This window comes from Vulpes vulpes, chromosome 3 (genome assembly GCF_048418805.1).
Source record: "Vulpes vulpes isolate BD-2025 chromosome 3, VulVul3, whole genome shotgun sequence".
In the NCBI taxonomy this organism is placed as follows: domain Eukaryota; kingdom Metazoa; phylum Chordata; class Mammalia; order Carnivora; family Canidae; genus Vulpes; species Vulpes vulpes.
In genome coordinates, this window is record NC_132782.1 from 125097048 (window position 1) to 125241226 (window position 144179).

The 144179-nt window shown below is 39.0% G+C and overlaps 2 protein-coding genes and 1 pseudogene across 3 annotated transcripts in view; 1 reads left to right on the top strand and 2 right to left on the bottom strand.

The window, feature by feature from the left end:
• Window positions 1-6662, top strand: part of FRRS1 (ferric chelate reductase 1) — a 45825-nt gene extending 39163 nt beyond the window's left edge. The window contains exons 11-16 of the mRNA XM_025996554.2: window positions 770-856; window positions 3266-3363; window positions 3611-3669; window positions 4341-4484; window positions 5670-5731; window positions 5813-6662. Of these exons, the coding sequence (XP_025852339.2) occupies window positions 770-856; window positions 3266-3363; window positions 3611-3669; window positions 4341-4484; window positions 5670-5731; window positions 5813-5905 (543 nt within the window). The 3' untranslated portion in view covers window positions 5906-6662. The remainder of the gene's footprint in view (window positions 1-769; window positions 857-3265; window positions 3364-3610; window positions 3670-4340; window positions 4485-5669; window positions 5732-5812) is intronic.
• Window positions 6663-23311: 16649 nt separating this feature from the next.
• On the bottom strand, window positions 23312-72597 carry PALMD (palmdelphin). 2 transcript variants are annotated; one of them, XM_072754530.1, is made up of 8 exons: window positions 72347-72597; window positions 55688-55768; window positions 49622-49746; window positions 31997-32111; window positions 31828-31861; window positions 31604-31717; window positions 27805-28899; window positions 23312-23675 (listed from the first exon to the last, which is right to left on the bottom strand). In XM_072754530.1, the coding sequence occupies exons 1-8, from the start codon at window positions 72389-72391 to the stop codon at window positions 23632-23634; spliced, it is 1653 nt and encodes a 550-aa protein (XP_072610631.1). In that variant the 5' UTR covers window positions 72392-72597; the 3' UTR covers window positions 23312-23631. The 2 variants fall into 2 exon arrangements, with proteins under 2 accessions (XP_072610631.1, XP_072610632.1); XM_072754531.1 differs by lacking the exon at window positions 72347-72597 and adding an exon at window positions 71911-71983.
• An 18903-nt stretch (window positions 72598-91500) lies between these two features.
• LOC112918461 (proteasome subunit alpha type-1 pseudogene) lies at window positions 91501-92238 on the bottom strand (annotated as a pseudogene).
• Between the last annotated feature and the right edge of the window lie 51941 nt (window positions 92239-144179).

The following is a 144179-nucleotide window of genomic DNA, read 5'->3' on the forward strand; positions in this document are numbered from 1 at the left end:
ATAGAAGGATTATATGTCCTCCTTCCCTGAGATAGTTTTTCTTTGTACTGTTTATCCTGGCATAGCCAAATCACAGTGCCATTCCACTCTCATGATTTAGACAATGAGTTGACATTTCATATGTTTCTCTCATCTACTCACTTGTATCCTAAGCTCCTCAGGAAACAGTATTTTCTGTTTCCTTGCTGTCCTTGCTGTCTCATTGTATCTGGTACAGCACTGTGCTTGGTCGTGGAACATCATAAAGGAAGGAAATGAAAGACTTTTGGCAGGTAGGTGTGCTCTGTGTGTGAAATAGCCATACCTGCTGCTCTGTGCAGGTGAAGTCTTGGCAAATGCTTTTGAATGATGGGGATGGCAGCTTAGAGTTTTCTTTAAAGTTCAATCATTGGGATTTCTGGGTGGCTCAGTGGTTTAGCATCTGCCTTGGGCCCAGGGCATGATCCTGGAGTCCTGGGATCGAGTCTCACATCGAGTCCCACATCGGGCTCCCTGCAAGGAGCCTGCTTCTCCCTCTGCCTGTGTCTCTGCCTTTGTCTTTCTCTGTATCTCTCATGAATAAGTAAATAAAATCTTTAAAAAAATAATTAAAGTTCAATCATTTATTAAGTTTTTTTTTTTTTTTTAACTCACCGCAAATGGTGATTAGATGCCCATCAAATGTGTGCCTCCAGTGAATCCCACCCCAGGATCTTCTCGCCACAGTCTCACCAACTCCTTTCTCTTACCTGGTTAACTGTCTTTTCACCATGTCATTTCACCCTCACAGGTGCATCGGATGCTTATGCTCACTACGACTGCCCTCACCTGCGTTGCTTTTGTTCTGCCTTTTATTTACAGAGGAGGCTGGAGTTCGGTAAGTATCTCTTAAACAGAATGTTTTTATATAAATTGATTTTGATGTCAGAGGAAATTGCTGTTTCCTTCTCAAATGAGAAGAGGTTAAAAGATATTTCTGCATGTATCTCTCTTTCTTCCCTTTTTTAATCATCTGGCAACTATTCCATATGGCTGGGGGGCCAGAGGTAGAGCGAGGATGTGATTGCAGATTACTTGGTAATGTAATATATTTTTAGGCTGCATTAAATGTTATGGATACTCCACATAGCTTGGGTGAGTTTTCTCACTATGGGGTGGTGAAAATTCAAAGTGTGATGTCTAAGGAACATGAACACTGTAAGTGGTTTTCTCTAATATTACAATTGCCTCTAAGCTAACGTCAGAGTGAAGATATTTGCTGGTATGTTTACTGGTGTATCTTAAGTACCCAGAGCAGATTCTGGTACATAGTAGGTCCTCAGTAAATATTGAATGAATGAATAAGACTTACTGAGAATAATGTACCTAGGGTCAGAGCCTGTGCTTCCATGGCATTTTTCCAATTTTATAGCCAGTCAGAATTTGATATCAAAATTTATTATTTTAGTTCAGGCTGTTGATATAAAGGCAAGATTGATGAATCTTGAGTCACCAGGAAACCTCTTGCCTGCTTTTAGGTAGTTTCTAGATTGGTTAAACTTTTTTTTTTTAAATAAAGGAAATGATGAAGATTTTCTTTTTTTTTTTTTTGATGAAGATTTTCTGATAGGAACTATCCATCAGAACTATATTTTATGCAGATATTTGGGACAAGGGTAATTTCTTTTTTAAAAGCTTTTATTTAGGGGATCTCTGGATCTCTGGGTGGCTCAGTGGTTTAGCACCTACCTTTGGTCCAGGGCGTGATCCTGGAGTCCTAGGATCGAGTCCTGCATAAGGCTCCCTGCATGGAGCCTGCTTCTCCCTCTGCCTGTGTCTTTGCCTCTCTCTCTGTGTGTGTGTGTGTGTGTGTGTGTGTTTCTCATGAATAAATAAATAAGATCTTAAAAAAAAATAAAGATTTTATATATTTATTTGAGAGAGAGAGAGAGAGTGAGAGACAGTGTGAACAGGGGCAGGGGCAGAAGCAGACTCCCCACTCATTGAGTGGGGAGCCCAGTGTAGGACTCAGGGCTCAATCCAGGGACCCCAGGATCGTGACCTGAGCCAATGGCAGATGGTCAACCTACTGAGCCACCCAGGTGCCCTAAGGGTAATGCTTGTTTTGTAAGCTTTGTAGTTTGCAGTCTTTGCAGTTTATGAATAGGATTGTATAAAGGGGAGAGTATAGTAGCTACATCATAGGCTCTCTGTGAGTTGAGAGTTAATTAGCTGAAAGCACTTAGGCTAGTTTCCTGTGCATTCTAAGCACATATAAGAATTTCATTGCTGTTGTTATTGTGGTTTTATGAGATAGAAGCACTTTCCCTCTCCATGGTCCTGGTTATAATTTATCTTTGTATAACTGAGTCCATGGCTTGAAAGTGTTTTTGTAATATTCTTTTGTCGGATTATTGTTCCTCTTTACCAAAGCTTCCTATCATGGCTTAGAAACTACTATACCCTTGTTCTAGATCACAGATTTTAGAGCCTAACGAAGCATGACAGTCAGTGACAACAGACTGAAATAGTCCTCCATCTAAGCATGTCAAGGGTTAGAACATCTCCTTAGTCCCTTTCCTAAGTTTTAAAGTGGAAAAATTGTGCTAAGTGGCCTAACCCAACTATCTGCTGTTTTGAGTAGTCATGCAGCATCTCTAAGAGAGGAGTGGAGCTAAAAGTGTTGAGATACCTTGTTGATGTTTTTTTTCTCAGGTTTGACCTCCATTCTGAACAGAGGAGATAAGATTTTAATGAATGGCTGTATGGGTTATTCATTTAATCAACATTTAGTGAGTGACTAAGGCTCTGTTAAGCATTTGAGTTACAAGGAATCATATAGAACCTTCAGCTCAAGGAAACACAGAGGTCTAAACAAAATTACTGTACATTGGGGTGATTGCTCTTGACATGAGGATACTAACGGGCCCTAGGTGGGCTGTACTGGTGTTGGTGATCATCTAACATCCTGATGGGGGAGAGGCAGCACTCTGAATTTCACCACAATCATTTACACACTGTGTGTGGCACTGGATACACTACTTGATATCTCTAAGCCTCAGTTCTCTGTTTTAAAAGTGGGATATTGCTAACTGTCAAGCATTATAGACAGCATTAGTAATACTGTATATAGAGTATGTATCTGGTATACAGAGGGTGATCAGTGAATGGTGCCTATTGTTATTAGTAAATGTTTAAAGCCACAGAAAAACACAAAGAATACATCATCTGTGTGTATTATTTTTAATTTGAGGATTTAAATTGGTGGGTGAGATTGAGGCCATTAAAATGATGTATCTTTGTTCAGTATGCAGGTTATCACCCATACCTTGGTTGTATAGTGATGATTTTAGCAGTTCTTCAGCCTCTTTTGGCAGCCTTCAGGCCACCTTTACATGACCCAAGGTACTTACAGCTTTTATATACAAGTGGTCTTAATGTGGATATCATTATTTGGCAAACTAATTCCTTTCTAAGTGAAAACACTTTGTATCTTATAAAATTCAGTGGTAAATTATATTTACTTTAAAGGGTTTTAAAATGTATTTCAGATATCTAATTCCTAGGCAATAATAAGGGAAATTGCATGCTTTTTATCCTCTTGGGAATTAATTGTAGTTCTATCACTTTTGACTGGTTCTTTATTTGGTAGGAGGCACATTTTTAACTGGACTCATTGGAGTATGGGCACAGCTGCTAGAATAATAGCAGGTAAGTAATTGTGATGCCACTTATTCATATATAATTGCTGGTTGTTTATATTGCAGGTGGTAATTTGGCTTAAATGATTTTTAGATGTATTAGTAATCGGAGTAATTGGTTGTTGAGGAGAGATCAGCCTTAAACATTGAGATCCAGAAAGTAATTTCTAGAGGGGATTATTTAAGTCATTATTTCAGTTTGAAGTTTAAGGTTTTTGAAATGGCTTTAAAACTTTCCTTCTAAGACTCCTTTTTTTTTTAGCATTTGCCTTTGCCAACTGAATAAGCTGTGCTAATGGCCAAATGCTCAAGTTGAGGGTCATTTGTGAGTTGGGGTGAGATGGGCTGGGAGCATCCCAGCCCAGTGTCTGCAAGTCATTTCCATGGGGATGGTATATTCAAGGGAAAGTGATTTTCAAAAGTCAAGTATGGTTATCAATATATTTTGAATGTCTTTTATTAAACAATTAGTAGATCATAATTATAATTTCCATTTACTGTTTCTAGTCTTATAATTAAAAAAAGACTAAGTTAACTATTTAGTCTTAAATATTAATCTAATTCATCTCATAAACTCTTTTACTATGTTTTATTTGATATAATACACACACACATGTACATACATAATTACCTCCCTTGGGGGTGACTACATTTAAATATATATTTTTCTTATAAATGTAGTGGCAGCAATGTTCCTGGGAATGGATTTACCAGGACTGGATCTTCCTGGCCCATGGAAAACCTATGTAATGATTGGATTTGTAGCCTGGCATGTTGGGACGGAGATTGTTCTGGAGATACATGCTTACCGACTTTCTCGAAAAGGTAACCTACTCAAAAAGCCATGTTACGTAGAATCACTTTTGGAGGATGGGCACAGATATACAAACCCCAGGAATGTAATTAGTTTCTACAGACTGATGGTTGACTCTTTTTTTTTTAAGATTTTATTTATTTATTCATGAGAAACACACACTCACACAGAGGCAAAGACACAGGCAGAGGAAGCAGCAGGCTCCATGCATGGAGCCCAATGTGGGTTTCGATCCCAGTTCCCCAGGGTCACACCTTGGGCTGAAGGTGGCACTAAACCGCTGAGCCACCCAGGCTGCCCCTGGTGGTTGACTCTTACCTGGTAGCTCAGTAAAAATGTCTGTGATGATTGGTTAGTGTTAGCATTAATGGAAATATTTTGCCCCTTGTTTTTTATACTCATTAGTATTAGAATTTGTGAATTAAAAAAAGGGACTATTTTAGGTTTTAGGGAAGAAGTCTTTTTTTTTTTTTTAAGATTTATTTATTTATTCATGAGAGACGCAGACTGAGAGATGCAGACTGAGAGAGGCAGAGACCTAGGCAGAGGGAGAAGTAGGCTCCTCGCAGGGAGTCTGATACGGGACTCGATCCCGGATCCCGGGATCATGACTTGAGCCGAAGGCAGGCACCCAACTGCTGAGCCACCCAGGTGTCCAAGAAGTCTTTTTTTAATAAATACTTTATATTTTGCATGCTGGTCTGACTTCGAGCCAGTACACACTGAGAAACCTGAATGCACGGAGCCAAGAGAACCCAGAAGTGGAGGAAGAAGAGATGCCCAAAGTCAACACAGGGCAAAACTGCAGACCGATTTTGCCTATTTGATGAACTTCTTACCGTGTACTAGCACTTAGGTTGCTATCTACATAATACATAGCTAGCTAACCAGGCAAGCTAGATAGGAAGAACTTATTTTACCCAAACTTTCTAGTGGTGTCTATTGACCAGGTGAAGAGGCATATTTTCAGTCCCTTGACAAATTTTAAATCTATAGCCAGCTTGTCCCAGTTTGTGAGAGCCTTACGTGTTTAGGAAATTTGCAACATTTGGTAGCTTGAAAGAGAATATACAGCTGGAGATGAACAAAGAGGCTACACATCAGGGCTTTTTTTTTTTTTTTTTTTTTTTTTTTTTGAGAGTTAGTTTACTGGCATATTCGTGGGCCTTATAAACTTATGTTGTTGTTCTTGACAGTTGAAATATTGGATGATGCTAGAATTCAGATCCTTCAGTCATTCACTGTAGCTGAAGCAGAAGTAAGTCCTCCTTTTCTTATTTAGTGACATAAACTTCAATGATAGTAGTTTCTTTCTTTCACATCTCAATTTTCCTTCCAGGGTCATGCTTTTAAAAAGGTGGTGTTTGCAGTTTATATATGCGGGAATGTGACTTTTCTCATCATATTCTTATCTGCAATCAACCAGCTCTGAGCAAGTAAAGACCTTGGCTTTGCAGACCACATGATAATTATCATTAAGCCAAAGATACTTGAAGCCTATACTGACTGCCTGGAGCATATTCATGAATTCTGAATTGGAAGACCAGGTCTTATCTGTAGAGGAATTCTGAGGTGTGGTCTTAGAGAACAACGTTCAGCAGGGTCCTATGGACTATAGAAAGGATGTCAAGACTTCATGTGTGATTCTGAGTGTTACCAGGAAAGGCTGTACAAGAGAAATGACTCTCAAATATTTTCTATGATGAGATATATAGAATGCTAGCATTTGAGAAAAGAATGATTTGGAAAGACAGAAATGATGTCATTTGGATGAAATAGAGATTGTATTAATGTATCAAATATATTTTAGACTATAAAGGTGCTGTTTTAAAGAAACCATTTATGCTGGTTTACCTGAATGGTCTCTTTTAGGACTTTTTGAGAAACTATGTTTTTCAGTTCAGTTTTTGGGACTTTTTTTTTTATGTCTTGTTACTTCTCTGGTAAAGGTGGAAGTGGGACTTACTCCATTGTATTAACATTGAAATGTATTATGAATATTATAATTTCTTTCTTACTCATGAAATGCAAGTGTGCATCTTCTGCTTAACACTGTGTTTATATGTTCAGTGACAGGGCTGAAATGACATTTTATATGTTAATTGTTTTGACTCTAAGATTTAAGTCCTTGCTTTTGGAGATTGTAGCCTTGCATTTCGAAAGTAATAAAATTTACTCTTGCGAATATATTTGACAGTTACTTTATTTCTTTGTGGTAATAAGTGATATGGATGGTTCTTTTTTGGTAGAAGTTCCTGATGCTGTAATGAATTAGAATATTAGTACTGTTTTCAACTTCCTCCTCCAAGAATCTCTTTTTTGTAATGTCTGGGTTTCATATCTGTGGTGAGGCCTTCTAGCCAGTGGGTGGCGCCATAATACCAAGTACAGATTTGTTCCTGTCCCTCATTTTTAGCGCTTAGATACCATGGAGGGGCCTTTCCCTTAATTTCACCAACTCTTAATCTTTTTTTTTTTTTTTTTTTTTTTTACCAACTCTTAATCTTGATTTGAAAAATTTCTGCATTTTTTAGGAGGGGGAAGGGGTTGGGGTTGTGAGTTATAAATTGAAATTAGGGACTATTATTATTTTTCAGGTTATATTTCCGTTTGTTTTCTGGCCATGATTGTTCCTAACAATTGCTTGATGGCTCCCTTTATAGTCAGCTTACCTGGGAACAAATGAGTAGGACCATCTTAAGTAGAGGAAGCAAGCAAAACTGGACATTCCTAAAAAGAAAAATATTTAGGAAGGCATATTTTATTTTTGGGTGGTTCTGTCTGAATATGTTATAATTCCTGCTTGGTCCAAGGACCTGATTTGTATTTGGCATAAATAATAGCCTTAGCTGTGTATCCTACATCTTTCATAAACTGACATGGAAGTTTTATTTTTGTTCCTTAAATAGGTGTTTACCATACATAGCTTAGGGTTGAAATGTGAATCTTCGTGTTTAGATTCTGAGTGCCAGTCTATTTACAGTCTAAACTTTCCTTTTAAAATAGTTTTATTAAAAAGATTTTTTTTTTGGTATAGAAAATTAAGTGTGTACTAAAATGCTTTCTTCCAGTTTTCAATTACAAGGGGCTTAAAGGTTAAGAAATTTCTTTTTAATGAATTATATTCTGTTTATGACAAAGAGAACTTCTTTTAGGGGGAAAATGAACCTTGGTGTGTTTGGTGTTCAGATATGAGAGGTTACTGGATTTCCAGCACTGAGGCTAAGATAGTTTAACTTTTTCTTTTTCACTGATTCATCTGTTGGCACTATTTTGCTGTATCATCAGTTGATATAAAGAGGTGTCCAAAAGTCTTTCTTATTTAATCCTGATAGAGACACTGTTTTACTAATACCAAATTATGATTTTTCTGCTTATGAATGGTTGATATCCACAGATTGAAAAATCTTTTCTTCGTGCCTGTCATTATTTCTTCTTATTTTTGTAATAAACAATTTTTTTTAAACTTCCTTTGATAGGAGTGATTGTTAAACTAAATGTCTTTAGATCTTCAGCTGTGTTGCCCCCAAACAGTGATCAAAATCATAAGTTTTCTTCCTAAGGATGGTTTCCTCTATAAAATAAAAATAAGTATGTTTTTTGGGAAAAGATGAAACAAATTCTCGAAAATTATGGTTGAGGTAACAGTCACAACTGAAGCTATTTTTTGCTTTCATTATTTTCTGCTCTGTGGAAATTAATCTTAAGGGCATAGGTACCCTATGGCATAAGTTATCGAATAAATGAATCAGATTCACTTAGTGCTTACTTGGTCTCAGTCAGGATTTTAGCTGTAATGTGTGTGAAGTGATATTCATCCCTTCCACATCCTGCCTCAGTCTGGGATGCAGTGGAAAAAGACGGTGCTGACTAGTAGTTGATGCCAACTAGGAAGTTCTAGGGGCACATGTAGCTTTTAGCTGAAATTTTATTTAACTCTATACTCTGGTAAAGCAGAAAAAAATGAATAAAGATCCTTGTTTAAGATAATCCATTATAGATGGGAATGAAAGGTAAGATTCTTCTAAGCTCTTCTCAAATTTGATTAGGATACACACTGTTCCTATCTATACCCTCTTCTTTCCTCCTTGCCCAGTACCCAGGCTCATCTGCACCCAGGCCCCTGGTAGTCATGATGATGCCTGGAATGCCTGTTGTGTTTCTTTCTAGCAAAAGCTAGTTTTATCAGGTTCTTTTTTTTTTTTTTAAGATTTTATTTATTATTCATGAGAGACACAGAGAGAGAGAGAGGTAGAGACATAGGCAGAGGGAGAAGCAGGCTCCCCAGAGGGAGCCTGATGTGGGGCTTGATCCCAAGATCCCAGGATCACAACATGAGCCAAAGGTGGATGCTCACACACTGAGCCACCAGGTGCCCCTAGCGTATCAAGTTCTGTCTCAAGATCTTCTTTGTCTTTGGAGCCTTCTCTGGCTCTCCCTACCACACGGGTCTCTCCTGACCATCCTTACAAGTGGAGTGGTAGTGGGCTAGGAGGCCGCTGATCTTGTCAATTAAAAAGGATTGGGAGTGGGGCACCTGGGTGACTCAGTTGCTTAAGCATCTGCCTTTAGCTTTGGTCATGAGGTCCTGGGACCCATCTCATATCAGGCTCTCTCTCAGTGGGGAATCTTGCTTCTTCCTCTCCCTCTGTCTACCCACTCCCACCTGCTCCTGTGCACATGCTCTCTCTCTCTCAAATAAATGAAATCTTAAAAAATAAAAATAAAAAGGACCAGGAGTTTGGGGATGGAGTTGAAAGACCTGTGTATGCATGTTTATATTACAAGCTGCCTGTCTTTGAGCAAGTGACTTATGTCTTCTCTGAACCTGGTTCTTTCATCTGTAAAGCCTACCTCACAGGGCAGTTGTGAGGAATGAATGAAGTGATTCCAGCAAAAGGTGCTTTGTATGTGTTATTGATGATGTTGGTGCTGTTTGATTACAGTGTTAAACTTGAGTTGTTTTTACTTATAAAATGTGCATTTTTGTTTCATAAATAGTTTTGATTTTCATCTTGGAAACATTATGCTCAGGGAAATGGCCATGCATAAATGGACAACTATGGTGTGATTTTATTTATTTGAAGTACATAGACTTGTCAAATTCATGGAGAAGAAAGTAGAATGATGATTACTGGGGCCTGAAGGAGAGGAGGGAGTGTTTAGCAGGATTTCTATTTGGGATGATGAAATAGTTCTGGAGATTGGTAGTGGTTATGCTTGCATAATACTGAGTGTATTTGATGCAATGAATTGTACACTTAAAAAATTGGCTAAAATGGTAAATGTTGTGTTATGTATATTTTACTACAATAAAACAACAACAAAAAAACTTGGTGTTCGTAGCAACACTAGTATTTCTTTTTAAAGATTTATTTATTTGAGAGACAGAGATAAAACACCTGTGTGAGCAGGAGGAGGAGCAGAGGAAAAGGAGAAGGAGAGAAGCACACTCCTTGTTGAGTGTGGATCCCACGTGGGGTTTGATCATATGACCCATGAGATCACAAGCTGAGCTGAAACCAAGAGACACTTAACTGAGCCACCCAGGTGCCCTGAGAATCTAGTATGTCTACAACCTAATATTTTAGGATGTACAGATGATAATTCAAAATTACCTGACAGAAGAACCAGGAAATTCTGACCCATTCTCCAAAGTAGGGGTTGGCTAACTTTTTCTCTAAAGGGCTTGAATGGGGGTTGGGGGGTGGAGCTGGTAGCTCAATCTTAGTTAAGCATCTGCCTTCGGCTCAGGTCATGATCCCAGGGTCCTGAGATGGAGCCCCACATAGGGCTGGCTGCTCAGCTGGGAGCCTGCTTCTCCCTCTCACTCTGCTGCTCTACTTGCTCTCTCTCTCTTATTGTCAAATAAATAAATAAAATCTTTAAAAGAAATAAAAGGCTTGATACGAAATATTTTAGTTTTTTTAAATTTTTAAAGATTTTATTTATTTATTCATGAGAGAGAGAGAGAAAGAGAGAGAGAGGCAGAGACACAGGCAGAGGGAGAAGCAGGCTCCATGTGGGGAGCCCGATGTGGGACTCCATCCCAGATCTCCAGGATCACGCCCTGGGCTGAAGGTGGCGCTAAACCACTGAGCCACTGGGGCTGCCCATATTTTAGGTTTTATGGACAACATATAATCTCTGTAGAATATACATATATGGGATTATAAATTTTTTTTTTTTAATGATCCTTCAAAAAATATGAGAAACCATCTTTAGCTCATGGGCCATACAAACAAAACAAAACAAAACAAATCCCATACAAAAACAGGATGTGGGATGGATTTGGCCTGTGGGCTATCATTTTTCAACTCATGCTTTAAGGAAAGAATCATCAGTGTAGACCATACTTTAAGATTTCCTAGATGATTAGATTCAAGAGATAAGGATTTTATACATCTATTATAACTATTCTCAAAGATATAAAAGGAAATGTTTGCTAGAAATAGAAAAGATGCCCAGAAATAGAAACAATACAAAAGGATCATACAGATATTAGAGAGCTGGAAAAATAAAACTATTTGAAAATATTCACTGGAGGGAATTAATATTAGAATGGAGATGACAGAGAAAAGAAACCATGAACTTGAAGATAGATCAGTGGAGATTGTCTAATGTTTTAAGAGAAGAAAAAAAAAACTGGAAAAGAATTGAGCAGAGTCTCAGGGACCTGGTAAATGATAGCATCTTTAGGTATTATCTAAGAAGGAGAGGAGATAATGACTGGAAAATCCCCAAATTTGCTAAAAGGCTTAACTTTGCTGACTCATGATGTAGGAAAACAAGCAAAAAAAAAAAAAAAAAAGGCATTTTTAATCTTTAATCTTAAATCTTTTTTTTAATCTTAAATCTTTTAAAAATCATAGTCAAGCTTTTCAAAGCAAAAAAACAAAAACAAAAAAACAAAAACCAAGCAAACAAACTAGAGTAAATCTTGAAATGAGAAAGAGAAAAAGGAAAGGTTATATACTGGGAAACAATGATTTGGTTAACATCTGACTTCTCATAAGAATATATAGAGGCCAGAGAGAGTGGAATAATATCTTTGAAGTGTTGAAAGAAAAAGCCATCAAGAATTTTACCTGAAAAAAATCCTTTAAGAATGAGGGCAAAATGACATTTTTTGGGTGAAAGACATCTAGGAGAATTAGTTGCTAGCATACTTGAACTATAAGAAATGCAAAAGGAAGTTCTGCAGGCTAAAGAGAAGTAATATTAAATAGAAGCATGGATCCTCAGAATGGAATGAAGAGCACTCAAGATGGTAAATAATTGGTAAATATAAAGACCTTTTTGTATTTTCCCATTTACATTCTTTATAATAAATATGTCTTTTTAAAAGCAGGCAAACAAAAAAACCCTGTGTTGTTTCATGGGGATTATAACATGTGAATGTACTACATATAACAAGTTAGTATAAAGGATGGGAAGGGATGATGAACCTACATAGTTGCAAGATGTCTGCATTTTATTTAAAGTTATACAATTTTAGTTCTCAGTAAGTTCTAAGTTCTAATGTAAAAAGTTAAGAATGTATATTGTAATTCCTAGGGAAGAAAATAAGACACATTATAAAAAGCCCATAGAAGAATTAATATGGAATTCCAAAATTATTTAAAAACTTTAGAAGGGCAGCCCCGGTGGCCCAGCGGTTTAGTGCTGCCTTCCCCCGGGGTGTGATCCTGGACTCCCGGGATCGAGTCCCACGTCGGGCTCCCTGCGTGGAGCCTGCTTCTCCCTCTGCCTGTGTCTCTGCCTCTCTCTCTCTATCTCTCTCTGTGTCTGTCATGAATAAATAAATAAAATCTAAAAAAAAAACAAAAAAACTTTAGAAGACAAGGAAGGAAACATAAAGGAGGAAAAACGGGTAGAGAACAAATAATAAAATGGTAGGCCAGAACACAAATCATATTAATAACTCCATTAAACATTAGTAAACTGGGAGGGAGGAGGCAAGATGGCAGAGGAGTAGGGGGCCTCAATTCATCTGGTCCCACCAACTTACCTGGATAACATTCAAAACGTCCTGAAACGCCTACAGATTCCACTTGAGAGGTAAAGAGAGAACAGCTGGAACGCTGCAGAGAGAAAAGTGACCGCTTCTGACAAGGTAGGAAGGTGGAGAAGGGAACGGGTGGGGGAAGGAGCCCGGCAAGCCTGGGCACCACAGCCTGGCCCTGGACAAGCGGGAACTTTAAAAATCTGCGCCTGGAAGAGTCTCCCCTGACTGAAAAGTGCTTAGCGGGGAAGTAGGGGCAGAAGTGCACGAGGGGCAGCGAAGCCTCAATATTCCCAGAGACACAGTAAGAATAGGGGCGCCCAGGGGGAAGCTCACTGCAGACCCGGTCGGATCTCGGTAAAGGGCCTGAACGCTGCAACCCTCCGGGCTTTTGGGAGAAGGTGCCGGCATCGGAGCTCCCTTACCCTTAGAGCCTGGCAAGGCCGAGGCGGCTGTCCTCAGTTCCCTCCGGGAGAGGTGGACCCCGGGAGGGCACAGGCAGTGGAGAAGTCTCCTGCCGCTGGGTGCTCTTCAATTTGTGCAGATCAGTGCCCCTGTGCCTGCCCCCAGGAGCATCTATGCCGGTGTGCACGGGGAGACTATGGTTCGGTGCTCCTGGGGAGCTCTTGGCTCCAGGGCTGGAAATCTGGGCCCTGCCATTTTTTATTTTCTTCTTTTCGCCTTTCACCAGGAGAGGCACAGCCTCTAGGGAACAAAGGCCTCACAGGATAAACAGCTTCACATTGAGTGGGGCCACCGGGCAAGGGGCGGGGCAGGGCATCCTCGCCCAGGCACAGAATCTGAGACTCCGCGCAGCAGGCCCCTCCCCCAGAACTGCTGGAAGAACAGGGGAAGAGCAAGTTTACTCACCAAGCAGCCCTGGAAAGTTCCAGGACTGAGGGAAAATAGTATATAGAACTAGAGGTTTTTTTTCCTTTATGATTCGTTTATCTTTCAGGTTAAAAATTTCCAGTATTTTTTCCTCTTTTCTTACCTTAACTACAATATTTTACCAACTCTTTGTTTTTAAGCTTTTTCCTTTTTGACTTTCATATTTCTACAATTACATGTCTTAGCTATATTCTTCATTTTTGGATTCCCTTCAACATATTCAATTTTTTGGTAGATACATGAGTTATGGGTTTTTGTTTTTTATGTCATATTTTGTTTTATAATGGTGGAAGTTAGTACCTTCTAACACGTGGACCAAAACACACCGAGAACCAAGTGGAACACTGCTGGTTCATTCTGTGAGACTATATTCTTTCTTCCCATTCTGCCCCCCTCTTTTATCTTGTTTGTTTTTGTGGTCATTGTTGGGTCTCTATATAAATTTTGCTGGCTTATATAAATTTAGAATTGAGGATCTTCTAACATACAGAAAAAATACACTCAGAACCAAGAGGATCACCCTCTAGGTCCCCTCAGTGAGACTATATTAGATTCGCTCTCCACTGCCACTTCCTCACCCCCCCCCCTTTTTCTTTTCTTTTTTCTTTTTTTTATTCTATTTTTTAAAATTTGTTTTTCACTTTAGTGGTGCTTTTATTTTGTTCTGTTCTTGTTTTTCTTTTATTTTCTGGTCTCTGACCTCTTTGGAATCATCTAGGGTGTATTTTTCTTAGGTCGTGGTTGATATTTTTGACTCTGCTCACTCATACGGCCACTCTGCCCTGGACAAAATGACTAGAAGGAAGAACTCACCACAAAAGAAAGAACTGCAAGTAATACTCTCTGCCACAGACTTGCTGGATGTGGATTTAAATACCATGGCAGAGATACATTTCAAAAGTACAATTATGAAATTACTGGTGGCTCTAGAAAAAAGCATAAAAGACTCTAGAGATTCTCTTACTGCAGAACTGAGATCTGATCAGGCTGAAATTAAAAATACTTTAACTGAGAGCAGTCTAAACTGGATGCTCTAACTGCTAGGGTTAATGAGGTGGAAGAGAGTGAGTGACATAGAAAAGAAGTTGATGGAAAGGAAGAGAGCAGAGTAAAAAAGAGAAAAACAACTAAGAACCCATGAGGAAAGGCTTTGGGAAATAAACGATAGCTCAAAAAGGAAGAATATTCATCTTATTGGGGTTCCAGAAGAGGCTGAGAGAGAGAGAGAGAGAGGACCACTAAGCATATTTGAACAAATCATAGCTGAGAATTTCCCTAATCTGGGGAAGGAAGCAGGCATTCAGATCCAGGAGATAGAGAGGAACCCCTCACCTCCATCAACAAAAACCATTCAACACCTCGGCATTTAATAGAGAAACTTGTAAATTTCAAAGATAAAGAGAAAAATCCTAAAAGCAGCTCGAGACAAGAGATTCTTAACTTATAGGGGGAGAAATATCAGATTAATAGCAGACCTCACCACAGAGACGTGGCAGGTAAGGAAGGGCTGGCTTGATATATACAGGGTATTAAACAAGAAAAATATGCAGCCAAGAATACTTTATCCAGTGATGCTGTCATTGATGATAGAAGGAGAGGTAAAGAGCTTCCAGGATAGGCAGAAACTGAAAGAATATGTGGCCACCAAACTGGCTCTGCAAGAAATATTAAGGGGGACCCTGTAAAAGAAAGAGGAAGCCCAAAGAAACAATCCAGAAAAACTGGGACTGAATAGGTATTACAATGACACTAAATTCATATCTTTCAATAGTTACTCTGAACGTGAATGGGCCAAATGATTCCATCAAAAGATGCAGGGTTTCAGACTGGATAAAAAAGCAAGACCCATCTATTTGCTGTCTACAAGAGACTCATTTGAGACCTAAGGACACCTCCTGCCTGAAAGTGAAGGGGTGGAGAACTATTTACCATTCAAATGGTCCTCAAAAGAAAGCTGGGGTAGCAATCCTCATATCAGATAAATTAAAGTTTATCCCAAAGACTGCAGTAAGAGATGAAGAGGGACACTATATCATACTTAAAGGGTCTATCCAACGAGAAGACCTAACAATCATGAATATTTATGCCCCTAATGTGGGAGCAGCCAAGTATATCAGTTAATTAATAACTAAAGTTAAGACATAATTAGATAATAACATACTGATAGTAGGAGACTTCAACACAGCACCTTCTACAAATGACAGATCTTATAAGCACAACATCCCCAAAGAAACAAAGGTCTTGAGTAATACACAGGACCAAATGGATTTTACATATATATGTAGAACATTCCATCCTAATGTAACTGAATACACATTCTTCTCACGTGCATATGGAACTTTCTCCAGAATAGACCACATACTGGGTTAAAAATCAGGTTTCAATCGATACCAAAAGATTGGGATTATCCCTTGCATATTTTCAGACCACAGTGCTTTGAAACTAGAACTCAATCACAAGAAGAAATTTGGAAGAAACTCAAACACATGGAGGTTAAAGAGCATCCTGCTAAAAGATGAATGGGTCAACCAGGAAATTAGAGAAGAATTGAAAGGATTCATGGAATCTTTTTGAAAGAAACTAATGCAAATGAATAGACAACTGTTCAAAATCTTTGGGATACAGCAAAAGTGGTCCTAAGAGAGAAATACATCATAATACAAGCCTCCCTCAAAAAATTGGAAAAATCTCAAATATACAAGCTAACCGCACACCTAAAGGAACTGGAGAAAGAACAACAAATAAAGCCTAAACCAAGCACAAGAAGAGAGGTATTAACGATTAGAACAGAACTCAATGAAATAGAGACCAGAAGAACTGTAGAACAGACCAACAAAACCAGAGCTGGTTCTTTGAAAGAATAATTCAAGTAGTTATCAAAAACCTCCCAGGATACAAAAGTCCGGGGCCATATGGCTTCCCAGGGGAATACTACCAAACAAGAAGAAATAATACCTATTCTACTAAAGGTGTTTCAAAGGATTGAAAGGGACAGAATACTTCCAAGCTTGTTCCATGAGGCCAGCATTACCCTGATCCCAAAATCAGACAAAGACCCCACCAAAATTATGACCAATATCCCTGATGAACATGGATGCAAAAATTCTCACCAAGATACTAGCCAATAGGATCGCAACAGTAAATTAAGAGGATTACTCACCATGACCAAGTGGGATTTATCCCCGGGATGCAAGGGTGGTTCAACACTTGTAAAACAACATGATAGGGACGCCTGGGTGGCTCAGCAGTTAAGTACTTCCTTTCGGCTCAGGGCGTGACACTGGAGTCCCGGGATCAAGTCCCACATCAGACTCCTTGTATAGATCCTGCTTCTCCCTCTGCCTATGTCTCTGCCTCTCTCTGTGTGTCTCTCATGAATAAATAAACAAAATTTAAAAAGATCAACGTGATAGATCACATCAATTAGAGAAAAAACAAGAACATATGATCCTCTCAATAGATGCAGAGAAAGCATTTGACAAAATACAACATCCATTCCTAATTAAAACTCTTCAGAGTGTAGGGATAGAGGGAACATTCCTCAATATCATAAAAGCCATTTATGAAAAGCTCACAGTGAATATAATTTTTTAAAAAATTTTATTTATTCATAAGAGACACAGAGAAGGTAGAGACATAGGCAGAGGGAGAAGCAGGCTCCTTACAGGGAGCCCAATATGGGACTCCATCCCAAGACCCTGGGGTCATGCCCTGAGCCAAAGGCAGATGCTCAACTACTGAGCCACCCAGGCATCCCTGAATATCATTCTCAGTGGGGAAACACTGTCCCCTAAGATCAGGAACATGACAGGGATGTCCACTCTCACTACTGCTATTCAACACAGTACTAGAAGTCCTAGCCTCAGCAATCAGACAACAAAAAGAAATAAAGGCATTCAAATTGGCAAAGAAGAAGTCAAACTCTCCCTCTTTACAGATGACATGATACTGTACATAGAAAACCCAAAAGACTCCCCTCCACCCAAGATTGCTAGAACTCATACAGCAATTCGGCAATGTGGCAGGATACAAAACCAATGCCCAGAAAGAAGTAGCATTTCTATACACTAACAATGAGACTGAAGAAAGAGAAATTAAGGAGTCAATCCCACTTACAATTTCACCCAAAAGCATAAGATACCTAGGAATAAACCTAACCAAAGAAGTAAATGATCTATACCCTAAAAACTACAGAATACTTCTGAAAGAAATTGAGGAAGACACAAAGAGATGGAAAAATATTCCATGCTCATGGATTGGCAGAATTAATATTGTGAAAATGTCAATTTTACTCAGGGCAATTTACACGTTTAATGCAATCCCTATCAAAATACCATGGACTTTCTTCAGAGAGTTGGAACAAATAATCTTAAGATTTGTGTGGAATCAGAAAACACCCTGAATAGCCAGGGGAATATTGAAAAAGAAAACCAGAGCAGGGGCATCACAATGCCGGATTTCAAGCTGTACTACAAAGCTGTGATCATCAAGACAGTGTGCACTGGCACAAAAACAGACATATGGATGAGTGGAACAGAATAGTGAACTCGGAAATGGGCCCTCAACTCTATGGTCAACTAAGCAGGAAAGACTATCCACTGGAAAAGACAGTCTCTTCAATAAATGGTGCTGGGAAAATTGGACAGCCACGTGCAGAAGAATGAAACTGGGCCATTCTCTTACACCATACACAAAGATAAACTCAAAATGAATGAAAGATCTAAATGTGAAACAAGAATCCATCAAAATCCTAGAGGAGAACATAGGCAACAATCTTTCGAACTTGGCCACAGCGGCTTCTTGCTAGACACATCTATGAAGGGAAGGAAAACAAAAGCAAAAATGCACTGAGACTTCATCAAGATAAAAAGCTTCTGCACAGTGATGGAAGCAATCAACAAAACTAAAAGGCAACCTACCGAATGGGAGAAGATATTTGCAAATGACATATCAGAGAAAGGGCTAGTATCCAAGATCTATAAAGAACTTATCAAACTCAACACCCAAGAAACAAACAATCCAGTCATGAAATAGGCAGAAGACATGAAGAGACATTTTTCCAAAGCAGACACATGGCCAACAAGCACAGGATAATATGCTCCGCATCACCTGCCATCAGAGAAATACAAATCAAAACCACAATGGATCCCACCTCACACCAGTGAGAATGGGGAAAATTAACAAGACAGGAAACAACAAACGTTGGAGAGGATGTGGAGAAAGGGGAACCCTCCTGCACTGTTGGTGGGAATGTGAACTGGTACAGCCACTCTGGAAAACTGTGTGGAGGTTCCTCAAAGAGTTACAAATAGAGCTACCCTACGACCCAGCAATTGCACTACTGGGGATTTACCCCAAAGATACTGATGTAGTGAAATGCCGGGACACCTGCACCACAATGTTTATAGCAGCAATGTCCACAATAGCCAAACTAAGGAAGAAGCCATGATGTTGTTCGACTGATGAATGGATAAAGAAGATGTGGTGTATATATACAGTGGAATATTACTCAGCCATCAGAAAGGATGAATACGCACCATTTGCTTTGACATGGATGGACCTGGAGGGTATCAGGCTGAGTAAAAAGTCAATCAGAGAAGGACAATCATCGTATGGTTTCACTTATACATGGAATATAAGAAATAGTGAAAGGCATTTTAAGGGAAAGGAGAGAAACTGAGTGAGGAAAAATTAGAGAGAGTGACAAACCATGAGATACTCCTAACTCTGGGAAACAAAGGGTTGTGGAAGGGGAGTTGGGTAGGGGGATGGAGTAACTGGGTGACAGGTGCTAAGAGGGGCACTTGATGGGATGAGCACTGGATGTTATACTATATGTTGGCAAATTGAATTTAGATTAAAAAACTTAAAAAAACACTAGTGGACTAAATACTCCAATTAGAGGGCAGAGAATGTCAGACTAGTAAAAAAAGGAAAACCCATGATGTGATTTGAATATAAAGAGGTAGATAGGTTGAAAGCAAATGAGTGGAAAAAGATACACCATTGAAATAGTAAGCTCAAGGGGGCTGAAATATCTGTACTTATGCTAGATAAATTCATTTACAGCCAAGAATATTATCAGAGATAAAAGGAGACCCTTCTTTTAAAAAAATTATTTTATTTATTTATTCATGAGAGACACAGAGAGACGCAGAGACAAAGGCAGAGGGAGAGGCAGGCTCCTCACGGGGAGCCTGATGTGGGACTTGATCCTGATGCAGCCCAGAGCCAAAGGCAGACGCTCAACCACTGAGCCACGCAGGTGTCCTAAAAGGAGACCTTTCTTAATGACTAAGGCATTCATTTATCATGAGTACACTGCAGTTATAAGTATGTATATATTCCTACCACAAGACTTCAAAAACACATGAAGAAAAAGTGGACAGAATTAAAGAGAATATTATATCATTCATGATATAAAACACTCAACAAATGTGAAATAAAAGGGAATTTCTGAATCTGATAAAGTCATCTAAGAGAAACTTATAGCTAACATCATACTTGATGGTGAATGACTGAACATTTTCCCTCTAAGATCAGGAACAAGAAAGAGTGCTTGTTCTCACCGTTTTGCATCACCATGGTATTGGGGATTTTAGCAAGGGCGGTTAGGCAAGAAAAAGAAATAAAAGGCATCCAGATTGTAAAGGAAGAGGTCAAACTATCACTTTTCATAGATGACATAATCTTATATATAAAAAATCCTAAGGAATCCAGTAACTACTAGAACAAATGAATTCAGGATGGTTGCAGTTGCAGGATGCCAAATCAATGTATAAAAATTGACTGCATTTCCAAACACAAGTGATGAACAATCTGAAAGTGAAGTTCAGGAGACAATTACATTCATAATAACATCAAAAAGAATAAAATAAGAATAAATCTTAAGACATGCAAGACTGGTACACTGAAATGTATGGAACATCATTGAAAGAAACTAAAGATCTGATGAAATGGAAAGACATCTCATGTTCAAAGCATTTATGGGCATACATCAAAGGTATAGAGGAACCAACTGAAATGACCCAAAATGAAACATATTTGAGCAACAAATCGCGTTGAGTTAGATTATAACTCAGGTGTAAAGTGAACATTCCTGAGTCCATATTGGTTTAATGATTGAGTATACAAATAAATTGAAAGAATAGACAAATCTCCTGTGCAGAAGAATTTGAAATAATTTATATAGGTACTCCCTACCTTCAAGGAGAAAGAGTCTAACTCCCTGCTGTCTTAAGTATGGGTTGTGTATGGTGACTTCTTTCCAAAGCATACAGGAAGGGGGATAAAATAATTTTACAATGGAGTAACCTGACAATCACATTAGCAAGAGATCATGGTCAATATCACCAATGTAATGGTTATTATATATGTGTGTATATATGTATAATATTATATATATAATATATATGTCATATAACATATGACATATATGTACCTTATATATGTAAGGTATATATATACCCTTGATATGATGCAATGAAAATGTCAATTTACCTCTGTGGTCTTCTCCCTACAACCCCACTCTAATCATGAGGAAAACATTAGATAATTTGCAACAGAGGGACATCCTGCAAAAATACCTGACCGGTAATTTTCAAAATTGTCAAGGTTATCAAAAACAAGACATTTTTAAGAGTAGCATAATAGACCTGACAAAAGTAATGTAGTTTTCTGTGTGGGATCCTAGAACAACAACAACAACAAAAAAAGACATTAGGTAAAAGCTAAGGAAATCTGAATAAACTATGAGATAATAATGTATCATTATTGGTTCATTTAATTTCAACAAGTGCACCATACCAATTAATGTAAGAAATTAGTTATAAGGGAAACTGGGTGTGGGCATATGGAGACTTTGTATTATCTTCTCAATCTTTCTGTTAATCTAAAATTGTTCTTGAAAGTAATGTCCAGGGATGCCTATGGGGCTCAGTGGTTGAGTGTCTGCCTTTGGCTCAGGGCATGGTCCCAGGGTCCTGGGACTGAGTCCCGCACCACACTCCCCACGGGGAGCCTGCTACTCCCTCTGCCTGTGTCTCTGCCTCTATCTCTGTCTCTCATGAATAAATAAAGTCTTAAAAAAGTAATGTCTAACATAGTTAGCTGTGGCTACAAGCAAGGACTCTTGAGAGTATCTGTCTCCTTTTGGGGAGAGGGTAAAATCTTTGTATAAAAGATAGCTACATCTTACTGGATGTAGTTGTTTTTTGGTTTCTCGAATGTTCAAATGTATGTGGAAGGATAAATATTCGAGTAGAAAAATGGATGGACTGTGCCAGTTTAATGCTTCATCTTCATCATCATCATTTAATGCTTCATTTCCAAATACATCCTTTGCCCCGATTCGTGATCTTGACCCTGTAAACATCTTTTGCCAGCTGATACAATGTTACGCTTTGCCAATAGAAAGTGCTGGAGGAATGCTGTGAGGCAAGAGTCACAAGAAGGCACCTCACTTCCGTTTTCGCTGAGCACAGGAGTCGGTGGGTTAGAGTGTGGGGTAGTACACTTTCTTAGCAACTGCCCTGACTGACCAGTTCCTGCTTTGCAGCCCCCCTCTGCTCACCTGGCAACCAATTCCACAGCAGCTCTAGCTTCACCCCTAGATAAAAGGCCAAGTCCAGCCTTCTGTATCTTTTGGCCACGCTGGGCTATTTTTATGCACCAGGACCCGTGGCAAGGGGCCAGAGATCTGCCAGCCAGATTCTGGTTTATGTTGCCTGAGGCCAGCTGGTATTACCAGTGCCCCCTCGTAGACTCTATCTTTTCTTTTCTGAACCATTCATTAATTTATTCATTCATTTATTGATCACTTACTAGGTGCCAGGCAGTGTTCTAATAAATATTTGTGTACAAACAATCAAAACCAAAAATCAATGCTTTAATCACAAGGATGGCAGACCTACAAAAGAATGTGCAGGCTTGACAAGTCACTTATGCTAAAGTCAGAGCCATGAAAGGGAAGGAATGGGACCATTGGACCTGGGATAGGGTCGTTTGTGTCACAGTGTCTCTGAAATTTGAACCTCCAGATTTCCCAGATTCCAGGCCAGCAGAGAGAGGCATTCTCTTATGCTAGAGAACAACTGCCCCTTGCAAACAATTCATCTGAGGTTGATGCTTGGCAGGTTTAAGCTTGTCCTCATCAGGATCTGCTTCTTTTGTCTCTCATTGCCTCCACACCAATAACCAAGATAAGGTGTCATAATTTCACCAGAGAAATTCAGTTTCTGCTCTGAGAAGAAACAGACTATTTACTGAAGGACTTGCAGGACCTGTATAATACGCACTTGCCTGATCCAGGGGAAGACGTGTGAAGATGGATTTTAAGAGTGTTGGGTGGAGGACAGTACAATAAGGTGGAGGAGGAGAGAATTGGCATAGGAGTATTTTTCAAATCAGGATTTAACATCTTGGCAGAAAGCTTAGAGGTGACGGGCTGTACACATTCTTGTTAAGTCTTAATATTAGGCTTCTAACATATTTACAAGGATTGGTCAAACATTAGACTAGATTTGTATTCCTCGAGAATACAGGAAGTCCTCCATCTAATAGCCTTAGGTCATAATCAGTCAGCACACCATGGAGTTCACACTGAACTGAATGAAAGAAAAAAACTTCAAGAATAATAAATGTGTCAGTTATCATGTACAAAGTCACGAACACTCAAGATACTACAAATCTAGTCCCAAAATATGAGGATAATTATGATATGAACCTTTGGGATGGGTGCAAAGAGTCTGAAGTCTCTACCAAATCCATTGGTTCTTAGCAGGAGGATGTGGTTGTCTTAATGCCTTGTAGATTTGGGATGTCATGTTTACTTGTTGGGGTTGAAGATGAATATTTCTGTGATGAGGTTGCAATGGCTTCCTATGATCTTTCAGTCTTTGTATTAGCAAAATTACCATGTTGGTTAATAGAATATAGTCAGGCTATTTTAAATAACTTTATTTTTAAATTTAACACACTCTTATTAGAAATGCTTTGGTATCAATACAATAAAAATATGCTGGTTTCTCCCCCACCACTTAATTGTGTCAAGTAACTGGAAAAGTTAAGCATTTGTTCTCCCTAGCTTTTTTGGGATTTTTTTTCCCCACAAATAATGAGTACTGCTTATTCACATGGCTTAATATGGCTATAATTATAATTTCTGGAGTCTCAGGAAAAAAGAAACAAAATACCCAGAAGAGAAGGTGGCAAATGTTTCTTAGTTTCTTCTCCAAAGGATGTTTAGGTAGATGATACACCTCTCAGATAACTTTTTTCCCCAGTTTTGCCATTCTCATCCTTAAAGCTGAAAATTAAAAAAAAATAGTTATTAAAAAAAAGCTTTAGTTTTCACTCTAAATGACCATTTCATAGAATGCAGGAAAGTTTGAAACATACCTCAGATGATTTTATCCAACAATGTGAGCATTGTTTTAGTAGCACAAAAAGATAGTAGAAATAATAAGCTATGGTTAACTAGGGCTGAAGCAGGTTCAGAACTAGAAGGAACCTAATTTCTATAAAGATTAGAAAAATTAGTAGGACAAACAGCATAAGTTGAGTAAATATAGATTAATGTGCGATTTTCATTATTAGCTTTAGATAAATTCCTACACATCAATGACTATGTTTTGTGCATATTTCTGAGTTATGCACTACTAAAAATAAGAAAAGCATTGACAAAAACTTTAATTCATGGTTGAGTTATCATTTAAGTCATCCAACTTGCTTACCCAAGGAGCTGCATCCTTGGATATAGAAGGACAAAAACATATTTCTTTGTGAGTTGAAAAAATGTTGACCAGTTATTAAGAGTTGGAGTAATTATAAAATTATGTCTTTGTCAGGATATAAGTATACTTTCAAAAGACAATATATCTTTTGAGCATATTCCACTGCTAATGATAAATGTGATGTAGAAAACATTTTTATAGATTTAGAATTCATAGCACTCCTCCAGTGTTCTGGTATCATGCCTTTAATACTTAGGACTTCAGAGTATGGCTGCCTTGGTCATGTTTCAAAAGTTGAAAGATGCTTTCAAGGCACTACATATTCTCTCATTTTCCAGCCATATAATTAGTTGTGTATTAACAAATGAAATGACCCCCATCTCTAAGGAGCTCTTTTTTCACAAATACGAGAAGGGATGGAGGGATCCAATACTGTAACAAGACTATGATAATTTTTATTCTTATTCTACTTATTTGAAATGTTTTCATTTAAAAGAAGTCAAGGAGCGTTCTTTCCTGTGGAACCTTATGGGAAATGGTCATTTCTAATGTCAGAGTCATGAATATTTTCTCGAATTTAGGACCAACTGAGAGAATTTCCTTTGCTCTGTAGCCAGGAAGATGGTGTCTACTGCCAGGAGATGTTGGATGGTGAAGCCTGAGGAGAGGGCTGTATTTCTACAGCAGGAGGTGAACTTAAGACAGAAGGCAAAGCTTTATATTTTCTACTCTTGGATTTTATGGATATCTACCTTGGCCATAACAAAAAAGAGGGCAGGGGAAAAGTCCATTTTAAGGGACTTTTAAAAGGTCTCTTTTATGGCAGGGACAAAGTCTTCCTCCTTACAGTTATTCCTCAACTTGAGATTTAGGAGATCAGACACAGCCTTTGTGCTGTGGACATTTAATGGAGTTTTTTTTTTTTTTTAATGGAGTTCTTGAAGGACATCCTAGATGTGCACATCCTCAGGAGTGAGGTAATGCAGTAGCTCATTGTCCCATTTCTTAAGGGGGAAAAAAAAAGAATTCTAGATTGCTAGAATCTGCTATTTTTTTTTCTTTAGACCTATGGCAAGTAGATGGTGTGGGTTTCAAGGAGATGTGTGGAGCTAGAGTATATTGGCAACAGGAAGGGATACCAGGTTAAAAAGAATCTGGGCCATCAGCTCTTGCTTTTATTTCTCCTTTCTGCTCTTTTCTGCTCTTTACTTCTTCCTCCCACAGCAATTCAGACACATAGTTTTGGCTGGTTGAACTTGGTGGAAGAGAGCTTGCCTCCTCATTCTCAGTATTTCTTGGCTCCTAATGATTGCTACACATTGGCAATTTTGACACCAGAAGCGTGTGAATCCCTCGGAGCTGAAGTTCCCTACCTCCATCACCCTGAAATGCTGCTGACATATCTAAGAGGGGTGAACAGAGCTAGAAGTACAAGAGTAGGTTGGTGAGGACTACCAAAGAAAGCCAGCTGCCTAGTTGGTGGGAATAGTAGTGGAATCCCAGTAAAAAGTTATTGGGGCCACTCATTGGTGGATGTATCTGGCATTGAGCTGTACTTTAGAACATGATCTTGTTATATTTACATTAGCAGATGGACATAACTTTGCTGAATTTTCTTGTCATGTCTTAACCTGTTCAAGGGTTTTAACTAAGACATCTGGATCTCCAAGCTCCACTTTCCCCCCTTTTTCTTTCTCCTTTGTGCTCTTTTCCAAGTTCAAAATTGCTCTTAGATAAGGCTCTCATAACAATATTTACACCAAGACTAATAATTCTTAATTATTATGCCTACCAATATATTTATATTTACTAGGGGACCATGAATAAAGGAACTTACTGAAATGATCGAGTTTCAGGTGTCAAGAAGCATTTATGGGGTGTTGGGGGAGACACTCAACCTATGTGGTGCTTGTGAAATTGAACTGCATAGGTGGCTATATATTTCTATGGGTGCCTTGTGAGGGTGAGGACATATGTCAATATGGTATGCTTATTTTAAAAGCCCATTAGAAAAATATCATTTCTGTGATCCATGCACTGAATTGGAAAACAGGAATGTAAAACAATATCATGATGGAAGGTAAGGAATTTGGAGCATTCTGTTTATAATATGCTTTGATTGATAGTACGGAACTTTGTATTGTTACTTTGTCTGGAAAAGGTCTTCCTGTTTTCATTATGTTAGTTCAGTGGCATGATTAGTGTTGTCTGGAAATGTTAGTCACTTCCTGTCTTTTTCTATGGGGTAAATGTGTTGACATGGGTAGGGGAGAAGGAGTAAGGGCATTTGGGAGGAGGTGGCTAACATCCAAGGTAAAAGATGGAAGGTTTTATGCTTGGTAATGTTCCTGCTCTTGACCATAGTCAGTGTGTTTATCTTTTCTAGGTCTACTGTGTTGTTGTTTGAAAAATGAATTTAAGATGCACAATTTGATCAGCAAACTAAATTCATTCTCAAAACGGAAAGGAGGTTTTCATTTTAGTAGGTTTTCATTGTGGGGACACATCATTCAATTCTGATTTAGGAAGATAACTGTACACTTACCAAGAGGTTAGAAATTCTCCAGATAATTAAAATTTTGGTGTAAGTGTAATTTACTTAAAAGAATGGAAGAGGCTAATTTTATTGTATTATTGGCAATCCAGTATTGGGCATATGGGTAGCAGAAGAACCCTTCCTGAATTGTGCAAGTACTGCCACACTTCTATAGAACTATCAGGTTCTGCTTGCTGAATTAGCTGGGATGTAATATTTATTGCTTTTTAACAAGAATCTTTCCATTAGAAACATTAAAATTACTATCCCATTCACACATCCAGAGCCTATATGTCTGGGTAATTTGACATAGGTCTTTAGCTAAGGTTAAGTACAGCTATTATACTTGATTTTATCAGGCTCCTATTTATTTATTTTTTTGTAAATGAGAAATAGGATATAATATTCAAGTGATAACAAGGAATTTAAATTGATGAGCGGTTACTTTTCTAGAAAAAAGTGTTACTTTTTCCATTTAATACTAAAAAAGCTAGATAGCTATAAAACTTTATAGAGAATGAGAAATGTGAATATATATAAAATAGAAAAAAATCACTAAGTTCAGGAAGATTATGGAAAGTTAAATATTATAGATAATGTAAGATAAATTGACATTCTGTTTTAAAATGTAGAAAATTAAGGAAATAAAGTTAAACTATAAAAGTATAGAGAAACAAGATATAGCAAAGTAATAAAATATCACACTGAAAATAAAATTTGTTTCTTGTTTTTTCCTTGCAAAATTAAGGCAACTTGTTAACTTAGGTAAGAAGTTTAAATAAAAGGCACAAACAAGTAGCTGGCCTCAGATTCTGGTGGGAAAAGACATGATGTAGATGACCCAACATATTAGTGATCCAAACACATTCACAAACAGTACCACACTGTGACAGAAGACAGATTTCAAGTTTCTAAGGTCAATCAATGCAGTATCCAAATAAGGCAACAATAGTTTTTTCATTTTATCTTTCGAAGTGACTTACTTTAGATATGGCAACAATAATTCAGGTCAGATGAATAATAACAATAAAAAAGCCCTTAGCGTGTATTAGTTTGTGGGTGATCAAAAAAAAAAAAAAGCTGAAAGCAAAAGGATTTGTTAACAATGCAAAAGGAAGATTGTCACACGATTAAACAGCAGTGGCAAGCCTTGTTATTCTCATTACCTGTTAAGGATGGGTCTTCGGTCCCGTCTCCAGCTATCTGAACGTCAAGTGGACATTGTTGAGCAGGGCTGCCTAAGCTTTCTTCTTGCTCTTTCCGGGATATGGAATTTTTGTGGGGAGATCTGTGGCTTGTGTTTTCATAGGGCTTCATTTCTGATCTCTTTCTAGGAAGTGGTGTTGGTGTGGCAGGCTGGTAAACCTTACTGCAGGGAGCCACGGCATGGTAGGATGGTTTCTCAGCTTCTCCTTCAGCCTCCTCCTCCTCATCATCAATCACAACCAGCTCGGCATGGATGATCCCGTCATACCCTGTCAGAAGCTTCTTTTCTTCTTCGTTGTCTTCTGCCTGCTGATACCCCATGAAAATCATCGTCACAGGTTCTGAATCAGCCATATCAGAAGGCAGGGAATGAACGATATTATATCTAATATCTTCCTCATCCTCCTGGCAAGCAGAAGAATCCTGGTGGTTTGACTTCCCAGCTAGTGGTTCACTGGGACTCAGTCTTGCCTTTGGAGAGGCCAAATATTTGTCCTGCATCACATTTGATTCTTCCCAAGGAGTCATCAGCCTCTTTTGTTGGGTGTGCGGCATCTCCTCTGCTTGTTGAGTCATTGATCGGGGTTGAGGTACTGGCCGAACGGGGCTGATATGATTGAGGCTGTTGTCCCTCTCCTCTGAAAGCCCATTGTCCATTTTGAGCATGGATTCATTCATATCATTACCTAGTCCATTAGCTTTCATCTTTATCCTTTCTTGAAAGTTTGGACCAGGAGTTACCTTTTCCCTCTGTGGAGTTGTAGGCCTGCCAAATGGATTGGCATAGACAGGCTCATGATACTCTGTTGGGGATTTAGAGTTTCTCTCGGAGGCTTGTCTCAAAAGTTCCTCCACCTCAACTGGTGCCAGGCCATCGGTGCCATTGTATGCTGCCCCATGATTAGAGCTTACTGCATATACTGACTTTTGCCCGTCATCGTAAACTTTTATTCCTGTACCTTTAAAGTCATCTGATGGGAGAGGTATTGAAGACAGGACTGTACTTTCTCCAGTTTTCAAGTCTTTTTCAACCTTAATTTCCATGGCATACAAAGCTGTTGAGAGAGAAATTTGATCTTTTATTTATTTAAAAGATTTTATTTCTTTATTTATGAGAGACACACAGAAAGAGTCAGAGACATAAGCAGAGGGAAGAGCTTCTCCCTGTGAGAAGCCTGATGCAGAACTTGATCCCAGGAACCTGGGATCACGACCTGAGCCAAAGGCAGATGCTCAACCACTGAGCCACTCAGGTGCCACGATCTCTGATTTTTTATTTTTATTTTTATTTATTTATTTATTTTTAATTTTTTTCCTGATCTCTGATTTAATTAAACTTTTCTCTTATGAAGTAGCCTGCTTTCACAGTGTATTTTTATGCTAATTATGCTCTTGATATTCTTTTTTTTAAAGATTTATTTATTAATCATGAGAGACACAGAGAGAGACACACTGAGACACAGGCAGAGGGAGAAGCAGGCTCCCTACAAGGAGCCTGATGTGGGACTCAATCCCCGACCCTGGGATCACGCCCTGAGCTAAAGGCAGATGCTCAATCACTAAGCCATTGAGGTGTCCCTCTTTGATATTCTCTTATGTGAGATTTTGTTGTTGGTTCTTAAAAGTTTTGATTTTATTCATTAGTTGTATAATGGTCAACCCTGTAATGACATAGGTTTCTATGTAAGGATGCACGGAAATACTGCAAAATGGGATTGAAAACCTGGTTGCAGAAGAGAAGCTGATGATTCCAAATAGCAAAGATCTTCATTGGGAAACCAAAAAATATTCTATTTGTAACTAATAAATCTGACAAGACGGATTATATTCTTACATTATTCAATGGGAGGCAACAGACCTCTTTGTTGGGAGGAATACATGGCCCTGGGCATTACAACAGGTAAAAGGCCTAGCACGGTATATTTTATTTAGTTACATCCTTGCTGTGTGGACCAGTAGCCTGCCGAAATTACAGAGGAGTGTTCTAAAGTTCTCCCAGCAGGGAGCTTGTTTCAATCCAGAGCGGGGAGGAAGGCTAGAATCACATGCTTTTCCTCCTGCCTCCTGTTGCTGTCTCTTTTACTCCAATATTCAGGTAGGAGGAAAAAAATAGAGCAATATCAGCTCAACCGAAAACAACCAATCTAGAGAGCGCTGGGTAGTTGAGCTCTGCCTCACAGCTCAGGCAAATTCCTTATGACTGGAGTTTTAAGAGCCAATAGGGTGGCTGCACCATTTCACATTCCCACCAACTGTGTGGAGGTTCCTCAAAGAGTTAAAACTAGACCTGCCCTACGATCCAACAATTGCACTGCTGGGGATTTACCCCAAAGATACAGATGCAATGAAACGCCAGGACACCTGCACCCTGATGTTTATAGCAGCAATGTCCACAATAGCCAAACCGTGGAAGGAGCCTCGGTGTCCATCGAAAGATGAACAGATAAAGATGTGGTCTATGTATACAGTGGAATATTCCTCAGCCATTAGAAATGACAAATACCCACCATTTGCTTCGACATGGATGGAACTGGAGGGTATTATGCTGAGTGAAGTAAGTCAATCGGAGAAGGACAAACATTATATGGTCTCATTCATTTGGGGAATATAAATAATAGTGAAAGGGAATAGAGGGGAAGAGAGAAGAAACGGGTAGGAAATATCAGAAAGGGAGACAGAACATGGAAGACTCCTAACTCTGGGAAACGAACTAGGGGTGGTGGAAGGGGAGGAGGGCGGGGGGTGGGGGTGACTGGGTGGCAGGCACTGAGGGGGGCACTTGACAGGATGAGCACTGGGTGTTATTCTGTATGTTGGCAAATTGAACACCAATAAAAAATAAATTTATTATTAAAAAAATAAAATGGATTAATTCTCTGAAAAAAAAAAAAAAGAGCCAATAGGAATCTGGGCCAAATGACAACATGGCAGCACTTACTTCTCTTGTGACCTCCTGCCTCCCTTTTTGGACCATCTTGGATTTCATACCTCCTCCTTGGTCCCCTGATGGTTCTTGACCTTCCCTGGCCACCCAACTAAAACAGCACCCCTCTCTCCCTGTCCCCTTCCTCTGCTTTAGTCTTTATTTTCACACCCTAATATGATGTATTTTACGTAATTAATTTAGGGGCTGTTTTCTCCTTGAGAATGTCAGCCCCAAGAGGGCAGAGATTATTGCTGTTTTATTCACCACTCTATGATTACTGCAAGAATTGAGCTTGCCATGTGGTATGTGATCACTAAATATTTGTTGAATATTTAAATGGATGACTGCTTGATACATATAGAGTGTGGCTTTCTTTTCTAGTCTAAACTTCAAAGCTTCCCTTTCTGCTCCCAGGTAAGCCTTCATTTTGTCCAGAGGCTTTGAAGTATAAGTTTTATGAAAATCATTCCCACATGGGGGTTAAATCATGTCTAACCTTCTCAAGGGGATACTTTCATTTTCATAAAGGATCTTAGTGACCCAAGAGAGTTTCTACTAGATGGAATACTTGGGGATAGAGATTTTTAAGCAGTAGAGCTTTGCTTTTAAGAGTTTGGCTCTTTCAAGCCTTTCTCTTATTTGTGCCTACCTAGTTTGCATGAGTACTATAACCCCATTATCCACACCTATGCAAGTGATGCAAATACCTCATGGAACTTTGTAAAATGGACCACTGCTTCACCTGAAGCATCAGGTGTCACAGCAAGTTGCTAATATCTAACATTGTAAAATCTGAATGAGAACCTGCCTTTGGGTACAGATTTTCCACATACCTTTTCTGTTTTGTTCATCATCTTCTGTTCCTTCATTTCTTTCCTTCCTTAATCTGGAAGGCACATAGGATTTCGGAAGGTCAGGGATGTTAGCATAGATGTCTTCGATTGACTCTGTAAAATTATTATTAATTCAAAATACATTTAGGATATATTTACAGTAATGGGAAAAATTTCCATGGATTTATTAAAAAATATCATAGTTAGACTGCTCGAAAACATACCTTCTGAAGTTTCTTCCTTTTCCACCTTCACAGACTATAAGAAAAAAGAGTTCTCCATGACTAATACAATTTAAAACATGAATTCTAGATATGGATATAGTTTAAAGAATGATATACTAATTGTGGACTCATTCTGGGGGGGTTTATAATTTTAAATGTTAATACTCACCCTTATTATGTCTTCTGTTGTCCTCTCAACTGATTTTAGTTTCTTTAAAATTGCCTCTTCATTGTTTGAGATTTGCAGCTCAGCCTTTTCAAGATCTTGGATCTCTTTCTCAATTCTGACAACAGAAAGATAATGTTTTTCATCGCTTCAGGAAGTACAAATGCAAAGTTCCCAAGTCTATCTTCTCCATATAAACACTTTCCTTGGAATATTGCATGTGAATATCCAGATACCTTTTAAGAACACAGCATCACACTAGCGATCATACTTAGTACATGGAAGGTACCTAACACCTGGCTTTGATTTAACAATCTTCAATTCAAGTTTAAAACAAAAATTTCGACAGAAGGAATTCTTAAGTAAAGTGTTTGAAACTTGCCTCATTTGCTTCATTGTAATTACTGATGTTATTTCCAAATAATTAGAGAAATTTCTTTTATAAAGAGACTTAAGTTTAAAGTTGAACCAGAAGGAATGGTTCATCCTTTCCTGAATGGTCCATCCATAGTTATTTTATAGCTCATCAATTTTTCTTACTCATGTCTTCATATAAATTATTTGGAGAAAGCATTATAATTATTTTTTCTAGCCAATCAACACTTTGTAAGATTATAATATTTAGGCTTAATTTAATAACCAAAACTATCTCTTCAAAATCCTGTGTATATTAAGACTGAAAATGATACTTCATTTTAATTTCACAGTTTCCGAAGAATTGTGCCATATTATATTGAGTAGGGTAGAGATGAGAAATGGACAAAATATAGGATAGTGGCCTCAGCTGCTGCTGTTGCACAGACTTCATTTTCTGGGGAAAAAAAAAGGCACACATGGCCTGATGAAGTATAAGGGAATTTATAAGACAAAGAGACAGACATTCAAAATTGGATTATTGCAAACATTCTGAGCTGGAATCTTGACCAGAGTACAGCTGCATGTCAGCTTCAAGTTAACACTGGGGTGTGGTGTCATGAGCTCTGTCCTGTATAAAAACACAGCCACTGGCACAAATGCAGTTAGTAAGGCTGACCCTTGGCTGCCACGAAATATGAAATACGTGGTTTCTGAGCCAAATATCCTAAACTCTAAAGTCAGCTGCCTCAAGGGATGGCTGATTAAATAGAGCAGCTAGTCTAGGAGGTGACAGCCATGGGTATTTGCATCTGCTATGGTAATTGTCCATTTTCTTGGCTTCCTTCTTAAAGCTGACTCTGGATATGGCAGCTCAAAAATCTTGTGCTATTGTCACATCAATAATAGCCCAGGGTATGGTCTGCTTGACCATTCTTTTACTTATTGCTACAGTTTCAAAGTTCTGACTTTCTTGCTGCCTCTGGCCATCGGTGATTGGCTATTTGCAGCTAAGGAAGTTTTCTCAGGTATCACAGAACTCCAAGTAAATGTAGTATTTTGGTTTTTTAGAAGTTACCGAGGTCTATCTGTTATCCTAGTAAAATCTATCTCCATCCATGGTAGCACATTTGCCCATCAGTAGAGCTATGGGGATATATGTTGGTTGTTAGAGTGGAAAGTGATAGATCTGAATTATTCTGTTTCTGCTGTTCACTATTTGTGAGAACTGATTCCTTTAACTTCCCTGAAACTTGGTTTTGTAACATGAACCATGAGAACAGAGTACCTGCCTTACTTTATACAGAAATTTGGTGAAGCCAAGAAGAGGTGATGTGTATGAAAGCACAGTGAATACGGTTGATATCAGATCTAAGCATTAATACGGTATAATTATTAAAGGTTTTCTGCAATATTCTGTGCCTCTTTCTCCTTCCACACCCTGTCTCACAGAGTTCTTTATCCAATAGTAAAGTCTAATGAGGTGCCTTTGAGAAAACAAGGGCATTCCAATCATTGCTGCAAGTGGCTCTTGGACTGCATGATTCACCTGTGGAACCAGATGGATCTGGGTTTAAATACTGGTTCATCTTCCAACTTCCTGTATGATCCTGGACAAGTCAGCAGACCTTACTAAGCTTATCTTCATTCATTCATTCATTCACTCACTCATTCATTCGTTCATTCATATAAAAATATTTGTTGAGTCTCTATTTTGTACCAGGCACAATCCTATCTGCTGGGGATATGATAGTAAAACAAAACAAATTTCCTGCCTTCAAGGAGTTTACATTCTAGTGGGAGGACACAGTGGGGCTGGCAACCTTTTCTATGAAGGGCCAGATAGTAAATATCTTAGGTTCTGCAGGCCACATACAATTTCTGTTGCATATTCATCTTTTTTGCTTTGTTTTTCTTTTTCTATCCCTCGAGTGATTAAAAAAAAAGATTCCTACTTGCAGCTATACAAAAAGAGGCCAGGGCTAAACTTTGTCCTCGGGAGGGGGGGCATTATTTACACAGTGTGGTCAGGGAGAGGCTAACGGATAAAGTGTTATTTGAGCAAAGACATGAAAGAAGCGAGAGAAGGATGAATGAGGGTTTCAGGGGAAGTGTGCTTCCAAGAGAAGGAAGAGTAATGACCAAACCCAAAGTAAGAGCACAGGGAAGGAGAACAGTGGTGAGAAATGAAGTCAGAGAGGCGGCAGGTGACTAGATCATATGGGACCTCATGCACAGTGAGGCCTTTGGGGAACCATGAGGGAGGCCTGAGCAGAGGACAAATGTGTTATGACCTGAAATTCAACCAATTACACTGGCTGGTGTGTGGAGAATAGACTGGGGGTGGGGAGTGCAAGGGGGAAACATGGAGGTCAGTTGTCATACTTCCATGAAAGTGGCTTATTCCAGGCAGTTGCTGGTAGAAGGATGAGAAGTGATTAGATATTCTGGAAATATTTTTTTTTTTTTTTTTTTTTTTAGATATTCTGGAAATATTTTGAAGGAAGAGTCGTCAGGATTTGTTGATACATAACTTGTGGGCTGGGAGAGAAAGAGAGATATCAAGGGTGATTCTAGTGTTTGTGAATAACTGGGAAGATGTGAATACAATTGGTCAGACAGAAATCTGGGAGTGAGAAGAAAGGGGATTGGTGGGGGATGTGGTAACTTCGAGACAGTCTATGGTGATGAGGTTAAAACAACTAGATATAAAAGTCAAGAGCTCAGAGAAGTCTGGGTTTGAATATAAATTTGGGAGTTGGTACTTATAGCCATAGGAGTGAATAAGATTTCCTAGAAAGTCAGGGCTTCCAAGGACTGAATTCTGGAGCAATTAAACATTTATAGATCTGGGCAGTGTTACTACTTCACAGGGTTTAACAAAGAATAAAAGAAATAGCAAGCATTCAGCAAATGCTAGTTTCCTCCTGTTTTTGCCCCTTTCTATAGCTGGGGCACAGAGACAGATTCTTGTTTGTTTTGGTCAAATGTACTGGTATTTGCAGTTGCTTCCCTCTGTGGAGAGGCCTGATGGATAATGTAATGCCACGTGATTCTCATGGATGTCTTTAGACTAGTATGGGAAGAGCATCAGGTTGAAAGCCTGCTAACCTCATCAAAGTATCTGCTAATGAATGTTTTTGAAGGTTTTCAAGTCACTGGGTGAAAGACCCTTTAATACAAGGTTGCAGTCAAATGACACATCAGGCATGTTTATGAAAACCGTAGAAACAAACAAACATCCTTTTTCTGTTCTTTATCATCTAGTTACAGCCAGTTGTCATTTATATAGGATAATAAGGAAGCCTCTTGGCTTAGAATCACAAACCTCTACCAGAGATGCTTACTGATAGATGGCATTCCCTGATTCTCACTTCAATGCAAAACTCTATACCCTATTGTTACATGTTGATTTGATATATCTGTATATTATTTGTGGACAATATAAATAACATCAAAAGATAAATGTTAGAGATTTGTTGTTCTAGAAAAGCTCTCTGACATCAGAATGCCAGTGGAAGGGATGGGAACAAGAGTAACAGAGTATGGAACTGGCTCCTGCTGCCTCCCCCTCACAGGGTCAAAACTCAGAGGGGAAGGCATGATGGTAGTCTGGCAATGGAAGAAGAGGTCTAACGAGCTCCACACCAGATAATGCACCAAGGTTTTAAGGATTGCTTGTTCTTAAGGAACATAAAACAAAAATTGCAACTGGCATGCAGACACCATTTTTGTATATATAGCCCAGGGGGGAGGGTCTCAACCGACAGTGATTTCCCCCCCGCACTGAGGACATTTGGCAATGCTGGAGACATTTTAGTTGTCACAACCTGAAGACTTGCTGCTGGCATCTAGTCAGTGGATGCCAGGGACTCTGCTAAACATCTTATGATGCTCAGAACAGTTCCCACAAAGCTTATCTGGTCCAAAATATCAACGGTGCTGAAGTTGAGAAAGCTTGAGACAATGCGGTATGGTGGGTGCTTGATACATGCTTCCTAAGGGATTTTTAAAATATCCATCTCCCTGATACTTTTTTCTTTTTCCTCATTATTTCTCTTTTCCATTCAGCTACGATATGGAATCCAAACTATTATTTGTTGAATAGAATTTGATCACCTCAATTTTTATTTAAAATTACCATTTGGGTTAACTTCCTTTCCAAATTTCTCTGTATTTATATCTATCTATGCATTTATTGATTTTTTTTTCTGGCTCAGTGACCATTCATAGTGAAGAGGATACTCAACCCAGATTTATTTATTTATTTATTTAAAAAAAAGATTTTTATTTATTTATTCATAGAGACACACACACACACACACACATACAGAGGCAGAGACACAGGCAGAGGGAGAAGCAGGCTCCATGCAGGGAACCCGATGTGGGACTCGATCCCGGGTCTCCAGGATCATACCCCGGGCTGCAGGCAGCGCTAAACCGCTGTGCCACCAGGGCTGCCCTCAACCCAGATGTAAAGCTCAAAAAAATTCGGCCCGTAAATTAGGGACTCATATCTAATCCTTTTCCAAAAGGCTTGGATAGAGAGAAAGATTTAGCAAGTGTAAATGAAGTACTGGGGAAATTGTGTGTGTGTGTGTGTATGTGTGTATATCTGTGCATGGTGTATATATATTTGTATATATGCTTATCCATTTTACATACATACATAAATATACATATATGTGTATCTGTGAAATTTTAGTTTTATATCTATAAAATATAAGCTTATATATATATGTGAAATGATTTCTTTTTTATATGGAAAGCTTTTGTGGGAGGTCACTAGGGGATAACTTTCTAACCTTCACCTGCTTATCTCTCAGCAAATGGGCTAGAATTTCCATAAGTGCTCCCATGCCCACCTTTAGAAGGTATTACCTTTCTGAATGGGAACTGAGCTCCCAGAAATGCTGATTCAGTCTGCCGAGCAACAGGCAGCGGAGAAAGAGAAATATCCTTCCTGGGTGCCTCCTGGGCTGCTAGGCGGGGCCTGGTGGATGAGTTAGCACCTCTCAGGATATCTGAGAGATGGTGGGCAGGCATCATGTGCCAATTTAGATAAGCAGAGTACATGAAAAAGGATTTGTAATGCTATCCATTATTGGAATCTTTCTTTTCCTTGCCTATTTGCTGGGGAAAAATACGGTTATTTTCAAGAGTTCCCTAGGTGAAAGCAGGTAGCTTTCATTTCATGCACTGTTCTAGTAATGACCTCCCTTAATCATCACGAGATAATGTCCCCAGTCCAATTTCAACACGCAATTTTTTTGTCTTAGGAAAAGGACAGCGCATAAATGCTGGATATACCAAGAAGGGTATTTCGGCAGGCAATTTTTCTGCTGCTAAGTGTCCATTTATCTCTTTCAGTTTTTGGTGGAGTTAACAAGGACTAACAACCTAATGAAGTTTGCCATTGGGACGAAAAAAGCCAGAACTCAGGACAGTTACATCCTACCTTCCATCATTTTACTTGCTGGCAATTATAACAACCTTAAAATGTATTGAGGATCTCCCCCACATCAGGCATTGACCTAATTAGTCCTCCCAGCAACCCCCATGAGTACCATGATTAGTTCCATTTGACCGATGAGCAAGCAGGGCGCCTAGACAGGAAACTGGCCTGGAGGCTTACAGGTAGCTTGTGGCAGGACAAGAATTTGAAATCAAATCTCTGTCCGCAGAGCCTGAGCTTTTAGCAACTTTCTAATTAACCACCATGGGAACAAAACTTTAAAAAATGGATTCTTATGAACTTAGATACAGCATTCATTTTGCTTGTGGTGTAAAAGGATTTCTTACTTCCTATCATATCAAAGAAAGGAAAGACTGAAATGGTGGCTGGGGTCCACCCACATGTAAAAGTTGCTGACTCATACGTATAAAGGTAGTATTTCTGTCCTGGTCTTCATTAGGGTCCTTTTGTTATAGTAGGAATTTTTCTGCTTAGTGGACAGTCTGACCAGAATTAAAGTCAAGGCTTTGTCTCTCTCTTTCTCTTTCTTTCTTTCTTTGGCTGCTTGAGTCTGGATTTTGGTGGAAGTCTTAGAACAGTCTCTTTCAGACTCAGGGTTTCCCTCAGCTATAGCCACTTTATAGAGAGCCTTTCTTTGGCCACAGAACTATTGTTCAAAGTAATAGAAGTTTTAGGCCTTAAAGAGAAACTGACTGATGTAATTTGATTATAAAACCATAGTTTGAAGGTAATCACTGAGGCTATGTTTCAAATAAAGTTTATGACTGGCTTTAGCTGTATACTTTGGAAGGACTGATGACCTGTTTGCCTCTGGGGAGTCCATGCTCTCTCATTAAAAGCTGGGCCTACACCCAAAGAAGACCCAATTTTCATTTCTCTGGGATGGCCTGAATCAGCAGCACTGGACCTAGGGCTGTATCACCGCTGATATACCTCTAAAACCAGTTGATGGAAGTGTTAGGACCACCTCACCAACCCTACCCCAAGTTAGACAAAGAAGGATCCAGTTTCTTTGGGAAATCATGGGCTCTCAGAATGGGTTTGCCTCCAGAAGGTGTTGAATTAGGCCTGGAGTGGTGAGCAGTTGTCATCTTTGACTCTTCCCTTGGGCTGCAGATTCTCTTTCCTTTCCTTTCCCACTGAATATTGGGAGAACAGGAGATGGCTGGTGATTTACCTACATTTTGTTAGTTTTTGGGTGAAGGTTTACTTTTTTGTTTTCAGTTCTACCCATGGTAATCAGAAAGGGAGCTCAAAGTTAACTAAAGCTAACATACTTGGTTTACTTCTTTAGCCCAATCAATCTTTGGTTTTCTTATCTAGTGAATAATAACAGTATTCACAAAAGGTTGCCTTAAGGAGATAAATGAAATCATGTTTGTAAGCTTTTAGCATAGGGTGTGACACAGAGGAATTACTCAATAATGTAGGAGTAGTTACCCCTTTCTCTTCCTACTCTGCTACGGAGAGGAGGACCATCTATGACAACTCTAATAAAAAAAAGAAAACCTACCAGGTCCATTTGGGGATTTGATCTTCAACTTTAGTATCAATGATTTTGGAGCAAGTGTGGGTGTTAATATATAGCCTCAAGGACACACTGTCTTTAAAAATACAGTTCTAGCCAGAAAACCAAAACACGCTCCAGTTATTACTAGAATTTTCATAATATTTATGGGAATGGTGTCTATTTAACAAATGTTACCTATTTTATAATTGAGATAATATGCTAGTCTGTTTTGACAACCTGCTAATCCCCCCTTCACCCCAGTTCATTTCCCCTGATCTTTTTAGTAATAGAACTCCTTGAGTTTAATGTGTCTCCCAGTTACCCTGCTACTGACTACATTTCCTGGTCTTTGTATTTAAATGGTACCATGTGACTAAATTCTGGCAATAGGATATTAGCAGAAGTGACCTCTCCAATTTTCAGGTCATATCTTTAAAATAGAACAGTTTGCCCTCCATTTATCCTCCCTTTCCTACCCTGGAATGCAGATGTGGTGATGATGAGCTGTCTTTGGCCATCCAACCATGAGATTGCTTAGGAAACAGCAAAGGAACAGGACAGAAAGAAACAGGGTCTCTTGATCATCGATCATCTCATGGGACATTGCTTCTCCTCTTCCTTTGAATGTCTCCCAGCTAGGATTGTTATGGGTGTGAGAGAAATGAACTTTTTAATCTTGTTTAAGCCATTGCTATTATAGAATTGTTTAAAGCAACAAAACCGGCAATGCTAACTATTGCATTGTCTTATGGAGATGAATCTCTGAGTGACCAATTCTATGAGATTTTCCAAATATTTTTCTTTGATTTGCAAAATTACTCATTAGTATCTTGCATTTCAGGTAGTTAGCCAGTAAAAATAGAAAAATAAGCCAGTTTTGCGCCTAGTAATTAAGGAATTTACATGTTTCTAAATCATCTATCAAATCTGACATGGTTTATATTGATGATAGCTAGTTAATATTGAATGGCTAAGGTTTACAATGAAAAAAGAAAAATTTATTTATTTATTTAAGATTTTATTTATATATTCATGAAAGACAGAGACAGAGACAGAGACAGGGGACAGAGACATAGGCAGAGAGAGAAGCAGGCTCCATGCAGGGAGCCCGATGTGCAACTCAATCCTGGGACTTCAGGATTACACCCTGGGCCAAAGGCAGGTGCTCAACCACTGAGTCATCCAGGCATCCCTTTTTATTTATTTTTTAACCATACCTCATTTAAATGGATAGCTTTAGAATCACGACAGATACTATTGAGTATATGTAGTTGATGACTTCAATCAGGTAATCTTGACTGTGGTGTGTTGGTCATAGGTAATGGGCAAATAAGCTATTACTTATGGATCAAAGGTTAAAGATATCTTATCTTTTTAAAAAAGATTTTATTTATTTATTCATGAGAGACACAGCGAGAGAGGCAGAGACACAGGCAGAGGGAGAAGCAGACTCCCTGTGGGGATCTTTTTTCTTTTTTAAAGATTTTTAAATTTATATATTCATGATAGACACACACACAGAGAAAGAGAGAGAGAGAGAGAGGCAGAGACACAGGCATTGGGAGAAGCAGGCTCCATGCCAGGAGCCTGACACAGGACTCGATCCCAGGACTCGACCACGCCTTGGCCCAAAGGCAGGAGCTAAACCACTGAGCCACCCATGGATCCCCAACCCTGTGGGGATCCTAATGCGGGACTTGATCCTAGGACCCCGGGATCATGACCTGAGCCAAAGGCAGATGCCCAGTCACTGAGCCACCCAGGTGCCCCAAGATATTTTATCTTTATAAATAGTTTGCTTCATGATATTATCAAACTATATTTTCTTGTAAAATTGACAACATAGAGTCTAGTAGAAGGGGGTTGTTTTATTTTTTAAAACTAGGGGTCTGATAAATTTCATCGAACATTTAACAAACTTTTGAAAAGTACTTACTATGTGTCAGGCACATTTTATTCACCAAACTGAAATAAAAGTATACCAAAAAAGATGAAGAATACTTTTATGCACAGGCATAGGACCAGAATTGCCTTACTATCAGCCCTTGCCAAAAGGGTATGTGTGTAATAAGGAAGAGCTAACCCACCAGTGCAAACAATCACATGCTATGGGTAAGCATGCCAGAGAATTAAAGGGCATTTGGCATACAACAAACACTCAGTTTGCCCTGAGCCAGATCTATTGCCTCTAATCCTGAGCATTTAAGAACAGGAGGAGTATAACACAGCAGCTTCAAGATAACAAGGAGCAGAGAGCCGGCCCAGCAGTGACATTGAAACACGTGTCAGTCTGCTGTGATAATTGCGAACAGAGCAGATGTTTAGAAAAGCTTAATAATTTATGGTTACATGTGAGCAGCTTTTGCATGGGTGAATCATATCTCCTAATATAACTCAGTAAATATTAATAATTATCTTATGGACAGATGATATATCATGATTTGAAACTGCCATGTAGGCAGGTAATGTTAGAAGATAATAATTTAGTAGGAAAGCAAACCCTCTTAATCAGAATCGTATTTTATAAATCAAGGGTTTCACTTGCCATGAAAAATAAGAAACCAAACTGGTTTTCAGAGAATCACCCACTTTCATGCGCAGATTACAAACGTAATTTTAAAATAATAGCAAATAAATGCATGCTCTGGAGGTTGGTGCCGTATGGTATACTGGCTTCTCAAATGGGTGTGTGTTTTTTAATTAGAGCCTGTAGAGAGCCTTGTCATACATGCCAAACACTTAAGAGCTAAATAATTTCAATAATAATTCACATTGACCTCTGCATAGGTGTAATGAGTGTCCCAAGTGATCTTCAAATACTGCTATAGCCAAGACATGATAAGTTAGCTGCAAATGTGCTTCCCCCTGATTTGGGGAGGTTTTTTTTCTTATTTAAAAAAAGGTTGTAAAGGAAAATATTTTTAGTGAATAAACTACTTGTAACCGTATTATCAAATGGCAAAACATATTCAATGATGTATACAGCCACTGACTCTCTCTACTCAGAAATAATTACCGGCTTTGTGCCTTGTAACCCTTAACATTTGACTCCAACAATCTTATAGAGCAGCCACTGTGTTTTCAACTTTCTATCCAATTCATTTTTGCTTTGTTTCTAGTGTTAATTGTTCATACTTGATACCAAGAACAGGACCCTATTATTTGAAGACCAATAAATATAAATTCCAACCTTAATATAACATAGAATAACCAACAAGGATCAGTTAGCCTGGGGTGGTCTAAATGGACTAGGTGACACTTGCCTTATGGCAGAAAAAGATGCATTCCAAGGGGTGTGGTGTGGAAGCTTTCTGAGCCAAGAGGCTGGGGTGGGGGACAATCTTGGGGAATGGGGAAGCCTAAGCCCTTTGGTAGCACATTATACAAAAGAGTCTCTGCCTTTGAACATTCTTTATGGTAATGACTTGGAGGATGGATCACTGAAACTAATTCTTCTCCTACTTTCTCCTTTGTTCATTTATTTCTTTGTTCCTTCTCTACTCATGTCAACACAGCCAAAGATTTATGACATCCATACTAATGGTTTTAAGTTTCTGTTCTGAGTTACCGTGTTTTGAATGAAATAATTAATGTAAAATCACTTTGAAAAGTTAAAATATCTAAAGGGAGGTAAACATAAATAAATATTTGCTTGGAGGCACCTATGATTCTCAATCTCTAGATGAAGATGGGTTTGATGTGGGGGATCTCTATACGTGTTTATTGAACTGTATCAAGAATAAGCTGAGTGGGTCATGGTGGAATGAGTCTGGAGTCAGAAAGATCTACATGTGACTCATGGCTTCACTTATTGGATTTACAGTTTTCTGTGTTCTAGTGGCCTTCTATATGAAATAATGGTGATCAGACTTCCTCCAGTGAATGATCATTCTCAGAATAATGCTTAGTACATAGTATATGTTCCATAAAGGATAGCTGTTATTATTGAATTACAGTGGAGTGGTGTCATTCTACTCTACCTTTAAGCCTACCTTGGTGGGGGAGTGTTTATTCTGGGTAAATTTAACCCTTATTTCTACTAACCTAATGGATGAGATTGGTAGGTGTGAACAACAGAGAAGGTTGGGAGGTAGGGGACAAGGAAATAAAACAGCCTATGAAAGAGGGAAAGGTGAGAAAGTGAAGTGATGGTGAGCCATCAACAGTGGCCTCAAAAACCATGGGTACCACTGTCATGTAACTTTGCCCTTTACTCAAGATGGTTGGGTACTTACTCTTTTTTTTTTTTTATTTTTTAAAGATTCTTGAGGCTTTCCTTTTTTAGTTCCTTAATGTTCATGTCATTGTGTAGTCTTTAGCTGGTCCTTTTTTTTTTTTTTAAGCTGGTCCCTTTAATAGGTGATATGTTCAAGTCTGGCCATCCTTTCATCTATCCATCATCCATATTTTTCCATTCATTTATTTATCAAGCTGCATAGTCACAGGTATTCCCCCTATGTGCTAGGCACTGTACTAGGCTTTTTCTGATGGGGGCTGGGGGACAGATACTTCTTCTTCTTCTTTTTTTTTGCTGGAAATCTGATTTATTTTGGTCTTTTTGGGAAATTAAAAAAATCTCCTGAATTAAAAATAATCAGAATATCTGGGAAATTAAAAACAACAACAGATGAACTCCTGCAAATCTGATAAACCAATTACTCAAATATGGAGAGTGAAAAACAAGCTTGGAATGATTTTGACTCATGTAATTGCTTCAGAATAATTTCTTAAGTGTTTCTAGGCAACAGCAAATTTAAGAAGAAGAAACAAATGGTGGTTTCTCTGTCTCTCTCTCTCTCTCTCTCTCTCTTTTTTTTTTTTTTGCCTTTTCTCCCTTTCTCTTCTCTCTCATGTTGTCACAAAAGAGCACCTTGTGTTATCTCCCATAATGTGATGCTAGATATGGCTGGCTAGGTCAGGGCAGGAAAGCAGAAACATTTGGAATGTGATATTTTCATGTAGCCTTCCTCACTGCGTTGGATGTGACATTAGTTTCATTAAGGTACAGGTGGACCTCACAGGTAGATCAGAGCATTAGGTAGGGTTAAATTTGGATTGAAATCAAATGAGCTGGATTTTGATAAACCACAACCAGCATCAAAATCATTTAACCTTTATATTTCTACGTCAATCCTTTGGGTTCCTTTTTGAAATTGAATCTTACCTGCTATTTTTTTGAGTTAACTGAGTAGATTATTGCTTTATATGATATTGAGAAGAATGCATTTCCTAATACGGAATCTCCCTTTGTGGAGGAATTTCCCTTATGTGGGGTGGTGGTAGCTACGGCCCGCTCCTCAGATTTTCTCATGACATACAATCACACAGAAATCTACTCCTTCATGTATCTTCCTATTAGTACCATATGGGCAGGCAGTTTCTAACCATTTGGAGACAAATGAGAGCTCATTAAAGGAAGGTAGAGGGTCAGAAGGGCACTTTAGAATATGAAAAAAAAGGTCCTTACTAAAGAACATTTAATCATAAGTAGATAATCCTTCTCAAAGGGAAGGCAGTGCGTTTGTCTCATTCTCCTTGGCAGTTAACCTTTTGCATTTTATGCTTGTGACATTTCTGTCAGGCGCTCTGTGTGCTCCAATTGAAGTCAGAGGTCTTTGGACACAGCTCAAAAAGTAGCAAGTGTCTGGAGGGCAGCTTGATGTAAACCATTTTGGCAGGAGTCATGGAGAACAGCTGGGCAGCTGCATAGGAAAGAGGAATCTAGAATGTGAATGACATAGTTCCTTGGGATACTTCTGAGGGTGCTTGGTGGGGGGATGGTGGTCATTTGGGGTACAGGCTATTGGATGGAGGGAATCAACAGACGTGACAAAAGAGGATTTCTAAGCCAGCCTATAAATGTATGCACATGGATGTCTGGACTAAGAAGTCGGCACTGGATTTGCACCTGCGCCTATAATCAGGAAGTAAGTGGTTCAGTGGTCACAGTAAGAACAGGGCTCATCTGGGAGACAAATTGAAAGTCTATTTAAGCAAAGTGATTCAGAAGGAGTTGTTCAATATCATTTTCCTCCTGGGAACATTTCTTCCTAAGGTATTAATCAGGGCACCAGGCAAAATACTAATATTGTTCCAAAGCTGAGAATGTGTCTCTGAGACAAAAACCATGGAAACCTACTTATTTTCTGAAATGTTGCTTCTCTGAAAGAAAAACTGAGAGGATGAATAAGCAGACATGCTTTACTTAAAGGTTAGGTGTGAGTCAGGGAACCTCTGAGTGTTTTCAATATGGCAGAGAGTCATCTGAACGTCTATATAAAATGATGCATGTGAAAGAGTGAAATCATAGCATGGATTGGAAATAAAAAGTGCTGTAAAAGGGTAGCATTTACAGGATTTGACTTCTGTAAAAGTTTTCTGCAGGATCTGAGGCATAATTTATTTCTATAATTAAGACTTCTAATTTGATTTTAAATCTTGGGTCTTAAGTTTTTAGCTGTAGGAGTCAGAGCAAGTCAGCATCTACAAATGTCATTTTTCTCACCCATTAAATGTTATCTACCTCATAAGGTGATTGTTGGTATTCAACGAAATAATCTATATGAAGGGTTTAACACAGTGCCTGGTCTATAACACACACTGTAAAAACTAACTGCTGTTGTTAGCATTTCAGTCTTCAAGCCATAAAGAAAACCCATCAATTATTTCCAAATGGAAAGAATCCTACTTGGGTGCTAATCTCAGTTTACTCAAAGAAAAAGATTCTTTGTACTGGCATAAGGAAATGAGAGATCTTGGCCAAAAGATAAAAAGCCCCTGATAAATCTCCAGGCAGTGTCCTTCTTTCAATTGTTTTTGACTCCTAGTAAGGAACAGGATCTAATATTTTTTGAACACCTACATGTATCAGGCACTCAAGAAGTTGCTTCACTGATAAAGTCCTGTGAAGTCACTATAATTATCCCATTATTACAGACAAGGAAACTGAGGCCCAAAGAGATGAAAGAACACATCTAAGCTTCTGTATGTACTATGGTTGGCAGAAATAGGGACTTGAATGCCAAAGGCCACACTCTTTCAGTTCATCTCACAAGACTGTGGAAGTATAGTAGTAGGAATGAAAACTCCAGGGGCAGTCTGGCCCTGCTACAGACCCTGAAGGAATAGCAACGTTTCTATTTTGATGTTCCCATTAAAATCTTATCCTCTAGCTGAGAGGCCTGGCAGATGGCAAATGTCACCCTTGAGCAGTCATTGAAGTCAAGTGATAAACACATTCAGGGCTGGGGATGCTTCCCCTGTTTAGGGAAGGAAGATGGCTATGCCTGGCTCGACCCCATTGGTTGACTTGGTTGCTTCTTGGAGCTAACAGGAAAATGTACTTTATTTAGCTGGTAATACTAGCTCCTTTAAGTGCCACAGGTAGTTGTTTTGGAGAAAGATTAAATCTAAAAACATGAACCTGATGTTGAGCAGCTTTAGAAATATCTGAGAAGAAAATGTTCAGTTATCAGGTAAAGCTGCTCTGGCAACATGATTTCTTCGATGTGGGGCAGTAGCGGAGGCTGCTTAATACAGACAAGGCACAGATATTTTTTTTCTCTGTACGTTGCTTCAGAACATTCTGTTCTCTGCACATTTTTAACAAGATAAACATGGCTTTGTGGGTCACAGTGATGCAAATTCTTTAGTAACTCTTGGCAAATACCTTTGTAGGGCCATTCCTTAAACAAGGCAATTTGCTGGGAGGTGGTAGGTGTTTCAGCATTTCCAGGACATTTCCACTTACAGCACTCCTTCAGTTTTACAGCAGGAGAACACTAAACCTGACTGGTTTTGAGGCCCATGTTTACCCATGCTTCTGTGAACTCGACTAAGTCCTCTATCCTTTCCAAGCCTATTTTGCCGTGTCTGCCACGGAGGTGTCAGTGCTTTCTAGGATTGCTGTGAGAATTAAATGGCTTAATGTAAGTGCAAGTGCTTTGCAAATTGCACAAGGGCACTTAAAAATGAATCATTCTTGTTACTATTATTTCTATTTAGGGGTTGACATCATTCGGTGTTAATAAAGGAGCACTGATGGTTAATGACATCCTAAAGATCTAAAACAAAGTTGTAGTGAAGTCACAGGCATGAAAAGCACAGTGTAGAGAATCTAGTCAACAATATTGTAATAACATTGTATGGTGACAGATGGTGACTATGTTCATCATGGTGAGCACTGTGTAATGTACAGTTGTTGAATCACGATGCTGTGTTCCTGAAACTAATATAATAATATTAGATGTCAACTATAGTTCAATTAAAACAAAACAAAAATTCATAATTCATAATAAGGTGCCAGAAATTGGGTAATGTATAGACACGTAACTAGTAATTTAATATAGATATTAGAGACTTCCTATAAAAGATAATAACTCTTCAGACCATAGAGTGTGGTCTGGAATGCTGTGTGCTGTAACTCTATAGGCAGCATAGCGTAGTCAAATGAGTTAGTTTCTGATCCACCACTTCCTAATTGTGTGAATTTTTCAACCTCTGCACAAAAAGTGAAGATGATGACACTGTGTCAGGGTTATGAAGATTAAATGGGATGATATATGTAAAGTATCTGGTGGGTAATATGGCTGGTTAAATATGGTTTCTCTACTTCTTCTGGCTCTTCTTTCTCCTTTTGTTTTTTTTGTCAGATAGGAGCTCTAACTAGGCAATCCACGGTCAATACCGCTAGAAGCTTATGTGCTTCTCAGAGCATTCAGGCATGGACTGAAAGCAATCAGTAGAACCCTAGTAAATTCTCTGGGATTACTTACAATGCTGCCCAGACTTGTTAATGGAGTCTATGTAGCCACTTCAATTATCATCAAGTGCAAAGAAAGTTGTAGGTGTTCAATAGGGGCAAAGATTCTTAATGAGGAGGCTCTGAAGGGAAGCATGGAGGTGTCTACAGAGTGCAGGGGATGCAGGGATTAAATCCAGAACTCCTTTGGAGAAAAGGATTCTGTATTGACAATGAGAAAGTAATCATCAGATAAGCCAGACTTTGGTAAGAAGCTCTTGCTAAGGGATGCCTTACGGAGGATCACGCTTTCCAAACTTTAGAGTTGATTTTTTTGAGTTATTTTTAAGTATTTGTTATCTACTATTCAGAAACACTTCACATCTTTGAGCAACCAACGGAAGAGTTGTAAATGTAAGCATTTCAATGATTACAATATAACTTTTAAAGAATTGTTAGTTTAAAAACATCTCAATGAGTAGTCAATGATTTTAGCTCTTAAGTATACAAGTGCATGAAATTAGGCAAGCAAAATGAAAATCAGTTTAAAAAGGAAGTTTTTTTCCATGTTGTCAATTTGAGGCTTAATGCAATTTGTCCATATAGTGTGCTGAGGATGGACAGAATGTGGTTGTTTAGCTATGGGATATTTTCACTTTGCAGGTCTTTTCCTATAGTTCTCACCAAAGAGGACAAAGTCGCAGCGAGTGAGATTTTGAAAGCTACCTATGTTTCAAAGATCCATAGGCTTTAAATTGTTGTCATTATTATGCCATAAGAAATCCCATCTTTTTTCCATGCATAGGTTAGAAAATGGTTCTGACATTTTCCACATCTCTTTCTTCCATGCTATCTGTATTTTGTGATAATACTGATAACCCCATCTTCCATTCCAGCTTTTCATTTTTTTTTTAATATCCATCACCTCATTTTAAGCCAAAGCAATTTAAAAACTTTCCTTGTTGTGTCATAAGTGCTGACTTAGTACCGATGGTGTGTGATGGGCAGGGAAGGACATTGCAAAGTGAGGTCAACACTTGCGACCCAGTAATTAGGGAAGTAGAAGAGAGAAAATACTAGTAAAGTATTCCTATGGTGTCTTCTCTTCCAAAGTATGGTTGTGACTGGGGAGAGCCTGGGAGAAGGGTGATGGAGGCACAGTGTAAACACACCTGTAGGGCTGTCACCTGTCCTAAGGTGAGAGTGGGGGATGGGGCTGGGAAGGACTGTTTTATGATCACCTGTTATGTGCCAGGTAGGTGCCAGTAGCTGAGCTACAATATACAAAATACATATATTTTTCATTTGCTCAATAACTACAAAAGATATTGTTACTACTGTTTTATAGATGAGGAAATAGGCCTGGAGAGCTTTGGGTAAGTCACTATTATGTATTTAAAAAATAAATCTGTTGCCTTCTGGTGTTGTCTTAGCCTTTATTAGAAATCCAAATGGAAGATCTGATTTTGTCTCTAAAAATAAGAATGGCTCTTATATATGCAAAGTCAAACTAAAAGAAGTTGTGGAGTGTCTCAGTGAGGGTCATACCTGAGAATACTTTGTTCTAGAACCTGGATCTGGTGCTGGTCTTGTTGATTTTGCTTCTTCATCTCTTCCTGTTCTTTTCCACTGCTGACTCCATCTAGAAGCCATTTCTCCCTTAAGGCCTTTTTCTGATATCAGGAAACATAAAGATGTTTTTATATCAGTCAACAATTTCCAAAATCTCTGACTGCTTTGAAATATTTTGAATTTTAATATGGACAGAGTAAAGAGAAATGATTTTTTCCCACTGCTTTGCCTGAATAAATCTGGTATTTTCCTTCAGTGCACACTTTGTGACTCCCTTCCAAAGCCAGTTTATGTATCTAAATCCTATTATCTTTCAAGTTCTAGTTCAGGTCCCTCCTTCTCTGTGAAACTCTCCATCCTCCCCCCCATGCTCACCCTCAGAGAACTCTCTTTTCTCTGAATCATGCAGCACTGTCTGTTTACATATACTGTATGTCTACCAGTTGTACGGGGACCTTATCATGTGATACCTTACTATTATTTATTTGCTTAATGGGTATACATCTTGTGTCTTTGAAGTGGAAGCCTCCTCTAAGTCATTTTTTATTCATCTCAATGACAGTGTATAGCTCATGTTCCAAAAAATCTTTGTGGGATTATTTGAAATGATGGGCAAAACAAGAAATTGCTATTGTATCTTAAACCATTCAATGTTAGTCTTAAGTGGTGTGGTCAGGATTTATTGCTTTGCTTATCCAATACCCCTTCTTTTTTTCTGAGAACCATCCTGGTTCCAGATACCCAAGTTCAGCACAGATTACATGTTCCAATAATGTGATGCACAAAGTTCACTGATCTGTCTAAATATTGGTGAGTTGAATTTTTGTTAACTTTAACAACAACAAAAACCTTATGTTTTATCACATGCAAAAAAACCCCCTTGAATTTGCATGAAGGAATTACAATCTTATACTTTGCCTGTAAGAAAACTTAAAGCAAATGAGACATGTGTTAATTTTGGAGGGAACTTAGCTAGCATCCTATCCATGTCTTACTTTGGAACTGTTAGATATTATTTCAGAGAGTTTGAGTTTCTCCTGAAGAAAACTGTTCTCCCGGGCAGCCCGGGTGGCTCAGCGGTTTAGCGCCGCCTTCAGCCCAGGGTGTGATCCTGGAGACCCGGGATCGAGTCCCACGTTGGGCTCCCTGCATGGAGCCTGCTTCTCCCTCTGCCTGTGTCTCTGCCTCTCTCTCTCTCTCTATCTCATGAATAAATAAATAAAATCTTAAAAAAAAAGAAAACTGTTCTCCCTATATATCTACCTATAAATTATTTGTTCAAAAATTGCTTATTGGGGATTGACTGTTTCTAAAATGGTGAGGAGAGAAGAATGGGAACTTTGTATTTTCTGAGATTTCTTTCTCTTAAACCACGATTAAAATGAGACCAAGTAAAAAGAACTGGGGAGGATGCTAGGATTAATGGTACTGGAATATAAATACCTTTGAATTTTAAACAAAATTTAAATAAGGTTGACTGTGGTAGGTAATTATCAAGTGATGGTTATTTTAAGTGAGGCAATGGTTTCCAAGACAATAAGAAACATTACATTGATTACAAATATATATTCTATGGAATTATAGTTTTTAGGACTGATAAAACCTGGACTGCTCTAGTTGAAGCATTGAGGGGGCCTGGCAGCCATGGATGCACAAAACAGTTTGAAAGCCACCAGACTGAAAAACGACCTTGTCCCAGCTAATCATATTTGTGCTGGCCTTTTCAGATTTTCAGGCAACTGCTTGTGGACAACACACCCCATAAGAGTGGTTTGTAGCCAGAGATTATTTTCCTCAGTGTTATCTTAACCCTTAATTATAGCTGTTTAGCTGTTTGTAAAAATGTTCTCCTACAGACACAGTTAAATGTTATTAATAAAGGTCAAAGATTTATCACTTGAGATCAAAGATGCCAAGAAAATCTTAGTATACTATCATTTTAAGAATTTACCTTGATTTTAATTTATTTTTCTTTGATGGAATGTGATGATAGCTAATGCATAGTAATGAAGACAGATGACACCTCTCAAAGTAAATTATAGTCCTTACAAACCACCTACGAGGACAGTTTCAGTCATTTACATCCATATCACTATAAGAAGCATTGAGATGGTTTTATGTTGCTGAGTTACGGAGAACAGAGAATAATTCTTGTGATGTGATTATTTGAACTTGGGGCTATAGCCTTGGTTCTTAGTGTGGCTAGGAATAAGAATAATTTTAATTTTAGCCTTATAGAACTTTGTTCATAATTCACAAAAGGTCATTTACCTCTGAGATCTTTGCCAGAAGTAAAATGACAAAAATGAATGTGTGAATCAACTCTTTGCCTCTGAATATAAAATATGCAATTTGGATGTGCAGTTAAAACGATACGGTTCAATCACACACTATAACAAATAGTTGTTTTGTTTTTAGGTCACAGTTTAGACTTGTGCTTTCATCTATAAGGTCGATGAAAAATGTATGTCACCACAATGATATTCAGAATCAAAAGCCATCGTAACTAAGTGAAAATATAAGTGACATGTGAGGAATAGATCTTTGGGCAGTTTTTTTTAGGGAAAGGTTTTCCTGAAGCATTTCGCATGCTATATTATAGTAGACTTTAGGAACAAATTAATTTTTCATACAAATCAAGTGGACTTCCAGAAAAGAAAAGTTTTCTAAGCTAAGTGTATTTTGTGTTTATTGGCAGCAGACTGTGATCATGTAACTAGGCAAGGAGCAGCATAGTGTACAAATCTCAAAAATGTTTGAAAGCTAGAATGCTACTCATGTCCCCCGAAACTCCCTTTCTAGCATGTCATTCATATAACTGACTGCCAGGTTCCAGAGCCAGAGAATATCAGAGCGAGTTGCTACCATTACTTTGCAATATATGTAGTAATGATACAGAGAGTCCTTTGTAAATGTTTGTATTTGTGTTTAAAGTGTGTCACTGAAGTGTAATGAAACAGCTCGCAATTGGGAAAGTGCTCAGGATGGTCAGTAGGGTGGAGACAAAGGATAAAGAAGAGAAGAGAAAGACTGGTTAACTGTAGAGACAACAGAGCTTTCTTGACTTGGTGAACGTATTGTACAATGAACTTTATAAATACTTCAGGGGTGCCCGAGTGGTGCAGTCGGTTAAGTGACTGACTCTTGGTTTTGGCTCAGGTAGTGAGCTCGGGGTCATGAGATCGAGCCCTGCGTGGGGCTCCACACTTAGTGTGGGGTCTGCTTGAGATTCTCCCTCCACCCCTCTCACTCTGCTCTCTCAAATAGAGAAATCTTTAAAAAATATTTCTGCACATCTCTGAACCCCATTTGTAATGGTGCCCAGTTGCTATTTGGTACAGGCAACCATTTTCTGCAAAACACTATTCAAACAGCCCTGCTTTCCTCTGTGTTCCCTTTGCGGTCCATGCCTCGCATGCGGTGCTCATCACAGTGGGAATGTCATTGCAGGTTTCAGTGTCAGTTATCATTTTAAGGACACAGGTCAAACTTTATTGTATCTTCTTAGTGTCCTGCTTAGTACCTTACACATAATGGGTATTTAATAAGTATTTTTTACTAAAAGGCCCTCTATACATCTATATGAATCCTACTTATCATTTAGACTCGGTTTAAATCCCACATCTTTAATGGCATCTTTACCATAGAAATTTTGAGTGCTAATAGACCACCTCAGATTGAAGAGTACGCCTAATCTTGTTTTTGTTTTTAAAGATTTTATTCATTTATTCATGAGACACACACACACACACACACACACACACACACACACACACAGAGGCAGAGACACAGGCAGAGGGAGAAGCAGGCTCCTTGTGGGGAGCCCGATGTGGGACTCGATCCCAGGACCCTGGGATCACTACCTGAGCCGAAGGTAGACACTCAACCCCTGAGCCACCCACCTGGGTCTCACACCTTATATTCTTATTTATTTTTATTTTTATTTTTAAAAAAGATTTTATTTATTCATGAGACACAGAGAGAGAGAGGCAGAGTCACAGGCAGAGGGAGAAGCAGGCTCCATGCAGGGAGCCCAATGTGGGACTCGATCCCAGGACTCTAGGATCACAGCCTGGGCCAAAGGCAAATGCTCAACCACTGAGCCACCCAGGCGTCCCATATTCTTATTTAAATTAAAAAAAATCTTTTAATTTGTCCTAATTATTTATTTAATCCTGAGTTCCCCGCTAGGTTGCAGGCAGAAGGGCTACAGCCCTCTGGGGCCACTGTTAGTCTGTGTGGCATTAATATGATAATCAGGAAAAAGTGTATCTCACCTCCACCCCTTCTGGTCAGTGCACAGCTTGGGAAGATGGATAGCACCTTTGTGCAGAGAAAAAGAAATGTTCTCCTTCAGACAGAAGGAGTCCTATGTCAGCATGCACAGTTCCAAGGGAGTGTGGGCAGGGTTTTAGTTAGCACCCCTTTCTCAGGTATCTTTGTGCAGTACACAATCTGCACAACAGTGTATGGAGATATAAAGCATGATAAATGTTCTGATTGGATTGGATTAGACAAAGTCTCCTGGGTTCCAGAAAGCAAACCTATAGGGAAGATCATGTATTATTTTTGGACTGGTTTTGGCAAGTATTGAAAAAAGGTGTCACCTCAGAAACAGGCTTTTCAGCGAGTCAGGGTCAGAGCTTTCTTTTGTCAAACTTGCTTCCTACAATGAACTCAGGGGATGTTTAACCCTTTCTCCTACTGTGAGCTCTACTGTTTGGCTACCCACTCTATAAGGACCGTAATTGCTAATGCTAGAGAGCTATCCATTTATTCAGAAGTAGTCATTAGTTTATTGTGAGACTCAAAGTGTGTGTGAGTATGTGTGTGTGTGTGTGTGTGTGTGTGTGTGTGTGTGTGTGTCAGAGAGAGAGAGAGAGAGAGAGAGAGAGAGAGAATAAGCACTGGTTACGGAATTAGAAATGGCTTAGCTCAAAAATTACTGTGGATTTGACTTTTGATCAGAGTTTCACCAAAATAACTTGGTAAAATTTGTTTTAGTTCCATTGATTTTTCTGGTTCTACACACTGCATTTCTTGCCTCTATCTACTAGTCGCATAAATTCAGGATGACATACTGCAAGGGTAGCAGGCTAAATCTACTTTGAAATTATCCATCAAACATCGGAAATGTCAATTTATATAGGAGCAAAGAAACAGAATCCAGAGAGCGGAGGCTAATTGGAATTCCAAATTATGTTTCTTTTCAGAGGTGGCTACTTGATCCATCAGAAAGCCGAGTGAGCTGAGTTCGGCAGGTTTATCTTAAGTGTGTAGACCCCACGAGTGTAAGGCATTGTTTCATTGAGGGATTAATTAAATCTATTGATAGCAGCCTTGCTAGATAAGTAGCTTCCTGCTTGGGTCTGTTCACAAGGAGCTCCTGTTTGTCATTTGGTTGCATCCTGTGGCTAAGCTACGCAATAAAATGTTGAAACTCAATGTGCTTTAATTACAAAATGACCACACCCATGGAAGATGTAAAGTCTGATTTTAAAAATGGAGGTTTATTTCTGGTTATGATCTCATGTTTTGTCAAAACAAAAAAACAAAGGAAAACAAAACTCCCCAAACATACTCAAACAATATTGGATTCATTGCACTGAGCTTTTAAATATAAGCATCCTTGGCTCGGCCAGACAGTGTCTGTTGTACACCCCCTGGGGGAAGGCTGGCTTTTCATTGATTTCAAAAGGGACTTCCTAGCTGGATTGGTCCCTAGGGATGTTAAGCAAGACTGTGTTCGGGGCCAAATTAACAAGGCTGAATTCTCAAGGTTACCCAAGAAAATGAGGAAATTCAGTAGTAAAAGATAAAAGTAATACAAGCATGTTTTCAATTTTCTACATGTTTACCAGAAGGTATTAATCTCATATGCAAATATTATGAGCTCCTTGGCCTCCTCTATGGTTATTAGGGTGTTAGTAGAAATATGTTGAATTTTTTTCCTTCCTAGAGCATCTTTACCATAGAAATTTTGAGTGCTAGTAAGCTATTTGAATACAAAATCATTGAAATGAAATTAAATTCATAAATTACCTTCAAATGCTGGTGCTTTAGTTTTTCTTCTTCTATTCTCAGCCGCTTCTGTGAGATTTCTTCCTGTATTTTTCTTTTATCCTGAAATAAAAGAAGTTCCAGCATAATCAACTTTTTCAATTTGCTTAAATATGTTTCCTTGGGGTTGTCGTCATTACCGAATGGCTGGCCAGCAGTATGCTCTTGGCACTGGTAGGAAGCTGCTTTGGAAACTCAGATTTCAAAGCGACGGAGGGCAAAGTGAGACATTCAAAGCATTTTGCTGGTGGAAAACGATATAAGGTGCTTTTTCAAAGAGAACTTGAAAATATTTTAATGTCTTTCCTTCCCTCCCATTAATCTCGCAAGATTGAGCTGTTGAGTGATGCGATGGAAAAAGTGAATTTTAAGGAGGGAGTTTTGATATAGGCAGGAGGAAAGCCTGCGAGGAGGGAGACTGTTCCTGGCACAGGGGTGAAGGAACCGCCGGGGAAAAGGTCTGCTTATGTGGGAAAACAGGATAGCTAGCCTACAGAGCATTCAAAAACTAGAAAGCTAGAAAGTGGCAGTGTTTCCTCCTTGTATAACTTGCTATGTGGAGATAGAGAAAAAAGAGTTCAGATAATGCTTGTTAACAGTAAGAGGGCTTTTAGCTGTGGTTAAAAAATAATTCATGGGGAGATAGAGCCTCTTTCACCGAGTTTAAATTGCATTACCTCAAAAAACCCAGAAAGCATACGTGTTAATGGCCAGGGGTTGTACTTTTTAGAAAATACAGCATATGTATTAAATAGCCTGGGTTTGATTTCTGGCTCTGCCACTTAAGAGCTCTGTGCCCTTGGACAAAAATCCTTAACTTCTCTGTGCCTCAATTACCTCATCTGAACAATGAGGATAATACGAGAATCTACCTCATAAAATATGAGCATTAAATGTATGTGAAAGTTCCTAGCACAGCGTTTGACGCAGAGTGCCCTGTATTTGTTTAATAAAATTAAGTAAATAAGACATAATCTGTTAATCACAGAAAGTAGCACACTAATTCTGATAATGCTTCCATAAGCCTGAAATGTTTTAGAGATTCCCTCTCTGGAATTGTTTGAGGCATTTTATGAACTATGCAAAAGGCCCTTATTTCCTTATTATTATTATTATTATTTTTTTGGCCAGAGGTGACATTATCTTCCATCTATTTTATAAGAGTGGGTTTTAAATCTGCACTCAAAATTAAAAACTCCCCGAGGATAAAAATTGGTTGCTAATGAAGACAACTAAAAGAATTTGAAGCAGGCTCAGAAGGTAATTTAGAAGGAAGAGCTCCAAAGATACTCGGCAGCATTGTTGAAATAAGTGCATGGCTTCCTGATGCGACTCCTTTGAAGATAAAAAACCTTTTTTTGGATGTGTAAGTTCAGGTACATTTGTTGAAGAAAAACAACATGTTGCTCTTTAGCTTTGTCATGTTTTTCTTTGTGTGTTAGAAGAATATATGACTTCATCAGTATCCCACTTTGTAAATTTCATAAGCAGCTCTTTTGAAAAGAAAAAAAAACCCACTCACGAGGCAATGAGGGTGGGTCTTCATATCACTTCTGTGGATCAAATCTTGTCTTTAGGAACAAAAACTCTGATAACCTGTGAGTCTCTTCCACTGTATCTAAAGGCTGTAATTGAGCAAACATTGGTAATATTTTATTTTATTTTTTAAAAGATTTTTATTTATTTATTCATGAGAGATACAGAGAGAGAGAGGCGCAGAGACACAGGCAGAGGGAGAAGCAGGCTCCGTGGCCGGGAGCCCGACGTGGGACTCGATCCCAGGTCTCTAGGATCAGGCCCTGGGCTGAAGGCGGCCCTAAACTGCTGAGCCACCAGGGCTGCTCACTGGTAATATTTTAAATGTATTATGCCAAACATTTTGGTAAGTATTTTTTAGGCACTATCTCATTGAATCACCATAATAACAAAGATGTTGCAATAATTTTCATTTTAGAAGAGAAAATGTAAGTTTAACTTAACTAACTAACTAATCTGAACTCTCACAACTAACGGAACCAGGGTTTGAACCCAGGCAATTTGAGTTCAGCCTCCATGCTCTTAGCCAACTCATGGCACCATTTTCCTGAGTGAGTAATTAGTCCAGCTTCTCACAACTTCCTTCACTGTCCCATCTATCATGAAAAACTGTGGCCAATTCTGGTCGACAACAAGAGTGGGGCTTCTCATTTTTGTTTCATTTTTAGTGTTGGTGTGTAATCACCCACCTCTCACTACGGGTAGTCCATAGAGAAGAATGCCTTAAGTACAAGAGCCGACGTGAACCTAGCAAGGCTTCTCCACCCTTGTCCACAGCCAGTTTGGACTGGTTGCACCTTGGGATTAGTAATAAGGGAAGGAAAGCTGTGGGTAGGGGCAGGGCATCTGAAGTGTTTTGGCAACACAAGGCTTCTAGAGGGTTGCTAAGGAATATCAATGTTTTGTCTCTCAGAGTTAATATGATGCCTCCCTTATGTCAGTCTAGGTAATTAAGAAGATAATTTATGATGTTGTAGGCATGATTCTCTTTTAAGATAGAAGCCCTTTTTCCTCATAAAATATTCAACAGCAAGTTATTATACTTTTGCCAAATTTCATAGGAACTTGTAAGAATTACTGAAAAATAAGATGGCAATAATTTAATTTTGTTAAGGCAAAATAAGTCAACCTTAAGTTGTATACCTAGCTCTATTGCTAGTGTATCAAAAGTTACCATAGCCCTCTAATTCCTTCCCACATTATCATGGAACAAATAGATATAAAATACCACCTGCTTCCCAAAAATTTCCCAGAAACTTGAGTATCTTCACATAGACATCTGATATAACCTGGCACATCAGATACTTATTAATTAATTAATAATTATCAATTAATTAATTATTAATTAATTCTTATGAATAACTTATATAGATGTTTACTTCTTTAATGTTCAACTAAGGAAGACTTCTGTTTAATGAACAGTTGCCTAGATATTTAACTGCCTGACTTAGAATATTTTAGCAGTTGACACCCACAAATTCTAATTCTGTATAAGGCTACTTCTTGATTATGTTGGGAATTAGTTTATTTATTTTGTGCAACTAGAAAGCTATTGTAACCATTCATGATTCAATGATATTATTGCAATCACGTACTTGATAAAGATAAGCACAATACTTGGGAGTGTGAGTATTTTAGAGATATGGATTAACGAGGATCTAATATTCTTTTTTTTTAGGATCTAATATTCTTAAATGCTTGAATCTGTAAATAAGGTAGAACTGAAACTGAGTCATTTAATGATTAATTTATACAACACTGAGGTACTTATGTACAAATGCTGTGTTCAAGGTGTTGTGCAATGTTTAAAAATTATTCAGAAGTAGATACTTTCATCAAGAAATTTACATTCTTGGGCAGCCCAGGTGGCTCAGTGGTTTAGCACCGCCTTCAGCCCAGGGCATGATCTTGGAGACCCGGGGTCGAGTCCTGCGTCGGGCTCCCCGCATGGAGACTGCTTCTCCCTCTGCCTGTGTCTCTGCCTATCTCTCTCTCTCTGTGTCTCTCATGAATAAATAAATAAAATCTTAAAAAAAAAAGAAATTTACATTCTCATAGAGAAAGAAAACCATCCTCGTAATTATATAGTCTAAGAAAGTGATAAATGTCATTCCTGAGGCACAAAAGAAGGTTCTATGAGAGTTGAGGGGAGATAGGAAGCAGTTGTATCTAGCTGATGTGGGTGGGAGAGGCTCTGACATAGCATTTGAGTAGAGTATGTTAGATAGTTGCTGGGGAGCAGGCGAGTGGGGAGAAAGGGTATTGAAGTTACAGGCTCCATGTGAGCAAAGACCTGGAAGCAGAAAATTGGGACATTATTTAGAACAGTGATTCTGGAATCCTAGTTGTCACACAAGTAGGGGAAATAAAATAGGGAAAACAGGATGAGAATAAGTCTTCAATAAAAAAAATTCTGAATGGCAGGGCAAGGGGTTTGGAATTTACTATGTATTGGGATGGAAAGCAAGGGAAAGTGTTGAGAGGATTAATAGAGCTAAAACCATGTTTTAAGAAATTTAATGTAGCCTGTGTAATAGACTTTGAAGGAGGAACACTTGAATGGGGGATGATCAGTTAGGCTATGAGTCATACATAACACCAAGAGAGCTTGAGCAAGGGGTAGCAGAGGGTGGGGATGTCAGAGATACAAGGAGTTAAAATTGGTAAGACTTGGCAACTGGTGACGTGTATGTGGGAGAGGAAGGGGCCAAATGTGAGTACAGGGCTTTTATGCTTAGGTAGAGCAGAATTGCCAAGAGACACAAGAAATTCAAGAGAAGAGAGAAAGAATTTGGTAGGGGAGATTATGGATTCACACTAAGTTTGAGATGTCTTTGGGACAACCAGATGGAGTTATTTGGTGGGCAGGTGAAACACTGGTTGGAGATGAGGGGTCAGAGCTAGAGACAAGGTTGTGTGAGTTTCAGAAGGAATGGCTGAAGTCAGAAGACTGGTAGAACATGACTGGGGACATGTTTATGAAAAGAGGAGAGCTAAGGACAGATCCTTCATGAAGCATCTACATTGAAGGGGTACAAGAGGAAAGGAATCCATATGGCATTTTATTTTGGGGTCAACCAGATATTATTTATAATAGAACTTGGCAACAGAATTAGGCTAATTCGATTAGTCAAATTGTTTCAGATTCATTCTGCTAGAAGCTTATCTTAAAATTTCATGACTAGCTTTGCTGACATTTTCATTGCTTGAGGTCTCCAAAGAACAATAAAAGCAGCTGCTTATTTGTATCTAAGTACTACCAGCAATACAGAACTTCTTGGTGATGTGCAAATAACAGTAACCTGGAAAGAAAGGGATGTGCTAACACACTATTTCTAGGAAAGAATCCCGGGCATAGTTAGAGGTTTACTAGATTTCACTGAAACTAGGTTTCTAAAATTCTTGAAAACTTCTTAAAAAAAAATTCTTGGAAAAGGGACAAGCATTTCAAGAGGGAAGACAGACCTCGAAGCCTGGGCAGTTTAGAAGTGGAAACATGGCTACACAATTACAGATGATCTCAGGTAAGAAGAAAAGAGCACTACTATAAGCAAAACCAAACCAAATAGTTTGGTATCACTGGGAGCTCTCCAATGAGCTCATGAAACCAAGAATGAAGATAAACAGGTGGTACCTACCTGTAACAGTGTAAATAAAGGTAAAAAAAAAAAATCCAGGGGATGTCAAGATGAGAAGCATGTGAAAAACACCGAGGGCACAAAAAGCATGAGTGTATAGATAATTATATATACTTATGTTGAGAGCAGAAAGGTAAAGGCAATCATTGGACAACTGAGATATGCGGTATTACAGCAACATGATGAAAATAGAACTATTCCATTTTTATTTTGCTTCCATATTTTTGACTAAGGAGAATAATCCTTAATCTTGGAGAGGGTAGGACAAGTGAGTTTAAAAGAAAATTGAAGCACAAGAGGAAATAGAGCACTGAAGATAGAGCTGCTCAGATTCTGATGGGTTTCATTTCAGAGAGTAGAAAAATTTATTGACATGAAAAAAAAGTATTATTATTATTTTTAGAGAGAGAGTGAGCAGGGAGGGGTAGGGGAGGGGAGGGAGAGAATCTTAAGCAGTCTCCACACCCAGCACGGAGCCTTGAGGTGGGGCTCGATCTCACAACCCCGAGATCATGACTTGAGCGCAAATCAAGAGTCCCACGCTCAACCTGCTGAACCACCCAGGTGCTTGAATGTAACAGAAAATTATTGTCAAGTAACCTTGGAATCTTGAGTGAAAAGTTCCCCAAAGCCTGAAAGTGGCAAATGCCCCCATTTTTGGAAGAGGAACTAAGGGGAATCATGAATATTTAAAGACTGGTGAATTTCCTGGTTAATCTCTGGCAGTCATAGAATGAATTATTAAACAATGTTGTATTTAAACGAACAATGTCTAGGAGATAACATTCGGTGATCAAAAATGAAGCTTTTAAAACTACCTTTATTTCTTTCACTTAATCTTCCTAGATCTGCAGGTGATGAAGATTCTGGTGGTTGCAACGATAGCTAACATTTACTGGGAACTTTTTGTGAGTCAGGAACTATTCAAGCACTGAAATGTATCAACTCATTTAATCTTTCCCCAAATGTCTCTGAAATAGGGACCACGTTTATCCCCACTAGGTAGGTAAGGAAATTGAGAAATGAAGATATCTACATCGTGGGAATTCAGTATACCTTTGTTTTAGCATGGCTTTGGATGAAGTTTCTTATTTTTTTCTTTCAGAAATTTGTGTAAATTCAAACAGGAAAAAAAATATAGTTGAAAGTGATTGTCTTAACATTAAAAGAAAGAACAATGCGCTGTAAGAAGAGAGAAAACTAAAATTAAACCATAAACAAATAAACATAAATGTACTGAGGTAACTTTCTGACTCAGAATTTTGAGGGTGAAGTAAGGGTGGGCTGGAAGATTTATTGTTAGAAACTGCTCCAGGTAACTTTAGAGAATAGCTAGGTTTAGGAGTCAATGAATAAAAGATGACCAAATCAAGATTTTGAAATACCTTGTCTATTAGGAATGCTGGATCCCAATTATTGCTTTTTTTTCTTACTAAATGTAAACTATGGAACTTTGTAGAATGTGTTAATTGTAGAGGATTAAAAAAATCCAGACAACTTTAAAGAAAAAGATAAAAATCTCTTTAGATTTCCCACTGCTTTAGAATTAACTACTGTCCATGTTTCGGTGCATTTTATTCCATTCTTTGTTCAGTACACCCAAACCATATTGTGTACCCTTTATAAACACACGTGCAAACCACACGAGGGGTCCCCACTCAGTTTTGCGTTCCATCTTTTGTGCTGAATATTGTATCATGAGCATTTATTTTATTAAATCTTGTTAATTAAAATATTAAATTTTATTCAGGACGTCGTAATTTGCTTAATCAGTCTCTTTGCCTGTCCCTTAGGCTGTTTGAATCTTTTGCTATTCTAAGTAGTTGTGTGATGAAGTTCCTTATATGTAAATTTCCTCTTTCCTCTGATTATTTCTTCAAGACAGGTCCATAGAAGTTAGTTACGTAGGAGTAGGGATGTTTTAAAAATTCTTAGTAGAGAGTGCTAAAAAGACTTCAATGCAAAGCTGTTTGAACTTATATTTCTCCGTAAGTGTCCATCACCTCACCCTTACTGATTATGAATGTTGCAAGTGAAAGATCCTTTATCAATGTGAATAAGGCAAATAGTACCTTATTTTAATGTCTTAATGAGATTTCTGAGATTAGTGTGGTCAAATATAATTCATAATTTTCTCAGCTATCTTATCAATTATTTTTTAAATTGCCTGTTTGTGATGTCTACCCATTTTTCTGTAAAACCTATTAATTACTTATCAATGTGTAAGAGCTCTTTGAATTAGGAATAGTAACCTTTTGTTTGTCATGTTAGTTGCAAATAATTTTCTTATTTGTCTTTCAACTTTATTTAGGTTGTGTTTAGAAGTACTGAAAGTGTTTTTTTCTCTCTTGCCTTGGTGTTTTTAATATCTTTATCATCTGAGATACAGTAATTATTCAGCCATATTTTCTTCCAATTTCCTAAAGATTTTTTTAAAGCCTCTGTAATCCAGCTAAATTGATTTGGTTTATGGTAAGTACTAAGGATCTAATATTTTTTTCCTAAGTTTTTGGCTAATCTGAAGCTTTATCAAAGAATTCCTTCCTATTGATTTACTTTGTAAAAATCTGTTCATTTTATCATTTACTGACTTTTATCATTTACTACTTTTTTATGTACATTAGGGTCTGGTTCTGGATAACCTGCATAGTTTCTTTAATTATTGGTTTTGGCACTCATATTACATAGTTTAGATAATGCGCCGATGAGGTAAATGAACATTTTGTTGGTCAAGTTTTCCTTTATTGCTCTTGCCCAAAACGTCTTAATTAGTAGCAGTAATTTTTTTTTCACTTGGACTTTGGAGTTGTTTAGTTAAATTCCTATAGAAACGAAATTGAAAACCTAAGCAATTCCTTATCCATCTTAGTCCCCACCAAACAAAAAACCCAAACAAGCAAACATCCAACCAAACAAAAAACCACATATCCTGATAGAATTTTAAGTGACTCCTAATAGTAATGATCATTATCCAGAGATAATCACAGATCAATACTGTTATATATGATTTATATCTGCATGATATATTACAGCTCATATAAAATTGGAAGTGTTTTTTTACATATTAGTCTGACTTATTTTTTGAATATATCATGAATATAATGTCATATCATTAGTCTTCCAAATTATTTTTAATGGATGCCCATTATTCCATTACATGTAATATATACATATATATTACATATGTACATACACACATTGCCCTTATTTACTCAGCTAAATTTCTGTTTTTAGACACTGAGTTTGCTTCCACTTTTGTAATATAAGAAATGATTTTGGTATGTTATGAACATCTTAGGAACACATATTTCAGTGCAAGTCTTGTTTTTCTTTAGTAGAAGTTCCTTGTTAATGAAATTCTAAGACAAAGGATAAAACTATTTTTGAGTTTTCTTTTACCAATTGCCAAATTGTCCCGTTTACCAATTTCATGTTGCCCTCAGCAGTGAACAAGAAAGCCTTCTTAGAGGGTTTTGATTGGAATTGCATTAAACATAAAATAAATTTGGAAAAGCATGACAACTTTTTTGTATTCAGGCTTCACTTCAAGGAATGTTGTGCTTCCCCAGACACATATATTGCTTAGTAGTTTCATTATATAAATTCTGTGTATTTCCTTACCTTAGTGGGTATAAAAAATGTAAAAGTTTTTTGTATAAATCTGGATATTCCCTAAGTAGGAATACTTTTAGCTTTTAACAGTTTTTTTAAAAAACTTTGTAGCCATTAGGAATGAGATATTTTCCCATTACATTTTCTGACTAATCATTGTTTTTTCAGAAAGCTATAAATTTTTGTGTATCTGGCTACTGAGTTTTCAAGTTAATGTTTATTCTAACACTGAAGCTGAGGCCCAGAGAGTTTGTTAATTTCCCCAAGTCGCATTGCTGGTCCAGTGTTGGAATTGATATTGAACTTAATTTTCTATAACTCTGTGAATGATGCTTTTTATACCACCCCTTATCCCTTCTCAAGCTTGTCAGTAGAAATCCAGCTCCCCAAACAACTGATGTTATAGCACTAAGCACTCTGCATGGGTCAGAGTGTTCTGTTCCACTCTGAGCACCAAATTTTAAGAGTGACGCTGACATTTCAAAGTGTCTAGAGTGAGCCTGTGGTATGAGCAGTGATCGAATTCAAGAAAATAAAGCCTTATGGCTTCAGTGGCTGGAGTCATGATGAATGGGTGGGACTTGAAAGAAACTAGATTCTGGCATGGTATATCACAACTCTTAACACAGATGGCTGTTCTCAAATGGAAGAGGGTATTGGGGGAGGTATGGATATACCTGATGTTGGAAGTTTGGAGGAGAAGCTGGGTGAGCATCTTTGAATCATGGCATAGTGAGGATGGGAATGTGGGTAGTCTTCTGTTAGAATGGGAAATCTCTAGGTTTTCTCTTGGTTCTATGATTATTTCTTCATCTTTGTTCTCAGAACCTGAATTCTTAAGTAATCTATGGGAATTGGATGTGGTTATCACTACTGTTTATGGAGTGAATTAAAAAAGCACACATTTTCCAAACCTCCTTTATCCAGTAACGTAGTCTTCTTTCCTAGCCTGACAACAAATTCTGACACATCTCAAAATACAACTCAGTTTGTGTGCTACTCGTTTATTCTTTTGTCTGTCCTTTCTTATTTGTTCTAATGCATAGTGACAAAACAAAACAAGGATAAAGAACAAACACAAAACAAATCCCTGAATAATCAAGGGGTGATGATAAACTTGGTTGTGGTCTTCAGTGAAAAAAATCTTTTCAGCTTGATGGTATTCATTTGTTTACTCACTCATGATGGTTTTGTGTGTATATGTGTGTGTATGTGTGTGTGTGTGTGTGTGTGCCCATCCCAACTAGTGTTGAACTCCGTGCTGGGGAGCTGTGTGAGTTGCAGTGATGTCCCTGCCTTAAGAAATCCTGGCTGGAGGGAGGAGACCATGTAATGGAAGTGGTTGTAAAGACTTAGAGTATGCGATGCTCTGGGAAATGATGCTGCCCTCGCTCTGTTGAAGCAATTACAAATGCTTCTGAAATGGCATCACATTTTCTTTTCTCACCTCTATTCCCCGGGGACTGGAGAAAGCAGAGGAGATCGTAATGGCTGAAGGAATGGTTTGGGTTAGAAAATGTGGTTAAGTGAAGCAGAACTTCCACAGATTCTTCTCTTTGCTCCACTTCAAACTCTATTAAGGGTGAACCACAGAGGAAGTTCTAAATGGGGTGAGGTTTGTGGTTTTGATGTTTTCTTAGAATTTATTGTGATGCTGTGGTCAGAGAGTCTGACAAGCAGAAGAATTGACTTGAGTTGTGCCATTTAACTAATCCCTTAACTTCATGGTCTTAGGTATCCTACCTACACAAGAGAGATGGTGATATCTGCTTTTGCAAATACTCATACATAGGATATTTGGACAAGTGAGATACGGATGTGAAAGTTTTATCTATCTATCTATCTATCTATCTATCTATCTATCTATCTATCTATCTAAATATATAAATTTTAAAACCTAAGTGTCATGTAAGAATAGGTGCTGGGGGATCCCTGTGGCTCAGCAGTTTAGTGCCGCCTTCCACCCAGGGCATGTTCCTGGAGCCCTGGAATCAAGTCCCACATCAGGCTCCCTGTATGGAGCCTGCTTCTCCCTCTGCCTGTGTCTCTGCCTCTCTCTCTCTCTCTGTGTCTCTCACACACATTATTTATTAATAAATAAATAAATAAATAAATAAATAAGAAATCTTAAAAAAAGAATAGGTGCTGGTATTATTGTTTTTAATCTTGGAATTCTTTGATAAGAGATATCCCTCATGTTCTAGGCCTGTGAGCATAGGTTGATTCTGAGTAGCAGTTGTAACTCATTTTAATATGTTACACCCTTCCGTCAATCACACGTGGAAAACTGGGTGCTTAGGACAGGAACCATTTTTTAATTTTCATTCAGAGCTTGGTTCCATGTCTTCAAGGGCTTGACTGAATCCACTCAGTCACTGGGGTTTTATGGAAAAATTGTAAATAGAGATCTCACTCAAACTGCTCCTACTGTGTCTTAGGAGAGTAGACATCCCACAGGGTTCCTAGTGAGGGAACTTGCTGAGGCAGTAAGTTGTTAGGGAGCCTCTTCCCAACATGCCATCACTGTCGCTGAAATGAGCTAAAATATTTGTATTTTAAGAGAAGCTAGGTAGTTTGAGACTGGAGATGAGGAAGTGGAAGCCCTGTTTGAGTTTTAGCCAAAATATGCTGCACTTGTTTACACTCTAATTAGACTTCAGTGCTTAGACTCTGATTTATTTCAGTCAGAGGTTTGTAAAGAAGCAGCTTTTGTTTTTTAACCATCCGGTAATATTTAGAAAGTTCCTGGGGGTCCTTGTCAGTAGAGGTCTTTGCAAAGTAGCATTATCATTCTGTAGCACACTGGAAAAACCTCGCCCTGTTATCAAAAAGCAGTTTCCTTAATAACTATCAAAATTATTATACCTCATCACATGCTCTCCTTTGTGGGTGGGCTGTTATGCTTGGCAAAGAAATGTGGTACAGCACATTTTGTTTGAAGAAATCCTTCCCTCTCTGGAAGAAACATGCAATCTCAGTATGGCACTGTGGAAAATTGTGCAGAGGCTTTATTGTTTGAATATTCTAGCACAAGACTTCTTTATTTAGGAGATTCCTACATCTCCATGTACCATTGTTATGTGAATGTCTTTAGATTCTCACGACAAATTAGAAGTTCTTCCTGCAACTCTCTTAACCAGGAGGTACTTTGGAACAGTGGTGCCTTATGTGTTCTTCTAGCCATTATTATTTTAAGAAGTCCTTAGAACTCTAAATAATTCAATGATCCAAACACACGTGAGGTTATACTATTAGTAAAGATCCGGGCTACTTGCTCTCATTTCCACTCTCCTGTCTGTACTGGTATAATGAATCACCGCTGGCCTGGAAGTAGAAGCAGGACTGGTCTCCTGGGCAGGTGACCTCTGAAGACATACTTGGCACCACGCTGGAAAGGGTCCAGCACTTCATTTAATGCTGTGCTGTTGCCATGTTGATATTTCGAATGCTTTTTGAACAAGTATCCCCACATTTTCATTGTGTACTGGCCCCATAAATTATATAGCAGATCCTGCCCTGAGGCCATCAACTGTCTTATTAACGGCTGGAAGATCCCAGATAGTGACAAAAAGGGCACAAGATGAAGTGCAGTGTGTGGTGACAGGCAACGCATGCTGAAGAAATAACTAGAACCTGGGTGTGTTTGTCATTGTTTGAATATTGGTCTTTGTATGGGGTAGATTTCTGTTTTGTGCAAAGAATTTGCTGCCTCCCCAATTCCCATGTTTACAAGTCTAGAAAAAATTCTTTGGGAGTGGAAAGAAATAGGGAGTGGATCTCGGGAAATGTGAGAGCTCCTTATTATTTTGCGTCACGAGCAGCTTTGGCGGGCAAATCTGGCTCTGTTGCTCAGATTCCAGTGTCAGGACTTTATATGGCTCTCTTCCAAATGGGAGTCAGTTCTAGGCAGGTGCTTGTTGTTGTGATTATTACTGTTGTCTAAATTTTGACAGAGCTCACCTCCTTCACATCTATGCTTAAGTGTCACCCTCTCTGTGAGGTCCATCCTGCCAACACCACTATGATCCACCGCCCCCCCCCCCCACTCCCATCCTCCTCCTGATTCCTCTTAGTTCACTTCTTTTCATTTAAATATATAAGGCTTGGCACATGGTTGGTGCTCAATAACCATTAATTGAATAAAGGAATGAGGGAATGAGTTGATAGCACACATTCCTAATAATTAAAGATAAACCTTGATGGGAATAAAAATGTTACCTTTATTCTTACTCCCCAGCTGGGTCTGTTCTCTGAAAAATTGATTCTCGTTCTCAGAATTCTCCTAGGGTCAGCTGCCAAACAGTGGTATTTTTATGATCTCTGGCCGGTTTAAGGTCTAGGAATTTTCTATGTCTGTATGTCCCCATGTTATTAGGAACAGTATTTTCTAAGGTCCTAGTGGGAAACGAGATAAGATAATGTGTTCCTCGTGGAGGAGGAAGGATGTCAAGAGCTTATGGAATATTACTAATCCTAAGGTGATCTTTCTATTTCTTTGGGGAATTCATCTGGTCTTTTCACTGGTTTTACTGTGGGCCAAATTTCCTTCTAGAGAAGAGTTTTTTGGGGAGAACTGTCAGTCCTTCATTTCACTCTTCCTGAGGATGTGGGAAATATTGGTGTCATATATTCCAGTAACATTAAAAGTGAATTTCAAATTACCAGTCTACTTTAATAGTTCTTCTTTTGTATAAAAACTGACTATTCGGGCAGCCCAGGTGGCTCAGTGGTTTAGCGCTGCCTTTGGCCCAGGGCATGATCCTGGAGACCCGGGATCGAGTCTCCCATCGGGCTCCCTGCATGGAGCCTGCTTCTCCCTCTGCCTGTGTCTCTGCCTCGCTCTCTCTCTCATGAATAAATAAATAAAATCTTTAAAAAACAACTATTCATTAAAATATGTACTAACTCGAAAAGAGTCTCAAGATACTTTTTATCTAGTCAACTTGAAGCAGCCCTGTTTTTGAGTAACAGCTGAAAACTGAACTCTTTGGCTAAAAGATACTTTGAGGATTAATTCAGTGAAGGAAGAGCTGGTACTTGGATAAGGTAATAAAAGGAAAACGTGAGAATAAGCGTACAAAACAGAATCCATATTTGGTATACCCAAACTGATATACTGTCTTTTAAATAATCATTTCTGTGTACTTTCATAATTTTTTTCTTTATTCTCTTTGACTCTTTGGGAAGACTTCTGACAATCTAAAATTCAATTTAGTGATGTGAGAAATGAATGACACAATTACAGTATTAGTTTTCAGTCTGAGAGCCTAAATGCCACAGTGCATCTCCTTGTTGGGTTTAATCTATTTTTTTTAGAGGAACAGATCATAATTAGAAGTTATACATTTCAAAATCATTGTCTTATGGAAAAGACTGGTACTTGGTTCTGTCAAGTTATAGACACAGACAGATATTTGTTTTTTTGACTCCTTGCAATGGAAATAATGACTGCTTGGACACTCAAAACCAGGTAATATAAATACGACGGTGAAGATCAGGAAATGGAGGAGCACATTTTAATATAAAAATCAAATAGATCTGAGAGTGTAAGAAGTTTGTTTGTTTTGCTGTGTTTGGGTACATTGAAAAAGTCTAATGATTTTGTTTCTGAACTATACAAACATTGTTTCAGTGTAAGGAAATAGGAGGAAAACAGTCAAAATGAGAAGACTGTGTCTGAGTTTTAGTTTAGGTCAGAGAATTTGAAGATTTTAAGTACTTCCCAAATGAAACAGTCCCAGCGAATTCTCTGGATACTGTCTGTTTTCATTTTCTCAGGGGAGATAGGAAGGGGTGAGGTAGCTTCCTGGTAAAGCAAGGGTGGAGAAAGCTGGCATCTCCCGGGGTGTCTAGCAGATGAGTGGATGTGTTGTTTCCATGGACACACCACTGCTCCATTTTCCCCTCTAGGTTGTGACAAATGTGATTGGGCTTAGCCTGGTGAGGTGGAGGCCAGTGTGAATTTATTCCCATAAACTTTTTTCCCATTCCCCCCTCCCCCCTCCCCCAGTAATCTTCATAGAAACATACTACTTCCAAGAGAGAATTACTTTGTGATCTTATTTTGGAGATTTGCTTAATTCCTTCTAATGGGATATGTTCAGGCTAATGGAATAATTCAAACAGTAGGTGTGTGTGTGTGTGTGTGTGTGTGTGTATGTGTGTTAATCATCAGAAAAAGCATACCCCAGTATATTCAGGAACCTTACTCTCCTGCCTGCTTGTAAGGTGTCAAGCCTCTTGTTCTACCTCTATTTGCATCTGGAACCCTCTGCGAAAACTCCTAGGCTTCCTGAGTAACTGCATGTAGTCATAGCTTTAGACCTTGTGCGGGCTCAGTAGGAGTTATAAGGTGCCCTGGAGCTAATGAGGGCTTTAATAAGTGTGTGCTACAATTCCAGAAGGAAAATGGAGAAGGGGTGCTTGTTGCCTATTTCACCAGCTACATGACTTAGTTTAGTAAATTAGGAGGTAGAAGCAAAGGCCCGGCCTGTGCCCACACAACTCACACAGTGTAATAAAGTAACCTTTAAACAACAGCTGTAATGCAAAAGGCCCATGCCAAAAACAACAGAGCAGAGCCCAGTTCCTGTCCCTTAAAGCCTGACAGCTGAAACGGTGGCTGAGTTTAAAGACAAAAAAAAAAAAAAAAAAAAAAAAGAGAGAGAGAGAGAGAGAAAAGAACAACACAAAACAAACAATAGTCCGAAGCAGAGTTTTTTCTGAAGACAGGAAAATGTACTAATTAGAAGTCAGACATTTCAAAAGCATTGTCTTATGGAAAAGTGCCAGCCTTTATTGATGGACTTCTGGCCTCTGGTTCCTTACTATTGGCTGAGAAAATGTTTCAAATTATTGAATCCTTGGTGCGTGGAACTAAAGTCCTTGTATCCATTTAGTGAAAATTCTAAATTTGGATTAGCATTATTATTTATGCTGGGGGAATTAGAAGAGCAGAGAATAAAATCCTCCTACCCACCCTGATTCAGCATCCGTTTTTAAAAAGTCCTCATTTCTTCTTGACAGCTAATGTCAGTGGCAGAAAATACTGAGAAACTGGGATGCGGATTTCCAAGTTTTTAAAAAATCATTTCACAAATTGTAGCTAATCGTAAATGACTGTGCCACAGACTTCCAGGTTACTGCCAAATACAGGATTTTAGAAAATTAAAAAAAAAAAAAAAAAGCTGGGTCACTTAAGGAAAGCAGTTTATTTCTTGCTTTGATTCTTTCCCGGGACAAACATTAAAAAAAAAAAAAGAAAAAAAAAAGCACTCTTTTCCTTCCCGGCATTAACGAGATATTTTCCCAAATCCATCGCATCGCACGCACCGCCTTCCCTCATCAGGATCTTACTCAGTTTATGACTCTGCTGAAAACCGATACCTAAGAATGAATCCGATACGTGCTTTTACCTACTTTCGTCTTGCTCGATGCTTAGTTTAAGTACCACCACATTCATTTGGATCTGGGAGCTCCCCGGAGCCTACCGCCCCGCTGCAAATAAAAAGTTTCTAGTTGTTTCATTTCTTTTCAGCCCCCCCCCCCCCGCGCCCGCCCCTTTTACAAGACTGTCACTTTCTGGTGCTTTATTCACGGTTTTAAAAAGTTTCTAAGTCGAGGATCTGCTTTGTCGTCTCCCCGCCCGGCAAAGACCGGTGAAGAAGAGCCCTGCACTCTAGGGCCGAGAAGGTGGGGGACAGCGACCCCCCCCGTGCCCTTTCAGACGTGGGCTCGCTCGGGCGGGGAGCGGGGGAGCGGGCCGCGGGGCGCGGGCCCAGGGGCGCGGGGGTCGGGGCGCGGGGCGCGGGGCGCGGGGGTCGGGGCCCGAGCAGCCGGGCGGGGCCGCGCTTACCGTGATGGCCTGGAGCCTCTCCCTCACCAGCGCGGCCTCGTCCATTGCGGCGCGTCGGGCGTCGGAGGCGGCGGCGCAGCAGAGGCTCCGCGGGGAGGCCGGGCCCCGAGGTGCGGCGGGCGGGCGGGGCGGGGGCGGCGGCGGCACCTGCAGCGCGAGCGCGAGCGCGGGGCGGCGACTGGGGCGGTGCGCGGCCGCGGCTGCTTCGGGGCCGCAGGGGGCGGGGGGTGCGCCCCGCGGCCCCGGCCTCGCCGGCTCGTTGGTGTCCGGGGGCCTGCGCCGAGCTCCCCGGCGCCCGCCCCAGCTGCACCCCCCGCAGCCGCGCCGGCCGCGGATCCGAGACTGTGCGGCGAGTTCAGAGCCTCGTCGGGAGGTGAGCGGACATCAGGTGGTCCGCGCCCGCCCCGCCCCCCGCCCCCCGCCGGCGCCGCGGGCCAGCGCTGCGGTCTTCAGGGTCAGGAGCGACCGCGGCTGTGAACCTGCGCTGCCCCCCCTCCGCTCTCCTCTCCCCTCCTCTCCCCCCCTCCGCTCTCCTCTCCCCTCCTCTCCCCCGCCCTCCTCCCCTCCCCTCTCCCCTCTCCGCTCTCCTCTCTCCCCTCCTTTCTCCCCCGCCCTCCTCTCCCCCCTCCTCTCTCCTCTCCTCTCCCCCCGCCCTCCTCCCCTCCTCTCCCCCGCTCTCCTCTCCCCCCTCCTCTCCCCCGCTCTCCTCTCCCCCCTCCTCTCCCCCGCTCTCCTCTCCCCCCTCCTCTCTCCTCCCTCCGCCCTCCCCTCCTCTCCCCCTCCTCTCTCCTCTCCTCTCCTCTCCCCCCCCCGCCCTCCTCCCCTCCTCTCCCCCGCCCTCCTCTCCCCCCCTCCTCTCTCCCCCTCCGCCCTCCCCTCCTCTCTCCCCTCCTCTCTCCCCCGCCCTCCTCTCCCCCCTCCTCTCTCCTCTCCTCTCCCCCCGCCCTCCTCCCCTCCTCTCCCCCGCTCTCCTCTCCCCCCTCCTCTGTCCTCCCTCCGCCCTCCCCTCCTCTCTCCCCTCCTCTCTCCCCTCCTCTCTCCCCCGCCCTCCTCTCCCCCCTCCTCTCTCCCCCCTCCGCCCTCCCCTCCTCTCTCCCCTCCTCTCCCCCCCCGCCCTCTTCTCTCCTCTCCTTTCTCCCCCCTCTGCCCCCTCCTCCCTCCTCTCTCCCCCCTCCACCCTCCTGTCTCCCCCCTCTCCCCTCCTGTCTCCCCCCTCTGCCCTCTTCTCTCCCTCCTCCTCTCCCCTCCTCTCCCCCCTCCTCTCCTCTCCTCCCCCCTCCCTCTCCCCCCTCCTCTCCCCTCCCTCTCCCCCCTCCTCTCCCCCCTCCTCTCCTCCCTCCTCTTTTCCACCCCCCTCCGCCCCCCGCAGGGTTCAGTGCGCTTTAAGCCACGGGGACCACCCTCGGTTGTTTCTTGGCTGGGATTTGCCCCGGGCGCCGCTCTTTCTTGGACCTCATTCAGAAATGCCACCCTGGGCTTTCAGGAAGGTGCCCACTTTGACCTCACCAGTTGTGCGAGAGAAAGGAGCGGGCCTTTGAAAGTGTGAGCAGACATTCTGGGACTCCTGCAGCCTGACACCGTGTGGGTGTTCCCTTGCCCTTTAGAAAAAGAAAGTCAAGCCCAGTGAGACTCTTAGCAGAGGCTGGAGGCTTTACACTTGATTTTGTTTTCTTACCTCCGTGATTTCTTGGATTAAATTTTGATGTAGTAAACCATAGTTACCATCTATCCTGTCCTTATGTGTTCGGCTGCTATCGAGTGCCTTCCAATCAGCATTCAGCTGAACGGGTTAACAGGACAAGCCAAACAGTGACCAGATGGTTTAGTTTCCTTTGCATTGTTGATCATAATAATAATGGCTAATATTTGTTGAGTACTGTCTACAGACAAATGCTTCACATACTATTTATGGTACAGGGTGCTGGAAGATAGATGCTATTATCCTCATTTTACAAATGAGGAAACTGAGGCTCAGAGCTGTAATTTGCCACATAGCTACGAAGGGCAAACCCAGGATTGGCGGACTGACTTTACAATAGCCATTCATCGATGCCTACCCAGGAAATGGGGCAACGGGAGACACAGGCTGAAGGGTTGTATCAGTTTTCGTGAGAAAGAGTAGGAACCCCAGCCTCCTCTTCTCTCTAGCTCCCAGAACGCTTACATCTGGATGCACACCCCTTCGACAGAACTTGGGAATCCCTAGAGTAACTTAGTGGCCCTAGAGAGAAAAGATTTTTCCATGTTGTCATGTAGAGCTACACAACCAGAGTGAAACCCACGTTTCAAGAGCCTGAAATCATACTTGGGAGTAGTTTGTCCTTGTTCATACACATACTCAAAGGAGACGGTTTGGGAAACTAAAGACTTGGAGGATTGATTAGGCATGGGCCAAGTTTGGTTGTTATTGGATGGGTACGCAAGCTTAAAAAAATCAAACCTTCAAAATTTTTGATTTTGTGTATGGAGGTCCTGGCTGAAATTAAATACAAGAGAGCGGTAGTGATAAATATCTCAGTCAGAATTGCAGATTTGCAGCCCAGAACACATGGGCACTTATCCAATTATTGGCCTGGATCTTTTCCTAAAAACAATTTACCACTCGGATCTCATTTCTGCTATGGGAAAACCCAAAGGTTTTCTAGTGTAGGGCAGGTTTTGATAAAATAAGAAGACCAGGGAATTTAGCAGGGAGCAGAGTTGTGACAACTGATTGGTATCATCATGTCTTTATTCATTTATTTAGTTGATAATACTAATAGTTGCTAATATTTAAAAAGCATTTGTTAGTTATTTTTTCTGCACATGTCTATTGAGTACTTATGTCACACATGGTGCTAGGTGTTTGGGATACAAGGATGAGCACAATTCCCGCTCTCTGGAATTTCTCTTCAGGTAGGCAATGAAATATAAACATAATAAGCAAACAAAGTAGAATATGTAAGAAGATGATTAAGTTAGTTGGAGTCTTCTTCTTCTTCTTTTTTTAAAAGATTTTATTTATTCATGAGAGACACACAGAGAGAGGCAGAGACACAGGCAGAGAGAGAAGCAGGATCCTTGCAGGGAGTTGATCCCTGGACCCAGGATCACACCCTGAGCGGAAGGCAGATGCTCAACCTCTGAGCCACCCAGGCGTCCTGTTAGTTGGAGTCTTCTGAGGAAACAATTGGCAAGACTAGCTAAAAGTATTAGATTTTACTAGGAGAATGACTCCCTGAGAGAAGATGAGGGAGGTAGGCAAAGAGGGCTGGAGTTGGAGTCTGGGAGAGTGGTCAGACTGTGGTACAAGTCTGGCTCAAGTGAGGGATAAATGAAGAGAAAGTTGAGTGAAAACAGCCTGACCTGTGGCACAGCCTAAGGCAGACTGGCAAGGCCATCAGAAAGTCCTGGAGCTAGGGTGCTGGGTGGCTGAGTCAGTTAAGCGGCCGATGCTTGGTTTCAGCTCAGGCCATGGTCTCGGGGTCATGAGACTGAGCCCTGCAACAACAGGCTCCATGCTCAGCACTTAGTCTACTTGAGTCTTTCTCTTGCTCCCTCTGTCCGCGCCCCCCCCCCCATGCATGCTCTCTCTCTTAAACACACACACACACACACACACACACACACACACAAACAAATAAATAAAAATCCTGGAAAAATCCTCTAGCCAAAGCCAGCTACCAGAGAGGTCCCATGTCTCCCGGGGAGCCTGTTTGAGCATTTCTGCCATACTCACCCATTGGTTAGGAGTAGCCCCTGAGAGGCATGGTCTTAATGCAAATCCAGGGATGGATTTCAGGGTGCAACAGCTGGGACCCTTTATTGGTTATGCCTTTGCAATTGGATGTCTGGGGGGCACATTTTTATGACAGCCACAGTGATAAATGCAATGGAAAGAAAATAGAGCAGGAGAGGAGAATTAGGATTGCTAACTTGTGGAAGGTTGCAGTTTGGAATTTAGAATGAGAAGGGAGTATTCAGATAAGGCCTTGAAGGAGGGGTGGGGGTTAGCCACGAGTATGCCAGTGGGAAGAACATAACAGGCAAAGTCTGTGCAAATGCCCTAAGGTGAACTTTATCTGGCATGTTTTAGGAACAAGGCCACTGTGGTTTGACAGGAGGTGCTGCAGGGAATGATAACAGAGGTGGTTGAAAATGCAACAGGTCTCAATCCTTGTAGGGTCTTACAGAACACTGTAAGGACTTTGTTTTTATTCTGTGTAGGGTGAGAAGCCATTGAGATATTTTGAGCAAAGAAGTGGTGTGACCCAGCATGTTTTGCAAGGATGGAAGTAGGGAGACTGGTAGGATGCTATTGCTGGAATCCAGTTGAGAAATGATAGCTTGAACCAATGTAATAACCATGAGGGTATTGGGAATTGGTTGAACTGTGGATATATTTTAAAGTGGAACCAACGGGATTTCCTGACGTTGGATAAGGAGTTTGAGAGAAAGAGAAGATTCATGATAACTCTATGATTCTTGGCCTGAGCAAATGGAATTTGCCATCAACCAAGATAGGGAAGTGGTGAAATAGTTTTATTTTGACAGAGAGGGCAGATACCAAGAGCTCAGTTTTGGACATATTCATTAGTTATCACATGGTGATGTCGAGGACAAATTGGATATATGAGTTTGGAGTTCAGGAAAGAAGCCTCAGCTAGATTTATAAAATATATCTCTTAAAAGTCAGCAGGATCACAAAATATCTAGAACCGTAGTTCACAATGCAGCATAATCTATGTTATTATTAATTGTTAACTGCATATATATTCGTGACCAAATTCAGATATGCAATAGAACGTGTCTGCTCCCAGATCTCTTGTCAAACTAATTTTACCAGAAGACTTTGTTTGCCAGCCAACGTATATAAGGATGGCAAGGGTTAGAAGTTAAAATCGATGGCCTGACCTTATGTTAGGAGTTAAGGGATACAACAGATTCTGAGCCAGTGCCGTTTCTTAAAATAAATTCACTATCTGGTTGGAGATGTAAGACATATACTAGAAACAGGTAAGGGACGAAGAATAGTAAACCGGCTGTCCTCGTATTATGATTAAACAAAGTGCTACCTATGGCACTGTTTGGAACCACCAGAGTATAGCCTAGTGAGTAGTGGTAGTGTGGGGGCACAAGCAGTAAATGTGACATGAGTTGAAGAAGATAAAGATGAACGTGAATTGCAGGAAAGCCACTGCTGGGAGAAAGCAGAATCTAAAAGCCATTTCTCAGTGTGAGAAAGTGTGAGAAGGAGGGAAACATAATGTGATAGAGGATCAGAAAGGAGATGATCTTACGTGGGGCAAACGAGGAATTAGAGAGAGAGATGGAAATACACATTCATACATAGAATTTGATGTTCAGGGAAAATGGAGAGGGGGAGTGGGAGACGAAAGATCCAATTCATATTTTAGGGAAATTAAACTGTTGACTCTTCAGAACATATAGGAAGAAGGAAAGATTAGGTAGGAAGGTACGAGACATGAAATGTGAGTGCCTGTGGAAAGAGCCTAAAAATTTGCCAGTGCTCTGAAGAGATAAATCCCCAGGTTTCTGTCTTTCAGAAGGTCTGAATCCAGAGGCCACAACATAGGACAAAGTGAGGGGAATAGTACCTATGGTGCTAATTTAAATATTTAAAAACCCCAAAGTGACAGCAATAGGAATGATTAAAAGGGAGGAAGCCAAAAAAGATTTTAGTGAGCATTAAATTGGAAAGAAGAATGAGAAGTTGTAGGTTCCAAATTAAGTACAAAAGGGAAGCTTAGATTAGAGATTTTGGATTGAAAACCGCAGAGAGGGCCACCTGGGTGGCTCAGCTGCTTAAGCGTCTGCCTTTAGCTCAGGTCATAATCCCAGGGTCCTGGGATGGAGCCCTGTGTCGAGATCCATGTGGGGCTTTCTCCTCAGTAGGGAGTCTACTTGTCCCTATGGTCTTAGGCTGTTACTTCGCCTGAAACTCACTTCCCTAGATATCTGTCTGGCTCATGGTCTCCCCTTTTTCAGGTCTTTGGGAAGATATCACCTTCCCAGTGAGGCCTCCCTTGACCACACTATAGATAACCTCGCTCTGATTTTACCAGTTTCCCTCACCTTGTTCTATTTGTTGCCATGGGTCTTACCATCTTCTGCAATACTATAAATTGCACTCTTTTTGTGTGTTTGTTTACTGTTTCACTAGAGTGTAAATTTCTAGATAGTGAAAGTTCTGCCTGTGTTCGAAGTGCTTAGAACAGTCATGGTACCTAGTGAACACTCAACAAATAATTGTCGAGTGATGATTATTATGACCTTCTGTTTGATTGTTCATTTGTGTCAGGTGCTTTATAGGCCTCCCTAATGGATTTGGAAACCAGCACTCAAAAAGATTAGGTAACCTATCAAGGGTTGGGTATCCAATAAGCAGTGAAACCAGGATTTAATTCAAAGACTGGCTAGTCCCAAAGGTTCGTCTCAGTCAACTGTATCATCCTACCTCTATTTTTCCTTAGTTGTGAAAGACCCCATAGCATGAGGTTTAACCACATATGTCTTTACATACCTAGAATAGTACATCACGCATGACATGCAAATTTGATCATTTTGATGATTTGTGGAATTGATTTTTTTAAGACTGGACATAGTCTGTAGCCATTTTTCCTTGGGAATTTGTCTAAAGATTACAGTATGACTTTTCTGTAAGTGAAGTATTGCAGAGGTACATCAGTACAAAAAAAAAAATTCTACCAACAGATGGTAGAAGAGTGTGCAATTAAGTATGTTGCTTTCTCTTTGAACATTGTACAGCTCTTTCAGGTTGAGTCTCCTAAAGTTCAAACAACTGATTTAGTGGAAAGAATATTTAACTTGTCCAATTGTTGGACTTTTGAGGATGAAGGGGGCAGCTGTTTTCTGAACATGGCTTCAAGTTACCTAGTAGCCTATCAAAAATAGCCATGGATTAAAAAAAAAAAACCTATTAGCAAACCAAACATATGTAGCAAAATAATCCCCCCCAGCCTCCATCAAACACAAGGAAATGGTTTTGTGATTTATTCTCCCTCTCATGTGCCCATAACATGAGGTTAATATTTAGTATATTTGGGATCTTTTAGTTTTCTCTGCCTTAATTTACAAATGGACCTGAAAATAATTGGTATCATGCCAGGTATTAGCATCGCTTTCAACCAGAGAAAAACAAGAGACTGTACAGTCTGTAATTATCATCCCACCAAGATAAAGGATGGTAGACGCCCCAGCACAATGAGTTCTCTGCCAATTTACCACTCACATGTCTAAACCTTGTGGTACCAATGCCTTTGTGCAGTGTGTACCACAGAGGGAATGAACAGGATCATTTAGATTGAACTTTAAATGTTGTTTTGAGTCAGAGCCTTTGGTGAGGACCGCTGGCCTCATTCACTTTCCTTCCTTTGTTCGCGGAGTAAGGAAGCAGCCCTTCCCTCAGCATTGTTTTCAGGTTGGGGCATTTAAAAAAATGCTGTCCCATGCTGATACCTTCACTTGATGCTTTCACTCTTAGCCAGTGGATTCAGTGTGATGTTTAAAATATTTGGGTCAAGAAATGTTCCCGAAGTCAAAACTATCTTGAAAGGTGTCCATAATGTGTGATAGCTCATACAAGACTGGATGTCTGACTGGTCCAGTGTGCATCTGTGGGGACTCTGCTGCTTTTTGGACTTGAAAAGTTTGAGCTTTCTTCACTTTTTTGCTTTGAAAAACTTTTTTCTTTTTCTCTTCAAGTTTATGGTTTTAATTTAAAGAGTACCTGATTTTAAGTTTTAGCATTTGAGTACTTGAACACTTTTGCCCTAGATTTGCACAAAGAAATACTGAGTGGGGTTCCTTCAGTGTAATGAAACATTTATATTTTCTTTTTGCTTCCTCCGTCTATATTTTCTTTTTGCTTCCTCCGTCAGTTTGAATGTCAGTTTTTGTTGGTAGAGCAAGATGAACACCCTTTCATCTGTATTGGGATCATAAATGCAAAGAGGGAAGTTGAAATGATCATTGAGGAGCTCCTCCCCAAAAAGAAGTCATTGACTCATAGTTCAACTAGACTTCCAAATTTAGACATAGATATTTCTGGTTGTAATTGTCAGATTTCAAACACCTGTATTTCCTAAGAGGTTTCAAAGAACAGTTTGGCCATCCCAGGAATGCAGTTTTGGAAATTGGATATGGAATTGTAGAGCAGTGTCATTACTAATTGGAAGCTCGGGTCTTCTGGATTCTGATCATTTGTTCATCTATTCATATTTCGCAAATTAGTTAAATATCTATGGACTATGTAACCAGTATTGTGCTATGTGCTAGAGATAGATGAATAAGACAATGAACTCTTTTTAGTGGAAAAGACAAGAGGTAAACAGAAGACAAGTAAACACTGTATGAAAAGCGCTAGGTCACCAAAGTCAGATTCAGGGCAGAGGGAAGGCCAGAGTTCAGCCAAGTCGTACTAGCAGAGGTGACAGCTGAGCTGAGTGTTTTATATTTGAACAGTTAGGAGTTAATTAAACCAAAGGGTAGGGTAGGTTAGGATGTGGGGTAGGACGAGGTAGGATAAGACGTGGAGAAACAAAGGAGAACTAGTACAGTCACAACTCCTGATTTTCTAGACAATCATAGACAAACTGAATAATCTCAGGTACAGATTCCTTACCAAATGATGGGGTGGCATACTTAACAAATTATCTAAATACAGGCTTATAAATCCCCAGTTTATTATATAACGTATGTGGTGTTCAAAGACTATGCAAATATATTCACAGGTATACACATATTAGAAATAAATGTGTCTCTGTATATTTATTAATGATCCTTAACTAATTCACATACATCAAAATCTTGATTCTCTGCTATGAGAAAGTTAACAAATGCAAGTAAGTGGTTTTGGAATCAGAGAGACATGGTCTAATTTTCTAGCCTTTCCACTTACTAGGTGAGTGAACGTGGAAAAATCACTTAATATCTCAGAGAGTCTGTTTTTTTGGGTGTAAGCTGGTAGTAATAATAGTTTCCATAAGATTGTTTTGATCAAGGTTAAGTGAATATCTAGGTAAAGTTGGTCATGGAGCATAACAGTTATATAATAAATAGCAACCAATTATTATTATTATTATTATTATTATTATCACTTAACTATCTTCTTGTACAAGCCAAGGTCTTAGAAAGTCTATTAAATCTTGCAGGCACATTATTAATTCTCTCAGTGCTTTCATATTTATGAATGCATCTTTCTACACATATAACCTAATACTGTGATTTACTTGTTTAGGAGAAAGACCAGGATCTCATTCCTCTCTGTGAACCAAGATGCTATCAGATGTGTTCATTTCCAATATGGGAAACTGAGGCATGGATGGACTGATTTGGGCAGGGATCCAATTCATTAAATGGTAACATTCTCTGTCCAGCAGTCTTTCCATTAGACTGACTCTAGAAATCTTAGAAGGCTTCCTATGACTCTTTGTCATTATGGAAATATGCTAGAAGCTTATCCAATTAGGTTGGTTTCTAGGCAGAGCCATCAGTCTGAAAGTTAGGGTGCAAGCCAGTTATGTTAAAGTGGATTTACATGGCAAGGCCAGAAATTAGCCAGCTGTCAGCGTGTCTGCCTACAGTCCACTTCGCTATTACGAATGAAGGCTCTGAGGTTTTTGTTCAGTGACAGATTGGATTCCAGACAATTGTAAGCCTGAAGATTTTTGGAAATAAGTGTTTTGAAGGATGCCAACTCAGAGTTTACTTCTAAAATATTTAATGGGTCTCTCTTTGGAGAGATGGCTGCTTTGTAAGGGCCAGTGATTATTGCATGCCTTAGATAGATCTCTAAAAAGGAACCTAAACAAAACCAAACCCAAAAAACCCAATCATTTTCACTTGGAATTTTTTTCTCAGTTTTAGCATAGTATGAAAAAATCTTTGTTACTTCATCATTATATTCTCCTGTCTCCCCTCTCTCCTCTCCCCTCTCCTCTTCTTTTGATGAGATTCTAACTGTAGGAGTTAGATTGCTTAATGTGTGCCTAGGGCAAAGACTGAAAGAATTGCCTTATGCAGTCATGCAGTAGTGTGGGTGGGGTGGGAATTTCAGAGAACACTAAGTTCCAAGAATTACAGTTGCCACAAACAGATCTGTAGGAATTCCCTTAGAGCTGGAGGTTCTTGAGTCCCTACATCCTCTGAAATCTAAAGGTTGAATATTGTGCAAATAGTCACAGAGATAGCTGCCACTCTACACCACATTGAGCCTATTACCCCTCTTAAAAAACTTTTTTTCAGCAACAAAATTATTCTTTTGTATATATCTAATTTTAAATGTAAAAATATTTTCAGGAGGGAAATTTAAAAACTACTTAAATGAATATTTCCTTCTTTTTTAAGTTTCAAATGTTTCTTATTGAAGTATAGTTGACATATAATGTTATATTATTTCAGATGTACAACGTAATGATTCAACACTTTTATACATTACTCGGTGCTCACTGTGGTAAGCGTAGTTACCATCTACACCATATGATATTGCAATATTACTGATTATATTCCTTTTGCTCTACTTTTCATCTTTGTGACTTATTTATTTTATAAGTGGAAGTTTGTAACTACTAATCCTCTTCATGTGTTTCACCAACACCTCTGGCAACCACCAGTTTGTTCTCTGTATTTATGAGTTTGTTTCTGAGTTTTCGTTTGTTTGTTTTGTTTTGTTAGCTGAAATTCCAAAGGGCAGTCTACTCTGTTGCTCACGGACCTTGGGATTCTTAATAATGAAATACTAAGCTATTATGGTACCACAATAGTAATCAGCCCTCTAAAGGCAGTCCTGAATAGGGGAAGAACCCTAATTCAGTTGGAAAAGAAAGGTCAAGCTAGATGACTATCTCTGGTTAATTTTGTTCAAGGCTTTATTAACTTACTATGGTTGGCCCATTTGACATTTGATCTTTATCAAGCTCTATTCTTATCCTCCTCCTTTATTTACATATCTTTTAGAAATTGGTATAAGTGAAATAAAAATCACATCCTTTTAGGGTGTGGGGCAGATCCATTTTCCTTTCTTTGAATTTACCAAATCTGTGTGTGTGAGGAAGCAAGAAAATGGATTTCATGAAGGCTTAATGGAGTAAGTATTAGGTTTCCTGGAGTTATTGAAGGCAGTCTACTCACTTCCAACACAGCAGTGTAAACACTTTAAATTTTTGTTGAGTTTTGTGTGACTGCTGTATCTTCTCCCCTTTCCCACAAATCTACCAAGTACAAATACTCATGCTGACAAATGGAATGCAAACAAATGGTATGCAATGGGTACACAATGGGGGAAATGTACAGAGAGGCTCTTATAGGCTATTATAATTGATAGCCCCCAAATACCAAGTTATTTATAAAGAGGAGAAACAGTGACTTTTTAACATAGGGCTCAAAATAAGAAGGGCTTGTCCAAAAAAAAGAATGCAGTGATTCAGTCCTGTGCATTTGTTTATTGATGATCACTTTTTCCCCTTACGTCTTGACATTCCACCAAAGCAAACTGTATGATCTTCCCCTTGGGAACCAACTCAGAGCTTAGCTTTATTTACAAGCTTCATTATACTAAAGAGCAAAATGTTCTAGCTGATTGAATAGATATTACATGGCAGCCCACTGACCTCTCCAGGAGAAATATTCAACTCCTACAGAGAAGTCCTAAATGTTAGCTGATTCACGGTCAGTTTTTTCCCCCCTTTATTTACTGTAGTCCAAACCACTGATTTCAGTTCCTTCTTTCCTTCCTTCCTTCCTTCCTTCCTTCCTTCCTTCCTTCCTTGCGTGTGGTGTATCTCTGTTTCAGGTAAGGTTCTGCAATAAACGAAGAGCTTTTGGCTGCTAAGCTGAGCTTTTAAATTTCTCACTTCCATTTGCTTCAAAGGCACCAAATTCACACCACTTTAGAGTTTTACCTTGATAAGAGGATAAAGGTAGAGTGCAAGGTAGGAGGAAGTCCATCTACTAATTTTTGAGAATGCTGTGATTTCAGGGCATTTGCAAGTAGGCCCTTAGGGGAAATAGGGAGACAACTGAGAAACCAATTCTTTGGCTCTCGGGCTCCAGAAAGTGCTAGAAACACCCTGACTAACCAGGACACTCATCTTAGCATAGGAGACTGTTGAAAAAACTTGTACCTTAGTTTAGGAGACTGATTAAGTATTGTCAAAGAGGAGAACTTTTAAGTGTACAGCCCAACTGTCTTGGGCTTGAACTGGAAGAAGCTTGATCTCAGATCCTGAATAAGAGCTGTAAAAACCCACAGAGTATAGTGCCATTAGGGGCTTAATAAGAAACTCTAAAGAACAGGGAGGAGAGGAGCTTCTCTATAGAAGAGGCCACCAAAGGAAGAGCAGAAAGTTTCAATGAAGGACTTGGAGTGTGTGGAGCCCCCTGAGGTCAATGAGAATGGGCAAAGATTGGACTTTTAGGAATGGAGTGTCCTCACAGACTGGGGGCTCAAGAGTCAAAGATTCTTACAACTGCTACTATATCCCTGCTGTCTAGGACTGATGAGGCCTGGGGAAGAGCTCTCAGCACACAATGGCTCTTCCAATATCAAAATGTAAATTCAACATTCTACAGAATTTTTTTTTTGGAAGAACCAAACCAAACCAAACCAAACCATGGATTTTTCTAAAGTCACTTTGATAAGGTATTAAAATACTAGCTGAGAACCTTGTTTCCCACAATGATATCATGCTGGTTTTGGACCTTTCTTTGCCCATAGCTCTTGATTCTTTCTGCCAAACCAAGGAGTGACAACACATTTGGAGTTTGTAGCCAACATTCTAGCAGCATGCATAATTAATCCCATATCACGGCCAGTTTTATTTTCTTTCTCTTATTCAATTGTGCACAGAGCTCTTGGTTATTACCTATATCTCACTCTCTGAGTGAAGTCCATCTTGCTGTTGTTTTAAAGACTATTTATTTGACACAGAGAGACAGAGAGAGGCACAAGCAGGGGGAACAGCAGAGAGAGACGGAGAAGCAGCCTCTCTGCTGAGCAAGGAGCCTGATGTGGTGTTTGATCCCAGGACCCCAGGATCATGACCTGAGCTGAAGACAAACGCTTAACTAACTGAGCCACCTAGCTGCACTGAAGTCCTCTCTGTCCCTCTCTTCCTTTTAACCTCAGAATTGTTATTCTTGGTAAAATATAACTAAATGAATTTCAGTGTGTTTACTCATCTACCATCCCTCAAAGTGTTTAGGTCAATCTTAAATGGTATATTTAGTAGTGAAAACACTTCCCATAGTCTAATAAATGAAATGTGAGCTTAAGCGTTAAGCATTCATGCTTTCCTGAATGGTCAACTCATGTGAGAAGTGATCCTTTCCTGAAGAGCTTGCTTGAAATCAGTAGGCCCATTGTGGGAATTACATTCCACCTGTCACCTGTGTGCCAATTGGTGTTGCGGTGGTGCCTATGTGGTTAGTTGGAAAGGATGAATCACTTGGAGTGACAAACAAAATCTTGGTTTCACACATGTTGCTGGGAATCAAATGACAACTGAAAGTCTCTTGAGATCTGAAACTCTGCTCATAATATGAACCCTTTCCAATGCCATCCACCTGAAAGAAACAATTGTTGTGGCATAGTAGAATTCATGCATCCCACCAGTATATGGGGGTGTATCTACCATGAATCAGGCACCATACATGGGACTAGTGATAGGGTTCTGAGCAGCATGTGCACTGTTCTACTCTCTTGGGCCTTAGATTTCAGTAGTGGAGCATAGACATGAGAAAAGCAAATGCATGGATCCAGTTCTAGTTAGCATTAAGTGGAATGGAGAAAAGAAAGCAGGGTTTTCAGTAGAGTTACTGGCTGGGGTGGTGGTGGTGGTGATAGGTGGTGAGTGAATTTAGACTAAGCAGTCAAGGAGGGCCTCTCTGAGGAGATAATATTTGAATTATTCCAAGCTCATGACTCTTTTTTTTTTTTAAAGAAAGATTTTATGCATTTATTCATGAGAGACACAGAGAGAGAGAGAGAGGCAGAGACACAGGCAGAGGGAGAAGCAGGCTCCTTGCAGGGAGCCCGATGTGGGACTCAATTCCAGGATTCTGGGATCACACCCTGAGCTGAAGACAGCCGCTCAACCACTGAGTCACCCTTTTTGAAGTGGATTCCTCTTTTCACAGTTCTGGACCTATGAAATTTAGCTAAATACCTATTTGGCTTTTCTTTGCTCTTTCTAAACTAGCCAAACCTTTTTGTGGTTGCCGTATAAACATTAAATAGACTTGCAAATTGAGCATAGGGGAGAGTTCCTTTCTTTTACAGTAAATATCTCACAACTAGAGAAAACTGCCTCCAGGTAATGGGTAATACTTGTTAAAAAAAAAAAAAAATAGAGCCTCATGACTTTAATAGCCAGACTTTAGCTTTGAGCAAGCATAGTTAATTGAGACATACTAGATTTTTTTTTTCACCAATGAAAAGTGACTTTGCTTTTAGGAATTCAATATATTTAAACCCATGCCAACATTGTTACAAAATTACATCTTTTTGATGGCTTCCCAAAGAAATTACCAAACAAGTTATCTTGGTCTTTTCAGAACTTGGCTATGTGAAAAGAGAAGTAATCTGGCTAATTCCAAACTCTGGTGCAGCCACCAGCACCCTCAGAAAATGTATCCCACCCAATGTCCTCATTGTTAAGCCAACTTGCTTGATCTTCCTTCTTTGCACATTTTGATCAGCTACATGGATAATTGGATTCTGGGGCAAATGTTTCAAGAGTGATAGGTTCCACTTGATAGATAGGTACTGATGTACCAGTCAGTGATGCCTTATCTTGTGGGTGGGTGTTAGTCAAGTATTGTCCTCATGACCCCTCCTGGATGCTTCAGGAGACACTAGGGAGAGGAGCCCAGATACCTTCTCTCTGAAGCCTTCCTGGACTGATAAAACTAATTTTCCTCTCATGTGGCACCAAAGCCCACACTACTTTTATTATACCACTAAATACATTGTGATTTCAAATGTATTTGGGGATCTGTAGGTCCACTAGAACATGAGATCTATGAATTCAGAAAGTATTTTAATCATCTGGTAGCAAATTCTTATTTAATTTTTTTTTTTTAATAGAAACACAGTGAGAGAGAGCAGGGGGCAGGGGGAAGGAGGCAGAGGGAGAGAGTCTTAAGTAGGCTTTAGGCTAAAGCAAAAGCCAGCGTGGGGCTTGATCCCATGACCCCAAGATCATGACCTGAACCAAAATTGAGTCAGATGCTTAACGGACTAAGCCACTTGGGTGCCCTAATTCTCATTTAACTCTTAATGTCAAATGTATAAAATGTATTTTTGGAGAATTTTACTTACAGGCTGATGAAGGCCATTTGATGCCCGATTTTTTCACAAAAGGTGATGATACAGCAGTTCTTTTGCACTGGGCTTGAGTATTTGGGTGGAAATGTCACTGTCCTTGCAATGTGACTATTTCTTCTTTATGGAAGAGCAGATTTTACCCCAAAGACAGGAATATTTGTCAACAAGGAAGTACGGGGTAGGAGAGAAGGAAGGGGGGAAAACATACTTCTCTTGAACACATGTCTGCTTTCTAATTTGCCTGACATAAATGTGGGGTGCTGGAGTGCACACCTTACATATGTTGGAAACTCTCACCACCTCTCTTTACATTCTTAAAGTTTTATGATTATTAAGCAGTTCTTACGTGCCAGCTACTTTGATAAGTGCTGTGACTTTCTTACCTGGTTTAAGGCTTACAATAGCACTAGAAGATAGGTACAGTTGTCATTTCCATTAGGAATCAAGACCAAGAGTGGTAAGGAGACTTTGCACCAAGTCACACACAAACAGCCTGCTGCAGACTGAGGATTTGAATCCTTTTCTGCTTAAATTTAGAAACTGAACTCTAAACATTGTGCTCGGAAAACTCTCCTAAGTTAGTTTATTCCATGCATATTTCTGCTGGGAAGGCATGGGCAACCTCGGGCAACCAGCCCCAAGACAGTGATGAGTGGATTTAAGAGCCACCCATGGTGGGTGACTTAGCAGCTGGGCTCAGCTCGAATTTCAGGGAAGATAAAACTTCTTTCAATGTTTTTCAAATTCTTCTTTCCTGTAGTCTATTTTGATGCTGTCCTGCAGCTGTCCAAAGCTCACCCAAACTCACGTGAAGATTCTTTCTTTAAAAAAAAAAAGACTATATTGAGACATAATTTGCATACCATACAACGCACCCATGAAAGTGGCCTTTTAGTAGATTTAGAGTTGTGTATTCATCATGACAATCAATTTTAGAACATTTTTGTTATTCCAAAAAAGAAACCACGCCCCTTAGCCATCACTCCCAATCTCCCTGTACTCATAGCACTAGGCAACCACTAATCTATTTTCTGTCTCTAGATTTGTCTATTCTGAACATTTCATAGAAACAGAACCATACAATATGCAGCTTTTTGCTTCTGACTTATTACATGTAATATGTGTTTTTTTAAAAAGATTTTACTTATTTATTTGAGAGAGAGAGAGAGCATATGAGTGGGGAGAGGGGCCAAGGGAAAGGGAGAAGCAGGTTTCCTGCTGAGGACAGAACCTGAAGGGGCTCAAGGGGGCTCACTCCCAAGACCCTGAGATCATGGCCTGAGCCAAAGTCAGACACTTAACCTGCTGAGCCACCCAGGTCCCCCTTCAGTGTAATGTTGTTAAGGTTCATCCAAGTTGTAGCATATATCAGAACTTCAGATCTTTTTATGGCCAAGTAATATTCCACAGTCTGGATATGCCATATTGTATTTATCTATTCATCAGTTGATGGACACTTGGCCGTTTCCACTTTTTGGCTCTTATGAATAATGCTGTTGTGAATGTCTCTCAAAGTTTCTTATTCCATCTTTTCATTTCTTTACTCAGAACTTCTCCTTGCTCAAATCTAAGTTCAGAGACAGGAGAATATTAGAATGGTCTAATTATCAGAATTCACACTGAGGTGTAGATGACTCATGTACTACATGCATTTTAGGAGAGGAACGTTAGAACTCAAAGGGAATTCAAATTGGTGAAATAAATGCAGATGGTTCTTGTGAGAAATGAAGCCTTCCCTGTGCCCTCTTCTGACACTGGCTGCTGCCCTGTCACTGTTTGCTCCACATCCACAAAATTCCCAAAGAAGCAATGTAGCAGTCACTTCTGAAAAGCTATTGATCCTTTTAACAGTTGTGTGGTTAGCCCTCTTTTCATTTTCTTCTCACATTATATTTTTCTTCTCTATAGTAATTTTCCTTGGGTAAATAAAAAGATTATTACTCTGTGTTTTGTCACTACTCACATTCACAGTATCTTCATAGTCTCTTCCTACTCCGTGACAACCACTTTCAATCTTCTAGCTCACTCCTTCTAGGATCATGATTCCAACAGTTTGATCCCACCCAGATTTCTAACACATTGATCCTACTATCTTGTCACTGTCACTTCTTGATGTCCTCTTTTCCATCTTGACCAAGCTTTAATTCCATTTGCAATCAGTATAGTTACCCCCAATTTTCTTGCTTGTGCATCAGTGGTATTCCTTGCTTAAGCCACTAATTCTATTACACCACTACACCAGGGAGTCTTGCTTTCCTCAGCAAGACTAGAGGAAAACAGACAACTGTGCCTGACTATATAATTTGTTCAAATTTATTCCATTGTGAATTAGTGACTACCTTCAAGTGAGCCTCCCAAGCTTTATGCTTTATCCTTAATGCTGCCTGAAAATGATGATTCTCTGTTCTCTTTCCCACATTTCTAGTTATTTTTTTTCACATCTCTCCTCAAACTTCGAATACCTCCTCTGTCAGCCTTAATCACAGCTGAAAGATAATTCTCCATCTGCATCCATGCTTTCTTACCTACTAAAAAAGGTCATTGACCCAACAATTCTTCCCTCTCTCTCCTGCTTCATCAATTTTTCACTTTCTTGGAACTCTAGTATCAATATGCAAATATACAATATACAAATATTCTATTTCCTATCTTAAAATGAATAATGAAAACCAGAGCCTTCTACTCTCTCTACCATTCCTGCCAGTCACCATCCCATTGTTTGGTTTTCTTTTGCAGCAAAATTCTTTGAAGCACTTGCTTTTATCCACTGCCTTGTTGAAATCTCCACTAGAAAAGTTAATTTGTATCTCCAACAATATATCCAAAATATATCCATTTGCCTCCATCTCGGTTGATGGCAAAACCACCCTTTTAAGTGCTCAGAGCCAGATTCCTACAGTGATCCCTCATCTTTTCTTTCTCTCTTGCCTCACATCCAATTAGTCAGAAAATCTCATTTACTCTACCTTTAAACTGCATGCTTTATCTGATCAATTCTCATCATCTCCACCATTAGCACCCTGGTGAAAGCCCATGATTGTCTCTCCCTCCTAATTAGTCTCCTTGCTTCCATTCTTGCTCCTTACCATTTGTTTCAACAAGGATTGATCCTTGTAAAGCATAAATCAGATCATGTCAGGCCTCTGCGCAAAACTCTCAGTCTAAAAGCCAATATACTAACAGTGGCCTACAAATTCCTGTACGAACTGGGCCCCTTATTCCTCTCTGACCTCATTTTCTATTATATTTTCCCTCCTACTCAGACAAGCGCATATGCTCTACCTCAAGGTCTTTGCACAGGCCCACTTCCTGGAATTCTCTTACCCTGGATACACATGAGACTAGCTCCCTCCTTGCCGTAAGCCTTTTTGAAGATTACCTTCTCGATGAAGTACAGTAGGCCACCTTATTATTTATTTATTTATTTATTTATTTATTTATTTATTTATTTATTTCACAGTTATTTTTAAAACCACAAAGACACTATGTTCTTCATATAAAAACATTAGTACAGATAACTATACTTTCTAGAAAATGATTATATAGACCCTCTCAAAGGAAAATGTGCACCATTATATGGTTCAGACAAGTTACTTGGGAAAAACACATCTGGACTGATTCCTAAAACATACCAGAAGACCACGGTGCATCTTTTGGTTCAAAGTATAGATTACTGTCATCAGTAAGGGCTCCTGCATTCTTACATATTTGATAATACACATATAGACTGGATTGTGACTTAATGCTCCATTGGTTCATCAGCCTTTTCTGCAGGTTCATCAGCAGGTTGAGCAGATTGTGCCTTTCTCTATGGTCTTTCTTCAAGACCTTGCAGGAACGGAGATACATCATCATCATCATAAATCGTAAACTCCAAGTCTTTACCAACAATTCCAATGGAAACATTCTTTGTAGTTAGGTCCTGTTCTGCAGGAAGTGTCTCTTGTAAGGCACGCAGACCATGTTTAACCAGTTCATTCAAATTGCACTCCATAAACCCAGACATATGTCTCTCCAAGTAAGTACCAGCTGATTGAGAACGGGCTCCAATGGACATGGCTCTACAGTCAAAATAGTTGGCAGATGCACAGGTTTGGAAAATGTGAGGGCCCATATCATCATAACCAGCAATAAGTAGTCCAACACCATATGGTCTCTGGCCATACCATTGTGTTGGTATCTGGGTCTTGCTTCCAATTAGAGATACAAGACGAGACACAGCAAGAGGTCTGTCAAATACAAATCTGGAATCCAGACACTCCTGGTGCATAAAATTACATAACAGTCTAGCATCAGCAGTAAGTCCTGCAATTGAGATACCAATATGGTTATCAACATGGAGAATTTTCTTCTGATGAGCTGCAAGCTCTGACTGTGCTCTCTTCAATGCAACCAACACTGCATGGGTTTTTGATTTCAGACCAACTGTGGCTGAACCTTGTTTGACAGCTTCCATTGCATATTCAATTTGATGAATCCTGCCCTGAGGGCTCCCAACAGTGACGTCATCGTCATACTGGTTGCCAAACATGGTTCAGGTGCAGTCCGGCTACGGCCTCCAGCAGAAGTAGTGGCTTCAGGAGCGTGGCCCAGGCCACTCTATTTAAAAGCACATAACATCTCCGCCCTGATCTTACCTGTTCTGTTTTTGCAAGATGTTTGCTACCTTCTAATACACTATATAATTTCTTTCTTTTTTTAATGATTATTTTTGTTGTTTGTTTCTTTCCACTAGAATGTAAGCTCTGTGGAGTCTGGGATTTTTTTTTTTTATCTGAAACCACTCAGTGCTGGCTCATAATAGGTGCTCAATAAATATTTGATCAATGAATTGATCTGAGAAATTGAGAAATGCATTCAGTATCACCTATTAAATTTATTGATCGAGTTGTTTTACTGTGTGAAATATCAATTTTCTTTGAAGATGTGGTACTAGAATCATATATTAAATCTGATATATATCATATATATGCTTTAAATATAAAAATATGCTTTATATATGAAATCTGATATATATCATATATATATGATATATATGCATAATTTATTACCCCAACTGCTACCCTGTCATAAGGTTTTGTTGAAATGGTTAAGAGTTTACTCCAGAAAAATCTTTGTTTTAGCCTACATTATATTTAAAAGCAGCATTCTTTTGTTAACTAAGACCTAAAATCATGCATTTACTCTAAAGAGAGAAGTTTGAAGAGGTGGTATGAGCTTCATGCCTTGGAATTTGACATTGAAGACTCCCCGGAATCCTCCCAACTGCTGGAGACCTAGCTGAGAGCTAAGAATAGTGCAGAACGTAAACTTCTATAGTAGCAACTGTGAAAGGAATTTTTAGAAGCAGCATGAGACTATAGCATTGTCAGAGAGTTTGAGAAATGGCACTCTTTAATTGTCAAAAGTACATATTTTTAATTATGTATTTTACTATGCTAAATTCAAATGGAAAAGCTTGTAGGATCCTGCTTCCTGGTGTCATTAATTTATCTCTCTTCGTTCATGTCTTATTTAACATTATTATGAGGGAACATAGAGCAAAGGTCTATATTTGGCAAAAGACTTACGCTTCTTGCCACATTTTATAGGAAGACCATTAGGGCTTCCCAGAAATGCATGGGGCAGTTTTATTTGACATTGGATTGTAACTTGTTGAATTCATTTTAGACTCAAGATCCTCATTTTTGCTTGCAAGCTTTCAGGGTGGGTTCTAGGAAAGTCTAGGAGAATCTGGGAAGTAGTATTGGTTTTGGTTTCCTTCTAACTGCCCTTCCAGCATTCTTCTGTCAGCTTTCAGCATCTTGATCCTTGTGTCCACCTTGGTCATGGGGAATCCCACAGAGCCTCCCTTTCTCAGGAAGTGCCTTTTGCCCTGGCTCAACCTGGCTCCTTCCCCTTCAGTGGAAACCTATTCTTAATTGGCTGAGGGCTGGCAGAAAAAAAATTAGTCTACATTTTTTCTTGTGAAATAAGGAAATTGGTCTAGATGATATCCGAGATCCCTTCCTGCTCTAAAATCTTGTGATTCTATGATTCTGTCTCTTTTCTGGGCAAAATGAAAACTACTGATTATATTTTCCTTGAGAAAACTGTCATCTTCATCTGTTTGTGGAAATATTCTTTTTGTTTTATTGATCTCTTTTTTGTATTCTCAGAAATATTATCTGGACTTAAAAAGAGTATGTTTCATAGAAGATAGGTCTGTCTCAGACCTAGTCTCTGGGGTTTCTATTCAAACCCTTCCCTGGGACCTAGGGGCCGTTTGGTGGCAAGGTGTCAGTGCATGTCCCCCTCTTGGTGAATGCATTGCTTTGCAGCCAGCTTTGCCATGTGCTGTTCCACTTTCGGGCTCAGCATGGATCACTGAGTCCTCGAGAGGACCATTTATTGAAAGGTAATATTACTGGCAAAATTATGGTTTGATAACCATGGTCCTTGCAGGCAGTCTTTGTCAGAGCATCCCACGGACAAGAAAGAAGTAAATGAGTGTTATTGTCCACCTTGCCACCCACAGGCCTCTGCTGAGATTAATTGTTGGCAAACTCTTCCTAAGATCCCTGGCTATAAAGCACTCTAGGGAATGCAAAAAGATTATAGTCCTTACTCTGTTGGAAAGCTGAGCTAATTTTGCCTGGATCTGACCCTCTGGTTCCAGGGAATCTAGTTATTCCAATCCTGTCACTAAGATGACACACTCTAACAATGACATCGAAGAGTGTGATTAGCTGCTCCTCAGGTGTTGGCCCCCCAGCATTTCCTTTCAAGCTCACAGATATTTCCCTGGAATTTAAAACGCCTTCTGAAGTGCAGGGCCTTCCATCCTTTGTCAATCATCCCTGCTTTGTAGCTGGTCAGTGGCTGGAGCCAGAGCAGGAGGACAGGCCATGTCAGTCATGTGAGTCTGCAGTGAGGCACAGGGCAGGAGCCACAGGGGAGAGGCTAGGACGACAGGTGCAGGGCACAGACAGGACAAAGTTCTCCCAGCAAGGGGCTGGGGGAACCCAGGTGAACTACCTGCAGAGCAGGCTCATTAAGTTTCATATTATTTTCCAGAGCTTTCTTCTTTGCTTCTGTGTGACTGGCTGACACTCACAGTCATGCTTGATTAGAGTATTACTTTCTTTGTTACCAAGGCAGTTTTATTACCAAAACTTGGTGAAATATTATAAAGAAAATTGTCACGATATGTCACTTAAAGAGGCCCAGTGAAGGGAAATAGATTCTTCAAAAGAGAAGTGATTTCTTTTCTTTCTTTCTTTTTTTTTCTTTTTAGGATTTTAAAATTTATTTATTCATGAGAGACACAGGGAGAAAGGCAGAGACATAGGCAGAGGGAGAGGCAGGCTCCCTGTGGGGAGCTCGAAGCAGAACTCGATCCCAGGACCCCCAGGATAACAACCTGAGCCCAAGGCAGATGCTCAACTCCTGAGCCACCCAGGGGCCCCAAGAAGTGATGATTTAGATGAAGGTTTCTCGGTCCTGATGCTGCTGTCTTCGTGATCCCGAAGGGATAGGGGACGCAGCAGGGGAAGAATTGGGAATACCAGTTTTAGTTAAACATTGGTGTCAGCACAGGGACAAAATTGGGGATCCGCGGTTAATTCGACATGAAATGCTTGGGCAGTAGTCCTTTATGCAATAGCTCTCAAAGGGCCTGGCATTTCCTAGGGAGGAGAAGGACCTGAGAGTTATTTTAAAATTCTCCCTGCTTCCAAACAGTCAATCCTCAAGGAGTGCCCTTTGTTGAAGTCCTTCCTACCACCTGAGATGGTGAGTGTTAAAAAAATAGGCTTGCTTCCAAGGCAGCATGTAGAGTAGAGCACGGTTGCCCTCAATGCTCACCTGCCTATATTTCTTTGAGGAGACTTGCCCTGCCCTAGGCCCTTTCATGCTTCTGAACGGCAGAGGTACTCTGCACACTCTGACACTGTCTTCAGGACTTTGATGTACAACCGATGTACGAAACGTGAGTGAAGTTTGGAAGACAGGACAAGGAAGGATTTGTATGTCACAGTATCAGCACGGAAAACGCACATAGCATAGTGATCACACTTTATTCTTCCTGAAGTGGTCCTGTCTCTCGTGCTACCCCACTGGAACTTTTCCCCTCTACAACCACTTGTCTTTTTAGTTTTTCTTCACTAAAGTTGCCTTGCCCTGACTTGCTTGCTCTATTATAAAAGACCTATTTATAACACATAGAGCTCAGTGAGGATTGGAAATCTTGACTCATCTCTTCTCACTTTTAATAACTACCTAGGCTGAAGATTTGCCTCTTGACAAAGTACTCTTGACGGTACTCAATTTTTGCTCTGGGAAAGGGAGAGTGACCAAATTTTATTTCTGTGATACTAGTAAGAGCTAGAAATTATTTTGAAAACAACAATATGCTTAGCCCATATCTCTGAGATTTCCACCAGCTTGAGATGCATTCTCAAATGTAAAATACTAGTGATAATAACATTTAGCAAGAACTTGCTATGTACCACATAGTGTATGGTGTATGTTCTTTACATATATTGACACACTCAATTTTTACTTTAGGGTGAGTCCTATTATTAGCATCACCTCAAGAGAAAGGCTAAATTGTTAGTGATCTGGGTTCAGTGCATGGACCAGGAGTTAAAGGAGGGGAGGGGTGCCTGGGTGGAGTATCAGTCAGTGAAGTATCTGATTCTTGGTTTTTGGCTCAGGGAATGATCTTAGAGTCTTGGGATCCAGCCCTGCAATCGGCTCTGTGCTCAGCGTGAGTCTGCTTGAGATTCTTTCTCCCTCTCCTGCCCCTCCCTCAACTTATGCACCCAAGTGTGCTTTCTCACTCAAATAAAAAAATAAAATCTAAAAAAAAAAAAGTAGGGGAGATTGATTCTGAACAGCATGTGGTAGATGCCCCTTTGGACCAGCTGCCCTGGTAGGAGGTTGTTCTGGGGACAATGGCTAAGCATATGAGAATTAAAGGAGAAAAGCATTGAAATGCAAGTGTAGGGAAATGCCATGGTCATGACTGTCATCTGGTCCAGTATGGACGTCACTCCAGCAGTGGATAGTTGTTCAGCTGGTGCGGGAACTCTGACAGTGAGCCCAGCTATGGTGCTAGTGGACTGATGTGCCTTTTTATTCTCTCCTTTCCCCAACATTTGGGGGGGGGGGTGAGAATGACCCTTGAATTGAATTGTGAAAGCCCTTGGAATTCTCAGACAATTCAGGATTAGGATGGGCTGCCATTTTCAGGAGATGGATAGCAGACTTCCTGCTGGGGCCAATGCAGTTTCTAGCAACAAGCTGGAAAGGTAAAGGAGGTCTGACTGTATTTATACCAGAAGCTGGAAGAAGGTCTTACATCCCTGAATAGACGTTACTATGGGTCGTCACCTTGTCCAGAATTCTCCAGTTCCCGCTGCAGATGGTTAATACCTTCAATTCCTCTTACCAGTTTCCAGTGTTTTTCTAGTTGTTCTTCTGGGATTCAATATAGATCTTTTGTTGGATCTAAGAAGTCTCATTTCTGTTTCCTGCATATGCTGTGCTTCCTGACTAGAAGCTTTGCTCCTGATTTATTCTGTGGCCTTTGAAAGAAATATTTCTTCGCCTCCCACGATCCAAATTGTACGTCTTCCTCCACTAAAACCCTGGGTGCCCTTCATGAAGCTTTTCTTTAGTGCCATGTATCTCTTCTTTCTTTAAATTCCTGTTGCATTTGCTATCTACATTGTTCCTTTGTTTCCATGAGAATAAAGTGCTAATTATCATGAATTACCTACTCTGTATATTTATATCTTTTCACCTTAACAAAGCTTTAAATTCAGAGAAGATGGGGCTTACAAGACTTATTATTTCTTTTGTTCTCTCCACAGGGCAACTTTGATCAAAGGAACAAAAACTATGCATTGAATCAGAAGACCTGAATTTCCATCCTGGCTCTGCCATTTCCTCATTATGACCTTAGGTGACTTTTTCAAGCCTTAGCTTCTTCATCCATAAAATGGAATTAATTATAGCTGTCTCACACAGTTACTGTGAATATTAAACACCAAAAGATATGTGAAATTAAGGGTGCAAAGACCAAACACATGTAAATTACTAAGAATATTTGCTCATAAAATCTTTTTTTTCTTTTAAAGATTTTATTTATTTATTCGTGAGAGAGACACACACACACACAGAGGCGGAGGAGACACAGGCAGAGGGAGAAGTAGGCTCCCTGCAGGGAGCCCGTGGGACTTGATCCCAGGTCTCCAGGATCAGGCACTGGGCTGAAGGCGGCGCTAAACCGGCCTGAGCCATCCGGGCTGCCCATAAAATCTTTTTTGAATGAATGACTATTACTACAACCACACATTTCTAAGCACAGGAATAGATGCCATTTCAGTTGCTTTATTAGGGATGCCAGACTATCTCAGAACACTGGGACTTCATTTTAAACTTCCCCATTAAAACTGTGAACTTCCTTTGAAGCATCATTTGCTTTCCTATGCAGCCTGGGCCTTGTCATTAGTCGCATCAAAGATGTGATGTTTGTGTCTTGTTTGAGTCCTTTCTCCTGCCTACCTCCTATATTTCTAATTTTGCTGTATTTGTTATCTATGGCTGTGTAACAAATCACTCCAAAATTTAGTGGCAGTGAAAATGCTAATAATCATTTATTATTTCTCATTGTTTTGTGGGTCAAGAACTTAGGAGTATCTCCTATATTGTAGTCAGATGTCCAGTGTGGCTCCTGTGACCTGAAGGCTTAACAGGGGTGGAAAATCCACTTTCAAGGTGGTTTACTCATATAGCTGTTAGCTAGGCACTTCAGTTTGTCTCCCCAGGCCTCCTCACATGGCTGTTTGAGTTTCCTCATGGAACTGTAGGGGAAGAAAAAATCTTTTTTCCTTCTACCTTTCTGGGTTTTAACTGGAGCCCCTATAACAAGAGACAGATTAACAAGAGAAAAACAGTTTATTAACATGTATATCTCATATACACATGGGAAAAATTGGGGGATGAGTAATCAAAGAGGTGGTTAGGGTTTAGGTTTAAATACCATCTTTAGCTGAAACAAGAAGAAGGGTTTGGGGGAAGTGAGTTATGGGAAAATGAATAGGAAAAGTATGATAAATAAGGGTAAAGTTTATTATGCAGACTTAAGTGGCTTCTCCATTGATAAAGAGTCTTTTGTGATTTAGAATAATCTTCGTGGTACAAATGGGGAGACATCTTTACAATGAAGATTTTCTTTATAAATCTAAATTTGCCTTGTGGAAATCTAAAGGCAATTTCTACTCTATTTTCAGAGCTTCTCTGGTGTTTACTGTTTCTCAAAGTTAACTTGATGCCAAAGAGGCATGTTTTGGGGGTGGTGCATTCTGGTCTCCTCCTGTGTGACACTTGGCTTCCTCCAGAGTAAATGAACTGAGAGAAGCTGAAATGCTTTTTATGACCTTGTCTTAGAAGTCATACACTGTCACTTCTGCCATTATTATACTAGTCACAACAGGAACAGATATGATTCAGTATGGGTGTGGCGGGCTATGCAAGGCATGACTACGTGGAGGTGAGGATCATTAGAAGTCATCTTTGAGACCAGTTACCAATGGTTTATGTTTCTCCCATTTTAAAAATGTATTAATCTCCTTTCACAAGATCCCTGAATCTCATGCTATTAAAGTATCAGCTCAAAGTTCACAACTGCATCATTTAGGTCAGATCTGGGTACAGCTCCTTAATAAAGTTCCTCAAGATCTGAAGACCTGTGAGCTAAGGAGACAAATTTGCTGTCCCCTGAAATGCCCAGTATCCAACAATTAAGGGAAAGGCGTAGGATAATAGCAATTCACACTCTTCAAAAAGGAGAGAAAACAGGCATCACACAGTGGTCAGGGACTTGTGGCAATTCTACAGTCCAACTAGACACAAATTGCCAGTTCCTTGATCAGGAGTTGACTGACTACTGCTTGGGAAGGATTCTCCAGGGCTCTTGCCTCTGATCTCTGGGCTTCTGACTCTACCTTCTGAGTCTTCCTTTTTTTTTGTATGAAATGACTAGTATTTGCAGCTGAGTGGTTTTTTCAACCTGGTCCTAGCCCATAGTGTTTGGGGATCCAAGGGTCTCTCATTTTGTACTGTCTCCATCCCTTTAAGTCCAAGAAGATATAACCCTTTTTAAAGTTTTGTGAGTTTTTAATGAATTGATGTATAATCCAGTCTATTAGACCGAAGCTGTATAAACACATTTTTCAAGATAGGCCCTTCTTTACCTTGATCTTCCTACAAGGTTACTGAGAAATGTCATCCAGAAAATAAAGAGCCACAGGGACAGACCAATGAGTGTTTATTTAGGATTAAAGAATTGCATTCAAGAAGCACAGATTCAGGTAGATACCTAAGTAGTGCTCCTGCTTACAGGGTAAAAGCAAGGGGGTTTTGAGGAAAAGGAAGCAAGGTAGAGGGAACTATTTAAGTTAAGAGAAAAAAATGTTCTCTCTGTGTGTTTACAAGCTAGGTTACCCTGGGTTATACATCTACTGACTACTGATTCTATCTTCAGAAAGTCCACAACCATCAGTCTTGTGATCAGGATGTCCGTTCTGCTGACTTCTCAAACAATTGCTTAAAATAAATGCCATTTTGCCTGGTCCAAAGGTTTTGGGCCACTTTAAACAAAGGTGGATAAGGCAGTTTTTCTATAGTAGCTTCTCCAAATTTATTTTAAAATGGCACCAATCGTCAATTTTTCACCAAGATGTTACCTTTAAGAGTCTTCGAGGGATTTTTGGTTAGAGGAGCAAATCTGTGCTTCTTAGTCTTAGACCTCAGAGGACCTTTTGTCTCATTTATCTAGGTATTGCCTGGTCCAGAAAGGTCTCAAGGCCTTAAGAAAGGGCCTTATGGTGCCCCACGGGATTTGATCTTTGTCCTGAAGTCATTTCTTAATTTGAGAATCTTGGGAGGGCTGTGGATGAAAGAGTTTCATTTTTGAACTCGGCAAGTATTGGTTTCTTTATATTTAAAGGTTTTTCTTCAGCTCTTCTCTCCACTCACATTTTAATGTAAGGAGCAAAAAGAAGCCAGGTGGCACATATAGCCACCTGCTGGAAATCTCTGTAGCTAGATCCTCTATCTCATTAGATTAAGTTTTCCCCTTTGCCCATTACTGCAGGCAACAGTACTAACATTTCTGCCACTACATAACAGGGACATTCCTACAGCTTTCATTAACATTTCTCACACTTACTTTTTTTCTTTTTCTTTTAAGAACAGACTTTATTTTTTAGAGCAGTTTCACAGCAAGACTGTGCAGAAAGTAGAGTTCTTATGTACCCCTGTCTCCACATGGGCATAGCTTCCCCACTATCAACATCTCCCACTCCAGTGGGATATTTTTTACAATTGATGAACCTACATTGACACATTATCATCCAAAATCCATTAGGATACATTAGGGTTCACTCTTGGTGTTGTATGTTCTATAGATTTTGTAAAAAAAAAAAAACACAAAAAAACAAGACATACTGGCATGAATGCATATCCAGATCCTTCATGAGATGATGAAGACATGAGGGAAAGAAGTTCAAATCTTGCCAACTTGGTGTAACCATCTGGAGATTCCTTGGTTGTGGAGCTGTTTCATGATTGTGGCAGCTGATGTCAAGCCTATAAATGATGCAAATTCATGGGGAAAATCTTCATACTTTGAAAGAAATGATTTTCCTAACTTATACTCCTGTGTAGGCAGGAATATTTGTTCTGACTGTACCTAAGATTCTCATCCATACTTGAGTCTCTTCTCTGACATTGAGTAAATTTTTAAAAAAATTTTAAAAGATTTTATTTCTTCATGATAGACACACACATGATAGAGAGACAGAGAGAGGCAGAGACATAGGCAGAGGGAGAAGCAGGCTCCTTGTGGGGATCCCGATGTGGGACTCAATTCCAGGACCCCAGGATCACACCTTGAGCTGAAGGCAGATGTTCAACTGCTGAGACACTCAGGTGTCCCAGCATTGAGTAAATTCTGCGGTCAGTGAGCAAGAGGCAGTTTTTAGCAAAAGACACAGACAGTTTTAATAAACTTTAGAGTGGCTTCACTTGCTAATGAAAAGGATGGTAGTCTTAGGAGTCAGGAGTCAGGAGATAAGTTCTAGCTCCAGGTCTGCTATTAGTATGCTGGGACTATATATTTGAGCAAGTTTCTTAAATTATCTGTTCTCATTTTCTGGACTGTAAAATAAAGGGGATGGGTGAGATAATTCCAAAGGTACTAAATCTAAAATTCAATGACAATTTTAATGGGAAAACAGGTTTGTTAAGTAATGATTGATGTCTTTATTCTGAGAAATAATACAGAGCCATGTTAGAAATGAAAAAAATTGAAAAATAGATTGAAATGACCTGTTGTGGCTTCAGAACTTTAATCAGAGTCTTACAGGACAAACTTAACTGCTAACTGGTGTTAGGTGAGTTAAACTTTTTGGGGAAGGTTGAGAGGGCTGATTGCACTCTGCATCCCATCTCTTTTTTTAGGTAATTTCCTCTCATGGGTCAATGTCAACAATCAGGCAAATAGAAAGACAGCCTTTGAGTTAAGGTTTCAATGCATAAGTGACTGTGGCAGGGTAAATTTAGGTGGCGGAATTTGATAAAGCATCTAGATTGTTTACTTACGAACTTCATCATATTAAAACTTAATTATAAATAGCTCTGAACAAATTTAATATTGAGTGTCCTCTATGAAGGCATCCTGTTGGAATTTAGCTATATCACTTGGTGATGATAACAGCATGAAACAATCTTTAACCTAATTTTCTTTATTTAAAGGCATTGAAAATGTGGATTTTTAAAATGAAGTAAACCGTGTTATGTAGTGTTTCTGGGAATGGATGATGAATTAAAAAATAGATAATTTTTTTTCTCAAAGAGAAGTAAAGATTTATAAGCAAAATATAGATGAAAGTACCCTCTTCTTACTTCTATTCTCTTTACTAGTAAGAAAGAGAAACCCATCCTTAACTAATAAGAAGGAGATCAATCCATCTGAAAGAAGCGTGTAGATTTATAGGGCTTTTTTTTTTTTTATTTATAGGACTTTGATGAGATAGGTAGGCCAGTTCTTGAAAAACTATGAATAAAGGCTGTTTTTGATGCAATTCTATCTCCTTTTATTCATTTTCAAACAGTTTAATAAGGATCTGTGAAGTGTAAAGAACCTATGTGCTGAAGCCCATTCTCAATCCTTTTGTGTTTTTCAGCTAGGATATAAAAATACATGTGATGAATTTTTAATAGCAACATGACAAAATAATAAAAGAGTCCTGAAGTGAGCATGGTTCAAGAGGAGGAGATTTAAGGAGTCTTTAAAATTGTAATCATCCAGGGGTGCTTGGGTGTCTCAGTTGCTTGATTTGAGTGTCCGACTCTTGATTTCAGCTTAGATAATGATTTCAGGGTCATGATCTCAGGGTTGTGACATTGAACTCCTCTCCACTCCCTCCCACACCGCATAGAGCCCTGAATGGAGATACTCACTCAGTGGGAAGTCTGAATGTCCCTTTCTCTCTCCTTATCCATCTGCCCCTCCCCTGCTAAAATAAACACACAAATAAATAATCTTTAAAAAGATCATAATCATCTAAGGGTGTGTGAATTTTTTTGTGTTTGTTTTAATTTTTAGAAAGGGAATGGTTCCACCATAATATTGAATATATAGAATGATTTATTTATTTATTTATTTATTTATTTATTTATTTATTTATTTTATAGCATGTTTTAGTTTTTTCCTCTAACTTTCCAAAAGTCTGTAGAGAAATATCATTATTTCTGTTATTTAAATTTAAAAAATGGATGACTGAGCCTCAGTGTTTAAATAATTTGTCCAAGATCAAAAACCTGGTGAGTGGTGATAAAGGGCTTCATCTGCAGGTCTACTAATCAGATATCTCATCTATAATACTTAATTGCCTCTGACTCCAGGTCTGGGAGAGTAGATTACTAGATGTAGCCCCTTAACTAAGAAACCTTTTCATTAATCTGGACCATTAGAAAGGTCCATTTTAATTTAAAAACTGCAAAGAATTTTTTGACTATCATGCTCCTCTCTGCTTTTTCCCCTGCTGTATCCTCATTCCTGACAAACAAGTGGAGAGGCATTTATAGAATTGTAGCCTTTGTAAAACCAAGTTGGCTGACTCAGGAGGCTATGACCCTAAAAACAGATCCTGTTGGAAGGAAAAACTATGCACAGTTCTACAGAGTGCCCTTGCCATGTCTTGATTAGTGGTTAAGATATGATCTTGAAGGACTGGCTACATGATTTCAGGGGTCAGTACAAAATGAAAATGAGAGACTCCTTGTTCAAAAATAATTAGGAATTTCAAGACAGAGATAGCAGAGCGTTAAACCAAATGTGAAGCTTTTTAAGTGTGGAGCTCTGAGCATCTGCATAGGTTGCACCTGTGAAGTTCATCCTGGATCTTGAACTCAGAGAAGGAATTACCTCTCCTGGTTCTTTTTATTGATCTACATTGAAGATAGCTTGATATAAAGGTTATAGGTCATTCCCCATTAATAGAGTTGTGGAGTAAAGAGTAAAGATGACATTAAATTTAAGAAAATTTTAGTCTGCATGACAAGCTCTAGAATAGTCAAGTCTATAATTTTGTCCTTTTTTGGAGGAGGGCACAGACAAGAGTGGGAGAAATGTATTTTAATAAATGGAAAATGAGTCCATAATTAGCTCAGCTGTTCAGAAACTATGATTTCATGGACAGAGGAGGTAATAACAACATGAAAATACATTTTATTTATATTGACACTCTAGTATTTTTTCCATGTTCTCTCTTTGGTGAGAGGACAAAGGATAGGCAGCACATAAATGACACAGTTGAGTAGTTAAAAACACCTACTTATAAAGTCTTTTGACCTTCTGGAGCTATAGGCAAAACTAAAGAAATGAAAGAAATAGCCTTGCCTTTTGAAGAACTGACAAATTAGTTTACATTTCAGGAAACAGATTTAGAAAAATATCTAAGAAAGTATATGGCTGAAGTTGAAGAAGATTGAGGATGATATAAGAATAACTTCCTAATTTTTTAGGAATAATTTACCTAAAACAGGAGGTCAATGGAAAGAATGCCATATAAAATATATGACATACAAAAGAAGAGCTTCATTAGTAATTCTGAGGACCATTACTTAATTTTTCTTAAAATTAATAGCCTAATGCTCTTATATTTGAGATATATGATGCTTTAAAGTAGGACAAAAAAGTTACTCATTAGTATTTGCAGAATTCTGAATGTGCTTTGCAGAGAATTACCACATTCTTCATTTGAAATTAGTTTGTCTTTATGAATTAGCTACACTGGCTACAAATACCCTCGAGACAAAAACTACTTTGATCTGGTAATTTTTGTATGTAAGTAATACAACACTATTCACAGATGTTGTTAGCTGAGAAATAATTGGCCTGAGACCCTCCAGTCACCAATAATTGTAGACATTTTTAGAGGAGATTTTAACTAGCATGGTTTAAAAAATTATGATAATAAACTATGAATGCTACCATCTAATTTATAGCTGAATTGGTTCAAGAATGATTTTAATTCTGTAGTCTATATTATAGTATTTTAAAGGGTCCCTGAAAGATAATTTTGCAGTTTCTCATTAAGTTAAGCATAGATTTACAATATGACCCAGCAATCACACTACTAGGTATTTTCTAACTGAGTTAAGACTTCTATTCAAACCCAAGCCTGCAGGTGAATGTCTATAAAAGCTGTATTCATAATCACTAAAAACTGATGTTTTTCAGCTAGAAAATGGATAAACTGTGGTATATCCATTCAGTGGTGCGCTCTTCAGCAATAAAAAGGAATGAACAATTGATTTACCCAACAACATGATGAATCTTAAACACATTCTACTAAGTGAAAAAGGTAGATCCCATGGGCTATGTTTTGTATCATTCCGTTTTTATGACATTCTGGAAAAGGCAAAACTGCAGTGGCAAAAAAGATATCAGGGTTGCTAGGAGTTGGTGGATGGGGGCAGTAGTTGACTATAAGGGCGATATACAAGAAAAATTTAGGGTGATAGAACTATTCTGCATGCCATTGGGATGGCAGATGTATAACTTTATGTGTTTTTCAAAATCCATAGAACTGCACATCACATATAGTGAACTTTAACCTATGCAAATTATAAAAAAGTCCACCAGGATGGTAGAGATTCCCAAGATGGAATGCAGACTTTAGCCAATGATTCTAACTATAGTACAAATGTACAACATAACACTAGTGTATGGGGGAAAAAAGCTAATATAAGTTGGAAAATGGGTTTTGGCTCAAAACTATTAAGAGTGAAGACAAAAGAAATGCATATACATACTATATTCCAGCTGGTGAATATGTTTTTCATGGACGTATGGATTAACAATTACAAAACTGCTTTACATTTATGCTGAGATGAACAAATAAGTAAGTGGATAGCGGATGGTGGGTGCATTATTTCTCATTATTGGAGTGAGAGGTTAGAAGAGGGGAAGGCTAGAATGAATCCTGTGGTATTGGATTAGAGTTGAAAACATCAGTCTGAACTCACCTATGGCTTAACATATACCCAGATGGATTAATACAGAAAAAAATTAGACACGTGTGTACATATAGGTCAATACCCATATATTACCCAGCTTTGTCCACTAAGAGTCTAAGGAGCAGTGGCATCCCAGAAGACACAAGCACCAAATACATCTTGGTTTCTAAATGTCATTTTGCTACACAAGCAGCTCAGGGTCCTTGGATAAATGATTGATTGCTGGACTGGGCATGGGAAACAGAAGATAAGCCTAGAGCATCTTGTAGTATCAAAAAGTAAGGACATGCTAAAAAAATAAGAAATTGAGTGTGACAAAGGGATAGGAGCTAAACTGAAGGAATGTGCATTGACCAAAGTAGAATAATTTGGGCCCCAAGATAAATAGCATAATATAGTATTATAAAATACAAAGTAAATATACATACATTAAAATTCATACACAAATTACTGGATAAAATAGTAAACAAGGGAGAAGAGAAAAGTCTTTCTAACAGAAGAATTCCAAATAATTTAGGTAGGTACTTCCGCATCCCCTTTTTGAATGTGGTTGGACTTACTGACTCACTTCCAAAGGAAAGAGTAAGGAATGAGAAAAATAATAACTTTATTGTAGAGAAACTGGCAAACCCTACTGTAACCATGTGATCAAGGTTAACACCACCAGTGTTGTCATGTGCACATGATACACCCTCGATATGATGTAGTGAGAAATGTGCTTCACCTCTGTGGCATTCTTTCCAAAACCCCATAACTCCAGTCTAATCATGAGAAAAACATTGGACAAAGCCAATTATAAGGATACTGTACAAAATGCATATCAGTACTCCTTAAAACTCTCAAGGTCATGAAAAGTGAGGAAAGACTGAGAAACTGTCACAGACCAGAGGGCACTAAACTGATATGATAATTACATACAGTGTAGTGCCCTGGATTGGGTTCTGGAACAGAGAAAGAACACTCATGGGAGAATGAAATTGAAATCTGGGAAAGAGTCTAGAGTTTACTTCATAATAATGTACCCGCGTTGGCTTCTTAGTTTTGAGAAATGCCCCATGGCCAGATGATAACATTTAAAGGAAACTGAAACGGGTAAAGGAAATACACTGGAACTTTCTGTACTATCTTCACTACTTGTCTCTAATTTTAAAGATATTAAAACATAAAAAAAATTATTTAAAAAACAGCTCTGCTGCTAAAATCTTAATTGATTAGTAAATTGTTGAATTTATTCAAGAAACAGTTGCTGAAGCCTATGGTCTCTAGTCATTGATAAAACGATGCACATGTCAGATGCTGTCCTGTCCTCCTGAACTTACAGTTTAGTAGTGGATGAAGACAATAGGGAAGTTCAAAACAATCTGATAAGCACTTTGAGAAAGTGCCAGAGGCTTAAAAAAATATTTTTTCTCCTATATTGAAATTAATAGACATGGCATGTTAACTAGATCCTAGAAGACAGAAAACGTATTAGGAAAAATATTATTGATTATTTTTTATGTTTAGTAATTATATTTATATATTGATTATATTTTTATACTGGGTGATCTCTAAACTCTGAATGATTTTCCAAGTATTTCAAAGATTTTTATCAGAGAAATTTGGGGATATTCTTTATTATACTTTGTCCACCAAAGAATTCTTCCCTTATCATCAGGTGGAGCACTATTTCTTTTTTTTTCACATTCAAAATGGCGAATCAGAGTATACAGTCTTTAAAGTATTTTTCAATTTTATTTTATTTAATTATTTATTTAAAGATTTTATTTATTTATTCATAGAGACAGACAGAGAGAGAGAGAGAGAGAGAGAGGCAGAGCTGCACATGGAGGCAGCTTTTCTGAGGGGCCCAAACTTGCATGTACTGCAAGTAGAGAGATTGGAGGAGTGAATAGGAAACATTATGGACAGTCCTGACATCTGCTCCTATAGTTACAGAGAAGTTTCGGAATCAGAGGCTGGAATTTGAAGCAAGAATGAGATGCCACAAGGAGGGAGTTCCCAAGAATGGGAAGGAAAGGGGAGGGACAGTGGCCACATTCCTCTAAAGAAGGAGAGACAATAGAGATGGTATTTCTAATGGGGGAGGAGAACAAAAACAAAACAAATCAGAAAGAAAACCAAACCAAGCTATTTTTAGTGGAAACAAACATGTCATATATCACTCTTTTAAAATTAATTTCTTTGCTGGATTATTTCATTTAGGCTTCTATTTGACCTCCCTACCACCAATTTCTCTGTTTCAGTTTATTCTGCAAAGTACTTTCTAAATGACCTTCCTAAGACATCTTAGTGACAATATAACCTTCATGGTGAAAAGTTTTCAATGACTTGTCATTGTCCCAGAAAGAAAATCCAAACACTTCAACTGGTTTTCTTTCTTTTTTAAAAGATTTTTTTTTTTAAATTCATGAGAGACACACAGAGAAAGGCAGAGACATAGGCAGAGGGAGAAGCAGGCTCCCTGTGGGTAGCCCAATGCGACACTTGATTCCAGGACTCTGGGATCGCACCCTGAGCCAAAGGCAGACACCCAACCAATGAGCCACTGAGGTGCCCCTCAACTTTGTTTTTTGAGTCTTTAGATCATTAAAGAAATCACAAAATTTCTCACAGAGGAAGACATAGACATGGCCAACATGCACATGAGAAAATGCTCTGCATCACTTGCCATCAGGGAAATACAAATCAAAACCACAATGAGATACCACCTCACACCAGTGAGAATGGGGAAAATTAACAAGGCAGGAAACCACAAATGTTGGAGAGGATGCGGAGAAAGGGGAACCCTCTTACACTGTTGGTGGGAATGTGAACTGGTGCAGCCACTCTGGAAAACTGTGTGGAGGTTCCTCAAAGAGTTAAAAATAGACCTGCCCTACGACCCAGCAATTGCACTGTTGGGGATTTACCCCAAAGATACAGATGCAATGAAACGCCGGGACACCTGCACCCCGATGTTTCTAGCAGCAATGTCCACAATAGCCAAACTGTGGAAGGAGCCTCGGTGTCCATCGAAAGATGAATGGATAAAGAAGATGTGGTCTATGTATACACTGGAATATTACTCAGCCATTAGAAACGACAAATACCCACCATTTGCTTCGACGTGGATGGAACTGGAGGGTATTATGCTGAGTGAAGTAAGTCAATCGGAGAAGGACAAACAGTGTATGTTCTCATTCATTTGGGGAATATAAATAATAGTGAAAGGGAATATAAGGGAAGGGAGAAGAAATGTGTGGGAAATATCAGAAAGGGAGACAGAACATAAAGACTCCTAACTCTAGGAAACGAACTAGGGGTGGTGGAAGGGGAGGAGGGCGGGGGGTGGGGGTGAATGTGTGACGGGCACTGAGGGGGGCACTTAACGGGATGAGCACTGGGTGTTATTCTGTATGTTGGCAAATTGAACACCAATAAAAAATAAATTCATTATAAAAAATTTTCTTGGATATTGTTTTATTTCATCTGTAAAACGATATTGACATATAGAAGCTCAGATTATTTTAGCAGCTTAGGGCAGATATATAATCACTTTTTAAATGGTTCAAATCAAAAGCTTTTGCACAGCAAAGGTAACAGACGACAAAACCAAAAGACAACTGACAGAGTGGGAGAAGGTTTTTGCAAATGACCTATCAGATAAAGGGCTAATATTCAAAATCTATAAAGAATTTATCAAACTCAACATGCAAAGAACAAATAATCCAATCAAGAAATGGGCAAAAGACATTTCTCCAAAGAAGACATACAATTGGCCAAAAAGTACATGAAAAAATGCTCCACATCATGCGGCATCAGGAAAATACAGATCAAAACCACAATAAGATACCACTTCACACCAGTCAGAATGGCTAAAGTTAACAGGACAGGAAATTACAAATTTTGGCGAGGGTGCAGAGAAAAGGGAACCCTCATACACTGTTGGTGGGAATGAAAGCTGGTGACATCCACTCTGGTAAACAGTATGGAGTTTCCTCAAAAAGTTGAAAATAGAGCTACTCTATCACCCAGTAATTGCACTACTTTATTTACCCCAAAGATGCAAATGTAGTGATCCAAAGAGACATCTGCATCCTAATGTTTATAGCAGCAATGTTCACAATAGCCAAACTATTGAAAGAGTTCAGATGTCCATCAAGAGATGAATGGATAAAGAAAATGTAATACACACACACACACACACACAATGGAATACTGCTCATCCATCAAAAAAATGAAATCTTGTCATTTGCAACAACATGGACGGAACTAGAGTATATTATGCTAAGTGAACTACTAAGTCAATCAACAAAAGGCAATTATGTGATCTCACTCATTTGTGGAGTTTGGAAAACAAAACAGAGGATCATAGCAGAAGGAGAAAAAAATAAAACAAGACAAAGTCAGAGGGGAAGACAAACCATAAGAGACTCCTAATCATAGGAAACAAACTGAGGGTCACTGGAGGGGAGGGAGAAGGAGGAGGGGGTAACTGGGTGATGGACATTAAGGAGGGCACAACTGGGTGTTATTTAAGACTGATGAATCAATGACCTCTACCTCTGAAACCAATAATACATTATATTGTTAATTAATTGAATTAAAAATTTTTTTTAAAAATAGTAATTTGCTTTACCCATTATCTCTCTATCATCTCTCTGTCTCTGTCTCTCTCAGTAGAAGTAGCAGTAGTAGTTTGTATTTAGGGTGGATGTAAATACAGGGTCTGAATTATTCCAGTTTCCAATATTACATTGATTTATCTATACAAGTGGTTTTGGTTTTAGTTACCTTGATTGCAGCATGCAAAATAAACAAATCTAATATCCAAAAGAAAAATAATTAAAAAAAATAAAAAATAAAAAAATAAAAAATAAAAAAAACAAAAGAAAAATAATCACATTTTTGCTATTTATTAGGACTTAGACCAATCCTGACAATATTGAAAAATGAGAATGCTTTTTTTGTGCCTGCTATATATTTTCAGATTTAGTAAATAATTGGTTTAACTTAATCTTGTGATCTTCAAAAATCTTTCCAGAAAACCCCCTGATAGCTGCTTCCAGTAGGGTTAATTATAAAACAATTAGGTTCTAATGAGGCCTTTGCTTCCTAACCCTGTTTACCAGCACAGTTTCAACATCCTTCTATTGATATGAAACGTGTGGAAACGTCATTTTTTTCCCTTTCTTTTTAATCTTGATTCTGGAAACCCTGGTAGAATAGTTAAGGAGATTCTTAACAGTGAACAGGGAAGTCTTTTTTTCTCTTTTGGTTTTGATGGTACACAAATCAACTCGTTTCCTCTACTGAGCTGGGAATTCCGAAAAAGGAACCTGTTGGAAATATGCACATTCCTGCTCTTCCTGAGTCTTAGTTTCGTTAGAAACTTTTTACTAAGAGGAGAAGGGAGGCAGGATTTACCAAGCATGGTTGTTAATGAAGCTAAGAAACAACATAAAATCACTAGTCACCTGACGAACAACATAAACACCACTATTTACAGAAACGGCGTAACCCCAAGGAAGGGCTTTGAGGTCAACTCAGGTTGCCACCAAAAGAAGGAGATCAGTGGTTGCCAAGTACCTACCGTGTGTCAGTCATGATGGGAGGCATCTTTCCCCCATACTTCATCTCATCTAATTCTCATGGCTGGGTAGTTTTTTTTAAATACAGATTATTAGAGATAAGGAAGTTGAGATTTAGGGAATTTTAATAACATGTTCAAGATCACCCATCTTTCTGGATTTCTGTGATGCAAAACTGCAATACAATTTCTGCTATAGCACACTGTCTTTGTTGGTGTTTTTACATACTTCAGAGTCCAGTCTCCTGCCTTTTGGGACTAGCCTAGTAATCTTGATTTGTGTTTCAAGAATGAAGGGGCTAGGTGACACCTGGGCAGCTCAGTCCGTTAAGCATCTACTTTGGCTCAGGTCATGATCTCCGGGTCCTGAGATGAACCCTGAGTCTTCTTTGGGAATCCCGGCTCAGCGGGGAGTCTGCTTGTCCCTCTGTCCCTCCCCCACTGCTGGTTTTTTTCTCTCTCTGAAATAAATAAATAAAATCTTTAAAAAAAGAAAGAATGAATGGGCTAATGAATTGCTAATTGTAAAGTATTCTGGTACTTGTAGAGAATACACAGTTATTGAAAGGAAAATCATGACATTTTATAGTTATCTTCTCAGATTTTTTTGTTGTTTAAACAAACTCAGGATAACGTAAGATGCTATCCATACTCTCTTTAATGGCATCAATTAATGGAAAGCAAATAGCCATTGCAAGCATTTCTGAGTATAGTTAACTCATGCTTCCCTGCTGCTAACTTTTCATAAACTTTTAGATTCAGGGGGATGTAAAAACCAAACTATTGTCTTATTAAATTCTTCTTTTGATAAAAATATGTAGGATTCAAATGGGTAAAATGCTGAAGTTCTATAAATACCTATCTGCTTCAGGAGAGTGTACCTGTAGGATATAAAGTAAAGAAAAAAGAACTTGCATTGCACAATGCTATACCTAACAGGGCTGCAATTACGTACCATATAATATACAAAATATATATACATAGAAGAAAGATCTGAAATAAATATGCCAAAAGGTGAATTATTTGTCATGTGAAGGTGAAGAGCTTATAGGGCAATTCCATTTTATTAAAAAAAATATTTTTAGAACGTCTGGGTGGCTCAGTGAGCAGCTGCTGCCTTTGGCTCAGTCATGACCCCGGGGTCCTGGGATCAGGTCCCGCATCAGGCTCCCTGCATGGAGCCTGCTTCTCCCTCTGCCTGGGTCTCTGCCTTTCTCTCTGTATTTCTCATGGATAAATAAATAAAATATATAAAGCAATATTTTTTCTGCATTTTCTAATTTTTAAAAATAATTTTTTTTGGTAAATAGAAGAATGCAATGAATTTCATCTATATTTTAAAAAAGACATGTTCTTTTGAAAGCAGGTCTGGTGGAGCGTGAGGGTGAGAATATACTCAAATGGAAACAATTTTGTTTGTAAGAGAATTCAGCTTTAAAGTGGAAGCCAGGCATTTGTCTCTCTGATGCCATGGCAACCAGAAGAAAACCGCAAAGTCCAACAATGGTATAAAAATGTGCCTCCAGAGTGGGTAAGAAGGAGGCAACCTTGGACCTCTTTTTTTGTTTCCACTTCCCCTAGAACAGAAGGCTGCATTGTGTTTTTTCTAGCTGACTATCGCTTTCCAGCTAGGCTGCTGCGATAGGAAAGAACAAACAATAATAATAACCCTTTCCTCATGAAGTTTGGGCCGCTCCAAAAAATTGTGTGCTTTCTCCGTGCAGAAAAGTGTCATTTCTTTTGATTAAGTTTCTCTGCCTCCCCTGCCCTTGATACCCTCACATTCAATCACTTTTATGATGAAGTTTCTCCATTTGTTACACCTGTCACCCTCAGAATTCCCCTTGGTTTGCCCTCCTTTTTGAAGCTGCGGGGCTGGGTTGATCTTTTCTCTGTGGTCACTGTTTTCTTCATACCCAAGAGTTCTTTCTGTGAATGATCTCCTTTCTTAGACTTTAGTGTTTCTGTTGGTCTTCGGGGACTTGGATGTCCGATATTCTTTTTTTCTTTTGAAAAAAAATTTAACTTGGTTTTATCCTTCAAATAAATCAAATTCCTCCAGGCCATTAAAGATTGCTAGGGGTCCTCATTTTGGGAGGACAAATTCAAATATTTTGATGAAAGAGGTTGCCAGCGGGATGCTTCCCCATTAGACAGGTGAGTAGTGATGCTGCAAAGCTTTTTCCTGTGGCCTGTCATATTACCCTACTATCGTGACAACAAGGGTCGAAACAGTAAGGATTGCTGACCTCTGTGTTGGATTTTACGATGAGATTTTGTGTGTTTGGGTTTAAAAACTTCAGTTAACTCAGAAGCATCCAGCAACCTGGAGGGCAAGTGGCCCTCTAGTTTTATGCCTCAAACCAATGCTCTTCAAGTACTGCAAAGAAAAGGAATAGGGGAGACAATTTCCAGGGCAACCAGAAGAGTTACCTTGAAGAACTGCTGGTCTTCAGGGTGGCAGTCAGAGGTGCAGTCTCAGGAGTGAAGGATCCCGCAGGACAGGGCTGCACTGTGACCCAGCATGACCCCTGGCATCAGAAATCACAGGAGAGTTGCACAGCTCTCTCCAACAGGCCTGGGTCCAGCTGGTCATTCTAAGAAACAGGTGGCCATGGTGTCTTTCCCAGGAGCATGATCCAACCAAGGAGAATGAAGATTCTGTAGCCATAAGGGAGCTAACTGTGGAGGATGGAGGACTGAGATCATTCATTTTCCTCTCCTCAGCTCCCATCAGAAAAGGTTACCTTAAATGAAATGGATTGATTCTAGCTCCTGTTCTGGACTAACTGGTGGTGGGGCCTGTAGAAAATCTCTTCATTCCTTTAACAATTTTTTTGTGGCCTGTACAAATTTCGTTTTTATTGAGTTGGCACTTGTGCAAAAAAAAAAAAAAAAAAAAGACTTCTTACAGTTGTAGGCCACAATAAAAAAGTTTATCAGTCTCTCAACTTCCTGTCACTTGGAGTCTAGTTGAGGACCATTTCAGTCCTGAACCATGTGCCAGCCTGGTTCAGGGTAGGTTGGTGGGGAAATATAAACTTGAGCATTTATAGAGTATTGTATAGTGTTTAAAAAGCTTTCTCACATAGACTATCTCATGTGACCTTTCCTGGGAGTAAAACAAGATATCTAGACTGTTTTCAGTAATGAAGAGTCTCAAATTGGTTCAGGAGTTCTTTTACAATATCCCTCTGGCAGTCTGGAGGGAGTACGAGCCTCAGTCCAAACCATAGTCAACAGTCTATGTAAAATGTTGCACACATTTAGGACTGAGAATGCTGATATGGGAGGGGAGAATTGAGGAGGAGACTTGGGAGGGACACACAATTCAGGTGTGCCTTAGAAAATTATAATCCAAAAAAAAAAAAAAAGAAAATTATAATCCAGATGGGGTCCAGCCCTTTCAAGTCTGATGGCAATGCTAGTGGGGTCTCTCAACTTAGGTGAATTTGAATTAATCCAAGTCTTTATCAGAATGATACCAGGTTTTTTTTCTTGTTAAGAGAGAAAAAAATAGAATATGAAACTATGTGAAGAAATACAAGAGGTGAGCGGTCAGAGGCTGGAATAATTTCATTTGCTAAAATGATCTGGGGATGGGCACGTCTTCCATAATATAAGTTTGTGTGTAGCACAGGACCAATATTTAGCAGGTCCTCAGGAAATGTAAGATATGATAATAGACAATAAATTATGCATGATCCTCTTTTGTTTTTTGTTTTTCATTTTCTTTAATCAGGCTTAAATTCTGATTTCTATCTTATTTTTGGCTGCCAGGTTATTCTGTCCTCTTACTTGGTTCTTGACATACTAGGTACTCAATAAAATCTGTTGAATGGCCAAATAGAGGAAGGAAGGTTGGCAGTGGCCTTCTGTATTCACTGCTGAGGCAATGTTAGTATTCTCCATTCCAGAGCAACTCAAACAGATTCACATTTATTAGCATCAAAATATCCATGATAAATTTAGTGGTGTTAGTCAATTGATTTATTATCAAAATACCCAGGATGGCTTTTATTTTCCTTCTCCTTTGTCTTTTCCTTTCTTCTTCATAGGTTTTCTTGTACAGTCAGAATAATTTAACTTTTTAAGTTGGTGGCTTTGAAAGCCATTTTATTTTAGTACTTTAGTATTGCCAAAGATAAACAAAGCTGGGTACTAATTAAAGTGGTAAAGACAGATTTTGAGCTGTAATATATTATTGCAATAGGGAAATGAGTCCAGTAGGAGCTGGGACTCAACTTTGATTGTAAAGTGGTGACCTGGCATTTGAAAGGGAGAATGAGAGACTAGGGACAGGAGAGAGAGGGGCTCAGGAGAGCCAGGGAAATGGAAAATTATGAAAAAAGGGAAGGGAGGGTTGGTTCATGGGAAGCCCATCTGGGTCTGCTAATTGGCACTTGCTCCTCTCTGATGGTTAATTTTATGTGTGAGATTGACTGGGCCACGGATTGCCCAGGACTGATTAGATATTATTTCTGCGAGTGTCTGCGAGGGTGTCCCCAGAAGAGATTAGCATTTCAATTGGTGAGTCCAGTAGAGCAGATGGCCATCCCCATTGTGGTGGGTATCGACAAATCCACCGAGGTCCTGAAATGAACAAAAAGCCAGAGGAAGGTTGAATTTGCTCTCTGCCTGATTGGTTGAGTTGGGACGTTATTTTCTTCTGCCCTCCGTGCTCTTGATTCTTAGGCTGTTAGTCTCTGGCTGAAATCCATACCATCAGCTCTCTAGCTCTCAGGCTCTTAGGCCTTTGAACAACACCAGGGGCTTTCCTGCATCTCCAGGTTGGAGATGGCAGATTGTAGGACTCCTCAGCCTCCACAGTCATGAAAGACTATTCCTTATAAGTTATAATGATGATACATATCAATATTAAGTACAGCACATACCACATAGTAAAGATGCAATAAATGTTTACTACAGCAGATATTATGTGTTGGCTGGCTCAGCCTCTTTTCCGATCTCCTTCTACTGTGCCTCTCCAGTAAGCTAGAGGAACTGCATAGCCCAAGAACTTGCAACTAAGGCGCCATATATGACTTAGAGTCTTCCTCTCAGACGCATTGGCTCAAGGCTCCACTTGGAACTGAAGGCGCAAGGCATCCATTTCACAGCAGAATGGAGTGGGTTTGTATTCTGTTGATTTAGCTAAACTTGAACTATGTTTCTCAGAATTCCCTTCCCTGCATAATTCTGGGTGAGCATGGGCTATGTGATCTTGCTTGAGATTTGGAAGGTGGAAATGAAGCCAGGTTTCTGTGTAAAGGCTTCTCTTATAGGACACCTCATTACTGAAGTGGAAAGTTTAGAAGTGTTACATCAAAAGAAAGCTGGGGCAGAGGGCATCTTGCTATAATTCACACATAAGTTTGATGTGAGGGCCAATGTCTCATTGCACACTGGTTCCAGGATTTTGGGGACTGTCGATTCAGAGTGGCAGCTGCTTAAACACTGGGTTGGGAGCAAGAGCTGGGAAATATTTTCTTGCTAAACATGAAAGTGAAAGCAAATATCTAGTTTGGAAGCTTTCAAAAGATAAGAAAAAACAAACCAACAAACAAACAGGAAAAACAGTTACAAAGCCTGGCACCTCCTATTAGCTAAGTAGATGTAGCTTTCATGGCATATAAAGTCAAAACCAAATTCTACCTTCTATTTGTGGTCAGTTTTTGCCTTTCCAAATGTAGCTGAATGTTCTTATTATAGGGATATTTTGCTGAAGATTGTAAATTGAAATAGACTAAATTATAAGCTACTATTTTGAATTTAAGGCATTGTTATTTGAAAATTCTAAAAGCTATAATAATATTTTACATTCTGTGGGTTTTTTTTTCATCTAGCAGGATTTTAGGATTTTACACCATTTTGTAAATAACAGTATGGTCGGATCTCTCCTTAGATCTTCTTTCAATCAGAAAGTTGTTTCTTCTAGTGTATTCATTTCCCAGTAATATTAAACACTGAGAATGGAACAAAAATAGCATCTTTCCCTCCATAATCCCAGGGTTATGGAGCTCTGATTTTTGTCTGTATGTGCTCCTATTGCATCCATGAAATTCTCTTAATACTTTATCCTGATGGGCATTGTTACCCAATACAGACTCTTTATTCCTGAATTGAAGTTGCCAATTTCCCAGTATGGAAACAGTGAAGTGGTCATGGAGTTGATGTCACCAACTCAGGAATGGGTGGGGCCAGCTCTCAGGATTAGGCGTGGGTCTTTAAGGAAAGGAACAGTCTTTAGTGTGTTTGGGAGTTCTCCGCACACTGTTTCAGGATGAGAGATTGAGATCTAACAGGGATCGAGTATTTATTACGCATTAGGCCTGGGCTACACATTTGGACCTTATGTCATTTTCTCATTACCACAATCTCGGAAGACTAGCGTTATGATGCATCATCATCTCTATTTCACTAAGAGGAAATTGATGTTCAGAGAGGTTAAGAACTTGCTAGAGGTTGTGTACTAACAAATGGTGGAGTCAGATTCGTGTCAGGGTGCTCTTTACCCTGCTGCTGCCTTGAGAGAAGATGAAAGCCTCTTATTTCCTTTCCCCCTGTCCTTTAGCCCCATAGATATTTTTGGAGCAGGTTCTTGGTTTTGTGGGTTTTGAGATGGGAAAAAGGATTTAAAATCGTGTGTCTACTCCCACTCTGAGTTCTTGCAATTAAGTAAAATCTAAAATCACTAATAATGATTAGCTGAATAGGCTCAATAAATCAATTAACCCTTGAATTAAATTCTTACTCCTTTGTCCCTGATAAGCTTTCTGTAGCTTAAAATAATAGTACTCCAAATATACTTAAAAGAATTACCTGCTTATTAGGAGAGAAATTTCAAAAGTGATCTCTGCTTTTTGTTTGGAGAAGGAACTTGAGAAGCATCTGGGAGAATGGATCGAGACTGTGTGTGGCAGTGGGTTGGGTGGTAAGCACTTTGGAAGTTTTTTTTTTTTTTGAAACTAATTTGGAGTATGCAACATATTAGACTCTCAGGCATTTATCTACTAAATAAACTAAAATATATTTCTTTTATCTCTGTTTTCCCCCAGCTCTTCTTATCTTCTCAAGAACTCTTCTATCTAGTAATGACTAGCAAATAAAAAAGTTTTAGCATGTACTTCTTTAGATTAATAAAATATAGATTTTTTTCAAAAAATGTTTTAAGTATGAATAAAAATGTTTTTGCAAGGTGCAGGATTCTCTTTATGTCTCTTAGATTAAACTTGCAATATTATGTTGTTTGGATTTCCTAAATCTCAATTTTTTCCTGATCGATCTGTTTCTGATAGAGATGCTTTAAAATCTCTCACTATCACTTTGTTTAGCTCTCTTTATTATTCTCTTTGTTTTAGCTTTATAAACTTGAGGACAAATTATTAGATGCATATATATTTATTGTTGTAACAGTGGAAAGTTCTTTGTTTATTATTTAGTGCCCAACATTTCCTTATTATTTTTTCCCAAAACATTTACATTTACTCATTTGAAACATGAGCTTTCTTTTGATTAATAGTCTCATGATACATCTTTTCTAGTCCTTTATTTCCAAACTTTCTGTGTACTTTTATTGTTTAATCTATTTACATTTATTATAATTATTGGTATATTTGGACTTGTTTCTACTATCTTACTTGTGTTATCTGGTTATTACCCTTTCTCTTTGCTCCTTCTTGCTCTTTCGTTCAAAATGATAGTTTAAAAATTGTTTAAAATTAATTTATTTTTAAAATTCCAGTATAATTAACATATACTGTTATATTAGTTTCAATATAACGGGTATACAGGTATACAATCTAGTGATTCAACAATTATATACATTGCTCAGTGCTCATCATAAGTGTACTCTTTTTTTTTTAAGATTTTTTTTTATTTATTCATGAGATACACAGAGAGAGAGAGAGGCAGAGACACAGGCAGAAGGAGACGCAGGCTCCATGCAGGGAGCCCGATGTGGGACTTGATCCTGGTGGGATCAGGCCCTGGGCCCAAGGCGGTGCTAAACCGCTGAGCCACCGGGGCTGCCCTGATAAGTGTACTCTTAATCCTCTTCGCCTATTTCACCCATCTGCCCCCTGGTAATCATTTGTTTGTTCTCTATAGTTAAGAGTCCGTGTTTTTGGTTTGTGTCCTTTTTCCTCTTTCTGTTTGTTTCTTAAATCCCACGTATGAGTGAAATCATATGGTATTTGTCTTTCTCTGACTGACTTATTTTACTTAACCTTGTATCCTTGAGATCCATCCATGTTTTGCACATGGCAAGATTTCATTCTTTTTTATGGTTGAATAATATTCCATTGTATATGTGTGCCACATTGTCTTTCTAAAATGATAACGTCTTTTCTAAAGACTAAAATGATAGAGTCTTATACATTCTCCCTTTTTTTGTTCCTATCCTGGTTTAGAAGCTAAAATTTATATTTATATGTACACATCCATACATATGCATATATATGTTTGTTATATATGCATTCATGATTATAGACAACTCTACATGTAAGGCTATCTACACACATCTTTGCTTCTTGTCTACATTGAGTCTATATGTATTCTTATGTCTGAAAGTATTTTTATTTTTTTCATACTTTTGAAAGATAGCTTGGCTGAATATAGAATTTTAGGTTTAAATTTATTCTTCCTAAGGTTTTAGAAGCTATCATTCCATTATTTTCTGGCATCTATTGCCACCAATGCAAAATCTAATGACAATAAAAATACTTTAAAAATGTTGATAGTCGTAACTTTTTAGGTGATCTCTCTTTTTCTTTGGCAGTTCCTACAAGTTTTCTCTTTGCATGTTAATATTGTGCTGATTTACTCTGATGTATCTCAATGCAGATTTATCTTTGTTCATCCTATTTGTACTTAGAGGGCTCTCTTAATCAGTGCCCATAGCCTTCCTTGTAAACTATTTTATCCATTCTATCTTTGAATATTGCACGGGGATCCCTGGGTGGCTCAGCGGTTTAGCACCTGCCTTTGGTCCAGGGTGTGATCCTGGAGTCCCGGGATCAAGTCCCACATCAGGCTCCCGGCATGGAGCCTGCTTCTCCCTCCTCCTGTGTCTCTGCCTCTCTCTCTCTCTCTATGTCTATCATGAATAATAAATAAATCTTTAAAAAAAATGAATATTGCATTGGCACCATTGCCTTTAACATCCTTCCTGGAATTACTGTTAGAAGCTGGAGACTCTTAATCTCTCCTTCCTGTCCTTTATCTACTTCTTCATGTTAAAAAAATTATTTCCATCCTGCTCTTTGGAATTTTGGTGAATTTTTCAGTACTACTTTTATATTACACTTTACACTAATTTGTTAATTTTCTATGTTGTGTAGACTTTTGAATTTTTAAATCTTGATATTTTTCATTTCTAAGATTTTAATACACTCATTCCATTTCTTTGAACTTGTTTCAAAACTTCCCATTTTTAAAAATGGATGTTATTGCCTCAATGACCTCTTTGAGGACTTTATAAATTTTCATTAATGTCTGTTTCTTCTATAGTAGATTTTTCTATTGGCATTTTGGGCCAGACCATTCTTTGCTCTGGGTTGTCCTGTGCACTGTAAGATGTGCAGTAGCACCCCTGGCTTCTATGTACAAGATGCCAGTAGCACCTCTACCCCTACCAGTTGAGACAATAATCAAAAATATCTCTAACCATTGCCAAATGTCCCCTGATTGACAAAATCATCCCCAATTGAGGACCACTAATTCTGAGTGAATTTATGTTTTACTTTTTTTAAAGTTATTTTCTCAGTGTTAATTTTTTGCATGTGTTTTGGAATTGATGTACAGATTTATTGTCTCCTACCCTCTGCTGTCTAGTGCTTTTACAGTCATTGTCTGTGGTTCCTTAGCCCCAAACACAGAACCAGGTCATAAGTTGATGGCTCAGGTTCCTGTCCCATGGTGATATTAAGGATATCATAGATTCTTAAACACTGTGTGGCTAGACTTGAGTCCTAGTTAAGAGTCTGTATATGTTTCCTGTGTCTCTTGGGGATCTAGCTTCCTACAAGCCATAGCATCACAGAGCTGTATGTAACAGTTTTTCTCAACTTATTTTCACAACGTGCTTTTATGCAGTGAAACTTGCTGCATTTCCCACCTTCTTTATTGTGTATAGTGACCAAACTCCTGGCTGCCACTGCCTGCACCTGTATCCAGGGTCTGGTAGACTCTCCAACTCACACTGCTGTCTGGCTCTGCTTCACAAAGATGCTTATATTATTTGTAAGCATAGTTTTGTATTTCAATGTTGTCTTTCATATATTATCTGTCAGTACAATGGTTAGAACAAGGGCTTTGCGATGATGAGGAGAGGCTCAAAGTATTAGATTAGAACTGTTAAACTATATTTTAAAATTCATGATTGCTGAAAATAATATAATTTTTGGTGGCTCTACTCCAGGATTTCTCCATTTCAGAACTCTTGGCATTTTGGGCCAGATAATTATTTGTTAGGGGAAGAGGGCTGTCTTGTGCTTTATAGGATGTCTAGAAGCATCCTTGGCTTCTGTTCGCTAGATTTCAGGAGCAACCCTGTCCTTCCCAGTTTGTGATGAGCAAAAATGTCTACAGATCTTGCCAGATATACCTGGGGAGGGCTGTATGTGGCAAAATTGCTCCCGGTTGAGAACTATTTCTCTTGCCTATGAATATCTCCTCTTCTTCTAATTCCTGGTCATAAAAAATCAATATGTGATTCTTTACATACATAAGGAAAATTTAAACTGATTTTTCATTTAATTTATCTTTTTGGAATATATACTGTTACAGGCCTGGATTTCTAATGCATTCAGTTAACAAAGGAGTCAAGATGATACTCTGGTTTTGATGTTAGTTGCTTCAGAGCATATAGTGACTTGGAGGGCATCAGAAGGACATAAATGGCAGTGTGCTTGAGCACTTGTCATTTGTCTTTGACCTTATTTTGTTCTAATTCTTCTGACAGGACTGCCTCTAAGATAGTTTCATTTAATAAATGCCACCTGCACTCAGCCCATTGTTGATAGGGCAATTCTGTCAAATGATGGTTTTGGGGAGAAGACCTGAGGCAGAGTTGTATGAAAGGCTCTTCACTTCTCTTGCCAGCTCTGGCAAGGCTAGAAAAACAACTTCATTGTCACTGATCTTGCTCCTTAAGTTCTCTACTCATTCTCTCAGGAAGTCTAAGACAGGCTTTGTTTTGACATGTTAAGAGTTTCACTTTACTTGAAGAAGAACAGTTCTACTTCTACAGAAGAAGGACTAGGATGTAAGTCTGTGTGGTCCTAGTTGAAGTCTGAGAAGGTAGTAGAAACTTGCTACATTACTATAAGGAGGGAGCCATGATACAGAATGCTCAGGGGGTGCCTGGAGAGGACCAGCTCTTGCTGCTGGCAGAGATCAAGCAGGTTCAGCCTGCAGAAGTGGAGCCAAGTTGGAGAGGCAAAAACAAAACAAAACAAAACAAAAAAACAAAACAAAGCAAGCAAACAAACAAAAAAGCAAACCAAAAAAACCCCAAAGTGAGCATGTCCTCTCACAAAAGGCTCCTGGCCTTGGAACAGAAGCGGCTCTGTTTCTGTTGTCTCCGTCTTACAGAGGAAGTGCTTTCTAACAGACACTCACTGTTGGCCGTGTTTTGTTAGGCAAGTTATTTCCTCAAGGTCTGCAGTGTCTTGTTCCACTTGGGTATAAGATGGCTGTGTGAACTAAGGTGTGGTTTTGTGACCTTCAAGACTCACTGGTGATGAGTGCAATGTTGTTGTAGATTAGTCTGTTGCCAAGAAATACTTCCTTTCCTCATGAGTCTTTATTTTCCTAGCTTCATAGGGCCTCAAGCCCCAGAATGAAGGCATTTTTTTTTTTTAAATAAAAAAGAGAGATAAAGAGAGAGGTAGAAAGAGAGAGAGGGAGAGAGGGAACAACTTTTCTCTACCTGTGACTATTAGGAATCTCAGAGGTGTAACACCTTGATGGCTTCTCCAAAGGGCGGTTTACTAGGATGGACACCACCTTGCCTTCACTTACTTAGTTTTCTGACACCTCTTTCTCTAAACAAAGGTTCTGGTTTCCAAGTCACAGCTTCATGCATTTATGTAAGGTATGATTATGTGTTGGTGTAAAAGGACCTGGAGTAAAACATTTAAATGAATAAAGTATTTGTTGAATGAATAACATATTACTAGATTTCCATGGCTCTGTTCAAATATGAAAGAAACATACCAGAAGCAATCTCTTTTGTTCTAAACTGCTGTTTACCTATATTTGAACTTTTCTCATAGCAATTTTTAAAAAATCTTCTTTCATTAAAGAAATGTACATTTGAGACCTTCGTCTACTAGATTGTAAGTTCTTAGAGAACAGGATTCATATTTTGTTCATCCCCCTTGCTCAACTTTGACAAAAGTTAGCCAGAGGTGGGCAAAAGAGTTTCCTAATAAATATTGGTTTTAATTTAATTTAAATATTGGAATTAATTTATTATTAAAAGGAAAAAGAAGAATCATGCACACAATTCTGCTCAATTTCTCCATTATTTCCCCATCCTGCAATGTTAATTTAAGTACTTAGCTTTGAGGGGGGCAAGAATACATGAGAACACAATTCTAACACATCTTTATTTTCAATCTATGTTGGATATTTTCTGCCTATGAGTTGTCTTTAAGGCTAAGACAGACAGCAGATACTCCACTACTTGGCCTGGCCCTTTATATAACATAGACACACACAATTGCTTGAAAAAGCCTTTGCTGTGCCCCAGTGTTCACATTGTCTAAACCGGCAGGAAGTGGGTCTGCCAATATCACTGATCCAGATGCTTCCATGAATTTTCTGTATGGAGCTCTGCTAGTCAGGGTTCACCCAGAGAAGCAGAGCCACCATGAATGTTATCAAATCAGAGATTTACCATAGGAATTAGACTAAAAAAACTGAGAGTAGCTGAGGGAGTGAACTTCATAAAGAAGTTGGAGGTTGAGAAAAGAGTGGCCAATCCTTCCTCTTTTTTTTTTAATTTAAAGATTTTATTTATTTATTCATGACAGATACAGAGAGAGAGGCAGAGACCCAGGCAGAGGGAGAAGTAAGCTCCTCGAGGGGAGCCCAGTGTGGGACTTTATATCAGGACTCCGGGATCATCCCAGAGCCAAAGGCAGATGCTCAACCACCGAGCCACCCAGGAGTCCCCCAATTCTTCCTCTTAAAGCACTTTCACAGATGAAGAAGTGAAGGTGTGAGGAACATCTGAGAAGCTAAGCATGCCTGCCCACTAAAGCAGGAATCAGAACAGAAACTTGTCTGATGTCTGTGGAAAGCTGCTGGTAGGTACAGCTACTACTGCCTCTCTGGGTCTGTAGCCAAGCATCTAGTGGTAGGCATGAGGCTACCTTCGGTCCACAGGGTTAGCAGAGGAAGAATTGATGGATGCATAGTGGAGCAGGACAAAGACGGGGTGGAGCCCGCTGGGCAACTCTGCCCCTCAGTATATCCCATTACAATGGCTTTCAGAGAGTAATGCCTACTGCCTTACTTCCACCTACTAAATCTCACACAAGTTTCTCTTTTGACCTTGGGCCACCCAGGGAAGAGGATTCTGGCAACTTTTGTTTCCAGGTTAGTGTTATTGATAATAGAATGATCCAGCACAATAGCACCATTCCACAATATGTGGAAAGGCATGTAGGGATACTCTCCCACCAAGAGATGCCCAACATTCTCATGGTTTAGGGGAGATTGCAAAAACATCTGGTTACTGTGCATACTGATCATCTCGTGGTCCACTCAGATTCAGCCATAGCTGATACGGTAGATTGTATTTTGTAAAGGTGACCATATAAATATGTTTATCCAGTTTCATGAGCTCTTATTGAAATATGACTTTTCTTCCCTTACCAAGAAGTGAGTCCTAGGTCCTTAACTTGAATCTAGGTTCCATCAAGTATGGCAGAATAGATACTTTGTGATGTCTGAAGCTAGGTTATAAACAAGATACAGTCTTGCCTCTCTCTCTCTCTCTCTCTCCTCTCTCTGTATGTGTCACGCTCTCTTGGGATGCTTGTCTATGGATCGCAGCCATCATGTTGTGAGGAAACCCAGGCCACTTGGGAAAGCCACATAATGGTGTTTTCCAGTCCCTGACTGGCATTTTAGTCTCCCAGTTGAGGTGCAGACACCATGAGCATTGTGAATTCCTTATCTACAGAAACCCTGGGAGATGATAAATGGTTATTGTTGTTTTAAGTCACAAAGGTTTGGGGCAACTTTTTATGTAGCAATAGATAACAAGAACAGATGGGCTCTGGAAGGCTCCTCTTTGTCTGTTCCCCCAACTCCCCACCTTTCTTTTATAAACCTCTGCCATCATTCCTCACTCTGTCCTGCCCCCACAAGCTATTTCCAAAGCCAATGGGACTCACTTTTGTTTTATTTCTAGGAAAATTAAGAAATAGCCCTGTAGTTGATAGATTGCAACTCCTGGAAACCAACAGTCTTTTCTCAGTAATACTGAGCACCTTTCGCAACATAACTTTAATGATATTAGGTTAGGCAACATATCTCACTACTCCTATGAGGAAGGACAAAAGGAGAAAAAAGAAGAAAGACTCCTTTTCTGATACCACTTGGCAGAACAGAGATTATCACATAGCAGGCACTCAATAAATAGTTGTTGAATAAATAAATAAATTACTAAGACTTGGCCATTAAGAGAAGACCCATGGATCCATGGTGGGCTTTGCTGAAGTTTATGTCAAAGATAGACAAGGTATTGGGTGATCCAGGAGCTCTTCCCCACAGTAGAACAGTGTGAGAGGTCCAGATTGGGCCTAATCATAAGTAGGCAGGCCTGAAATATTTGCATCAGTTCTAACACAGACTAAGGAATCTGTAAGGTCTTTGTGGGGACTTATGTAGGTGTTGTTCCTACACAACTCAAGGAATTTTCTTGATTGCCAATAACACAAGGCTATGTTGTAAATTCTGGGACTGCTCTGGACTATAGTGAGAAGCACTATAACTCCAAAGGCCTCAGCATCCATGTTCTTCACCAGTAGGGTCCTATAGCCCATTCACTATGAAAATCTCGTGACCAGATGAGTTTGGGTTCTCTTTAGGTAGATTTTGCTACTGTGGTTCTCCAAACTAGTATTATTTAAGGATGGAAGTTTTAGGAATCTTAAACAATATGGGCTCTGACTGGTCTTTTTTTTTTTTTCCCAGGGTTCAAGCATTGTCCTTTGTGGGTGATCATAACACAGCATGAGGTCTGGGTGAAGCTGGTCTAGATCTTGGTTCTGGAAGTCAGAAGGCCTGTGTTCTTAGCACTATTGCCTACTGTGTTGTTGAACAAACTACTTAGTTACTTCAAACTTCAGTTTCATTATCTTTCAAATGAGGCTATAATAATGGCAACAGGGTTTATTGTGTAGATTAAATGCCATTATACACTATGTCATATATGACATTGTACAATGTACTGCTTGCATAGTAAGCTCTTCATTAAATAGTAACTTTTTTTTTTTATCATTATAAGTGCATTCCTTGGCAAAAGATACTTCCTATTCAATTGTCCTTTGAAAACATCAAAGCATTTCATTATGGTGCATTCAGTTTTCCTACTTCCTGACTTTCTCTACAAAGCAAAGTACTATCAATTCATCTTCTGAGGTCAACCTCCCTCATGAAGTATGCTCCCAACACTTCCATTTCACTCATATCTTTTCTTTCTTGGCATTCCTATCATCCATATTACTAAGAACTATATCATACTATTTAATTCATTACTAGTTTTTTTCTCTCGTGGCTCTGGTTGTGGACTTCCCTTCTTAACAGAATTTAAGTACCTCCAGAGCAGGGATCATGCCTTATCCACATTTGTGCCATCTTGAGTATTTTAGGTGGTGCTGGGCAAAGAGCCTGTGCTCAATAAGCAACTGTTGAGTTTGCTTTTTATTTAGAAGGTGACTAAAATAATATTCTTCTGCTGGGATGTATCAAAAGGACATCTCATGAGATGTCACTGATAGCTCTGGACTGGGTCTAGAGAGATAATCCCTGGGCTTAATGAGGACCAAAAGGGATTCTGGCTACAATCAAATGTGTTCAAGATGTATAAGGAGACCAGTGAACATTCAGTAAAAGAATCTGGTTTAAACAAACCAAATTATCACATCCCCTGCTCTGCTCCTGCTTATACTGCTGGTCTAAAGCCAATGGTATGTGGTTGGAGAGGTGAAGAAGATTCAGATGTCTGACTGTACAGTATGTACCATTAACAGCGCTCTCCCTTTTCCAACAGCTCCCAGGTTTCTAGCAGGCCAAGGGCAGGGCCTGGTCTAGAATAGAAAGTTGACAGACAACAGAACACCGTGCCTGAGCAGGACTGAGAGAATGGAAAAACTGATCCACAGGAGGTCCACCCTGCCAACTCAGCGGCAGTTGGAGGAAGTGCTTTCAAAATATAATGTGTGGAGGCTGGCAGACCAGCATGGGAAGACCTGCCAAAGCTTGCAAGTTCCCTATCGGAGACGGGGTGGATTCCACATGGCTAAATCATAGCTTTTCAAAAGGTATGGTACCTCCTGTCTTCTGTATCACTGCCAATCTTCAGTATGGTCTGACTGACACTGTTTAGGTGGATACCAAACACAAAAAAGCAGTTCAGGTGCACAGCTTGCAGGAGACCTGCTTACAGCTTACACTTCAAAAACTATATCACGAGATACCCTACTTTATGCTAATTTTCCTATCCTCCGGGGACCCTGGTGCAAATGGTGACTCCATGAATGCAACTGGATCATAGAAACTAAGCACTTAAAGTTTCACAATCCTTCTACTTGCTTCCATCACCAAACAGGTGAGTGGATTGTGGCAACATTTCTAGTGCCTTCTGCATTAGTTTCGTAGGTGACATACTCAATAACAGACCGGTAAATCATCACAGCTCACAGTGATCCTCCAGAAAAAAAATAAGCCTCCTCTGGCTTATTTTTTTTTTCTTAATTAAGAAGAAATAAACCTGTTCAGCTAGATGACTTCATCCTTCTTCCAGTGACGGGGAGAAAATACAACAAAAGACTAACAAATGGAAAGATGATGCCAGTTTCCCTGAAGGAATTTCTGGGGGAGAGATGGGATAGTATTGTTGGAGGGACACGTTATAACCTGCTTGGAAGACATGAAATAAAATTGTGATTAATACTCACAGAGCAATTTCTTAACCTGAAGCCTACAGTAGTTAGTTCAAAAGAAAACAAATTCGTTGATACAAAGCAGAGGCTATTGGCTTTCAGATGAGAGAGAACATGGAGCCATTGTGATTTGGAAATAGCCAACACATTCAGTTTATTCTGCTTGATTCATGAAAGTCTACCTTTCATAGTACCTCACTGACTATTCTACGGAAAAAAGGGAAAGGGCCTTCCTTTTATTTATACAGAATTTTATTCTGTAGGAACAGAAATATGCCTTCTCTCACCTCAGTTCTGTCAAACTACACAGAGGCTCCAGATGTAGAGCTGTCACCAAGTGATTAGAAAACCTTTATGGATAAACCTGAATGAGAAAAGGAGACCAATTTTTGATAATACAGTGGGACAGATTCCTTTTCTTCACCATTGGCTTTAGGTTTCACTGTCTTTCTAATGTCAGGTCTGTGATCAGAAGACACAGGAAACGTCTTTGTAAGGAAAATGCTACACTCTGACTTGTCACCTGTGTGGATCAAGTAAAGTGGCAGCAGCACAAGAGAAAATTCAGTCCTTTTCTGTGAACAGGAGACTTTGATAAACTCTTAGACAGCTAGAAGTGTTACCTTTTACTTAAGTTGCTTCTTAAATGAGCTGAGACACTTAGACCATTTCCTGCCAGCGGGGTGGCAGGAAAGCTGATACTTTACGGAGACTTGGATGGTTTTGAAATGATTTTTCAGAACTTGAGGAATTTGTATGAATGTCCTAAGTATCATTGCATGAATATTTGTGTCAGGAGTACTTTATGAATTCAAATGGCCATATTGGCAAGTAGTTCAGGAGTAGAGTGAAAGTCCGTTTAGGAGTAGAGAGCAGATGGAATTAGGGCACGGAATTAATAATCCTGAAGTATCAGTGAACGACATTAGGAGAGACATGGAACCCTGAAGGAAAAAGAGTTAGTCTCCATGTCTGGAGAAAACCAGAACAAAACAAAACATTATGTCAAATTAAATTTCAGAGCAATTATAATTTAAATGTAAAAAAGCATAATGATAGTTGAAGATTTGAGGAAGAATTTCATAATCAAGGAATAGGAAAAACTTTCTAAAAATGACATCTAAAGCCAACATCTAAAGGAAAATTGAAAAAAAATTGCAAGTTGGTTGCATGAAAATATTTTCATGATAGAACTACGATAAGGGATGCCTGGGTGGCTCAGCGGTTGAGCGTCTGCCTTTGGCCCAGGGCGTGATCCTGGAGTCCCGGGATGGAGTCCCACATCGGGCTTCCTGCATGGAGCCTGCTTCTCCCTCTGCCTTTGTCTCTGCCTCTCGGTATCTCTCATGAATAAATAAATAAAATCTTAAAAAAAAAAAACTTCTGTTACACAGTTACATTTAAAAGAAAACAAAAAAAAGAAGCACGATAAATAGAGGTGCCTGGGTGGCTCAGTTGGTTGTGTCTAACTCTTGGTTTCAGCTTAGGTCATGATCTCAGGGTCCTGAGACTGAGCCCCAGGTTGGGCTCCATGCTCAGCACAGAGTCTGCTTGAGATTCTCTGCCCCTCCCTCCCCATCTGCCCCTCCCCCTGCTCATTTAAATAAATAAATAAATAAATAAATAAGTAAATAAATAAATCTTTAAAAAAATAAAAGAAAGCACAGTAAACAAATTTGAATGACAAAAAGCACTAAGCTTTCTATATAAGAGGCATGATAAAGGAGGTATAAAGTCAATAAGGAAATAGTGGACACTTCTGGAGAAAAACAGAAGAAATTATACACATGGCCATGTGTTTAAAAATATGAAATAAGGTATAACTCATCAATGATGAAATAAATGCAAATTAAAAGAATGCTTACCATTTTATCATGGAAAATATTTTAAGAATTTCTAATAACCAATGTTTAGCAAACTGAGGCTAGTGGCCCTCTCAGTACACTGTAGGGGAATATACCTTGGTACAAATCAATGAAGAACAAGCTTGAAACCATTGTTCCAAAATGTAAAATACTTGTACTCCCCAGTCCCTATATTTCTACTTTGAGGAATTATTTAAGGATGTAATCACATGGAAGCAAAGATGTGTTAAGTAAGATGCTCATGGCTACTTTATTTAAAATAACAACAAATGGAAACTACCTAATATTTCAAGGACTAATGATGACTGGTTTAAAAATTCAAAGCAAAACAATGGACTACTTTAAACTAGAACGTAAACATAAATTGATTTGTATGAAGACATGCCTATAATATATTTGGTGAGAAAAGAACATAAGACAGCACTGATCATATAATGTAATAATTTGACTGGGAGTGCTCAGGTTAAGTCCACGAGATTGAGTAACATTTTTCCCAATGTTTTATTATGAAAATTTCAAACATACAGAGGAGTGAAAGAATAAGAAGCATACATATATTTTTCACTTAGATTCAATAATTGCTAACATTTTGCCATACTTATTTCTCTTTTTCTCTGAACACACACACACACACACACACACACACACACACAAAACACCTGATTCATGGCTATTCTCTAATAATTTATTAGGGCTCAGATTCTTCCTGAAGAAGTGAAGACTTCTTTCCCTCTAAAGGCAACCCATTCTATTTTTGACTGTGCTAAGGAGGGTTTCCCCTAATTTACATTAAAATCTGCACTTTAGAGGGGGATATTACAACTATAGTTCAGCTATCACTTTTTCTCAGGGAGGAGGGTGCTGAAATATAAAAATTTAATCATTTAAGTTAAATCTGGAATATCTCAATTCTAGCTTTTATGTAACAAAAAGTAGCAATAATAATATCTTTGGCAGATTTGCCTAAAAGGAAAGTCTGAGTAAGATTTTAGAAAGAGAAATCCCTATTAATCTGTCTTCCTTGCTCTGAGCCAGACGAGGGAAGGGAAAAAGCACCCCCTCAGATGTCTTCACCTAAGGATCAGCTTTCCCTTCTAGGCCATGGCCAGCCACCATGACACAAAAACTCTGTACTGTGGGACTTTTCCAATCTGTCAGGGAGGCAGACGCTAGATAAGAAGATGCTGACAGGGATCTTCTGGTGTCAATCCAAGCTCCTTGTCCTGATCTCCTCATCTCCACTAGGCCTCCACTCCCAACTGGGCAGGGCAGGGATTGTTCTTTTACCTCTCTGTCTTGCTTAGTAAAGCACCTCAGTGGAGATTATTGCAACCAACGTTCTTTTGTAACCAACCTAACCTTCTTAGAGTGTTAGTGTATGTATGTGTGTGTGTGTGAGAGAGAATTGGGGAGGGAGAGGGCTTTCAGGAAGTAGGGATACTGGATGACCTGTCCTCCTACCTCCTACAGACTCCTCAAGCTTGGTCTTAGTCTCCTCCCTTGTCTCTCTAGTTCTTTAGTCCCCCTTTCCACTTTTCTCCTGCCTCCATGTCCATGCTATGTTCCTCTTCTCACTGGGACTTTCTCTGGAGATGTCTCCTCTGTTAAAAATGTCACTTGTCTCAATTCCTCCAGGAGTTGATAATTCACTTGTGAAATCAGATTTCCTTCTTCAAAGTTGTCTATTAGGTTCTCTCACAAACAATAACGTTCTTCCTAGTTCTGGCTTACCTCAAAATGTTCCAGTGGGGCAGAAGGTCCATAAACCTCTCTCAGCAATGGTGCTTGGACTCATGGCTAGTGAATATTAAAGTTTTGGAGAGTGGTTCAGGCACCAGGTTGATTGCCAGATTTCCTGCTCATTATTATGAGTTTTTCCGTGATAGTTTTAGGATGATCCTCCAGAGATTAGATTTTAAGTTAAAGTGAGTGTCAGTTCCACAGACTGGATATAGTTCCAGTTTAAAATGGACATAGGTAGTGGAAGGCATTCAGCTTTTACTCAAAGTTCTTTATAATCTTGGGTTGTTAAGGGTTGATACATTTGAGAAACTGGAAAATTGTCATCTCAATCTTTATCAGCCTATTTGTCATGATTTTCTTATACTGTTATGATACCTATACTCTCCTCTGTCTTCCAAAGAATGTCTGAATTTAGGATAAGGTCCAGAGATCCTTGTCAGTGTCATCATGTATTTACTTTATGGGTTATTCAAGGTTAGAATTAAGTACATGCTGAATTTTAGTTGAAATTTTCTACCAAAATATCAAAATGAAAAAATATAAAAGGCATTGGATCATTGAAAAGGAAATGAAATAATAAAATTAGAGAATGTTTGTTAGATCTGCCAAAGTAGCAAATGAACCAATGCCTGGAAGATCCAAAGCTTTAAAAAGATTTATACTGCAATGTCATCTGGCAACTAAAGAGTAGTAAATATGTACCAAAATATTTTAGTTAAAGGAATATACTAGAGTTATTAATGAATCACATCTAAAGTACATCAAAGCTAGAATAAAAAGTAATTTTAGACGTTATAGCCTTTATACTGTGTTTTTAAATGAATGGTTAAAAGATCATTTAATGCTGAGGCAGAATGATCATTTGACAATCTCTCAAGGCCTATTCTGGTATTTTGTTTCTAGAATTCTTACATATTATGTTTATATTTCTTGTAAATTGTATTAGTGACTGTCTCAGCTCTAGACATTATATCCATATAATGCTGTGATAAAGATATCTCTATATGAACTAAAAAACGATCTGTTCTGATTAGCAGAATATTTTAGCAAAAATATTTCACATTTATTGAAGAAGATAACCCTGGTTAGAATTAAAAACAAAACAAAACAGTGCTAGGTACTTAGCAGCAAGTTTGTGTTGAGCACCCACTGCATACACAACAGCACTTTACACATTGGGGAGAATATAAAGATGTATCACAACTTCTGTTTTTACTATTGGTAGACAAATTGCATATGTGTGAGACACAAATAATCAGTTGTGAAAGATAAATAGTAATACAAGATAATGTATAATGAGTGGCAAGTGAAGGATGCTGCTAATAAGTATAGTAGTAGGAGCAGCAGATGTTTTTTGGTGTCGTGAAGATGATGGAACATTTTCCAGAGGAGGGAAACTGAGAACATTGGGGGGCGTTTTTACTGAGAATGGCTATGCTGATGTACCACAGATTTCCCAACTTAAGGAAACGAGAGAAAACATTTTAAAAATTAAATAAAAATTTTATTTGCTTACAGAACTTACTTGTTTAAATGAGGAGCCACCCAAAGCAGGCGACATGAATTTTGTCCAAATCAAGACCTTGGCTGCTTTGCCCTTTGTAAGGCAAGATGCTGTTGTAGGCTACTGTAACTAGATAGTACGTTGTAAATTACTCTTGGATTTCAAAATTGTCTGGTTGCATTTCTACATAGCTGCTGCATTTTCTCTAGGTGGTGTTGACTCAGTGATTTATATTCTTAATACACATTACTTTTCTCTCTCTCTTTCTCTCTTTCTCTCTCTCTTTTTCAGACATTTAACAAAGGCTGACCTCACTGGTTGAGTATTTCTTTGTAGAATTCTTGAACAGTGCTGCCCACACAAATCAAAATTCAGAAGAGTTTACAGAGGAAAGTTAAATACCCAGAATTTTAGGCATGTTCTTTACAAATATTTGACTCTATGTAATCTTCACCTCGTATGTCTGATTGGTGTTTACAAAATTATATTAACATTTATTTTCTCCTCATTGCCGTTTATCAAACTGTTACAGATGTCAAGGTTTACTGTTTCCCCTATCAATATTGCCCAAACTGTCTTTTTATCAAGGAACTCTTCCAGGTAACAATGAACAATTTTCCAGGTAGCAAGGTCTTTTGAGATTGTAGATTTAAACCTTTAAGTTTTATTTCAGACTTCAATAACTGTAATTCGGTTAAATAGTCCCAAGTAATTTCATCCAAATGAGTGGTCTCCAGGAGAGAGAAAGTATGTTTGTAAGCTAGGACTTTGTAAGAAAGTATGGAATAATTCTAAAAGTGCACCTCTGAGATACAAAAAATATACAAATGAGACAAAATAGATATATCTACTTGGAGACAAATACCAGGCAGAAATACTCTTCTAACATGGTGACTATTGGAACATCTATGTAGAGGTATTTTGGGAAGTGAATTGCTAGACTTAAATTCAGGGCGTGCCGGGTGGTGGAGAGAATTATCTACAGAATTCTCTTTCTGACTGATGGAAGACTTTTTGTATATAGAAAGGGAATGGGATCTGGAGTTTGACAGACCTGGGCTCAGACCCAGTCTCTGTGCTTTAGGAGCAGATGAGCTTGAACATATTCCTTCATCTCTTGGTGCCTCTGTTTTTCCACCTGTAAAATGAAGGCAACACAACTCATCCATGAAGGAAGTTGTGAGTCTTTTACATCTGTGTAAAGAGCCCAGAATAAAACCCTAAAAATGTCAATACTCCTCTTCTCCCTTCCCCACATGGAGCAGATGTTCAATCTGACAACTTCATGATTAACCACTGTCTACACACTTCAAAAATCCTCAGATAGATTTAAAAATAAAAGAAATACAGAGGAAAGATTTTCGCAAATCTGCACAGAGAGAAAGCCAAAGAAGTCAGATGGGAAATGATTTTTAGTTCAAAAAGAAAGCTTGAATGGAAATGAAGGAAACTCAAGGTGGCACTGAAAGAACAGTGGGTTGATTGTTAGAATAATTAGTGGCAAAAGTTAAATGTCAGGTTGTTTTTGGGTCCCCAAATTACCACAATCAACCTGTGTGACCTTGCTCCCTCAGATGGCAGCTGGCCAGCTCTGGAGTGCAGTTATCTAAGTGTCCTAGAGACACGACATGATACCACCTGTGCTACTTAGGATCCAGGGCACGAGGTGGGCTGGTGGGTCCATGAGGCTCATCAAGAGTGATTCTGTCTGGGAGTTAAGAAAGCTCTGGATGTTTTGAGGAGGCTGCCAATATAATCCTGGTTGGAGTGGAGTTTTGATATAAAATCTCTAAATGTATTTCCTCACCTACTATCCCCTTCTTGGAAGTTTTGCTGTCAGGCATTTGTTTCTTTGGGTGAAGGTATTCTCATTTTCAAATGGTCTCTTTTGAAATGGGAGAATCTGCAAGAGGTTTTAATGCAATGAATTTTTGTCCTATTCCTTCACTTAGTCCCAGTAGGTGGTGGGGAATCAACTGGAACCTGAGCTTTGCTCCTTCCAGGACTGAGGCGTGCTGGATTGGTCTGGTGAGATGCCCGGGCAGTTCAGAGAACTGTTTATACAAGCTGAGCTTGTCTGGGTGGAAACTTCATCCTAAAAGCAGAAAGAGCCAGACCCCACGCTTGGCTGACTCATAAAGTCTTAGACATTAAAAAGGAAAAATGATTTTGAACATGAAAGTGTAGTGTTGGTCTTTTGACAGGGAAAGAGCATAAGTAAAAATAGAAACATCTCTTTCACTAAAAATGTAAATGGTGAAGTTTGAGAAATACCTGTGAGGATCCCCACCTTTAGAGATTAACCCAAGTAGGAGAGAAGCGTTGTCCTCATCGCTCCATAGATCACCTCGGGGGCTCTGGTTGTGAGTGGATCAGTGGCCTTGGCCTTAGGACATTCACAGACTTTGTCTAGGGGTAGAAATTCTATGTTAAGAGTTGGGGGAACCTGTGAGGTCTGTTCAGACTGCAGGTGGAAAATATATGTATATGATCAGACTTGGTATCATATACATAAGAAAAAAGAAAGCAAAGGCATAGATTTTAAAATTTGATTATATTTCTATACCCTGAGTGGTGGGGAGATGATTTGGTGAAACAGTGATTAAGAGTTAAAGCAGGGACGCCTGGGTGGCTTGGCAGTTGAGCATCTGCCTTCATCTTAGGGCATGATCTCGGGTCTGGGGATCGAGTCCCATATCGGGCTCCCTGCAAGGAGCCTGCTTCTCTCTCTGTCTATGTCTCTGCCTCTCTCTCTCTCTGTGTGTCTTACATGAATAAATAAATAAAATCTTAAAAAAAAGTCAAAACAGCTAGGGAAAGAGCACCCTCATTCTGTATAGATTAATTTTGGTCAAAGTAATTCTTTGACCAATTCTTATTAATGAAAAAAATAGCTCATTAAAGTTGCAGAGAAAATCCTGATGGGAAAAATCTATTTAGGAACCTCTGTCAAAATCTTGTCAGAAAATTTTACCAAAAAGAAAACTAACTAAATAAAAGCATTTAGTGGATTCATGTACCTTGAGAGTGATATCTTTGTTCTAAGAGTTATTTGATTCAATTATATAATGAATGCAAATTTATTCCCTTTTAATTAGACGCCTTTAATTTTTGAAAATGAAGTCAAGTTTATACAAAGTTGGGCTTGGCGTTCTGTAAAGCTTATATTCTCATCATTGGCACTATCTGGTGGCGGTAATTTGAAGGGTGAGGTAAAAATTCCTGGCTGGGATTTATGAAGTCAAAACAAGAATTACTTCAAACTGCTCAAGTGCTCAAATGATGTGACAAGGGTAGAAGAAAAATGGTAAGTTGCGTTAGTCATCAAGGTGTTAGTATTATTGAAAATAGCTGAGAACAGGAGCCTAGGAGTCGGATCCGATGGGAAAGAGAAAGAAGGTAGCCAGAAGAAGTAGGAAGGACAGAGTGGGAATGGAGACTAGATGTGTGTGTTTGGGAACTTTGGGCAGAACGGGATAAGGCGGCTGGGAAGAGTGCTTCTGGAGGCAGGGAACCAGGGAGAGGAAGGTCACAGTGGTGGCACCTCCTTGGATACCCAGCTTGGACACACCCCTTAGAGACATACTCATGGTTTCCTAGGAAATTCATGTGGCAACTCTTTAAATAATGTCTTAAAAGTTAGTGTCCTACTTCTTAGAAACTCAAGCACTTTACCAAACATTGCATGTAGAATTCAATTACAATGATTACATTTCCAAGAAACCAGGGCTGGTTTCAAGAGTTTTGAAAACCGGTGACTTTAGTGATTCTCTCTCTCTTCCTCAATTCAATGCAACAAACATTAGTGAGCATTATTATGTGCCAGGCACCACGCTGTACCCTGCGCATAAGAAGATAATAAATCATTGCTTGAAGACAGATTTAGATGGATAGATGTGTGGGCAGGGCTTGGGTGGAGATAGATGATGGTATGGGGCTTCGTTGAAGAGAAAATATAAGTCAGATGAAGAAGGGAGAAAGAACATTTCAGACAGAATCATTGGATACTTCAGGAAATGGTGATTTGATGAGATTTAGATACAGGGCATGGAAAGGACTCTAGTGAGAAAGTCGGTAAAATTTTGGCTATTATTTACTGAATATTTTCTTGTAGGTAATACTTGGTTAATGTCAGATTGCAATGCCTTAAATGTTATGCTAAAGATTTATCCTTTATTATTAGAGCAAGAAAAGAACGATCCCCTGTGATAGAACTGTGAAGGAGGTCACAGGCTGTAGCCGTGTAATCATGGCTATGATCACTGAGTATTTTGTGTCAGGCATTGGGTTAACTACGTTAAACATGATCTCATTTATTAGGTCAGAGTTTATTATAGGATGAGATGTGGTAAGGGACTTGATTAGATTTTAGCGATGGGGAGAGAAAGGGGCAACAATTTATACACTATGGGGAAAGCATTTTGGAACCTTTATTAAAGCACCTACTCTTTGCCGGGCTCTGGGATAGGTGCCAGAAGCCAGGTGTACGTGATGAGAGCTTACCATGTGCCAGTGCTGTGCAGGAGGGTGTCTTTTTATTATCCTTATTATAGATGAGAAAATAAAAACACAGGAGAAATCAAATAACTTGTCCAAGGCAAGAAAGCTACCACGTGGGGTCTGATTCCCACTGTCTGGCTCCAGAGGTTTCATCCTTTAACTCACCACATTATGCCCCACAGGTTTCTGACCTCAAACATGTCATTGTTTAGGTGGGTAGAAGAACACAGAAGCAAATAACTAAAAAGCTCCAAGAGTATAAAATTTTAGTACATAAACTGCCGTGTGTTATTTCCAGTTTGAGGCTATTCTGAATAAAACAGCAATAAACATTCATCCACAGGTTTTTATGTGCACATAAGTCTGCTTCTCTGGGTTAGATGCCTGAGTGCAATTGCTGTCGGATTGCATGGTAGCTATGCTTAGTTTCTGAAGAAACTGGTAAAATGTTTTCTAGAGTAGTTGTATCATTTTATATTCTAAGTAGCAAAGTGTGAATGAGCCAGTTTCCCTGTATCCTTGTTGCCTTTTGGTATTGTCACTATTTTTTGTTTTAGTCATTCTGATAGGTGTGTGGTGATAAGTCATTGTCGTTTTAGTTTGCATTTCTTTAAAGGCTACTGGTGTCCAACTTTTTGCATGTATTTATTTGTCATCTGTAGATCTTCTTTGGTGAAATGACTTTTCATCTTTTGCTTACTTACTAATTGGATTTTCTTTCTGTTGAGTTTTGAGAATCCTGTATATATTCTACTGACTAGATACCTGTCCTCTGTTGGATATGTGGTTTGCAAATATTTTCTTCTAGTCCATAGCTTACCTTAACAAAGTTCCACACAGCAAAAAGTTTAATTTTGATAAGGTCCAAATTACCAACTTTTTGTTTGATACCATGCCTAAGAACTGTGTCCAGTCCTTGGTTCTGAAGAATTTCTCATATGTGCTCTTTTAAAAGTTTTATAGTTTTATGTGTTTCATTTAAGTCCATGATCTATTTTGTGCTAATTTTTGTATAAGGTAAGGCTTAGGTCAAGTTTCTTTTTTTTTCTTTTCTTTCTTTTCTTCTTTTTTCTTTTCTTTCACCTATGGATGTCCACTTGCTTTGGCATAATTTATTTAAAAAACAATCTTTCCTCCATGGAATTGTTTTTCTATTTTTGTCAAAAATCAGTTGGGCATAATTGTGTACATCTGTTTTTTGGTTCTCTATTATGTTTCATTGATCTGTGTGCTTATCCCTCCAACATTACCACACAGTCTTGATTACTACAGTTATATTATAAGTCTTCAATTCAGGTAGACTGATTACTCCCACCTTATTATTTATTTAAAGATTTATTTATTTGATGAGAGAGAGAGAGAGAATGTACAAGTGAGGGGAGGGGCAGAGGGAGAGGGAAAGAAGCCAACTCCCTGCTGAGCATGGAGCCAGACCTACTGGGGGCTCCATCCATGACACTGAGATCATGATCTGGGCTGAAACCAAGAGTTGGATGCTCTACTGACTGAGCCACCCAAACTTATTTTTTAGAAGTTGTTTAAACTATTCTAGTTTCTTTGTCTTTCCATATAAATCTTGGAGAAGTTTTGTCTATATCTATAAGAAGTCTTACTTAAGTTTGATAAGAATTGTGTTAAATCTTGTATATCAATTTGAGGAGGAGTAACACCATTTTATGTTGGTGTTCCAATCTGTGAATATGTTATTTATTTTAATTTATTAGATCTTCTTTGATTTCTTTCACAAGTGTTTTATACTTTTCAACATGTAAGTCTTGTCCTTGTTCTGTTAGATTTACATCTGGTGTTTTATTTTCTTGAGCAATTGTAAACGGTACTGCATTTTCAATTTCAGCATTTATATGTTCATTGATAGGATATAGAAATATAATTGATTTTTGTATATTTATGTCCTGTGACCTTGCTGAGCTCATTTATAAGTATTAGGAAGTACTGGAGGTTTTTTTGTAGATTCCTTAGGACTTTCTACATAGACAATCATGTCATCTGAAAATAGAAGCAGTTTTATTTTTTCCTTTCCAATTTCTATGCCTTTTCCCCTCCTTTTTTCCTTATTGTACTGACTAGAACTTCCAGAATTACAGTGGTGAGAGGGGTGTCATTGCCTTGTTCTTGATCTACGTGGTGGTGGTAATGGAGGTGTGTGCATTCAGTCTTTCATGATTATCTGTAGTTTTTGGTAGATTTTAAAAATCAAACTGGGGAAGTTCCACTCTATTCCTAGTTTTCTGAGAGTTTTTAAAAATCATGGATGAATAGTGATTTTTTTATCAAATGCTTTTTCTGCATCAATTGATATGATCAAATGTTTTCTTTGGCTTGTTAACATGATGGGTTATATTAATTGATTTTAAAATATCAAACCAGCCTTTCATCCCCAGAATGAATCTCACTTGGTCATGATTCTTTTTGTATTTTATTGAATTCTATCGAGTAATATTTTATTAAGGATTTGTGTATCTATGCTCATAAGAATTTTGGTCTGTAGTTTTCTTTTTTCTAATGTCTTTGTCAGATAATGTTAACTTCACAAAAATATTAGCTTTTCCTTATTCTATTTTTCAGAAGAGATTGTGCAGAATTGGTGCTTGTTTTTTAAAGTTTGGTAGAATTCTTTAGGGAAACCACCTCTACCTTGATATTTCTTTTTTTGGTAGTTTTAAGTTGGTGAATTCAATTTCTTGAATAATTATAGGTATATTCAAAATTATCTTTTCACATACTTTAATTGTGGTAGCTTGAGGAATTGGCTCATTTTATCTACTTTGTCACATTTATATATGTAGGATTATTCAGTTTCCCCCCATTTGCCTTGTGGTGTCTGCAGGATCTGTAGTAAAGTCCTGTATCATTACTGGTATTAGTGATGTATGTCTTTTCTCTTTGCACTTTGTTAGTGAGGCTTGCTAGATGAAGCTTGTCAATTTTATAGATCTTTGGAAAAACAACTCTTTGCTTCATTGATTTTCCCCTGTTTTTCTGTTTTTAATTTCAATGATTTCTGCTCTTATCTTTCCTATTTCATTCCGTCTGCTTACTTTTGGGTTCAGTTTGCTCTTTCTTTTCTAGGTTTTTGAAGTAGGAGATTAGATTATTGATGTCACACTTTTTTCTTTTCTAATATATGCATTTTATACTGTAAAGTTTCCACTTAATCCTCTTTTATCTGTGGCCCACAGATTTTGATATGTTGTATTTCTGTTTTCACTTAGTTCAATGAAATTTTCTTGCAGTTCAAGACTTCGTCTTTTGTCTATGAATTGTGTTGTTTCTGAGTTTGTATATTTTCCTGTTATGTTTCTCTTATTGGTTTCTAATTTGATGTAGTTGGAGAATACACCCTGGATGATTTCAATTTTTAAAAATTTGTTGAGATTTTTTTTGACACTTCTGATACCAAATAGGTGGGTTCCCTGTACTACAACCCCCTCCCCCCACCAATTTTCCACCTTTCTAGACATCAGCTGGGTATCCTATAATTTAATCCAGTTCTGATAGTAACTAGTCAGAGTTAGTGTCAGACTCCACAGGCTGAAGGGCTCAGTCCCACAGGACTGTCCTTGCTTCGGACATTAGTTGTAAGTAATGGGTACCCAGGGTACCCATAATTTGATCCAACTTGGCTACAAAGTTGAGGTTTGCCACAAACCTCCCTCAGGTTTGATATTTTGCTGAAACAGCTAGAAAATTCAAGGAAACATTTATTTACACTTTCTAGTTTATTATATACAAATCAATAGCCAAATGAAGAGGCATAAGGAGCAAGGTCCAGAAAAGTCCTGAGCACAGAAACTTCTGTCTCCATGAAGTTGATGTGTACCACCCTTTTGGCATGTAGATGTTTTCACCAACCTGGAAACTCCCTGTACCCTGCAGTATAGGAATTTTTGTGGAAATTGCATCATGTAGGCATGATTAATTACTAACTCAATCTCCAGACCTTCTTCCCTCTTTAGAGAATGGGGGTGGGGCTGCAAGCTCCAAGCTCTCTTTTTTTTTCCCAAAAGATTTATTTTTTATTTGAGAGAGCACATGTGAGAAAACATGGGGAGGGGCAGAGGGAGAGGGAAAGGGACTAAATCTCAAGAAGACTCCCTGCCGAGCAAGGAGTCCAATGCAGGACTCAGTCTCATGACCCTGAGATCATGACCTGAGCTGAAATCAAGAGTCAGACACTTAACCAACTGAGCCACCCAAGCACCCCAGAAATTTCCAAACTCTTAATCATGGCTTGGTCTTTCTGATGATCAGCCCCCATCCTAAAATATCGAGGAGCCCACTAAAAGTTATCTCATTTGAACAAAAGAAATGAAGGGGAAATCAAGACATTCTCAGATAAAAGAAAACTAAGAGAATTATCTGTCATTAATAGACACTCTAAAAGAATGGCATTACCATTTTTTTTTATTACCCAGGAAATTCTAAAGGACTTAGGACTTAGGAGCCCCATGTCAGAACTGGAGTAAAAACTCAAATATTAGAAAAAAAATGATGCTCCTAACATCTGTATCACTTAGGAAATTGCAAGAATTTTAGGGGCTTTGTGTCAGGAACCAGGGGCAGAGACTAAATGTATATTTCCTCTAATGTCACACTTGCCTATATGATGTTATTTGAAGTAAATATGCTGATAATGAGGTTTATAGACTTGAGATAAGAAGGAAAAGAGAAAATGACAATGGTTTGAATTAATTACCATAGTATATATTAAAAAGAGACAAAATGAAAGAAAGCTGGGGACCCCCTTGTGGTTCAGAATCATAAATTTTTGGTTGCAAAAATCTACAGAGTTTTTTCCATTTTATGCTCTCTCACACCCACCTCACCCCACCTCCATTTTCTTACTTTCAGAGAGGCAAGAACAGGTTCACATAATCATGAGTGGTGAAAGTTGACTAAAATTTAGATCTGTCTCTAACATCTATGCTAAAGTCTATGTAGATTAAGGAACTGCAAGGTTGGTGTTTGATATGTGTCTCCCTAGAGGCGAACTTAGGCCGAATGTAGGAGGAAAAGGATGCTATGGTTGTAGATGTGAACATTAGGGGAGATAGAGAAAAAGAAATGAAATCAGAGGATATTTTTACTAACCCGTATTGCCATTTGCTGATTTTTCTGTGCCAAGGATTTATTTCCTCTCTAATGAAAATGCTACTTACATTGTAGGATTTTTGTAAGGATAACATAGCATAATAACTGTAAGGCATTTAGGGTAGTGTACACTCATATATGTTCACATTTAATATTATTTAATATCTTCGAACATGATTGCTAAATAAAAGGAAGCCAAATTAGAATCATAGTAAATGAGTATTTTCCAATAAGTGGAACTCCTTAAAGTGAAATTGGAAACAACATATTTGCATTCACTTTTGTATGCATTAAACCTCTGGAAGAATAAATAGGATATTTATAATGATAGTTCTTTGTTTTAGGGTGGGGAAGAGTGGTGCTGCTGATATGGTTGTAGAACTAGGCGGGTGGGTTGGAGGGAGGCTTTTTACTATTATTATTTTATAATTT

Bases quoted from the DNA above. Each gene is read 5' to 3' on its own strand.
- PALMD (XM_072754530.1), bottom strand. From the start codon at position 72,391: ATGGACGAGGCCGCGCTGGTGAGGGAGAGGCTCCAGGCCATCACG. The intron at 28,900-31,603 runs GTATGTGGAAAA...CTCTCTCAACAG, and splicing joins TGATGAACAAAACAGAAAAG to CTTTGTATGCCATGGAAATT. The intron at 23,676-27,804 runs GTAATGAGAATA...TTTAATTTTCAG, and splicing joins CGAAGACCCATCCTTAACAG to CTTTAAGGATGAGAATGGCA.